Source organism: Coffea arabica, chromosome 3e, assembly GCF_036785885.1.
Source record: "Coffea arabica cultivar ET-39 chromosome 3e, Coffea Arabica ET-39 HiFi, whole genome shotgun sequence".
In the NCBI taxonomy this organism is placed as follows: domain Eukaryota; kingdom Viridiplantae; phylum Streptophyta; class Magnoliopsida; order Gentianales; family Rubiaceae; genus Coffea; species Coffea arabica.
In genome coordinates, this window is record NC_092315.1 from 47,478,318 (window position 1) to 47,622,496 (window position 144,179).

The 144,179-nt window shown below is 34.0% G+C and overlaps 8 protein-coding genes across 10 annotated transcripts; 3 read left to right on the forward strand and 5 right to left on the reverse strand.

Moving 5' to 3' along the window:
• The first annotated feature begins 19,071 nt into the window (after positions 1-19,071).
• On the forward strand, positions 19,072-36,643 carry LOC140038583 (mogroside I-E synthase-like). Its single transcript, XM_072083969.1, has 4 exons — positions 19,072-19,284; positions 19,336-19,431; positions 36,199-36,345; positions 36,515-36,643. The coding sequence occupies exons 1-4, from the start codon at positions 19,072-19,074 to the stop codon at positions 36,641-36,643; spliced, it is 585 nt and encodes a 194-aa protein (XP_071940070.1).
• A 2,385-nt stretch (positions 36,644-39,028) lies between these two features.
• Positions 39,029-41,043, forward strand: LOC113737815 (UDP glycosyltransferase 9-like). Its single transcript, XM_027264985.2, has 2 exons — positions 39,029-39,679; positions 40,143-41,043. Exons 1-2 carry the CDS (start codon positions 39,029-39,031, stop codon positions 40,869-40,871), a joined length of 1,380 nt encoding a protein of 459 aa, XP_027120786.1. The 3' UTR covers positions 40,872-41,043.
• A 14,501-nt stretch (positions 41,044-55,544) lies between these two features.
• LOC113737747 (UDP glycosyltransferase 9-like) lies at positions 55,545-61,314 on the forward strand. The gene is made up of 2 exons (XM_027264929.2): positions 55,545-56,255; positions 60,438-61,314. The coding sequence occupies exons 1-2, from the start codon at positions 55,605-55,607 to the stop codon at positions 61,164-61,166; spliced, it is 1,380 nt and encodes a 459-aa protein (XP_027120730.1). The 5' UTR covers positions 55,545-55,604; the 3' UTR covers positions 61,167-61,314.
• A 3,400-nt stretch (positions 61,315-64,714) lies between these two features.
• On the reverse strand, positions 64,715-74,315 carry LOC113736989 (uncharacterized). Of its 3 annotated transcripts, none has more exons than XM_027264226.2 (16): positions 74,176-74,315; positions 72,268-72,922; positions 71,839-72,151; positions 70,881-71,027; positions 70,708-70,796; positions 70,500-70,592; positions 70,013-70,139; positions 69,074-69,138; positions 68,835-68,994; positions 68,521-68,715; positions 68,382-68,429; positions 67,495-67,638; positions 67,217-67,299; positions 66,502-66,617; positions 65,669-65,799; positions 64,715-65,133 (listed from the first exon to the last, which is right to left on the reverse strand). In XM_027264226.2, the coding sequence occupies exons 2-15, from the start codon at positions 72,864-72,866 to the stop codon at positions 65,717-65,719; spliced, it is 2,262 nt and encodes a 753-aa protein (XP_027120027.2). In that variant the 5' UTR covers positions 72,867-72,922; positions 74,176-74,315; the 3' UTR covers positions 64,715-65,133; positions 65,669-65,716. The 3 variants fall into 3 exon arrangements, with proteins under 3 accessions (XP_027120027.2, XP_027120028.2, XP_027120026.2); XM_027264227.2 differs by having other exon boundaries at positions 65,015-65,133; positions 65,690-65,799; positions 74,171-74,310; XM_027264225.2 differs by having other exon boundaries at positions 65,015-65,133; positions 74,171-74,310.
• A 1,196-nt stretch (positions 74,316-75,511) lies between these two features.
• Positions 75,512-83,429, reverse strand: LOC113736991 (integrin-linked protein kinase 1). The gene is made up of 12 exons (XM_027264228.2): positions 82,830-83,429; positions 82,201-82,275; positions 82,020-82,124; positions 80,257-80,342; positions 79,319-79,436; positions 78,916-78,995; positions 78,700-78,762; positions 78,471-78,589; positions 78,175-78,260; positions 76,702-76,823; positions 76,250-76,381; positions 75,512-75,729 (listed from the first exon to the last, which is right to left on the reverse strand). Exons 1-12 carry the CDS (start codon positions 83,247-83,249, stop codon positions 75,723-75,725), a joined length of 1,413 nt encoding a protein of 470 aa, XP_027120029.2. The 5' UTR covers positions 83,250-83,429; the 3' UTR covers positions 75,512-75,722.
• A 7,728-nt stretch (positions 83,430-91,157) lies between these two features.
• LOC140038584 (uncharacterized) lies at positions 91,158-92,471 on the reverse strand. The gene has a single exon (XM_072083970.1). It carries the CDS (start codon positions 92,469-92,471, stop codon positions 91,158-91,160), a length of 1,314 nt encoding a protein of 437 aa, XP_071940071.1.
• Positions 92,472-127,787: 35,316 nt separating this feature from the next.
• On the reverse strand, positions 127,788-128,887 carry LOC113737749 (uncharacterized). Its single transcript, XM_027264930.2, has 3 exons — positions 128,564-128,887; positions 128,221-128,364; positions 127,788-128,076 (listed from the first exon to the last, which is right to left on the reverse strand). Exons 1-3 carry the CDS (start codon positions 128,852-128,854, stop codon positions 127,876-127,878), a joined length of 636 nt encoding a protein of 211 aa, XP_027120731.1. The 5' UTR covers positions 128,855-128,887; the 3' UTR covers positions 127,788-127,875.
• A 6,826-nt stretch (positions 128,888-135,713) lies between these two features.
• On the reverse strand, positions 135,714-142,721 carry LOC113736992 (leucine-rich repeat receptor protein kinase HPCA1). Its single transcript, XM_027264229.2, has 19 exons — positions 142,416-142,721; positions 140,833-140,956; positions 140,642-140,713; positions 140,471-140,545; positions 140,284-140,355; positions 140,021-140,188; positions 139,866-139,940; positions 139,708-139,779; positions 139,530-139,601; positions 139,360-139,428; positions 139,193-139,267; positions 139,030-139,101; positions 138,788-138,922; positions 138,218-138,690; positions 137,983-138,132; positions 137,766-137,905; positions 137,469-137,688; positions 136,457-136,692; positions 135,714-136,328 (listed from the first exon to the last, which is right to left on the reverse strand). The coding sequence occupies exons 1-19, from the start codon at positions 142,498-142,500 to the stop codon at positions 135,825-135,827; spliced, it is 2,889 nt and encodes a 962-aa protein (XP_027120030.1). The 5' UTR covers positions 142,501-142,721; the 3' UTR covers positions 135,714-135,824.
• Positions 142,722-144,179: the final 1,458 nt, after the last annotated feature.

Below are 144,179 nucleotides of genomic sequence, written 5' to 3' on the forward strand. Positions count from 1 at the left end.
TGTGATACTTGTTGGGATTTAGTTGGAAAACCTCCTCTGTTTGCTAATGCGGTTACCACTGATCAAGTTGAATTAGGTTATTCAACACAAGGGTTCCAGAAGACTTTAACTTTATCTGAGGAAGATTATGTTAAATTCCTATAGTACCAAACTACAAATCACACATCTCTTCCCTCTGCTTCTTTAGTATAAGAAGGTAATGTTATGGCTTGTCTCTCCACATCTTCTAATTCTGATTCATGGGTTATTGACTCAGGGGCTACCGATCAGATGTCAGGTACCTTTAGAAAATTTTCTAATATTCAAAAGTCTACTTACTTTTCTCATATTATTTTATCTAATGGATCGACAACTAAAGTTAAATGACTAGGCACTGTAGAAATTAACCCTTCTCTTCCGCTGTCTTCTTTTCTTCATGTATCCAATTTGCCTTTTAATCTAATATCTGTTAGTAAATTTACTAAATTTCTGAAGTGTTCAGTTATTTTTTTTCTAATTTTATTGTCATTCAAGATTTGAAGACAAAGAGAACGATTGGTGGAGGGCATGAGTATAGTGGTCTTTATTTTCTTAACTCCAATGATCCGATTGCATGTCCTGCTATTGTTTTTCTCTTGAAATTCACTGTTATTTGGGTTATCTATCTCTACAAAATTTGAAGAAATTGGTTCCTACTTTGAGTCAGTTGTCTTCACTAGAATATGAGTCTAGGAAAGTATCATCGTGTTTCTTTTGCCCCTAGAGTCAATAAACGAATTTCTGAACCCTTTTTGTTAGTTCATTCTGATGTTTATGGTCCTAATCGCATCACTTCAAAATTAGGTTTTAAATATTTTGTAATCATTATTGATTACTTTTTCAGAGTTATATGGTTTTATTTAATGAAAGATCGTTTAGAACTATATTTCATTTTTTGTGCATTTGTTACAGAAATAAAAAATCAATTTGGTGTACCTATATGTATACTTCACAGTGATAATGTGAAAGAATATTTTTTTACTCCTTTTGATACTTTTATGACTAAGTTTGATATTATTCATCAGTTCTCTTGTCCCTACACTCCACAACAGAATGGAGTTACTGAAAAAAAAATTGGACATTTAGTTGAAATTGCTCAACCACTTTTGTTGCACATGAATGTGCCTAAACAGTTTTGGAGTGATGCAGTTTAACTGCATGTTATTTAATTAATCGCATGCCATCTAATATTCTTGGAGGCCAGTTATCTTACTCCATTTTTTTTCTCGTGAACCTATGTTTAAATTACCTCATTGTATTTTTGAATGTGTGTGTTTTGTTCATCAGTTTGCTCTCGGGGTGGATAAATTAGATTTTCATGCTATTAGATGTATTTTCTTAGGATATGCACAAGTGCAAAAAAGATATAGATGTTACAGTCAAAATTTAAATAGATTTTTCACTTGTGTTGATATTACTTTTTTTGAGTCCACTCCTTATTTTATGAAACAATATATGCCTAATGAGTTAGAACAGTATTTCTCTTTTCTTTCTCCTGTTTTACCAACTCCTTCATCTTTATTACCTGAGTTATACAGTCCACCAGATTTTACAACTCGATTATCTTATTCTAATCTTCAAGTTTATTCTCGTCATTTCGTAGTTGAGAAAGCTCCTCATATACCATGCGCTTCACCAATTAACTCTCAATTTTTAAATTCAGGTATGACGCCCTCCTGTGTATTAGATCTTCCTATTGCTTTATGCAAAAGTAAGAGGCACTGTATTTCTCATCTTTCTCATCTTATTTCTAATTTTGTTTCTTATTCTCGTATCTTTTCATCATATTTTTCTTTTGTTGCTTCACTTGATTCTATATTCATTCCTAAATCTATTACCCATACTCTCAGTCATCCTAGTTGGAGATTAGTTATGCAAGAAGAGATGTTTGTTTTGGAGAAAAATGGTACTTGAAATCTTGTCCCTCTTCCTTCTAGTAAGCCTGTTGTTGGTTGTAAACAGGTGTACACTATAAAAGTACAGTCTAATGGACCTATTGATAGATTGAAGACTCGTCTAGTAGCTAAAGGATATACTCAGGTGTATGGAATAGATTACTTAGAGACATTTTCTTCTGTTGCAAAAATTACCTCTGTTCGTTTTTTTATCTCTTTGACAGCAACTTATAATTGGTTATTGCATCAGTTGGATGTGAAAAATACATTTTTACATGGAGATTTAGAAGAAAAAATATATATGGAACAACCTCTTGAGTTTGTTGTTCAGGGGGAGAATTCATGGTTGGTTTGTCATCTGAAAAAATTCTCATGTGGATTGAAACAGTCTCCCACGGCTTTGTTTGGCCGATTTAGTAGTGTTGTCATGGAGTTCGATCTAACAAAATGTGAAGTAGATCACTCTGTGTTTTATTGACATTCTAATGCTGGTAAGATTTTATTAATTATTTATGTGAATGATATTGTGATTACAAGTGATGATATTATGGGGATCTAGAAGTTTAAATCCAATCTGCAGGCAAACTTTCACACAAAGGTTTTAGATCACTTACAATATTTTATGAACATTGAGGTAGTTAGGTCTAAATATGAAATTTATTTATGTCAAAAAATATATATACTCGATATGTTGGGTGAAGTTGGAAGGTTAGGTTGCTAACCTGTGGATATTCGTATGGAGCCTAATGTGAAATTAGTAGAAGATCAAGTTGCATTACTAGATGATCCTCAATAATATCGAAAACTCATAGGTAAATTAAATTATCTCATTGTAACGAGACCTGACATTTCATTTGCAGTGAATGTCGTGAGTCAACTTCTTGAGACCTCTTATACCAGTCATTAGGATGCTACTATACGAATTCTCAGGTATCTTAAAAGTACTCCTGAAAAAGGGTTGTTATATTAAAATCATGGATACACTGATATTGAAGGATACAGTGATGCAGATTGGGCCGGTTCTGCCTCAAAGCGAAGATCGACCACAGGATATAGTGTGTTTGTTAGTGGTAATTTAGTGTCATGAAAAAGTAAGAAGCAAACAGTTGTCTCCAAGTCAAGTGTAGAATCTGAATACCGCGCTATGGCTCATATTATGTATGAGTTGATTTGGTTGAAAAACATGTTACTTAAAATTGAGCTTGAACATAAACAGTTTATAAATTTAGTGTGTAATAATCAAGAGGCTGTTCATATTGCGTCTAACCCAATGTTTCATGAAAGAGCAAAACATATTGAAGTTGATTGTTATTTCATTCGAAAGAAATTGTTTGATGGAGTTATCAAGACATCTCATGTACCATCTGTAGATCAATTGGCTGAGTTGTTTACTAAGAGTTTAGGGGGCTCTAGGGTGAAATACATTTGTAACAAGTTGGGTGTTTATGATATATATGCTTCAATTTGAGAGGGAGTGTTAAGAAAATATAAGTACTCTTGTAGGTAATAAATTAGTAAGGGTATTCTTGTAAATAGTTTGTTAAATTTGTACTACTATAGATACTAGTTGGTCACTCATGATACAAATGCTAGACGTTTTTCTCCCAAAATACATGTTATCACATTCGCAACCATTCAGGTTTCAACTGTTATTTGAAGAGATACAATTCCAAATATGTTTCTAACGGTTAATAACTGTTTAGGGGACATGAAATCTTATTTATGTTGATCATTTGTGGTCGTTTGACTATAGACAAAAAAGACTTACAAACTCTAGAAGAATTTCTACTCTTCTCTTCTTTATTCTTGGGAGGTTGCAACAACTTAGTGCAGAGTTTTGCAACCAAATTTCATCTTATTCTAGAGAATATTCATCCTTAATCTTTTGCATAATATAGTGGACGAATAAAGTCTTAAGGAAAGAGATTTACAGTCACAATTTGAAGCCTTTTTTCTTGTTAGTTTTATAGCCATTTCATAATATTATCTTTGTTATTGTTCCAACAATCTTAAGGCTTTATTCCTCCCTTGAAATGGCAAGCACTAAAAAAGATTTGACTGTCAATAGTGTTAAACTTGACCGTTTTGATTGAAGGAATTTCATTCGTTGGAAGAAGCGAGTGCATTTTCTTCTTGTGGCCCTCAAAGTGGTGTATGTTCTAACTATTCTAAGACCTGCAACAAATAATGAAGAAGAGACGTTGGATGACATCTGCAATAGGCAAAAATGGGACATGGATGATGAGATTTGTAAGGGCACACATTCTCAATGCAATGAGTGACAGGCTTTTTGATGTCTATCATTCGGTGACAATAGTCAAGAAACTTTGGGACAAGTTAGAAGCAAGGTACATGAGAGAGGATGCAACAAGTAAGAAATTTCTTGTCTCTGGTTTCTTTAACTATAAAATAGTAGATTAGAGGCTTGTTATGGATCAATTTGCTAAACTTGAAAAGATGTTTAATCATTTTTCTCAACACAATTTGTTCATGGATGAGACAATTGTTGTAGTTCTATAATTGATAAACTACCACCCTCTTGGAAGGATTTCAAAAGATATCTCAAACACAAAAAGGAAGAGATCACTCTTGAAAGTCTTGCTAACTCTTTTCGTGTTGAGGAAGAGTTTAGAATGCAGGAGAACAAAGATGTTCAACTGAAGGAAGAAGAAAAGGACGCAGATTCTACTTCCAAAGTGAACATGGTTGCAGAGGGACAAAAAAACAAGTCCAAGGATAACAAAAAATCCAATCAATCAAAGAATCAATCTAACAAGAATAAGAAAAGGAAGAAAAAGGGGAAATGCTACCATTGCAAGAAGGAAGGGCATTACAAATATGAATGCAAATTTCGCAAAAAGAAGAAAATGCAGAACCCCGATTCTTCAAACAATGCAGTCAAGAATCTTGTGGCTATGATTTCTGCACTCAACATAGTTGAGGAAGATTTTCTTGGTGGATTGATTCTAGTACTACCTGCCATGTATGCAAGAACAAGGACCATTTCAAGTCTTTGAAAGAAATGGATGATGAACAATCCATAGTATACATGGCTAATGCCGCAACTGTTCCTATTAAAGGGGTTGGGGAAGTATATTTAAAATTTACATCTGGACATGTTGTAATTCTTACAAATGCACTGTTTGTTCCGGAAGTAAGAAAGAATCTAGTTTCGGGTAGTTTGATGAATAAGTTTGGATTTATACTTGTGTTTGAGACTGATAAGTTTGTACTCACCAAAAGTGGTATGTTTGTGGGCAAAGGCTATATATGTGATGGCATGTTCAAACTAAATGTCATGCCTATTAATAAGATGAATAAGAATATTTCTTTTGCTTATGTACTTGAGTCTACTACTACTTTATGGCATAATAGGCTTAGACATGTTAATTATAGGAGGATACATCATATGATCAAACTTGATTTGTTACCTAAATATGTCCAAATGGAGGATGGTAAATGTAGAACATACTTGTTAACAAAAAAAACTAGAAATTCATTTTCAAAGATTGAAAGGAATACAAACAAGTTACATCTTATTCATAGTGATATTTGTGATTTGCATGGTACCATATCCTTAAGGAGAAACAAGTATTTTGCCACTTTTATTGATGATTGCACTAGATTTTATTTTGTATAGTTGTTACATTCAAAAGATGAAATCATGCATATGTTTAAGATATACAAAGTAGAAGTAGAACTTTTATGTGACAATTTGATTAAATGTTTAAGAACTAACCGTGGTAGTGAGTACTATCAAAAGGAATTTTTTGAATTCAGTGGTGTTAAGTATGAATTCAACGCTCCATGCACCCTCAACAAAACGGTGTGGTTGAAAGGAAAAATAGAGTACTTATGAAAATCGTGAATGTAATGCTGTCAAATTCTGGTTTAAGTCAAGTTTTTTGGGGAGAAGCTGTACTTATAGCTTGTTACATATTAAATAGAGTTCCAAACAAAAGGAGCTCTATAACTCCTTATGAACTTTGGTACAAACGAAAGCCAAATCTCAAACATTTGAGAGTTTGCGCTGTAGAACCATTGTCAAAGTTCCTAAATCTAAGAAAAGAAAATTAGGTAAAAGAGGTGTTGAGTGCATTTTCTTAGGATATGTACAAAATAGCAAGGTCTATAGATTTATGATAATAGAACTTAATAATTCAATATCAGTTAACATGATTATTGAATCAAGAGATACTATTTTTAATAAGAAAAGATTCACCTCTATATCTAGAGAAATTGACAATGCACAAAACTAGAATGAATCACATAAAGATAGCTTAAATAATGAAAATAAAATCATTGAACCAAGAAGGAGCAAAAGAGCTAAGAAGACGAATTCTTTTGGTTCATATTTTGTTACTTACCTTGTTGAAGGGACAAGGTATGCAATAAGTAATACTATTCCTTATTGCTTTAATACCGAAGCTGATCCTAAAACATTTGATGAAGCAATGAGATCATATGACGCTTCATTCTGGAAGGAGGCTATAAGTGATGAGATGGACTCAATTATGGCCAATAAAACTTGGGAGTTAGTAGATTTACCACCAAGTTCCAAACCAATTTATTGCAAATGGATCTTCAAGAAGAAATTGAAGGTGGATGGAACCATAGACAAGTTTAAGGCCAGATTAGTTGCCAAGAGGTTTACTCAAAAATATGGCATTGATTATTTTGATACTTACTCGCCGGTAGCTAGAATAGCTACCATAAGGGTGCTACTTGTGATAGTTTCAATCCAAAAATGGATAATTCACCAAATGGATGTCAAAACAGCATTTTTTTTTATTGTGAATTGGATGAAGAAGTGTACATGAAACAACCCAAAGGGTTTTAGTACCTGGGCAAGAGCACAAAGTGTGCAGACTTGTAAAGTCCTTGTACGGATTAAAACAAACTCCAAAACAATGGCACCAAAAATTTGACCAAGTAATGCTTGATATTGGGTTTAAGATTAATGAGTCGGACAAATGTATATACAGCAAGTATATGAGTGGTAAAGATGTCATTATTTGCTTGTATATGAATGATATGTTAATCTTTGGTACTGACTTAGAGCAATTCAATGAAACCAAAAAATTGCTATCATGCAAGTTTGAAATGAGGGATATGGGAGAGGCCGATGTTATTCTAGGAATAAGAATTAAGAGAGAGCAAGGACAAATTTTGCTTTTACAATCTCGTTACATTGGAAAGATTCTTAGTCGTTTCAATCATCAAGATTGTAATCTGCCTTAACTCCCGTTGATCCGAAAATTGACTTTATTAAACATGTTGGTGATCTTGTGTCTCAATTGGATTACACCAAAGTGATTGGATGTTTGATGTATGCAATAACATGTACAAGGCCAGATATAGCTTTTGCTGTAGGTGTATTAAGTAGATACACAAGCAATCCAAACAAACAACATTGGTTTGGTGTAACTAGAGTTTTGAGGTATCTAAAACATACCAAAGTCTATGGTATTTGCTATAGTGGCTATCCTTCAGTATTAGAAGATTATTCGGATACTAGTTGGATGACAAATAATGATGATCATTCTTCTATGAGTGGTTGGGTCTTCATATTAGGTGGAGGAGCAATTTCTTGGGCATCCAAGAATCAAACATGCATAACCAACTTCACCCTGGCAGCTAAAATTATAGCCTTGGTTTCAGCTAGCACAGAAGCCGATTAGTTACAAAATTTGCTACATGAATTACCAATGCGGCCAAAACCAATTTCGCCAATTTCCATACATTGTGATAGTGTTGTTACGCTTGCTAAAGCTTATAGTTAACTGTACAATAGCAAATCTAGACATGTTGGATTAAGACCTAATCTAGTAAGAGATTTGATCACAAATGGTGTGATAACCATAGATTTTGTAAAATCAAAAGAGAACCTGGCAGATTCTTTAACTAAGGGATTAACAAGGAAATGATGATTTAAACATCTAAAGGGATGGAGTTGAAATCCAATCCAAAAATCACTAACAATGGAACCTCAATTCAACATTAGTTATAACAACTAGCCTTGAATGCAATGAGTAAAGTACATTGATATAGTGGTTTGAACACTACAAAACATCCTAGAAGGTGTGTTGTGTTTGTTCCCGCTTGAAATTGGAAGGTCGAACTTAGAGTTCTTAACAAGTCTTGTAAAATGCTACAAATGGTGGGGGCATTAAGAGCTTGCCTATATGAATGTTGGATTGGTGGCATCCACAAAGTTTTGGACTTAACTTTGAATACGTTCATGAAAGAATAGGGATACAAGACCTAATGTATCACTTGTATAAACAAATTGAAGAGAAGTAAATTTGTGTGTGCTAATTTATGTGGCTTGTTGCATATACTCTTGGTTCAAAACTTGTCTACCAAGTAGTATTAACAAGTTATAATCAATTAACACTAAGATGGTAGTTTGCAAAAAAATTAACATTAAGATAGTGGTTCAATTGAAAGATACCATTATTTATACATAGATTATCAAAATTTTTCAGCGATCCATAAAGAAATTTTCAATATGTTGAAAATGGCGGGCGATTGTTGGAATATTTTCAAATATTGAAAATCTGGATAGATTTCTAGAGGTAGTTTTCTGTGTTTCATTTGCAACCGTTCAAGTTTCAACCGTCATTTGAAGAGATACAACTCTAAACATATTTCTAACGGTTAATAAATATTTAGGGGATATGAAATTTGATTTATGTGGATCATTTGTGTTGATCTTGATCCCTAACTTTTGATGTTTACAAAACAATTGGATGATACTAATATCTTTTCAAAAAATATTTTCAGTTATGAAGCAAATCTGATTCAAAGATCAAGAGCATTTGAAAGAGATAAAGGAAGTTGAAAGCTGTCGGACGCTCGCGAAGACAACATCGGACGTCCGATAAACAATGTAGCACTTCAGACGCATGAAAAACTCCATCACCGGACGTCCGAAAGAGTTAAGATATTTCTTCTAACTTACTATCTGCTTTTGGACGCAAGCACCAGACGTTCGATAGAATTGAAGAAGATTTTTCAAACTCACTGCCTGTTGTCGGATACATGCTTCGAAAGTACCGGACGTCCGATAGAATCCTTCAAACTCTCTATCTGCTATCGGACGGTAGTACCGGACGTCCGATACTCCCAACGGCTAGTTGACTTTTCAGGTACTTTCTATCCGTTGGAAGCATTAATGAAGCACTTTCTTGGTCTTATATAAATAGTGCATGATCAGAAAGTTCAAATAATTTTTGCACACTGAAGATATAAAAGATCTAGAGTAGTTTTAGTGAGAAAACACTCTTCACGAAAAATTTGTAGTCTTGGTGGTATGAAATTCATTGTAAACTTTTCATTTGTGAGTGAATACTTCAATAGTGTAGTTCTGAGAGAGTTGTCCTGAGGCATAGTAAAACTTTCTAGTTTGACCGAGTGAGGCTTGGGGCAAGGAGGAAGTGAGTCTTCCTTTGTACACAAGATTGGTTGTATTTCATCCACTTGAAGAAACTTGTTTTGTGAATTGAATTTCGAGCTCAAGAGAAACTTGGTAGTCAATTGGTTTGCAACTCTTCTCTTCTTATTTATTGTTATCTTATGATCTTTAAATTGCTTATATTTTCTACTTCTCTCAAGTGATATTGTTCTTTTATTGATTGATTCATTGGGTGATCACCAAAAAAAGAAGGTAAATTTCATATTGAGCAAAAAGTGCCCATAACTTGATTAGTTTTATAATCAACCTATAACTTGATTAGCTTTATAATCAACCTAATTCACCCCCTCTTAGGTTGTTTTCGATCCTTACAATTGGTATCAGGGTTTGGTCTCCTAGAGATTAAGCTCAAACGGCTTTGGAGTAAAATAACAACCAACAATGCCATGTTTTTTGAAGGACAATCTGTCACTAGACCACCTATGTTTAATGGATCAAATTATATGAGTTGGAAGGAAAGAATGATTATTTTCTTACAATCTATTGATATTGAATTGTGATTTATTGTTAATGAAGATCCATATGATGCCTCTATAATTGATGAAGTCACTCATAGACCAAAACCAAAAATAAAAAATGAGTTGACTGGTGAAGATAGAACCCACCTTACTTTGAATGCCAAAACTATGAATGTGTTGTATAGTGCTTTAGATTCAAATGAGTCCATTAGGGCCAAGGGTTGTAAGTCTGCTAAAGAAATTTGGGATAAGTTGAGAGAAATCCATGAAGAGAGTGAAAATGTACGAGAACAAAAGAAATCAATCTTATTTACCAAGTATGAATCATTTAAGATGGAATCTCATGAAAATATTGACAAGATGTATTGTAAATTCAATGACCTCATTAAGAATTTAGAGGTGCTGGAAAAGGAATACTCCCTAGGTGAGAAAAACAGAAAATAGTGAATGCCCTGTCCAAGGATTGGGAAAGTAAAGTGACTGCCATTGAAGAAACTAAAGATTTGAACTCTATGCTTATTGAATCTCTCATTAACTCTCTAATCTCTTATGAGCTGAAGTTTAAGATTAAGGTGCAAGAGGAAGAGAATGCAAAAGTGAGAAAGAGCATTGTTCTAAAAGTTTCTCAAGATGAAGATGACTCGGCTTCCTTAGATGGAGAAGATGTGGAAGTTGATGACAGTGATTTTGCTCTCATCACAAGAAGTTTCAAAAGAATTCTCAACAAAAGGAGATTCAGAAAAGGAGAACCTAGCAATACATTTCCAAATTAGTTCAACAATGTAAGAAACAAAGCAAAGCAAGAGATCAATAAAAAACAAACTGACAAATGTTATGAATGCGGTCAACTTGGACACTACATGAGTGAGTGTCCAATGATAAAGAAGAAAGAAGGAAGAAAATCAAGATTCAACAACTTTCAATTCACATGGAATGAGTGCAACTTCGATGGTGAAATTGAAGAGGAAGAAGAATCTGTTCAATTGGCTTTTATGGCCATTAGAGATGATGAGGTAACAACTTGTAACTCTCAATTTGAAAGTGATAATGAAACTGATGATGATTTTGAATCTTTCATTAAAAAATTGTATGATAACTTGAAAGAATCTGATGTTAGAAATAAGGAATTAAAATAGAAAATTAGTTTTTTGTTTCAAGATAATGCAAATATTTTTCAATAAAACAAAAAGTTGAAAGATGAAAATGACTACTTCAAAAAGGGTGAGACCGCTTTACACTTTGACCTTGATAGAAAAACAAAGTTTTGTGAATTGTTCAAAAAGGAACAAGGTGATTTGAAAAGAAGAACGAATGATTTAAATGAATTGCTCCAACATAAAAAACAAAACTATTTTCAAGGGAATGAATCAAAGGCTCATCTTGGCACTTATGATAAAAAAAATAAATTCTCGTGCAAATGATTTTACTGTTTATAAGAGAAGACTAGTAAGATTTATTAAACCTGTTCATGTAAATAACTCTTTGGTTATGTGTAATTTTTGTTGTCAAAAAGGTCACATGAAAAGTGATTGCTATGTGAGGATATGTATGTGGATAGTTAGACATGATGCTAACTCTCAAGAACCCAAAAATTAAAGGGTACCAAATATTAGTTCTTGAACTCTTGAGTAGGTGAACCTGGTGAACATCATTAAGGAATCAAAGTGGTTCGTAGATAATGGATACTCAAGACACATGATCGGTGATCCATCACAATTAATTAGACACAATGGATACTCAAGTTATGGACACTTTAGCACATCCTTTTTTGTGTGAAAAGTGAAGATTTAGATGCTTTAACCGCCTGAAAAATCTCAATTTAACACGGATGTTATACTTCTCCGCGCTACAATAAGGAGAAAGTTTATGTTCACCGACCGTATTACCAAATTTAGCGATGAGGTCATTAACCTGTACAATCTTTAATGTTTTCAATTTTTTTTCCAGTTTAGCAAACTATTTTCTTAGAAAATCAATCATTTATGAGAAACATAATTTTACTGTTATTAATAATCTTTTATCCAATCTATGTAGATAAACGGAGAGTGAAAGAGAGATTTCATGAAGACCGTCTCACCAAACTCATGTTAGGGCCAGATCTTGGCAATTAAATTATTTATAATTTTTGGTAAAAATACTCCACAATGCAATATTGTGACGGGTGCATCTGGTATGCTCAATAAATGTGCAACTTAGAAATAAATAATTTCTTTTTTTTTTGTGCGTGTGAATTAATTGCATCAAATTCTTTGATACTCAAAATCGTAATTTCGAAATGTTATTCTCATGTAATATGGTTCATCCTTATGGGGTAAACATGAAAGTTTAAAAGTGGCCAGAAACTATACCAAAAGCATGTGGATGCCTTGTATGTAGCAAAGATGACAGAGACTCGAAATCTTGGCCTAATGGTACTGTTCATTACTTGCACATCCACTTAAAATCAAAAAACAAAGAAAGAACACATCATAAATAGAAAATTTGTCCATTTGTACAATTTCTTGCCTTTGTTTCTTGTACTATATGTGTTTGGCAGTTTTAGGCTGTTGCATCCCATTTCTGGTTGCCGTTTTCATGTGATTCCAATTCAATTGCATTTGGACAAACAATAACGAATGAACCAAAACAACGATGTAGATAAGTTTAAGCCGATTTTCATTTCCTTCTAGAAAAATTTCAATAGCCTAAAAGGATAAGAAATGATAATATGTGTGGTTGGAGATCTCCAATGAATGGTCACCGATAAAGCCAGCCTTCAGAGATAAGCTGTGTTTAGAAAACTAGAGGACCCATAGCGATCTGCCCTTTTTTTTTTGTGTATAAAACATTTTATAATTTGGAGTGTAGTGATCTAGACACTACTTCAAAGTTTTAGATGCCGGTTTAGTGATCGAAATTGAGAATTCAAAAAATAGAGGTCCTAAATTCCACTGTAACTATAAAGATTGAGTTTCTTTTCTCACTATTGCGAAATTTTTCATGTTTCTCAAAAGTAGTTTAGTTGCAAAAAACAGCTGAAAAAGTACGAGGTAGTATGATCTTGGAATAACCAAAAATTAGGTGGTGAGCCATTTTGTATTTTATTTCTACGACATGGAATCATGTCATGCGTCTTATGAAATATCATTTTCTCTTCAAAAAAAATGAAATTTCTTAATCGCAAGACAGCAATCATTCAATTCATTATAACCTTTGTTGATAATTCGTGGCCCAGAGAAGGGGACAATGCTCTCACTGCCGCCACTGACTCTATCAATCAAAATCTTCACATCTACGTATGAAATTGTAATTGGTGGCCTAGAGACAGAGACAAATTAAGTGAGGGCAATTCAAAATTTCCACATCTATATATAAAATTGTAGTTTTATCCCCACACTTAAATGAAATTGTCCTCACTATTCTTCAACAAAATCAAAGTATTAGGAAATTGCCCCCAACAAGATCTTCATATATGCATATAAAATTGTAAATTTGCCCTCATACTTAATGAAATTATAATTCATGGCCCAGAGAGACAGAGACAAAGTGGGGGCAATTCAAAATTTCCACATCTACATATAAAATTGTAGTTTTATACCCACAGTTAAATGAAATTGTCCTCACTATTCTCCAACAAAATCAAAGTATTATGAAATTGCCCCCAACAAAATCTTCATATATGCATATTAAATTGTAAATTTGCCCCCACACATAAACAAAATTGTAATTCATGGCCCGGAGAGACAGAGACAAAGTGAGGCAATTCAAAATTTCCACATCTACATGTAAAATTATAGTTTTATCCCCACACTTAAATGAAATTGTCCTCACTATTCTTCGACAAAATCAAAGTACTAGGAAATTGCCCCCAACAAATCTTCATATATGCATATAAAATTGTAAATTTACCCTCACTTAAATGAAATTTTCCTTACTACCCTTCAACAAAATCTAAAGTAGTAGTGTGCACTTTGTTTATATGTTTCTGTATCCAAATTTAACAAGACCTAAAATAGATGACACCACCTTGTAAAAAAAAAAAAAAAGAAACTCAACTTGCATTTATTCTTCTTCTTTATCTATTCTAATGTGCAAACCCATTTGAAAAGCTTTTCTAACCATTTTCATTACACATTGGAACTCACAAATATTAATGCAGTAGTCATACGTCTCACAAAGATGTTAAGACGACATCAGAAGAGTTTCACATCCTTTAGGTCGTGGGATCCCCAATAGGCTTTTACTCCCTCCGTTCCACTTTGATAGTTCTATTTCTTTTTTCACACAGTTTAAGAAAAAATAGTTAACTTTGTTGCAAAAATAAATTTAGATTGATATTTTCCTAAAATACTCTCACATTAAATATGGTACAATTTTATGGGAACTTGAATTGATGGTAAAACAAGAATCAACTCTCATTAAATGAGGTAGGTTTATAGTAACAACAACTTACATTGAATAAGGGTATTTTAGAAAAATTAAAATACAACTACATTTTTCAATTGGAAAGTGGACTACAATTTGGGACAGACGAAAAAGGAAAATAGGAATATCAAAGTGGGACGGAGAGAGTAATTTTTTTTAGTTGAGGCAATAATTACTAATAATTGATGCTCAATGACATTCTAGAAGTACACGTATGAGCAGATACCTTGACAATATTTGTAGACAACCAAAAACAAGTAGTGAAGGTCATAAATGTTTGAGCAAAGAGCAAAGTATTCTAGAAAAACAACAACTATAAGTTGCCAACTTTACTACCAGTTAACGTCAACGTGTCCCTCAAGGTAATCTCAAAATAATGGCTTCCACGGCACATCAAGAAAAATCAATACCATTGCATCATTTTGGATTTCATTGAAAATACCTTTTGTGTAATCTTATTAATAAGGGCAAATTACATTTTACCCCAGTGGTTTAGCATTTTTTACACAACCCCTCTATGGTTTCAAAAGCTATACATAACCCCCTCGTGGTTTTGATTAAAGTGTCAAAGTGACGAAAATAATTATTCGTAACGGAACTTCTAAAAATGTCAAATTACCCTTATAAATACATGACACACTAATCCCGTATAATTTTTATATTTTACCATATAACTCTCTTATGGTTTAATACTTTACCATATAACCCCTTTATGGTTTTCAAAATATACACATAACCCCCCTTGATTAATAAATAATTTTCAACTTTACATAAGGGTATTTTTGATATTTTAGATGACTCCGTTACAAATGATCAATCTCGTCACTATGATAATTTAATTCAAACTATGAGAGGGTTATGTATAACTTTTGAAACCATAGGGGGGTTATGTAAAAAAATGCTAAACCACAGGGGGTAAAGTGGAATTTGCCCTATTAATAATAATTCTCTATGCACAGATATGCCACGATATATAGAATAATTAAGAAAAAACTTTTTTTTCTGTAGGAATGCAACTAAAGGACTTTTCAGTGTGTGTAACATAGCACTTCCAATCGACTAGAGATCTCGAGGATCAAAAGAGGTGAGCTTGAACCACTAAGGCTTGGTTTAGTGGCCAGCAGGGAACTTAAGTTTCTCCGTGGGAGTTGGTCAGGGTTTGAACCTTTGCCAACATCATTTTCACCAAAGGAGTAGCAGTAGCAGGCAGGTAGGTAGGCACACTACAGGAATGGCGGCAGGATGCGTCTCGCCTCCCCCATCATCCTCTTCTCCAAAGACCCCTCCTTGTAGTAGAATAGGATTTAAAAAAAAAAAAAAGGTGATCTTTCTTTCTATGTTAAGTATGCAGTTCATCTAAAAGTGTATCTTACTTTTTGGAAATTATATTTTTGGGTGGTGAATCAAATCTCTAAGGTTCAAGCACAAGACGGAGAGCTAATTGGTCATTATCCACTCCTTCTACTCTTTAGAAGTTTCCAAAACCACAATTATGATGTTAACACGCACTAAATAGATTATTACAATAAAATAGTCCATGATTATAGACAAATCGTGCCAGATAATTGCACAAAGTGTACAACTATGATCTAACCAAGCACTTCCTCTGACCATAGATATTAATTTGTCCGATCTAAACATGTCCTTTCCTCCCTCCCAAATGGATAGTTTAAGAACAGGTGACCAAAGTTTTTGAAAATTTTTTACTCGGAATTTGTTTTAAGCCAATTGAGTTAGTGATCATTAGGAATAATTTGCATTTTACCTGCATAGCTGTTTTCAAGGTCAGTGATTCTCTGAGCTATCTACCTTACACATAGTCCCTCAATCCCATCGAAAGTTGTCATGTTTTCATTTTAAAATATTTCAAACATTTGTCATGTTGCAAAAGTCAAAATACGTTTTAGTCACTCTTTCCAATATAGCCATTCTTTTTAGTTATATGCATGTTACTATTTAAATTTAAATTTTGAATTTATAGGGATAAAATTGAAAAGAAAAGTATAAATATCACAATTAAATCATTATTTCCAAAAAGTTGGATTCTCGAAGTATGATTAAATAATTGCAATGGAGGGAATAAGAAGGAAGGGAGGTTTAGTGTTTTATCTCCCCTTTCACCACGCAGCTTTCTAATAAATTGGCAAGTGGCATGCTTCCAGCTATAATATTCCTTGCAAATTGCTGTTGGTACCCATTCTATATATCAAACCACAAATTTGTGCCTTTAAAAAAGTTTGGGCTTTTTTCCCTTCTTTTAATAAGCCCAATGGTTTTCTTTAGACTAAATTATCTTATTCAGTTGAGCCCATCACCGTTTGATTATAGACTAATATTGCGTTAGATTGATTTCCATTAAGTCCTAATTGAGATTGATTTTCATTACGTACTAATTGTAATTATTTAGATAGGCAAACGGCAATTGAATTGCTATTTTGCCGGCTATTTTAATAACTGTATCGGTTCCCTTTGCAAGCTCTCCTCTAATTTTTCTGCCCAAGAACAGTTTTCTTTCTTTTCAATTGTACTTAGTCAAGTTTTAGCTATAGATTGACCTTATGATAAAGAAAAAGAAAAAATTGATGTCCCCTTTGTTGCCTATTTCCAATAAACATCGGTATTCTTTTGCTATAACAAAGAAAACAAAGGCCTATTGTTTCCTTCTTCCTCCAGCCGTTTCTTCATCTGGTATGTTTACTTCTCTTCTTTTTTTAATTTTCATTTTTTGCACCTTTAGTCTGAAGATTAGGACTTTAGGGTTTTCCTGTTATTATTTTCTTACCTTTATTAGTGAAAATTAAGAAATTAGGGCTTCCTAAATTATAATTCAGATTTTTCCTATTTTTTGGCTTTCTATCCATCTTTCTACTGATGCTTCTTTTTCCCATGTTTTGCTACTTGGATAATCTCCATTGCGTTCTAAGCACAGAGGTTTGGCCGTTTGTTTCCTTCAGCTTGCTACAACTCTCGCTAGGTATGTCTTGCACCTCATTCTAAATTTCATATTACATGTAGCAACTTTTTCTTTGTTTTTAAACTATTTATTTATGTATATTGTGTGTTTAGTTGAAACTCTTTTTTTTTGTTTAAAGTACTTGGCTACTCTTTGTGATTTAGTCTTTTTCCAGCTTTGATCAAATCATGTATCCATTTGGTTTTACCTTTGTTCTACAGTTGTTTTGTTTTGTGCTCAGCCATTTGTCTTATACTGTTTGGACGAACTATATAAAGAACCATTAAATGTAAGACAACTACATGGTTGGTTAAATAATGATTAAGATATGTTATGGTCAGCCATTGTTTGTCAAATTTTGCTGACACAAAATCCAAGGAAAAAAAAATAGAGAACAGAACATATTGCAATAAAAAGAAAAAAAAATGGAAGTAAACAAGTTTTTGCTTCATGTACGCAAAAGATGAATGCCCGAACCACTAATGCCATAACTGGACCTCTCGATCTTTAGCACTATCGGTGTTTTTCATCAGATTTGTATAAACCCTATCTTCTAGTACCATAACTGATTATCTTCTTGATAAAAATATCCTAAAGAAGACAAAATGTTTGATACATCGGTGCTACATAATTAAGATCAACTGTTACTTGACTAATAGGCAGTAGTTTGTTTGATAGAAAAGGTATCAATAAGGTATTAGGCAGAGCAAGAGCACAAAGCAACAGGGACTCCTCAACTCACTCACTATGCTATGTGGCAGTGCATGAAGAAGCAACTCATCCTTATATGCATCCTTTGATCATCTCAATAGAATCTTTGTCGCTTATGTTTATGTCAGATTCTGCCCAAAAAAAAATAAAAAAATAGAACAAAACAAAAGAGAAACTCAATTATCGGAGAGAATTCTAATAGTCCTCACCTAACTACTTGACCAAATAAAATAATTTATTTAATCATGATATTAAGTAAAACAAATTAAACAATACCATGATACCTTAAATAAATAAAGATATTTAAAGAAATTTTAAAAAAAAGTATCATAATATTAAGCACTCCCCTGACTACTAGACGAAATTGGGCAAAAGTTCAACTAAAGAGGCCCTAGACTCAAACTGTCTCATGATACCTTAAAGGGAAAAAGACACTGGCAAAATTGTAACTGGCTAGAAATTTACAAGTCTTAATGCAAATAAGAGTTCATAGAAATTAGATGAACAATCTTATGATAATGTAGGGTAAAATATTGCTAAGAAGATGTAATTTTCCACACTCATGATAAACTTGCTTTTCAAGTCACAGTAACTATCCATCTAAACTGAAGTTGTACTGCATTATTGCTCACTATTAGCTTAGTTAGTACTAAAATCAAATTAAGTATATCAAAAACAAGACAGAGAGAGACAAAAGTGGAGAAAATTGATCAAATGGCTGAAAGCCAGAAACCCCATCTTCTTGCCTTCCCATTTCCTGCAGAGGGCCACATAAATCCGCTGCCGAACTTTGCCAAACGCTTGATCCCAAAATGGTTCAGGATAACTTTCATAATTACAGTTGATTTCACTAAAATATCAGCATATTATACACAAGACTCATCATCCTCAGAGCTTTTCAGTATTGAATACATTAGATGGCTCAAATGAAGGTGAAGAACCAGACAGCTTGGCAGGCCATTTCAGACGGTTACATGCCATAATGTCCAGAGATTTGGTGAAGCTTATAGAGAAACTAAACAGCTCTGACATCCCACCCAGAGTTCTTGTTTATGATTCAACCTTGCCATGGGCTTTGGACGTAGGTCATCAGATGGGGTAGCTTGGAGCTTCTTTTTCACTCAATCTTGTGCTGTTCGTACCTTATATTACCATATGCAAGAAGGGAAATTGGGTGCTATTCCGGATGAGGAGCATTCCTCGGTGTTGATTCCTCCGCTTCCATTGCTGCAGATTGATGATCTTCCTTCGTTTACCCAAGTCAATGACAAGGATCACACCATTACTAAGTTGATGGTAGGGCAATTCTCTAATGTTCAGAAAGCAAATTGGATATTTCTCAACTCCTTTGACAAGCTGGAATATGAGGTAAGTTGCAAATTTTGGTTATGATACAAATTTTGCTGTGTTGTTGCTCAGTCTGGGTTCGCCATTGCGGGTCGTGGTCGTGTCGCAGTTGTAGTTATTCCACATCCGTCGCAGTATATCGGTCACATATCGAGCGATACACATATTGTAACATATTACTCTCTCTTACATGCACACCCACATTAACTCTCACAACAGAACTACTCTTCTCTCGTTTGTTCATCTCCCGGTTAGCTGCAGCTTTTGTCCCTCTACAGCCAAAAATTTTTTGGTTCCATTTCCGGTACAACTCAGTCCAACTCACCAATTTCTCAACGATACGCACCAAAACCGTTCCAACTCGTCTGATATTGGCTGAGTTATTAGTAGTCACCTCGGATATAGCTAAGTCTACGATTCGGGAATCAGTATTGTACCGGTTCCCATTGTTCCGGTTATGTCTCAATTGAGTCATCGTGGACTCGGTCGAGATGTCGAACCATGGTCTGTACACAGTGTCTATTGGATTTCATAGAAATTTCAAATTTTTACATTAATTGATCTAGATCATCGAATATCATTTCTTCTATCCACATCTAAAATCTACTGTTTGCATTTATCATGAATTTTGGCCCCTTGCATTAAAGTTCTCTGAAATACTAAAATTTGAGCTTAATTATATTATAGTGAAAGAAAGTTCAGATTATAGAGCTTCTTTAATCAGCAAAACATAGAAGGCAAAAGGTTTTCAAAGAAAAATGCCAAGTTGGTAACTTAAAAATTAGGTAGCTTAGACCGATCTTTCACTTCAATTTTAAACATTCAATTTCCCTATATTTTTAATGCGTTTGAATCGAATGTGCTTGTCTTGATCAGAACACTAGAGAATAGTTGGATCTTGTGTAATGAATCACACCTTATACATGCTCTTCTCATGGCAAAGATATATATGCACTTGAATAAAGGTTATATCAAAGGTATCATCTTGCTGTTGTGAAGGAAAATTAGCTCAAAGTTGTAACTAGAGCTGCAAACCAGTCGAGTTGAATCAAGTTTTGATCTCATCAAGCCGAGTTCAATTCAATTTTATCAAATTTGAACTTGATAAGCTTTTATATAAAACTCGAGTTCAAGTTCGATCTCAAATTTGATTCTAGTCGAGCTCAAGGTTGAGCCTACTCAAGTTTTAAAAATAAAGAATAATTATTTTATTTTTTTGAATGAATAAAATAGTCATTTTCCTTAGTAAATAACAAAAACATTAGGGATATATATTTAATTTTATTATAAAAATAAAAATATTATATATATATATATATATATATATATATATATATTTGAGTCGGATTGTGAGCTAGCAAACTAAGTTTTTCTATGTTTCACTTGAGTTCAACAGCTCAATTTAGTCGGATCAAACTCGAGACTGAACTCAAGTCAAGTTTTGATCGAATTTACTCGCAAACGACTTGATTCGTTTGCAGCTCCACTTGTAACAATGTCAATTATAAGATAAGGATCACCGTGATATTATTTAAAGTCAAACATCCAGTCCAAGTAGTGGCTCCAAACTCCAGGGAAGGTAGAATCCGAATTAAAAAATGCACGTGCTATTGCATTTTTGTCTTGTGTTGAATAGGAATTCTAGGTAATGGTCATTATATAAAATATAAAGGCAACTGTGATAGCCCCACTTTCTCCAAAGGCGAACCAGAAGGGTCGGCGGACCGCCTGCCCAACTCTCGTCAGAACTCATTATAATTCATAGCAAGAATTACTTGAAATTTCTAAACTAACCAAAATAATATTCATTACACCCCAAAATAACATTTACATACATCCAAAAGCTCTTACATAGGTTCGCCTACAAAAGATTCATCATTCGGCGTCTATCTTAATTACAACCTGAAAATATATATACACTACAGTCATTTCTACTAAAATAAAACTTAAAGTCTCTCAAAACATTCCAACGGTATTCTTGAGCACTCTCGGATCCGAATCCTGTTAAGGAAAACAAAACGTGGGATGAGCTTACGCCCAGTGAGCATTCCAGGTAAACAGGCAAAATAAGAGAATAACACAATTTAACATGTAAGCACATTTTCCCAAGTAATATAGGTTCAAGTAAATCGATACTCAACTTTAGAAACTGGTAGTGTAGCAATTAATTGTAATACAAATCTTTCAATGTAAAATACTTGATAAACAATAACATACATGCGTGCATTCAATCATTCGTTCAAGTAAATAAAAGGATGAACAATAATTTAAATATTAAAAGGATAGGGGGCTCACAAGGAGCAACATTCACCTTATAACTGCCAATAAGCAATTCCCTATATTTTACCACCTTATAACCTCTGAACTCCCACCTTATGTCCTCCGAAAGATCAACAATCCCCTCATTTAACATTCACCTTATGCCCTCCGAAAAATCAACAATCCCCTCATTTAACATTAAACATTGTACTCAAGGCCTTTCGACAAAGAGTTTTGAGCTTTGCACTTAACATTGGTAAGTTATAAACCCAAAACTGTCCAGCAGATCCAACCTCGCAAATGGCGGGTCTCGGATAGGGTGCCAGCATAGGGTTAAGCTCAGTTCAGCCGATGCGATAAAGTACACATTGGCCTACATTCTGGCACATTTATCATGCATTCATGCAATGTGAACATACGCTCATAGCAAATTAACAAGACAAGAAAATCACAACAGTCATTCACTTATTAGCATGCCATTCAAAGGAGAGCACTTAAGCAAATAATAGTATTTTCTAAAGTCATGCATAATCAAATAACATGCATTGGAACACTCATCAATCAATCGCAACCCTTCACCTTAACCCTGGTTCGTTCTCTTGAACTCTCTCGAGTCCCATGATCATATACTATATTAAAAGACTAGTAATACAAAGCCAAAATGCATGAAATGATTGAGATTTCAAAACTTCATTTAGAAATGCATCAATTTACAAGTTTTATGCCCATATAACCTATCAAAAATATAATATTTTCTTGTTGCAATCGAGGAGAAAACCTCATGTGCTTACTAAATCAACGTTGCAAAAGTCATTTGGAGCACAAGAGCATCAATTATAGTCAAACGTTTGAAGAAATTAGAACAAGACTTTCAAAATACAAAGTTGAAAATTGTCCGGCCTAAAATGATTTGAAGAAACTCATTTCCTTTCATTTAAACCTCAATTTTACTCATAAAACCAAACTCAAAATGGTTTAACAACTCCAACTTAAAGTTGGAAATGAAAGCAAGAGCAAGTTTAGAAAACAAAATTTTCTCCAGTTTTGCGCGACACTGTTTGAAAAATCGTATCGCAAGCTTCTTAAGTCCAAAATTTATAAACTTTATACCGTTGGAAAATAGACTCAAAGGACTACAATTTTCCAGATTTATAAGATTCCGTCCATAAATCAGTCAAATTCTAGTCTCAAGTTACTGCTTCATCAAGTAGAAAAACAGAGCAGGTGTGAAAATTCAGTCAATTTTGGAAAATCATAGATATTTATAGGAATTGAGAAAAATTCTGAAATTTTCACGGTAAAATGTACTCTGAATCTAGTTTCAAACACAATAAGCAGAACTCAATTTGGATTTTTTTACACCAAAATATAGCAGATTTCCCAAGACTGCTTAGAGTCTCCTGCGGGAAAATTTCCAGGAACACTTCCCCTTATTTTCTTAACTTTTCCATCCAAACTCAACACCAATATTTATGGCAATCCAACCTCAAACACAACCACAAGTTACAGGCTATAAAGTACAGTTGATTAAAGCCACAAAACCATCCAATATAGCCAATTTCTAGCTCAAAAATCAACCACGACAAAGCTGAAATGACATCCCAAGGCTGCAATTTCACATATCAAAGCTCGAAAATTCAAGCCCTAAGCTAAAACTACTAACAAAAGCTGGAAATTCCTTAAAGGAAGCCAAAAAGTGCTTGTACAAGCTGGAAATCCTTATGGACAGCCCAAAAATTTCCTAGCAAAGCTGGAATTCATCATTCAAAGCTGGAAATAACAATCTACTACACAAAACTACAAAGTCTTCCATAAAACCTATTACAAACAAGCACTAATCTCATTCAAGTGCAAGATTAAAGAGATAGAGTAACTTCTTGCCAAAAGTACCTTCAAACCTCAAGATGAGTAGCAAATTTCAGCTTTCTTTCCCCCCCCCCTCCCCAAAAAACACTCTACACCAGCCACCTTCCTTCCTTGTAGCAACTCTCTATAGATTTGTTTAGGGTTTTAGGTTCATTTCCCACAAGTTTTAGCTAGGAAACAAGATGAAACTTAAAGAAGTTTTCCTCTCTTTCTCTTTTCTCTCTCTTCGCCAAGAGGTAAGAAAATGGAGTGTTATTTGTGTCCAAGAGGAAAGACAAGTTTTAAAGAAAGCTTGGTCAATAGTACCCTTGATTGCCAACACTTGGCATTCCAACCTTTTTCCTTTCTTTTTTTTTTCTTCTCTCTTGCTTAGTCAAAAATTTCGGCCAACCCTAGGGAAAAATAGGGAAGGGAAAATAAAAAGGAAAATAAGAAGATTAAATAAAGAAAATCTTGGTCAAATAGTGTTTTTGACCGGTAACAAGTAACGCGAGTCGGTTCAAGCCTACATCCTTGTCTCTCTTGTACTTGTAACTTATGATTCACTAATTTACTCTTAGTACTTTTAATCACATACTCTCTCTTGCTTAACACTCACTCTCGTCCACCAAATATAATGCATACATCTCACTAGTCGATCAAACTATCTTAATACTCTATAAAACTTAACATGCACTGAAATATAAAAAGAAAAGAGAAAAATCCTAACTTAATCTTTAAAATCACTATCAAATTAAGGCTAGCAAGTAAGCAAGTAAAGTGAAATTAAAAGGAAATATAAATTAATTTTTTTTCCAAAAATAGGAAAAAAAATTTAAATAATTTCCGGGTCCTCACAGCAACAAACAAAATTTGACTCAAAAAGTTTAAAAGAGCTAGCATCTATTTTTCTTCTTTTGCATCAAGTTTTTTTGGCAATTAGGTGGTAATTCGTTTCAATGATTAGGTGGAACATTGGATAGCTAGAAAATGGTCAATTAAGACAACTGGACCAACTATTTTGAAGGACAACTGATAAGAGTTTATTTTACGTATTTTTAGTGTGTTTTATTAGTTAATTTTGGTTTGATTATTTAGTTTTATAACTAAAATAACTAAGGTTTTGGTAAAAATCTACATTTTATGTTAAAGTGGCTAAATATTGCATTTTATGGATTTTTATGGGAAAAACTTCATATTTTGTAGGTTTAATGATTCAATCATCAAATGAAGTGCATTGAGAAGATATTTGGATGATTGAAGATGGATTAAAGTGAGGAAAATAAAATATGAAGTGTAAAAGGAAGAAATGCAATTTGAGGACAAAAATCAAGAAAAGTCAGCTTTGACAACTCAGACATATTTTCGTATTTTGACTATATCAGGAGCTACAATGATCGGATCAAGGTGATCTTGGTACCATTTTGAATCTAAGAGATATATCTACATTTGGTATGAAGACATCAAAGTCCAATTCATCCGTTTTCATAGTCCAAAAGTTGAAATACCGAAATTCAACTCAGCTGTCCAAAGTGGAAAACAGAGTTCCGACCAGTGTTTAGTATTTTGATCATATCTCAGTCTACAAAGCTCCGATTTGGATGATTCTTGAAGCATTGGAAAGCTAACTCAAAGATCTACAACTTTGGTGTTTTGTACAAAAGCCAGTTCGGCCTGCATCATGGAGAAAATCGCAGTTTAAGTAAGGACAAAGTGAAAACGCGAGTGCACAAAACGAGAGTTGTAGACGCGTTTTGTAAAGGCGCGTTTTCTGGCCGAAATTCTGCAATTTGCTCAGTCAATTCTCTTGTGTTCATACCACTTTCCAGCTATAAGTTGCAAGAGAATTCGGTGCACATGCTTCAGAAGACAAAAGGGCAGACAAGGTGGCTTATTTTCAAGTCAAAAACATTTGTTATTGACTATCCTAACAAAGTTGAGATTTGGGAATCAAAATGTGGAATTTGACTTGGAAAAATGGAGCTCTTAAGCAGTTTATATGCAGAGACATTTTGGGTGGTCTAAAAAGGGGGAAATATACGGGAGAAGCTTGAAGAGTGCAGAAATGTAGTTCTTCCATTTCCTTAGTGTAGGATAGTGTAGTAAGTGTAGTTAATCCATTCTTGTATAATAGCTAGATTAGGATGAAGATGGAGATGAAGAAGGAGAAGTTGAAGCTCAAGTGACATGGGTTATCTCTACTCCAATTCTTTATCTTTTGTATTGGATTCTTAACTATGGTTATTATGCAAGTTCTGGAATTTATGTCTATTATGTGTTTCTAAAGTTTATGCCTTGGGTTTGGTTGAACTTTCTATGATTGTTAGTGTTTATCATTTGGCTATTTAACTGCCATAATTTGAGCAAGTTATTTAGCACTTTAGCTCTTTAAATCATGATTAATCTGGTACCATTAATTGTGATTATCTAAGGTGTTATTTCTGCAATGAAAATTGAGATTTAACATTAGTTCAAGAAGTGCTAAACATAGGGAGTACACTCACGAAAGTAGAGGTGCATCTATGTGGTTTTTAGTGATTCATTTCATGTAATTTCATTGAAGAAATGAACTTGTAGCTAATTTCATAACCATGAGAATAGGTATGGATTAGTTATAAGTATAATTGATTCACTACGAAAGTAGGATTCAAATGCATAAGGAAATTACACCATAACTAGCCTGGATGTAGTAATTAATGATCCAAATATAGCACTTGCATGAGTAGTTAGGGATACCACAACCTAAGGAGCTTTTATTTGTTAATTTCTTGTATAAGTGCAGTAGGTTAAATTTCTTATTATTCATTGATAGTCTAAATAATAGAGAAGCTTTAGTAATACCGGTAATTGTTCACTCTTCCCTGTGGGATCGACCCGATATATACCCTAAACTACTAGTTGATCTGTATACTTGCAGTGAACGGGTGTAATTCGGTATTTTTTAGCTTGCACGTATGTAAAATACCCGTCAAGTTTTTGGCGCCGTTGCCGGGGAAGATTTGGCAATATCGGTGTGAAGAGCAACTTTATTAATTTAGACAATTTTTCTTATTTTTGTTGTTTTTGTTGTATCTTGTGTGTTTTATGTCATTTTTTTGAGTCAATTTTTATTATTATTATTATTATTTTTTTCTGTTTTAGTTTGTGTCTTGGAATCTATCCTTCTTAACTGATCTTACTTTTGAGATTGTTTAAAAGTAATTTTAGATAATGAGGAGGGTAGGTGAATTGGGAGGACAAAGCTTGAGAAATGAAAGATTGGCAATGGATGGTTACCAAGTGCAAAACTCCTTCAACAGAGGTAACCAAGAAATTACTGAAGGTATGTCTTTTGAAGATGGTTTGAAGTGCTTAAAGGCAAAATTTGATGTTATGATGGACACAATTATGCATGAAATTGAGCAAGGGAGGAATGTTAATGATTTTAATTCTTATCATGTGATTTGTGACTTGTGTGGAGGTTATCATGCTACTAATACATGTATGCAAGCACAAAATGTGGACTATTATGATGAATTAGAGCATTACAATCCTTGTTTTGATCAATATAGTGCTAATTGGAACAATTCTCCTGTGTGTGGTTGGGATAATCAATGTACTTATAATAATTCCTCATATTTTTACGATTACCAACCTGAATGTATCCAATATGAATCAAAACCATCTTGGGAGTTGGCAATTGAAATGGTAGCTAATGATTCTAAGCCATCTTGGGAGTTAGCTTTAGAAAAATTAGCTAATGCAACTTCCAACCGTTTTGATAGGGTTGAAGAAAGAATAGATGAACTGACTTCTCACTTTAGTAGAATACAAGAGAAATTGAATGCATTGTGTGAAGTTATTTCCTCTAAAAATTTGCAAAATGATCCTAGCATGAATGGTAGGAATGTTGTATGTGAAAATGGATTTCATTTGGATGAAAATGATGAATTTCAATTGTGTTTTAATGAGCAAATATCCATTTCACATGATAATATCTTTGGAACTAACCTTGAACCTCAAGAGGTGAGTTTTAATGACTCATTTTTCACCCCTCTTGAGGAATGCATTGAAAGTGTAGGTTCTAAGGGTATTGCTGCCCAGGATACTCTCACGACATTTCCGTTGGTAAGTTCTCAAGTGGTGCATATTCAATGTAATATTTATGAAACACTTGGGATAGGTAAGTCAATTCCATTTCTCCTATCATTAGATCATGTGACTTTTGCTATAAAGTCACCATTTAATGATCCACCACAACCAAAAATGGTGGATTATTCGTTAACTAAGCCTCCTTGAAAAATGAGGTGAAATAGTCAAGCTATTGACTTTAAAGAAGCGCTTATTGGGAGGCAACCCAATGTTTGTTTAAGTTTATGTTATTTTGGGGTGATTTTATGTTTAAAGTATATGTTTGAGTTATTTTGTTATTTTTCATTTGTAGGTATTGGAAATGGAAGCAAAAGTGACCAAATGAGGTGAAAAAGGCGAAATTTGATCAAGGAACTCAAACCCTCAATTTGAGTAATTGTTGTTTTTGATTTGTTAGAAGGGGTTAAAATGCATATTTTGATCATTTTACATGTGCATGCATTGAGAATTTTAGCAAACAAATGATCTATGATGCATTTTGAGTGATTGGGGTACAAATGGTAATTTTTCAAAATTGGCTTTCTGCAAAAATTTCGCAGAAGAAAACGCACTTGGGCTGAAAACGCGCCTTAGAATCGCGTTTTCCATAATCGCGTTTTAAATTCTGCGCCTATACTGAAGAAAACGCGACTTAAAAACGCGACAGGAAGTCGCGTTTTCTACAAAGTCGCGTTTTCCAGCCTGTTCAGAAACCAAAAACGCGACTTTAAATATGCGACTCAAAGTCGCGTTTTTAAGCATAGTCGCGTTTTCGATCCTGCAAGATATGTGAAGAAACGCGACTTCATAAAACGCGGCTTGGTGGCGCGTTTTGATGAGTCGCGTTTTTGAAAAAAAAATGCAGATTCCTTGATTCTCTTTTTTCTTCTTTTCCTCATATATATTTTCTTGTACCTTGAGTTACTTATTGTGTATTTTTTTTAGGTACATCACGAAAACAAAGGATTGAAGTTACGGATCATCATTTTGTTTATTAAACCTTTGTTATCACTTTTGTTTCTCATTTTTCATTTTTTAGGATTACATCACTAATGGTTATCCAATGAAACTCATGAAGCGTTGGAGATACACGGACAATGGATTTTGAAGCTTCATATTCAATCGCAACAATAGGGGAGTATTACCTTTCTTTATCTTGATTTTCCTTTTTACACATTGAGGACAATGTGTATGTTAAGTGTGGGGGGAGAATTGAGATTATATATATTGTATGTGATTAACAAAAGAAAAAAGAAAAAAAATAAAAAATTCTTCTACTCCAATGATTCTTGTACTTAGTAACCGGGAGTCTTCATCTACAAATGTCGACTTTCGCGTAAAACGGTACTTGAATTAAGAGTATGCAAAGCAACTTGAGTATGTGAAGTGTTGAGTAACCGGTGATTTTCATCTAAAAATGTCGATCCTCGCGTCAAAAGGCATTCTCACGTCTTAAGTAATATTTAGATATGTAATATTAATAAATATCTTTTTAAACAGAATTAAAAGATGATCATGAGTTTAGGAAGCATTATTATTGACCATATGAGTTACTTACTTGTAAGATTGGGTAAGGATGAAAAATTGATTTGAATTTGTTATAATAACGGTATAATTGGCTCTCCTTTACTTGATATTATGAGTACTTGAACTTAATTGAATAATTGCATAATGGTTATTTACTTTGTTTTGAGGAAATGAAGTTGAAATGCTACATATGTTTATTTTCAAATTTTGGATCATTGTTGGTTTGTATTTCTTATTGCTTGAGGACAAGCAATGGTTCAAGTGTGGGGGTATTTGATAAGAGTTTATTTTACGTATTTTTAGTGTGTTTTATTAGTTAATTTTGGTTTGATTATTTAGTTTTATAACTAAAATAACTAAGGTTTTGGTAAAAATCTACATTTTATGTTAAAGTGGCTAAATATTGCATTTTATGGATTTTTATGGGAAAAACTTCATATTTTGTAGGTTTAATGATTCAATCATCAAATGAAGTGCATTGAGAAGATATTTGGATGATTGAAGATGGATTAAAGTGAGGAAAATAAAATATGAAGTGTAAAAGGAAGAAATGCAATTTGAGGACAAAAATCAAGAAAAGTCAGCTTTGACAACTCAGACATATTTTCGTATTTTGACTATATCAGGAGCTACAATGATCGGATCAAGGTGATCTTGGTACCATTTTGAAGCTAAGAGATATATCTACATTTGGTATGAAGACATCAAAGTCCAATTCATCCGTTTTCATAGTCCAAAAGTTGAAATACCGAAATTCAACTCAGCTGTCCAAAGTGGAAAACAGAGTTCCGACCAGTGTTTAGTATTTTGATCATATCTCAGTCTACAAAGCTCCGATTTGGATGATTCTTGAAGCATTGGAAAGCTAACTCAAAGATCTACAACTTTGGTGTTTTGTACAAAAGCCAGTTCGGCCTGCATCATGGAGAAAATCGCAGTTTAAGTAAGGACAAAGTGAAAACGCGAGTGCACAAAACGAGAGTTGTAGACGCGTTTTGTAAAGGCGCGTTTTCTGGCCGAAATTCTGCAATTTGCTCAGTCAATTCTCTTGTGTTCATACCACTTTCCAGCTATAAGTTGCAAGAGAATTCGGTGCACATGCTTCAGAAGACAAAAGGGCAGACAAGGTGGCTTATTTTCAAGTCAAAAACATTTGTTATTGACTATCCTAACAAAGTTGAGATTTGGGAATCAAAATGTGGAATTTGACTTGGAAAAATGGAGCTCTTAAGCAGTTTATATGCAGAGACATTTTGGGTGGTCTAAAAAGGGGGAAATATACGGGAGAAGCTTGAAGAGTGCAGAAATGTAGTTCTTCCATTTCCTTAGTGTAGGATAGTGTAGTAAGTGTAGTTAATCCATTCTTGTATAATAGCTAGATTAGGATGAAGATGGAGATGAAGAAGGAGAAGTTGAAGCTCAAGTGACATGGGTTATCTCTACTCCAATTCTTTATCTTTTGTATTGGATTCTTAACTATGGTTATTATGCAAGTTCTGGAATTTATGTCTATTATGTGTTTCTAAAGTTTATGCCTTGGGTTTGGTTGAACTTTCTATGATTGTTAGTGTTTATCATTTGGCTATTTAACTGCCATAATTTGAGCAAGTTATTTAGCACTTTAGCTCTTTAAATCATGATTAATCTGGTACCATTAATTGTGATTATCTAAGGTGTTATTTCTGCAATGAAAATTGAGATTTAACATTAGTTCAAGAAGTGCTAAACATAGGGAGTACACTCACGAAAGTAGAGGTGCATCTATGTGGTTTTTAGTGATTCATTTCATGTAATTTCATTGAAGAAATGAACTTGTAGCTAATTTCATAACCATGAGAATAGGTATGGATTAGTTATAAGTATAATTGATTCACTACGAAAGTAGGATTCAAATGCATAAGGAAATTACACCATAACTAGCCTGGATGTAGTAATTAATGATCCAAATATAGCACTTGCATGAGTAGTTAGGGATACCACAACCTAAGGAGCTTTTATTTGTTAATTTCTTGTATAAGTGCAGTAGGTTAAATTTCTTATTATTCATTGATAGTCTAAATAATAGAGAAGCTTTAGTAATACCGGTAATTGTTCACTCTTCCCTGTGGGATCGACCCGATATATACCCTAAACTACTAGTTGATCTGTATACTTGCAGTGAACGGGTGTAATTCGGTATTTTTTAGCTTGCACGTATGTAAAATACCCGTCAAGTTTTTGGCGCCGTTGCCGGGGAAGATTTGGCAATATCGGTGTGAAGAGCAACTTTATTAATTTAGACAATTTTTCTTATTTTTGTTGTTTTTGTTGTATCTTGTGTGTTTTATGTCATTTTTTTGAGTCAATTTTTATTATTATTATTATTATTTTTTTCTGTTTTAGTTTGTGTCTTGGAATCTATCCTTCTTAACTGATCTTACTTTTGAGATTGTTTAAAAGTAATTTTAGATAATGAGGAGGGTAGGTGAATTGGGAGGACAAAGCTTGAGAAATGAAAGATTGGCAATGGATGGTTACCAAGTGCAAAACTCCTTCAACAGAGGTAACCAAGAAATTACTGAAGGTATGTCTTTTGAAGATGGTTTGAAGTGCTTAAAGGCAAAATTTGATGTTATGATGGACACAATTATGCATGAAATTGAGCAAGGGAGGAATGTTAATGATTTTAATTCTTATCATGTGATTTGTGACTTGTGTGGAGGTTATCATGCTACTAATACATGTATGCAAGCACAAAATGTGGACTATTATGATGAATTAGAGCATTACAATCCTTGTTTTGATCAATATAGTGCTAATTGGAACAATTCTCCTGTGTGTGGTTGGGATAATCAATGTACTTATAATAATTCCTCATATTTTTACGATTACCAACCTGAATGTATCCAATATGAATCAAAACCATCTTGGGAGTTGGCAATTGAAATGGTAGCTAATGATTCTAAGCCATCTTGGGAGTTAGCTTTAGAAAAATTAGCTAATGCAACTTCCAACCGTTTTGATAGGGTTGAAGAAAGAATAGATGAACTGACTTCTCACTTTAGTAGAATACAAGAGAAATTGAATGCATTGTGTGAAGTTATTTCCTCTAAAAATTTGCAAAATGATCCTAGCATGAATGGTAGGAATGTTGTATGTGAAAATGGATTTCATTTGGATGAAAATGATGAATTTCAATTGTGTTTTAATGAGCAAATATCCATTTCACATGATAATATCTTTGGAACTAACCTTGAACCTCAAGAGGTGAGTTTTAATGACTCATTTTTCACCCCTCTTGAGGAATGCATTGAAAGTGTAGGTTCTAAGGGTATTGCTGCCCAGGATACTCTCACGACATTTCCGTTGGTAAGTTCTCAAGTGGTGCATATTCAATGTAATATTTATGAAACACTTGGGATAGGTAAGTCAATTCCATTTCTCCTATCATTAGATCATGTGACTTTTGCTATAAAGTCACCATTTAATGATCCACCACAACCAAAAATGGTGGATTATTCGTTAACTAAGCCTCCTTGAAAAATGAGGTGAAATAGTCAAGCTATTGACTTTAAAGAAGCGCTTATTGGGAGGCAACCCAATGTTTGTTTAAGTTTATGTTATTTTGGGGTGATTTTATGTTTAAAGTATATGTTTGAGTTATTTTGTTATTTTTCATTTGTAGGTATTGGAAATGGAAGCAAAAGTGACCAAATGAGGTGAAAAAGGCGAAATTTGATCAAGGAACTCAAACCCTCAATTTGAGTAATTGTTGTTTTTGATTTGTTAGAAGGGGTTAAAATGCATATTTTGATCATTTTACATGTGCATGCATTGAGAATTTTAGCAAACAAATGATCTATGATGCATTTTGAGTGATTGGGGTACAAATGGTAATTTTTCAAAATTGGCTTTCTGCAAAAATTTCGCAGAAGAAAACGCACTTGGGCTGAAAACGCGCCTTAGAATCGCGTTTTCCATAATCGCGTTTTAAATTCTGCGCCTATACTGAAGAAAACGCGACTTAAAAACGCGACAGGAAGTCGCGTTTTCTACAAAGTCGCGTTTTCCAGCCTGTTCAGAAACCAAAAACGCGACTTTAAATATGCGACTCAAAGTCGCGTTTTTAAGCATAGTCGCGTTTTCGATCCTGCAAGATATGTGAAGAAACGCGACTTCATAAAACGCGGCTTGGTGGCGCGTTTTGATGAGTCGCGTTTTTGAAAAAAAAATGCAGATTCCTTGATTCTCTTTTTTCTTCTTTTCCTCATATATATTTTCTTGTACCTTGAGTTACTTATTGTGTATTTTTTTTAGGTACATCACGAAAACAAAGGATTGAAGTTACGGATCATCATTTTGTTTATTAAACCTTTGTTATCACTTTTGTTTCTCATTTTTCATTTTTTAGGATTACATCACTAATGGTTATCCAATGAAACTCATGAAGCGTTGGAGATACACGGACAATGGATTTTGAAGCTTCATATTCAATCGCAACAATAGGGGAGTATTACCTTTCTTTATCTTGATTTTCCTTTTTACACATTGAGGACAATGTGTATGTTAAGTGTGGGGGGAGAATTGAGATTATATATATTGTATGTGATTAACAAAAGAAAAAAGAAAAAAAATAAAAAATTCTTCTACTCCAATGATTCTTGTACTTAGTAACCGGGAGTCTTCATCTACAAATGTCGACTTTCGCGTAAAACGGTACTTGAATTAAGAGTATGCAAAGCAACTTGAGTATGTGAAGTGTTGAGTAACCGGTGATTTTCATCTAAAAATGTCGATCCTCGCGTCAAAAGGCATTCTCACGTCTTAAGTAATATTTAGATATGTAATATTAATAAATATCTTTTTAAACAGAATTAAAAGATGATCATGAGTTTAGGAAGCATTATTATTGACCATATGAGTTACTTACTTGTAAGATTGGGTAAGGATGAAAAATTGATTTGAATTTGTTATAATAACGGTATAATTGGCTCTCCTTTACTTGATATTATGAGTACTTGAACTTAATTGAATAATTGCATAATGGTTATTTACTTTGTTTTGAGGAAATGAAGTTGAAATGCTACATATGTTTATTTTCAAATTTTGGATCATTGTTGGTTTGTATTTCTTATTGCTTGAGGACAAGCAATGGTTCAAGTGTGGGGGTATTTGATAAGAGTTTATTTTACGTATTTTTAGTGTGTTTTATTAGTTAATTTTGGTTTGATTATTTAGTTTTATAACTAAAATAACTAAGGTTTTGGTAAAAATCTACATTTTATGTTAAAGTGGCTAAATATTGCATTTTATGGATTTTTATGGGAAAAACTTCATATTTTGTAGGTTTAATGATTCAATCATCAAATGAAGTGCATTGAGAAGATATTTGGATGATTGAAGATGGATTAAAGTGAGGAAAATAAAATATGAAGTGTAAAAGGAAGAAATGCAATTTGAGGACAAAAATCAAGAAAAGTCAGCTTTGACAACTCAGACATATTTTCGTATTTTGACTATATCAGGAGCTACAATGATCGGATCAAGGTGATCTTGGTACCATTTTGAAGCTAAGAGATATATCTACATTTGGTATGAAGACATCAAAGTCCAATTCATCCGTTTTCATAGTCCAAAAGTTGAAATACCGAAATTCAACTCAGCTGTCCAAAGTGGAAAACAGAGTTCCGACCAGTGTTTAGTATTTTGATCATATCTCAGTCTACAAAGCTCCGATTTGGATGATTCTTGAAGCATTGGAAAGCTAACTCAAAGATCTACAACTTTGGTGTTTTGTACAAAAGCCAGTTCGGCCTGCATCATGGAGAAAATCGCAGTTTAAGTAAGGACAAAGTGAAAACGCGAGTGCACAAAACGAGAGTTGTAGACGCGTTTTGTAAAGGCGCGTTTTCTGGCCGAAATTCTGCAATTTGCTCAGTCAATTCTCTTGTGTTCATACCACTTTCCAGCTATAAGTTGCAAGAGAATTCGGTGCACATGCTTCAGAAGACAAAAGGGCAGACAAGGTGGCTTATTTTCAAGTCAAAAACATTTGTTATTGACTATCCTAACAAAGTTGAGATTTGGGAATCAAAATGTGGAATTTGACTTGGAAAAATGGAGCTCTTAAGCAGTTTATATGCAGAGACATTTTGGGTGGTCTAAAAAGGGGGAAATATACGGGAGAAGCTTGAAGAGTGCAGAAATGTAGTTCTTCCATTTCCTTAGTGTAGGATAGTGTAGTAAGTGTAGTTAATCCATTCTTGTATAATAGCTAGATTAGGATGAAGATGGAGATGAAGAAGGAGAAGTTGAAGCTCAAGTGACATGGGTTATCTCTACTCCAATTCTTTATCTTTTGTATTGGATTCTTAACTATGGTTATTATGCAAGTTCTGGAATTTATGTCTATTATGTGTTTCTAAAGTTTATGCCTTGGGTTTGGTTGAACTTTCTATGATTGTTAGTGTTTATCATTTGGCTATTTAACTGCCATAATTTGAGCAAGTTATTTAGCACTTTAGCTCTTTAAATCATGATTAATCTGGTACCATTAATTGTGATTATCTAAGGTGTTATTTCTGCAATGAAAATTGAGATTTAACATTAGTTCAAGAAGTGCTAAACATAGGGAGTACACTCACGAAAGTAGAGGTGCATCTATGTGGTTTTTAGTGATTCATTTCATGTAATTTCATTGAAGAAATGAACTTGTAGCTAATTTCATAACCATGAGAATAGGTATGGATTAGTTATAAGTATAATTGATTCACTACGAAAGTAGGATTCAAATGCATAAGGAAATTACACCATAACTAGCCTGGATGTAGTAATTAATGATCCAAATATAGCACTTGCATGAGTAGTTAGGGATACCACAACCTAAGGAGCTTTTATTTGTTAATTTCTTGTATAAGTGCAGTAGGTTAAATTTCTTATTATTCATTGATAGTCTAAATAATAGAGAAGCTTTAGTAATACCGGTAATTGTTCACTCTTCCCTGTGGGATCGACCCGATATATACCCTAAACTACTAGTTGATCTGTATACTTGCAGTGAACGGGTGTAATTCGGTATTTTTTAGCTTGCACGTATGTAAAATACCCGTCAACAACAAACATCACGGGGCTTGTCTAGTCGAGATAAAGTCAGATGCTAGCCTAAAATGGTTGGATGAAAAAGAGATTTTAGCTCAGTTATCCATGTATCATTAGGTAGCTAGTGTGGCTGCGCCTGGAGAAGAACAAATGGAGAGCTTGCAAGGGACACAGCCAAGAGTGACCATCACTTCTTATGGATGGTTAGAGATTCAGAAGAGTGCAAACTTCCACCAAATTTCAAGTCTGCAATATCAAAAAACGGTCTAATAGTCAACTGATGTCCTCAACTTGAGGTTTTGGCACATCAAGCCGTGTAATGTTTCATGACACACTGCTGCTGGAATGATGCTTGAAGCATTGAGTTCAGGTGTGCCAATGATAGCTACGCCACAGTTTGTTGATCAATTCACAAATGCAAAGTTTGTCGCAGATGTATGGCAAACTGGGGTTCGAGTCAAGGGCCAATGACAAGGGAATTGTTACTAGAGAAGAAATTTCAATGTCCATAAAGGCAGTTACTGAGGTCGAGAGCGCAAAGGAATTCAGAAGAAATGCTTAGACGTGGAAGGAGTTGGCACAACAGGATACATCCCAGGGTGGAAGTTCTCACAAGAACATCGAAGAGTTTCTTGCACAAGTTTTAAGCATCTAATCTAAGTTAATTTCATTTAGCTACAAAATTAGGTCACATGAAAGCCTCATAAGTATTTACGGCAAACTGTAGTATTGTATTGTTGATTCAACCGATTAACGTAAACCTGCTAATACTTGTGTACGAGAACGATAAAAAAATAAGAAACTTTACAGGATTAATCACGCGCATAACATAGTATACATTAGAGATGTCAATTACAGTTCAATTATGTTAATCTGCCCAAAGCCGTCCATCGATAACCCATCCATTAATTTTGAATGGGCCTAAATAGGTAGCAATTAAATTCATTTAATTAGTGGATAGTGGGTTGACTTAACTCACCCATTTATATTCATTTAAAAATAATCATCCATTTAATTAAACTCAATTTTTAGTGAGTGTTAAGCAAATAAATTTGAATGTCTTTTCTTGCACTTCTTCCTTTTTTTTTTTTTGTTGAGTTGTCATTTTGCACTTGTTTTCCTAAGCATCTATCATACTTTTGGTATTTATAAACAAAAAAAAAAAGGAGTTGCACTTTTTGTTTTATACTCGATACCCTACTTTGAAAAAGGTTTAAAAAGGAAACCTTCGCGAAAACCAATCACTTCTCCAAGTTTCTTTAACACCTAGTCTTTTATTACTGTCATAAGATAATAGGTCTTCTTTTAATCTAACACCATTCCTGTTACACACTAATTTTGTTCTTGGATTAACTAAGGCAAATCGCTATTAGCCAAAACAAAAAGAAAATCCCAGTTCCTTCATTTCTTCCTTCTCCTTTTTGTCTTCTCTCCCAATTCCGCAAATCGTTCTTGTAAAAAAAGCCCCATAGCATATCGTTTCCAGATAATTCGTTGCAGCATCTTAATCTGGGTTCGCCTTGTGACTTGAATTCACATTAGTGTATTGGACAGAAACAAAGTTTGAAAATTGGAAAAGAATTCTTCTACTTTTGGTTTTCTTTCTTTTTTATAATAATATTATGCACCATTGAATTTTTCCACCACGTGTATCACTTCGTTCATGGACTGATGATATGGAAATTAGTTCCTTTCCATCCTTGTCAACTAAAGATGGGAAAACTGTTATCTAGAAGAAAAATTGTTTTAATGAAAATTAAAATGCCCTTACTTATTTACAAGGGCAAATTCCACTTTACCCCCTGTAGTTTAGCCTTTTTTACATAACTCCTCTATAGTTTCAAAAACTATACATAACCCCTCATAATTTGAATTAAAGTGTCAAAATGACGGAAATGATCATTCGTAACGGAGTCATCTAAAATGTCAAAAAGACCCTTATGTAAAGTTGAAAATTATTTATTAATCAAGGGGGGTTATATGTATATTTTGAAAATCATAAGGGGGTTATATGGTAAGTATTAAACCATAAAAGGGTTATATGGTAAAATATAAAAATTATACGGGATTAGTGTATCATGTATTTATAAGGGTAATTTCGATATTTTTAGAAGTTCCAATACGAATGATTATTTCCGTCACTTTGACACTTTAATCCAAACCATGAGAGGTTATGTATAGTTTTTGAAACCATAGAAGGGTTATGTAAAAAATGCTAAACCACGGGGGGCTAAAATGTAATTTTCCCTATTTACAATCATACTTTATGAAACCTCAATTAAGGTAAGGCATTTGCAAGTTCCTAATGCTTTGTTAACTTGAAAAGGCAATTGACTTATAAAGTCTGTAGCAGAAATCGTTGTCTACGATCCAAAGCAGAATCATCAAATACATGCAATTAATACGGCAGAAGTTTCTCCGCAGTTTGAATATGTGCCCAAGATCATCAAAGGATTGCAAATAATTAATGCTTTGAGCAGATAGATAGTAAAAAAAATCAAAAGGCATAATTAATACAAACTTATATAAAGTAAAAAAACCAAAAGATTGATTGAAAGTTGCTATAGTCAGGGAAGTGAAAAAAGAAAAAGAGAATAAGTGGGTGAAAAAAATGAAGATAGAATTAATTGTTACCAAAAATAAAATATTTAAAATCATTGCAAGTTACTATAGTAAAGGAAATGAAAAAGGAAAAATGAATAAGAGGTAAAAAGAATAAAGAGAGAATGGATTGTTACCAAAAAATAAAATACTTAATAGCTATTCAAATAAAAAATTAAATTTAATCACATAGCGAAAAGATAGAATGTGCATTTAGCAAAAAGTTAAATAGCAAATTGGACAATCTATCGAAATAGAAATTGAACATTGTTGTTATAGTACATATATATACTCTGCAGCACAATATTCCATTCAGCAGATAGATAGTAGCTAAAGAATAGGAAACATGGCGACAATTGACATTTCCCCTAGCAAAATTCATATTCTTGCTTTCCCTTTTCCAGCAAAAGGTCATATAAATCCTATGTTACACCTCTGCAACCGCCTGTCTGCGAGAGATTTCAGGGTTACACTGATTACTACAACTTCTATATTCAAGTCTGCTAAAACCAAAGCCATCGGCTCCATCAAGATTGAGTGTATTCCAGATGACTCCGATGAACCCGTTGAAGAAGATCTCAAAGGCTTTTTGGCAAGGTTGAGAGCTGCTGCTTCCAGAGGCTTGGAAGAACTGGTTGAGAAATGTAGAAAGACTGATCCGTATCCTCCCAGAATTGTGATTTATGACTCAACTATGCCTTGGATTCTGAACTTAGCTCATCGGGTGGGACTTCACGGTGCTTCTTTCTTTACTCAATCTTGTGCTGTTTGTGCTCTTTACTACCATATGGACCAGGGAACAATACAGCTTCCTCTTGATAAGTCTGTTACTGTAAAATTGCCTTCAATGCCAGCACTAGAAAGCAATGATCTTCCTGATCTCCAGTACTTCCCTGATCCAGATAGTGTTATCACGAGGACTCTTCTTGATCAGTTCTCTAACATTGACAAAGTTGATTTCATTCTGTTCAACACTTTCGAAGAATTGGAGGATGAGGTAAGTTGGAAATGCTAATTATAATCCAGTGAACATGCATTATTGATGGATTTTTTTGGCTGATAATTCATGTTACTTTGTCAAACTATGTGATACTCTTGGAGGGGCATAAGCAAAATTTTAATCATGTGGAAAACTTTTTTTTTTTTTAAGAAAAATATTGATTTTGGATGACTCCCTAGTTTCTGCTAGTATTGTCAAATAGGGCAATTAATTAACGTTGTACAAAACCCGGATTCAGAGATTCTTGATCGTGTTTTGGTACCCGCAAGCACTATTCTCTGATAGGTTGCCAAATATTTCAAAACTGAAAATTTAGCTAATCTCCAAATGCCGTGCCAATTGGGAATCCTTTAATTCCTTATTTACTTCTCTTTTTCCAAAGAAATGTTGTGTAAAATCGTCCACCACTTTTCTGATTTTCAATACTTGTTAGTCATGCTACTGCTACTTTATCTATCAGGTGGCAACATGGATGGCAGAAAGGTGGCCAATTAAGACAGTTGGACCAACAGCTCCACTACTTTTTGTAGACAAAAGACTAGAGAATGGCAATGATCAACAAGGGAACTATCTGTTTGAGACAAACGCTGAAGCTTGTTTAAAATGGTTGGACGAAAGAGAAACCTGTTCTGTAGTTTATGTATCGTTTGGGAGCATTGCAGCGCCTGGAGAAGATCAGATCGAGGAAGTGGCAGAGGCCCTCCTGAGGAGAAACTGCAAATTCCTTTGGGTAGTCAGGGAAGAAGAAGAGAGTAAGCTGCCAAAGAATTTCAAGTCTGAGTCTTCAGAGCAAGGCCTAATCATAAACTGGTGTCCACAACTTGAGGTCTTAGCCCACCGGGCGATCACGTGTTTCATGACTCATTGTGGATGGAATTCAACCATTGAAGCTCTGAGTGCAGGTGTGCCAATGATAGCAGTGCCACAATGGGTTGATCAAACTACTAATGCTAAGTTTATTGCTGATGTATGGCAAACGGGGCTTAGAGTGAAGCTAAATGATAAAGGATTTGTCGGAAGAGAAGAGTTTGAGTATTGTATCAGAGAAATTACTGAGGGTGAAAGGGAGAAGGAGATCAGAAGAAATGCTAAGAAATGGAAGGAATTGGCCATACAGGCAGTAGGAGAAGGTGGAAGTTCTTGTAGGAACATCGAAGATTTTGCAACCTCACTTTTGTCCCTACCGTGACGCGTTTCTGCTCTCTTGGGAGTTTGTGGATGGAAACTACCTGAAATAAGAATTCTGTATAAGTATTTTAATAATAAAGCGAGGACAAGATTTGATTTTGAATGTAAATCTGTAATTGTTTAGAAGGATTTAGAATATCTTTCTTTTGTAGGGGAAATTTTATGTTCGCCAATTGTTAGTGTGTTTGGATAGTAAATTATTTAGAATAATTTTTTTAAAAAATATTATATTACTTTTTTAATATGACGTACATGAAATAAAAAAAATCGTTTCACCACACTCGTGTTAGGGACAGATTTTGGAAATTAAATTATTTATATTTTTTGGTGAAAATACTCCACAATGCAATATTTGTGATAGGTGCATATGGTACACCCAATGACGAATGGTTTTCGATAAAATACAATAACGAATGAACCAAAACATGATGCTAAGTTCAACTACAACTACAAATATTAAGTTTCTTTTCTCGCTGTTGTGTAGACATTAACGAGTTTTTTCTCTTTGTTTCATTTGATTGGATAAGAAAAAGTTTAGGAGAAGAACAAAGGTTAATTTACGATAAGGTTAGGGTCGATGACAATCCCTTATGGTTAGTTATAATTGTTTCTTTACAGATCATCAATCAGTTAAAAAAAAAAGACAAAGATTAATTAATGCACAAAAATGTGAAGACGACTTCAGAAAATTTAATGCAGAAAAGTTTCACATCCTTTAGACCGTGGGATCGCAAATAGTGTTTTAATATTGCTGGCTGATGCAATAACTGCTAATAATTGAGTAGATATCTTGACAATATTTGCAGACAGCAAAAACAAATAGCAAACTATTCTACAAAAACAACTGCTATAAGTTGCGACACCATGGGCACGTCGTGGTGGATGAGGGAGAAGACGCCACACAAGGCCGGTGTCCCAATCAAGGTTGCTGTTGTTTGAACATAAAATACTGGGTGTGGGAAGGACGGTGTAATGGAGAAATAGAATAATCAAGTGGTTCAACTGCTTTCACTTATAAACCCGAGATTGATTAAGTCTTCTTTTTTTTTTTTTTCGCTTAACGCTCCCGATTTTTGAACATTTACTACACTCAATCGTCATGTGAACACATAATCAAGGGTTAATTCCAATTTGTACCCTTTATCTTTATCCAATTTCTCTTGTTGGTCTATAAATTTCAAAATGGGATACCTTAGTCCCTAAATAACGACATTTGTAATCCTTTAGTACCAAATGTATAGAACGTGTCCAATTTTGTTTCTTAAATTTAAATTTACTCCATCTTACTAGCTATTGTATACATACTGACGTATAAAATTCATCTCACCTCCTGACTGATGTTATTTTCTAAAACAATTTTGCCCTACTAACACATTTTTTTGTTAGTTGCTTGCCTGTTTATCTTATCCATCATTGTCTTCATAATTTTCCTACAACATTTCAACCTCCTTCCTCCACCCTAGCCTGGTAACACTTTGATGCACGTTGTTCAGAAAGCCAACCACCATCAATATGAAAAACCCATACTCTTAGGGTCCGTTTGTTTCGGGTGAAAATGTTTTCCAGGAAAATATTTTCCTAATTTCCCGTGTTTGGTTGCACAAAAGTTACTGAAAACATTTTCCTATGTAAAATATTTTCACTCATCTTATGGAAAACAACTTCCCTTCCAAACTTACTGAAGTTGTTTTCCGAAATGCATGCATCCCGCCTGTAGTATGTTCCAAACTTACTGAAAACATCTTGTAGTATGTTCTTTTTTTTTTTTAGTGTAAACAGGAGGATTCGAACCCAATACCTCTTCCTTACACTCCCTCTCCCGTACCACCCAACCCCACCCAACCCTCCCCCTAGTATATTCAAAATAAAAAAAAAAACCTCATCCTGCTCATCCTATGCTAGTAATTAATTATGTATAATAGGAACATTCTTTTCTAGAGAAACTTTCAGCAGTGAGAATGCAAGATATATATCACAATAAGTATTGCGTATGATTGATTTTTGACACTAAATGGCCAGCAATTTGTTTATTGCTTAAGGAGATATTTTTTATTCATATATACATTTCTCCAAGATTTTTTAAAGTTAAACAATGAGATAAATTTTCTTATTTTGCATGGGAAGAAGTATGTAGTTATAATGTGTAAAAAGTAAAGATAGAAATAAAAGTGAAAATATTTCAAAAGTTAAACAAACACCAGAAAAATGAAGTAAGAAAATATTTTCAATAAGCTAACCAAACACCTGAAAATGATGAAAGGGAAATGATTTTCATGGAAAATTACTTCCACGGAAAATATTTTCCCAAGGAAAACATTTTACTTCCAACCAAACAGACCCTTACTCATGCGCTCTTCCTTCCAACTGTTATAGCCATTACATGGCTCCCGCGCATGTGTTATTACATTTTTCATTACGTCCGTCATTCTTTCAATGTTGCAATCTAACTTTTCATAATGGTGATTTTTCTCATTAGCACAGCTCCAAATTACTTACACATGATACTATGCTTTATTACACTCGTCCAGCTCCAATACGTCACTTATTCCACCACCTTCCCTACATGCTAGTGATAGATAAGGGGCCTTACAGTTGCACCCACTCTGCAATTCGTACATCGGTTGTGCTTTTTCTACATGGTGTTATACGTTCACAATCCTTATTGCATTAAATTATTTGGTTTGTCTACAAGATAAAAATGTAAATATACAGTTAATCATGATGTATAATGCCCACAGAACATCCCTACCGCACTAACCACTTCTCCAATTAATAACTACTCTCACATTTTACGAATGCTTGTCTCTTTATACTTGTCCGGTTATCTAACTTATCTCCAAGGTTTCAAACCCTCGACTGTTCATTGAACCGAAAAATTCACCGGGTCATGAATCACTAGTTCAACCATTGGATTGGCCATTTTTGTTCTGTGACATCATAAATAACTAAAAAATGAATTATATATTACTACTTTTATCACGTATGTAATATGCACATCCCACCATAGAGCTTTAGACACATGATCATAACTATAGTCCTTTTGCTAATAAGTATATAATAAAGCAAACTAAAAGAAATGCATAAAATAAAAGTAAAGAAAAAGAGCTATAATTATATTAATATGACAAGCTTGACACCAAGAAAACAAGAATCTTACTTTAGAAAATGAGTAAATTACAAAGGAAAACAAAAAAATCATAAATTAGGAAATCAAACCTACGAATATGGTTTAGGCACAAAATTGAACTTTGTTGGAGGAATTTGAAAGACTAGTGGTGAGATGATAAAGAGAGGGGTGATTAGGAAGAGAGAAAATTGAAGAAAATTTGGTAAAAATTAGATATAAAAGAAAGGAAGAAGATTGGAGTCTTGGGTCTTGACTTGAGTCAACTATAGATTGTAGCTATCTAATTAGTTACTACGTTTTTTTTTTTTGTCCTTTTTTTATATTTTGACCAATTGAATGAACTGGACTAGTTTAGAAAAAACCATCTCAATTTGATGGTTGATTTTCATTAAATAAAGTGACTTTTTAGCCCCACTGGGTTTGAAGCATAACCCAACTCAGACAACAACTTAACGACGGTTCAACTGGGCAGTTTGAGTTGGGTTTTATTTCATTACCTTACACACCCATTCTTCTATCTCACTATTTTGCCCACTTTTGGTCCTATTTTTAATTTCATTGGTATTACATCTTCATTACATGCAGATTTATTTCCTATGATTCGCTTTTTGATATAAGCAAGAAAGCTAAGAGGGTCACTTGGAACTTGGTGCATGCAATTCAAGGTCAAGTTGGAGTTTGTCGAAGCATTGAAGGAATCGAATGTCCGATAAGTTCCATCAAAATCCTAATTCAAGTATTAATTTGCTTACTTGAAAATTGGGTTAGACGCAGGCACGCCTAACATGCATGAAGGCTTCTAGTTCGCATGGTTCGAAGTCAAGAAATTGTCCCAAAATATATTGAAGGACTTGAGAATGGAGATTGGAAGCGTGTTCATCTCATTCAAATGGTGGAAGAGTCACATTTAATGCTCAAGTTATGTTGATGTTTAGGTCTTGAGTCATTATGTTATTTTCAATATTTTAGTGTTAATTTAGCCATTAGTTAGTAATGAAATAATCGGCCAAGTAAGGCCGACTTTAGGGTTTCCTTTTCTTCCTAAGTTTTGTATTTTGTTAGTTTTTTCAAATTCAAATTAGGAAGCTAGTATTATTTCCAAACTGGATTAGTCTTAGTAGTTAAGTTTTAGCTATAAATAGGTTTGTTTTATTCTATTGTATGACAAAAAGTGAGTTGTTCTCCTCTTATGAAATTCCTTGATGGAACGTGAATTCTTTCTTGAACTGTATCAAGTATTTAGTTTGGATACTTGTGGTATTCAAGGCAAGATAATCACATCATCTTTTTCTTTCAAGCCAATAATCAATCCACTAGGTTTTTAGAGGTAGTTATTATTTCATAACCTGGTCAACATAGCTTCCACTGCTTGATCGACTTGATTCTTTAAGAGAGGTTCTTGCTGGATCAACTTGGTTCTTCAAAATAGGTTTTCTAAGGGTTTGACTCCCATTAAATTTCTTCCAAGTGAAATCGCAACCCTGTGTTAAGTCATCATAAAAAAAAAAAAAAATTGGATACTATTCATGTTACCATAGTAATTACTATTCATTGTTCCTATTGCATTACTGTTCATTATACTATAGCATCACTGTTCATCTCGAAGTTAATATTCATCTGAATTAAAAAAAATTTTAGATTATTTTTTTCTGTTCGTTCCTTCGTTTTTGTCAATTTTTTTCTTCTTGAATCTATTTTAGGGTTTTTGTTTCTAGGGTTTAACTTCATGTTTCTCCTTGATTTGTTCCAGCCGTGTTTTGTCCTTTCTTGTGTCGTTTCTTTGTTTCTTAAATCTGTCATCTTGTGTTTAACCTTCCATAGTTGTGTGTTTGAGTCCAAAAAAAAAAAAAAAATCTGATCGTGTAACTTACCTTGTATCCATAGTAGTTCATTATTTTTACTTGCTGTCTATTTCTTCCTTGTTGCGTTTCACTTGTTTCTTGCACTGAATTTTGTTGATTCTTGTTATGCGAGCCATTGGTGGGGAAATCTTGAAGTTCCTGAAATTTTGGTTCAAATGTTAAAGATCTTGAAGGTTCTTGAAACAAAAGAAACAAAGAAAAATTGAATTTTGATCAGTTTGGGAGACTTGTTTGATCTCCAAAAGCTTCAAGAAAAAAAATCTGGATTCGATTTCGTAAAACAAATCCTAGTTGAAATTGGATTTCCTAAAAGAGTCACTTTCATCCAATCATTGTTCTATTCCCCTTTGGATTTGAACAAAGGGGGTTCTAAATCTTGTTTATCTTGGGAAAACACTAAAAATCCATGGAAAAATCCTGGAAAAATTCCAAATCCATTTTGGACAAGAAAACAGCTGCGAAAGTCACTCTAGTCAACTAGGGTCTTCTTATTCTTTCATCCATTAAATTTGTTTTGTGTCAATTTCTATTTTTGCTATTTTAATCATCAATTTTATGAGTTTATTTACAGTCTAATCACATGGTAAAGTCAGCTTTTGAGTCAAGTCATCCATTTATTTTTGTTCATCCTAGCCGTTGCATTCCAGTTGGTTCTATTGGTGAGTTGAATTGTTTACCTAGAGAAAATTCTGATTTCTTAGAGGAGAGCTATCAAGGGCCTTGAGAACTTAATTGGTGAGATCATTAGAATGTTAAACTCTTGAGTGATACATAAGGGTTGAGTGTAAACACGTGCCGGAACGAGTGAGGAAAACTTTTCTCTACTAACTCTTTTGCAAGTTACATCAGCATGTCAAAGGAAAGTGAAACTTCTACTTTTGATCCTACGCTTCTTATAGAGGCCATGACAAGTCAATTGCGTAAATGATGAATGAGGAGTACATATGCTACTCATCCTATCTTTCACCATTTTTCCCAAGACTTGAGGACAAATCTTTTTCAAGAGGAGGCAAATGATAGGAGCAGGAAAGCTAAGAGGGTCACTTGGAGCATGGTGCATGCAATTCAAGGTCAAGTTGGAGTTTATCAAAGCATTGAAGCAATCGAATGTCCGATAAGTTCCATCAAATTCCTAATTCAAGTATTAATTTGCTTCAAGTTGAAAATTAGGTTAGACGCAGGCACGCCTAACATGCATGAAGGCTTCTAGTTCGCATGGTTCGAAGACAAGAAATTGTCCCAAAATATATTGAAGGACTTGAGAATGGAGATTGGAAGCGTGTTCATCTCATTCAAATGGTGGAAGAGTCACATTTAATGCTCAAGTTATATTGATGTTTAGGTCATGAGTCATTATGTTATTTTCAATATTTTAGTGTTAATTTAGTCATTAGTTAGTAATGAAATAATCGACCAAGTTAAGCCTCAAGTAAGGCAGACTTTAGGGTTTCCTTAAGTTTTGTGTTTTGTTAGTCTTTCCAAAATCAAATTAGGAAACTTGTATTATTTCTAAATTGGATTAGTTTTAGTAGTTTAGGTTTTAACTTTAAATAGGCTTCTTCTATTCCATTGTATGACAACTTTTGGAAACATGAATTAATAAAAGTGAATTGTTCTCCTCTTGTGGAGTTACATGATTGAACGTGAGTTCCTTTTTGAATTGTATCAAGTATTTGATTTGGATACTTATGGTGTTCAAGGCAAGAAATCACGTCATCTTGTTTTTTCAAGCCAATAACCAATCCACTAGGTTTGTAGAGAGTTTCATAACCTGGTCAAGATAGATCTTTTCGTTGCCTAATTGATTTGGTTCTTTAAGATAGGTTCTTGCTAGGTTGAGTTTACATCACCTTTCATTCCATTAACTATTGACATTGTAAGATAAATATTGATACCTATCAAACTAACAATATGCCAAATTTGATAACTGAAGTTATTTCTAAGACTTGATGAAATTGAGGTCTTCGTAAATTTGATAACAAATTTGAGGACCTAACCTACTACCCCGATTCTATCATGGGTGCTGGCTTGATGGCTTAGTTTTTTCTTAGACAATAAGAGGAAGAAGAAAGCAAAAATAAAACCAAAAAAGAAAAGAAGATGGCTTTGAGATAGTTCAGGGAGAGAAAGTGTACATGAAGGGTCCCAAATTCGAACCCTTCCACTTACACTATGAAAAAAATGGCTTTTGATGATATATTGAGACTATAGCTGTTAATCGGGCCATCGGAGCCGAGCTTTTACAAATTTAGACTCTGCTCATATAGTTAGTATCACTTTTGGGTTTCGGGTTATGAGTTTCGAGTTGATAAATGTGAAGCTCATACTTGGCTCACAAAATATTCACACTGTGGGCCTAATTCGGGTTTGAAAACTCACTTAGTGCTCCTTAATTTCCTTAATATAATTACTATGACTATTAAGTTCTAAAGCTAATTTAACATTTGTAGGATCACAATATTAAAACTATACATGAACCAGTAACAGTTCATTAAAAAGTACAAAAACCGAGAATTTTCCAATAATAATATATCCAATTAGTTCAAAGTACATAGAAAATAGTAATAAAACATGATCAATAGTCAATACATCTTCAAACGTCCTCAATTTGCTGGTAGTGTCCTTCTGAATCTTTTGACATAATTTTGTATACTGAATATAAGTTGTACATATTAATATATTTTGACACATATAAAGCAATGTTATTAAACCTGGCCCGACCCAACAGTTTAACCGGTCAACCCTAATGAATTGACAATTGAGCTGGGTTGGGTCTTTAATTGGATAATTTAAGCAATTAAACTGTTAACTTGTCAACGGACCGGTGGTTCAACCGATGAATTCGGTGAACCGACTGGTTTTGTAAGGAACCCGAGTTTACGTGTTGTTGTGGGAAAAATTTTGAGAAGATACTAAAGTGATGGTTTGAATATGAGACCTCATGTGTATAAATAAGTGCAATCACCACTAGTCTAATAGCCCATTTGTTGATTGTTTAGTCCTTCTTATATTATATATTAGACTTTTATTCTTATTTTATTTTTTCAAAATAAAATTTCTTTGGAATCTTTTAATAAATTTATTATTCCCCAAACTCTATAAATTATGAAAAGGATTTAAAAAAATAACTTATTACACAATTCATTTTAAAGGCAAATATCATTCCTAATAGCCTTTTGCACTTAAAATTTGTAAATAAACTAGATAATTACACTTAGATAAAATTTTATACTTTGTTATTGGTGGATTACTAATTAAATTTAGATTTTGTTAATTCTTATAAGAATCAATGATTCTATAATAAATTAGACAAACTGAGCATTTAGTATGGCATAGTTTGTTATAATTTTAACCATATCAAAAATTATGAAACATAATATGTAAATATAGGGATAATTTCAGAAACCTCCCCTAAGGTTTGTCATAATATCACTCAGCTCCCTTGAAATTTTTAAAATCTCACTTAACACTCTTGCCAACTTGACAAGACTAAATATTCCTATCAAAGGTCACAAATTGACAACATTGCTCTTGCTCTTAATAACTATTTAACCACAAAGCCAAAACAAAATAAAATTTTAAAACCAAAAAATGTAAATTAAAAAAATAAATTGTTAGCTAATAATGATTCATATTTCTTTACATTAGGGTCATGGTGGAATAGCAAAGGACATAGATAAATTAAATTTAATCAAGGTCAACCACTTGGGAGGATATTTTTTGCAATTAAGTTGCAATTAAGGAAGTCAACATATTTTTTGGAAAAATATGTTTTAATTCATGCTGTAGTTTAAATTTTGTTTTTGTTCCAATACAACTAAAATAAAGAGTTTATGTCAAGAAATTTATACCTTATAAAAATTTGACCTTATTTTATTTTCTATTGTTGTTATAAATTTCATAAGTAGGATAACATAAGGGTAGTATTGGAACAAAAGTTTTATCTTTCTTGTATTTCCTACAAAAGGGTTAAAATGTTACAAGAAATGTCAATCCAAGATAGATAAGTGAGATTTAAAAACCTCAGGGGAGTTTAGTGATATTATGAGAAATCTTGAGGGAGGTTTTTGAAATTATCCCTTAAGCATATTTAGTGACCCACCGGTTGGACCACTAACCCACTAGTTGAACCAGTAACCCGTTGACCCACCTCTTTTCCTGGATTCCTCCCCGAGCTGGGTTTAATAACTATGGAATAAAGCATTAATATTTACATATATATGCAGATTAAAAAGTCGGGCCTATATCAGGTCTAAGTCTAATAAGGTCTAACCTCAACTTACATTTAATTGGAGTAATATTGAGACCCAAATTTAGTCCAATTCAATGAAAGGTTAGGCTCATCGGACTTTCTCTCGAACCGAGTGGACATAACTTAGACTAATTTGACTCCATTGACAGACCTAATTGGGACTTCCATTGCGTACTTTTTGCTGACATCACCAAATAAACAGTCAAACATTTATTGATTATTAGTAAATGGGTATTTGTTATAGATTTATAAGGTTTAAGGTTGGTTTCGTAATTCTGCCAAATCTCAAGGATAATTTGGTAGTTTGGCTGAATCTCAAGGGAAGTAAATATAAATTCAAAGCCCCGTAGTTAACTACTACAACTGACTGTTCCACTATAGAGCGCTTAGTTACACCTTGCGATGTTTCCTCCACGTCTAGATGTACCCAAATCCACACTACTATATATTGGCGTGGGAAATTATAAATTGGGCACTCGTTAATATGGATAAGAAATAATCTGTTTAATTAATGTATTAATTATTTCATATTTTGAAAAACTATTTTCAAGAAATTCGCATTTTAAATGACATACCTAACCTTTTTACTAAAAATAGATGCGACAAATATTTCACTAGTACTTAGGAAAGCAATTTAGAACTATGAAAATTTTAGCTCATATTTAAAATCGTCAATGATTTGAGAAAATATATTTAAGACAAAACCAATGCAAAATTCAAGAAAGAAATTATCATTTCAATTGAAAACGTTCTTGTATTGGAAGTTCGAACCATTTTAGTTCTCAATGTGATTTCACATTAAAATCATTAATTTAGTTTTGACTAGTGTTGTCAAAAGTCTTGAGAAGTTTGTTAAGTTTATTTATCAATTAAAAGAGAAAGAAAACCTAGTAAACCAAACACAAACAATTGGTTTAACTAAGAGAATTTGTTTAAAATTCACCCAAAGAGTACATTCTTGTTTGTTGATGTTTTTTGAAATTTTCTTTTTTTAACAAGTCTTAAAAAGTTTATTATTCTAGGTTTTCTTCCAAAATAAATTGTATTTTTCCTTCCAATTTATCATGTTGTGGAGGATAAAATGTTCCAAGTTCACAATTGTTTTCCTTTTTTTAAGCCATAAAAGTCTTGATTTAGTTTGGTTTAGAATTTGGGAACCTACTATCTCTTTGTAGTTGAAAAGAAATAAAAATATACAAATAAGTTGCTTTAGCGACCTTGACAGTGTTAAAAGCATGATAATTTTGTGATTTTCTCCATAAAGTATTTGGAACAAAATAACATTTTACTGGTAAAAAAAAAAAACTGGGAGAAGGCGGAGGAGCAAGAAATTAAATTGTAACATTTAATTTGAGAGGAATAATTTCTCAGACAGGGCAGATTCGAGAAGCAGTTAACCATAGCAGAAGATTTCAAGTTCAGAGTATGCATGTTTTCAAGCTTTGAACAAGAAAAGAGAATTAAATAATGCTTGCTAACAGATTCATGAATCTCTTAACATAACATTTTGAGCGAATTGCGCGAAATGTCACTAAACTATTTCAAAGTGCCGGTTCTGGTTATTAAACTTTTTTATTAGCGCGAAATGTCACTGAACTAGTAAATCTATACCGTTTTGGTCACTCCGTGTATTTGTGCCGTTAGGAGAGACGGAAATCAACTTTTTGAGGGGTAATTTCATCTACACAATAGTTAAAAAATTTATGCCCTCATTCTTCTTCACCCACAACCATAGTGCTATACCATATTTACATTCCCAGCCTTCCCGTACGCATCAATCATCACAGAATAGGTAACCTCATCCGGTTCACACCCAAAAGACGGCATTTTTTCGAACCACTGGACGGCTTTCTCAGGTAAAGAAGACAGCCTGGCGCAGCTAATTATGGTGGAAAAGGTGACATTATCGGGCTTAACTCCTCTCTCAATCATATCCGTAAACAATTTCTCGGCTCTGTCCAAGTCTCTACATTTTCTAAACACCTTGAAGGTAACATTATACAAAATCACTTCTTTCTTCAACTTAAGCCTTTCCAGAAAGTAACTCAGCACCAAAGGCGCAGTTTCAGAGTTGGACATGTTATTGAGCACAACGGCAGCATCTTGCTCTACAACTTTGCCACCCAAATTAGCCAAAATACTAATAACGTCAGCTTCTACAGGGTCACACGAGTCCAATTGTTGGGAAGCTTGGACTAAAGAAGCATACCTGAAATCGTAGGAATTGCGCCTGAGCTTTGATGCCCTGGAGCTGTTGGGGTTGACCCAGATATAGCTTTTTGAGGAAGAAGAGATGGTTTTAGCATCTGGGCGGTGAGGAATTTGGGAAATTGAGGGGGATTGTTGTTGGGAAGCCGGTATAGAGAGGGAAGGTTTTGGATGGGGCTTGAGAGGAGGAAAAGCGAGGGCGTTATGGGGGATGATTCTGAGTTGGTGGAGGTGAGTGGGATAAAGAGAGTTACAGAAGAGGTGTGGGTCGCGAGAGAGATGAGACGGCGAATAGGCGGCGGCCACCATTCTTCTCTCTACTCTCCTTCCTTCCTTCTCAGTCATCACTCACTCAGCAGAGCAGTCAGCAGCATTTGAGTTTTCTTCTTTTTTACAACTATGAAAAATTTCGCCTGCATTTTTTGGTTGAAGTTTGATGGTGCCGCCATTCAGATTAGCCATCTCCTTTATGTCTTTGCCGGATACGGAACCATTGATTATGTAAAAGCCAAGGTTTTAAAACCCGGACCGTCCATTGAACCGGTGAGATGAAAGGGTCGAGGTTCAATCGGTCGGACCGGTTCAACCTCGGTTCATTGATTTTTTTTTAAAAATAATTTATATAAATATATATGCACAAAATAAGACATGCAATGGACTAATTTAAAACTGTATATGATGAAAAGTTTACTATTTTTGAATAATTTGGATTTTCAAAAATAAATTTTTTAAATTATAAGTTAAAACAAATAAATTTCATCTCAATTTTAATTATATCTACCAAAAAAATCTCAAATCCAACCCAAAAATATCACAATATTTTGAAATTATACAAAATTCACGTCTATGAGAATTTGACGTTGAGAATTAAATATTGTAATTTAAAAAAGAAAGTTTGGAGTTCGAAAGAAGTCAAGAGAATTGAAAATAGAAATGCAAACTTGATAAGAAACAAAAAATGAGATAAAAGTGAGTGGTTGTGGCATTAAATAATTTGGGTTAAAGAAAAATAATTCTTTTTTAACTTTTTTCAATTTAATGGACAAAACCAAAATTAAAAGATAGAAGAAAACATCAATAAATTAAAACTAAAGAGGTTTGATTAAAAAAGGGAGTGACAAAAGAAAAGATGTGAGAGAAAGAGAGAGTTGAAAATTAAAAAGAAAGAGTCATGAGAAAATGAAATTTTGTAAGAAAAATGGAAAAATGAAATATAGATGTTTGTTTTATATAAATAAATTATCAAAAAAAGCAAATAAGATGTGATAGTGCAATGGTTATTACATTGGTCTTCTATTGTAAATGTCTTGAGTTCAAATCTTGATAGAAGCATTTTGCAACAAAAAAAAAAAAAAGAGGAAAAACTCGAAAATCGGTTCAATCCGGTTCAACGGGTTTCGCGGTTTTTACCGGGTTTGACCGGTTTTTTGCCAAAGTCAACCTAAGCATGGAACCGGACCGGTGCCATGGCCGGTTCGCGGTTCGACCGGTCGAACCGGCCGGTCCGGTCCGGTTTTCAAAACACTGGTAAAAGCTTCAAGGAAAAGGCTGTGCAGACAAATTTGCCCCTCAAAAAGTTGATTTCCGTCTCTCCTAACGGCACAAATACACGGAGTGACCAAAACGGTATAGATTTACTAGTTCAGTGACATTTCGCGCTAATAAAAAGTTTAGTGACCAGAACCGGCACTTTGAAATAGTTTAGTGACATGACATTTCGCGCAATTCGCTCTAACATTTTACAGCCTAGACAACATTTCACTACCCAAGGAAAGGCATCATTATTTATTTACTTTTTCCCGCATTCAAGGAAAGCACCATTAATTATTGATGAAACAGAAATCTGGTCGGTCCGTTTTAAAAAAATAAGGCGGGCATGACGAAGATCATCGCATACCGCACTACTAAAGCCTATGAATCAAAAAAGGGAGATTTGGTCAGAAGCACGGAAATAAATTACAGAAGTTGTTGTGGGCAGCATATATATTGTAGATTTGGTTAGGTAGACGAGATGCAATAATGGAATACAAAAACAGATGTTGTCAGCATCAAAGTTTACTTTGTGCATTTTTTTTTAATTTTATATGAGGATAGGGCACACATTAAAATAAAAAATTTCAACTTTATAGCATCGAAGTTTTACTTTGGTTTACCAAAAGGGTTATTATTACTTTATTCCCTTAAACTATATCACTGCTATTAATTTACCCCTTAACATTATCTTTTAGTCACTTCATCTTCATAGGTAATTTAACTCAGTATATTAACAAATTTTGAACAAAAATACCCTTTTATTGTATAATATTACTACGTTGTTATTATCATTTTGTCCCTTTAAATTATAGTGATACAATTGCTTTGTTCCCTAACATTATTTTCTAGGCGTTTTATCCCATTGTTAACCTAAACAATATGTTCAAAAAATTTTTAATGTATTTACCCTTCTTATGTATAATTACAAATAAAAAATTGGAATAGTTATTCTTCCTTTTTCACTCTAAGAGTTCCAAAAACATAAAAAATAAAAGGGTTTTTTCAAATTTCTTTTTTCACGTTTATTAATACTAGGAAAAGAAAAGGAGATAGAAAATTAAATTTTATAAAGAAAGAAAATAAGGAACAATCTAATATTATCGTATTACTTTAACATCGTCAGGATTATGACTGGAATTGGGTGATAAATAAAAAAAAATAAAGTATACCTAACTTTTTCTTATTTGTATTTTTTTAAAAAAGAATAGAGCTCTCTCTCTCTCTCTCTCTCTCTCTCTCTCTCTCTCTCTCCCTTCCTACCTTTCTATTTTTTTAATATTAATAAGATTGCCAAAAAGAAAGAAATTAATGCTCTAATTTTTTTTCTTGATACAAAAAAGGGAGAAGAGTAACTCCAAATTTTTTATTATTTTTATTCTACAAAGAGGTGGGTACTTTCTTCTAAAATTTTTTAACTTATTAAACTACTTTAATGGTGGAATAAATTTCGTAAAAAATAACTTTATGGGTATATTAATAATAAGGTTATAGTTTATGAAGGTAAAATAATAATAATTTTGACCGTTAATCTTAGAGATAAGGTGACTAAAAAGTAACATTAATTGTTTTACTCTCTCTCTCTCTCTCTCTCTCTCTCTCTCTCTCTCTCTCTCTCTCTCTCTCTCTCTCTCTCTATATATATATATATATATATATATATATATATAAACACACACACACATGTATGAACTGATTAACTCTGCAGCATAATATTCCATTGAGTACACAGATAGTAGCTAAAGAATAGGAAACATGGGAACAATTGATATTTGCCCTAGCAAAATTCATATTCTTGCTTTCCCTTTTCCTGCGAAAGGTCATATAAATCCTATGTTACACCTCTGCAACCGCCTGGCTGCGAAACATTTCATGGTTACACTGATTACCACAGCTTCTACATTCAAGTCTGCTAAAACCACAGCCATCAGCTCCATCAAGATCGAGTGTATTCCAGATGACTCCGAAGAACCCGTTGAAGAAGATGCCAAAGGCTATTTCACAAGGCTCAGAGCTGCTGCTTCCAAAGGCTTGGTGGAACTGGTTGATAAATATAGAAAGACAGATCCGTTTCCTCCCAGATTGGTGATTTATGACTCAACTATGCCTTGGGTTCTGAACTTAGCTCACTGGATGGGACTTCGCGGAGCTTCTTTCTTTACTCAATCTTGTGCTGTTTGTGCTCTTTACTACCATATGGACCAAGGAACAATACAGCTTCCTCTTGATGAGTCTGTTACTGTAAAATTGCCTTCAATGCCAGCACTTGAAAGCACTGATCTTCCTGATCTCCAGTACTTCCCTGATCCAGATAGTGTTGTCACGAGGCTCCTTCTTGATCAGTTCTCGAACATTGACAAAGTTGATTTCATTCTGTTCAACACTTTCGAAGAATTGGAGGACGAGGTAAGTTGGAAATGCTAATTATAATCCAGTGAATATACATCATTGATGGATTTTTTTGGCTGATAATTCATGTAACTTTGTCAAACTATATGATATTCCTGGACGGCCATAAGCAAAATTTTAATCATGTGAAAAATTTTCTTTTTTGTTTTAAAGAAAAAATTGATTTCGGATGACTAGTTTGTGCTAGCTTTGTCAAATAGGATATTATAATCGGCAATTAATTAACGTTGTACAAGAGCCGAATTGAGGAATTTTTTATAGTGTTTTGGTTAGGCATGTCAATTGAACCATCTGAATCAGGTTTTAACAAACTCAAACTCAGTTTATATAGTTAGTAACACTTTCAAATTTCGAGTTACGAGTTTTGGGTTGATAAATATAAATCTCATACTTGACTTACAAGATATTCGAGTTGTTAGTCAAATTCGGGTTTAACCCAAATTCATTTATTACTCTTTAATTTCTTTAATATAATTATTATGACTATTAAATTCTAAAGTTAATTTAACATCCGTAGGACCACAATATTAAAACTATATACGAAACAGTAACAATTCATTAAAAAGTATATAAAGCAAGAAATTTCCAACAATAATAAATTCAGTTACTTCAAAGTACATGAAAAATAGTAACAAAATATGATCAACAATCAATACATCTTCAAAGGTCCCCAATTTGCTCATACTAAGATTTGTCCTTATGAATCTTTTGATATAATTTTGAATATTTAATATTTCTTATATATATTAATATATTTTATCGAGTTTGACTCAGCTCATGTTTAATCCGAGTCTAATATTTAGGGCCAATCTCAGCCTAATTCAAAGATTAGGCTCATCGGATTTTGTCTCGGGTCGAGTTCAAACTAGCCTGACTCTATTGGTAGTTCTAGATTTGGTGTCCCTAAATTCTCTGATAGGCTTTGGCTAGTCTCCAAATGTTGTGCCAATTGGGGATCTGTTAATTATTTATTTGCTTTTCTTTTTCCAAAGAAATGATATTGCTGATTTTTTGTCAATCATCTCTATCTACTCTATTTCTACTTCTATTCCTATTCTAACCTATTTTAGGAGGTGATTCAACTGGATAAAAAAAAATCGACGGGAACTGAGTTACTCTCGGACCATACGGGTGCACTATACACCTATATGGATTTGGAGAAGCCACATTAATGATAAAGTAATGGGAGGCAAGGTTTTAACTCTTAACCTCCCACCCCACAAAAATTTAAGCCTTTTGTGGTGGCCAACTACTCTAAAGATGGTTAAAAAGGAGGAGTGCAACACGAGTACTTTTCAAAGGGTCACCTATCTTAGTATTATTCTCACCCAATCGCACTTAACTTCGAAGTTCTAAGGGATCCAGTACAAAAACTAGATTCAAAGATTCTTGATAGTGTACTCTTAAAGCTAGATTCAGAGATTCTTGATGTGAAGAATTTTCCAACAATAATATATCCAATGAGTTCAAAGTAAGGATGGCAACGGGGCGGGGTTGGGGCGGGAAACGCCCCCGCCTACAAATTACCCCCGCCCCCGCCCCGTCCCCATCCCACCCCGCCCCGCTTCTCCCGTAGGGGCACCCGTGGGACTAATAAAAATTTTTTATATAATTTTATTATAGTTAAATTTCAGCAAATAATCAAGTACTAAAATATCACATCACCAAATTCTTATTCATTGTAATTTCACAATTGAAACTTATAAAAACAATCAAACAAAAGTTATTTGAATACAATCCAACATGATGAAATAAATACAACTAAAGTAGTCAAGTTTTCACTTTTGGCGCAAATACAACCACTAATTCATTATTGTACCTGTGCTTTTTTTTTTTTGTGAAAAAAATGCTATTGTATTAAGTGTAATTAGGGATTTAGTATAAATGTATTAGTAAATTTAATATAACCAATTAATAATTTGTATTAGTACACATATATAATTATTAGTATAATTGATAATATCAATTATATTACATGTACTAATATACATTATATGATACATATAATTAATAATATCATTATCATAAGTTTGTAACTAATTAAATTATCTGTTATATAGAATTATATACATATATATTTTATATATTTATTTATTTAAAGCGGGTAGCGGGGCGGGGGATAGGGAGCGGGTACACTCCCCCGCCCGCCACCCCGTTTCTAAACCGGGGGGGGGGGGGGGGGGGAAATTCCCCCGGGGGGCAGGTGCCCGCATTGCCATCCTTGGTTCAAAGTATACAGAAAAATAGTAATAAAACATGATCAGCAATCAATACATCTTCAAAAGTCCTCAATTTGTTTGTACTAAGATTTGTCCTTCTGAATCTTTTGACATAATTTGTGTATTTAATATTTCTTATATGTATTAATATATTTTGATAAATAACTCATAAATATAAAGCATTAGTATCATATATTTAGATATGTATACACCAAAATATGAATATATATACCAAATTATATATTTCTTATACCATCCAAATTAATTATATATATATATATATGTATATGTATATATAAAAATGTAGATTAAAGGGTCGAGCCTATATCAAATTTAAGCCTAATAAGAACCAAACTCACCTCACATTTAATTTGGATATAATATTTAGGCCCAAATTCAGCCCAACTCAATGAAAGATTAGGCTTATCAGGTTTTTTCTTGAGCTAAGTTTGGCTTGGCGGGACCCTATTAATAGTTCTAGTTTTGGTACCCCCAAAGACTATTCTCTAATAGGCTGCCCAATATATCAAAAGTGAAATTTTGGCTAGCCTCTAAATGTTGTGCCAATCTATGATTTTAAACTAGGATCACACTAATTCGTCTAACCGATTGTATCGAAAACCGGTCAGTTATCCAATTCGAGTCTCTTTAAAAAACAGTCAGTCAAAGATTTGGTCAAACTCAATCAAAGACTGGGTTTGACAGAGAAGTGGTAAAATTGGTTAGAATTAGTTTTTTTTTCACAATTTCTCCATTCTTATGGGTTTTTTTTTATTGTGAAAAAGAAGCACTTTGAAATAGATTAGTCAAAAGCAAAGTAGAATTAAGTCAATGAGAAAGCATTATTGTGTTTCATTAGAATCTCATGCGACATCCTCTTTACTAAATTGAGGGAATTTAAAAAAAAAAAAAAAAAAAGAGTCCTGAGAAAGTGTATAACTTCAAAAAACCTAAATTATAAAAAAAAAAAAGAAGAAGAAGAAACTGGACTCATTGCCATTCTGATGGCTTTTATTTCTTCTTCTTCCCTTTTTTTTTCCATTCTTTTGATCTTTGAATAGCACAAAGAATTAGTGTCAAATGAAGTTAGAAACCTAGATTAGAAGAAAATTTTCATTCTCTAAATTCACAAGCTCGATTTCATGCAAAAGTTTTGAAAGATTTGAAATCAAATAAGAGGAAAAAAAAGGAACAAAGAAGGGAAGAGAACAAAGAGGAGGGAAAAAGGGAAGAGAACAAAGAAGGGAAGAGAACAGAGAGGAGGGAAAAAGGAAAATAATGAAAAAAAAAAGAGAGTTTTTGTATGCATTTGATTTGCGTGAGATAAAAGAAAGGAAGAGATTTGTGGACCTTATGATGGAGAGAAGAAGAAGGAACAAAGAAGAAGAAGCAAAGACAAGATGAAAAGGAAAGAAAGAGGCGGCTAACAAAAAGGATACGATCGGTTTAGCATTTATTAGCTTTAAATGCCCCAAAAAGTTTTATAAGCTCATTTTGACCCCCTATTGTTTTAATAAATTATAAAATAACCTATTACGTTTTCTAAATTACATTTTTTACCTTTAACTTTTTAAAATTTTTAAGTGGAACCCTTTAGGCTAAATTTAAACACATCAAATATGTATGTAAAGTTATAAACCACCAATTTCAAAGGAATTTTTATATATTAGATTGATTATATATTATTTGTAGATATTTATAATGTATTTATAATGTCATCTAATTTGACTTTCGAATTAATCAGTCGAATCCGCTGACCCCTAATCTTTACCGAGTCACTATCTAGTTTGAGTTTTAAAATATAGGTGCCAACAGGGGATCCTTTAATTCTTTATTTACTTCTCTTTATCCAAAGAAATTATATTGCTGATTGATTGACCAAATGTTGAGTCAAATCGTCCACCACTTTTCTGATTTTCAGGACTTGTTAATCGTGTTACTGTTATACTTTATTTATCAGGTGGCAAAATGGATGGCAGAAAGGTGGACAATTAAGACAGTTGGACCAACAGCTCCACTACTTTTTGTAGACAAGAGACTGCAGAATGGAAATGATCAACAAGGAAACTATCTGTTTGAGACAAACGCTGAAGCTTGCTTAAAATGGTTGGACGAAAGAGAAACATGTTCTGTAGTTTATGTATCGTTTGGGAGCATAGCAGCGCCCGATAAATCTCAGATCGAGGAAGTGGCAGAGGCCCTCCTGAGGAGCAACTGCAAATTCCTTTGGGTATTCAGAGAAGAAGAAGAGAGTAAGCTGCCAAAGAATTTCAAGTCTGAGTCTTCAGAGCAAGGCCTAATCATAAACTGGTGTCCACAACTTGAGGTTCTAGCCCACCGGACGATCGTGTGTTTCGTGACTCATTGTGGATGGAATTCAACCATTGAAGCTCTGAGTGCAGGCGTGCCAATGATAGCAGTGCCACAATGGATTGATCAAACTACAAATGCTAAGTTTATTGCTGATGTATGGCAAACGGGGCTGAGAGTGAAGCTAAATGATAAAGGATTTGTCGGAAGAGAAGAGTTTGAGTATTGTATCAGAGAAATTACTGGTGGTGAAAAGGGGAAGGAGATCAGAAGAAATGCTAAGAAATGGAAGGAATTGGCCATACAGGCAGTAGGAGAAGGTGGAAGTTCTGATAGGAACCTTGAAGATTTTGCGACCTCACTTTTGTGCCTACCATAATGCGTTCCTGCTCTCTTGGGAGGTTGTGGATGGAAACTATCTGAAATAAGAATTCTGTATAAGTATTTTAATAATAAAACGAGGATAAGATTTGAGCAAAGTAAGATATTGAGAAGCTTCTGATTCTCAATAAAAAGATCATTCTAAATACTATTTTCCTCACACTCCTTTCTTTCTTCTATATTCTGTTTTCTTTGAGCAAAGTAAGATATTGGGAAGTTTCTGCTTCTCTTGGTTGTGCAGATCAAAGGGAAGCAACAACTATAGAGTTGGGCTGTTATATTCTGGAGGCGGCGTGCTAAACTTTCTGCATCGATTAAAAAAAATACCGTAGGGGTGCGTATCATCTTAAAGAGAGCGTTCTACGCGCCTCAACCCTACCAAACTTTTTAGTAGCTGTCAAATTCAAGGTGGTTGGATTAAAGATCAGAAGTTGTTCGTGTACTGTCTTCCAATAATTTTAAGATCTAATCCGCACATCAACCCATGTCAAATTAACTTTTGATGGTACAAATTATTTGCATTTATTAATGCAATATTGAGGTATGAGATTTTTGTTTATTTCTTTGTTAAATTTTATCAGAGAAATTACTATTACTTATATGATTATTTTGGTCTAGAACCAACAGAATCTATAATTGTTTAGAAGGATTTAGAATATGCTTCTTTTGTAGGAGAAATTTTATGTTCGCCACTTGTTAGTGTGTTTGGATAGTAGATTATTTGAAAGAATTTTTAAAAATATATATCATAATACTTTTTTGATATGATGTACGTGAAATAAAAAAGCCATCTTACCAAACTCATGTTAAGAACAGATTTTGGGAATTAAATTATTTATATTTTTTGGTAAAAATACCCCACAATGAAATATTTGTGACAGGTGCAAATGGTACGTCCAATAACAAATGGTCATCGATAAAATACAATAACGAATGAACCAAAACACGTGCATGAGATATCAGTTTAGAAAGTAGTGATGCTAAATTCAACTACAACTATAAAAATTGAGTTTCTTTTCTCGCTATTGTGTAAACACTAACGAGTTTTTTCTCTTTGTTTCATTCGATTGGATAAAAAAAAAAAAAGTTTAGGAGGAGAACAAAGGTTAATTTTCCATAAGGTTAGGGTCGATGACAATCCCTTATGCTTAGTTATAATTATTTCTTTACAGATCGTCTATCAGTTAACAAAAAAAAACAGACAAAGATTAATTAATGCACTGCTCATACATCTCACGAAAATATGAAGACGACATCAGAAAATTTAATCCAGAAAAGTTTCACATCCTTTAGACAACCAGAACAAATAGCAAAGTATTCTACAAAAACAACTACTATGAGTTGCCACACCGTGCTGGATGAAGGAGAAGACGCCATACAAGGCCGGCGTCCCAATCAAAAGGAGTATGAACGTAAAATACAGGGTGTGGGAAGGACGGCGTAATGGAGAAATAAAATAATCAAGTGGTTCAACCGATCTCACTTATTAACCCGAGATTGATTGGGTCTTCTTCTTTTTTTTTTTGGCTTGGTGCTCACTTTTTTGCCCATTTTTGGTCCGATTATTAATTTTATTGGTATTACATTTTCATTACATGCAGATTTATTTCATATGATTATGATTCCCCTTACGGGTTCCATTAACTACTAACATTGTAAGATAAATATTGATACCTACCAAACTAACGTTATGCCAAATTTGATCACTGAAGTTATTTCTAAGACTTGATGGAAACTGGGTCTAAAAATGGATCTCCTGGTGATAGCTTTTCTAAGGCTAGAATTGCATCGTACCAAAGAAAACGAATTTAGAGGAGTACTATCGTTGATTTCAGTCACTAGCAATGGCGGTGGATGACGATCGCTGCCTAACCTACCGCCCGGATTCTATCATGGGCGCCGCCCTGATGGCTTAGTTTTTTTCTTAGATAATTAGAGGAAGAAGAAGACAAAAATAAAACAAGAAAAGAAAAGAAGATGGCTTTTGAGGATATATTGGAATTAGAGTTGTCAATCCTGCCATTTGAACCGAACTTTTTTCAAATTTAGAGTCAATTCATATAGTTAGTTTCACTTTTGGATTTCAAGTTATGAGTTTTGAGTTGATAAATTTGAAACTCATGCTTAGTTCACCAAATATTCGGACTGCGAGTCTAATTCGGGTTTAGTCTAAACTCACTTATTGCTCCTTAATTTCCTTAATATAATTACTATGACTATTAAGTTCTAAAACTAATTTAACATCATAAGATCACTATATTAAAACTGTATACAAACTAGTAACAGTTCATTAAAAATTATACAGACCAAGAATTTTTCAACAATAATGTATCCAAATTAGTTCAAAGCACGTGAAAAATAGTAATAAAGTATGATCAACAATCAACACATCTTCAAAAGTTGTCAATTTGCTGGTACTAAGATTTGTCCTTCTGAATCTTTTTGACATAATTTTGTCTATTGAATATTTGTTATATATATTAATATATATTTTGATACATAATCATGAGTATAAAGCATTAATATTATTTATATATATATATATATATATCTGTGTGTGTGTGTGTGTGCAAATTAAAGAGTCAGGCCTATATCCGTTTTGAGTCTAATAAGGTCCAATCTCAATTCACATTTAATTCGGATCTAATATTTAGAACCAAATTTAACCCAAATCAATGAAAGGTTATATTCATCGGACTTTTTTTAACTTGGGCTTGGGCTGACTCGATCCCATTGACTGTCCTAATTAGGACTTGCATTGCATACTTTTTGCTGACATCACCAAAAGAAACAGTCAAACATCTATTGATTAACAATAAATGGGTAGTTGTTATAGATTTATAAGCTTGAAGGTTGGTTTCATAATTTCGCCAAATCTCAAGGATAATTTGGTAGTTTGGCTAAATCTCGAGGGAGATAAATGTAATTAAACCAAAGAATGATCTTTGAGCAAGGAAGCCCAATAAATCGATCGCCTTTGACATATCTCCTAGCAAAAGTTTCCCCGTCATCGGCTTTCGACTAAAGAAATGGTTAGAAGATTTTCTTCTATTCTCTCATGGAAAAGAAATTGGATATTTGGAAAATTATTCCGGTTCTTATATTAGCCCTTACAAAATAATTGTAAGGATGGCTTTTGGTTCAATTAGCACCGTTGTTGTATTTCCTTCAGAAGTTAGATTTGCACTTACGTACATCATTGTATTTGTATAAGAATAAAATTCATGCGTACAATGTACCATAGATCCAGGGCTAGCTCCTGCAATGTACCAAAAAGAAAAACAAAATGAGCAATTAGAGGGTGGTAGAAACTACAAGTCAAGAACAAATCTCCATACATGTTCAGATATCATTGATCAGGCTTTAAGATTTCTTTCGTACATCTTTTCTTTGCTGTAACGAATTAACTGACATTAGCACGCAAATTATGCAAGAGAAGTTCAGGTTTCTTGAAAACCCATCATCTGTCCTGTCCAAACTTGCTTCTAAAGAAGTGAAATGGGACCAAAAAGTACTACTGCCATTGACTATGGCTGAAGACTGAAATTATGCGTACAACAAAGTAATTTTATTGTACAATAGACTACGTAAAATATGTCACACAACTGCATTGAAAAACTCAATTTCATGAAAGTACACAACTGTAGAAGCATAACGTATTGAATAGGAGAAATAAGCTCCAAATTTCTATTTCCATAGCCAGACAGCAGATTTCTTTAACTTCATTATGATCCCCTGAGCAATCTGAAAACTGAGAACAACTAGTTGCTAGAGAGCTAAAACTACGAGACTCCAAATTAGGAGCAGATTGGCTGTGACCCAAGTGTTGAAAACTTAGAATAGATCGAGCCCAAACATTCAAATAGTCAGAGAAAATCTTCTGCCGCCTCAATATTGCTCTAGAAGCCATTTTCAAGTCTCTGACGCCACAAAACGATTAATTGGATCACATCTCCCAGAAGCACCTGATCAAACCAATGATAATCAGTATCAGTACCATTCATATTCATGGCATAAGCAAGAAAATCAGCGCAAAAGAGTAACTAGCAAGCACACACTAATGAAAATGAATGCATTTCCTTCTTGATTGTACTTACATTGTTCATCAAAATCAAATATGACTTGCATATCATGCAGACAAACAGATACATGCAATGTATACACTCCCTGTGATGGCTTTTTTTTCAATTGAGTTTTTTGATGCAGTTTTGTGACTGGAAACAAGCATCATGAAAGTACCGAGTACTAAATCATTAGAACATGTCTAACTTAGTATATTTCTTGCTATAATCCGTCAGTACTAGCTTATGAGGCTAGCATGAAGCGTACATCAGTTAGATTAGTGCTTGGGAAGTGTTCCCGACTGTGGCTTGGGAAGTATTAACTCCCATGTAGAGATACGAGTCACCAGCGGGCGATAGTCATTGCAAAAGATTCAAGAAGAGAGGCTCAGCAGCAGAAGTTAAGCTTTCCATTACTGTGTTAACAGGGTCACAAAACCTGAAGTATTAGCATATTCACATTAGTAGAAACTGGCGGAGTTATCCCCTACAGTCCTTCAGATTCAGCTGTATTATCCTCCTCAGCTCGACCGCCCAACTTCACTATATCTTCGACAAGAATCTTTCCATCTGTTATCCACAAAAATCATGAAAACCACATATCAAAAAGGACCAAGCAGAATTCCTTCAGTAAGAACTGAGAAAGTTGTGTCTGAAAGCACATAGAATCTACCGAATTTGAAGATCCAAAAACTACCAAATTGAAATCAGTAAAGGTCACTTGTTCAACAATCTGTCTTGGCATAAAAAGATTCCAGTTTTGCATCACAAGATTGTTCACAGGACAATAGCAGGAACCTAATAAGATATATTTTGTCTAAAGGGAAATGGTGTTCAAAACAGAAAGACCTACTTTATGATAAGCCGTTTCGATAATATACATTCGAATGTTCAGCAGGGACCTTCAGCACATTACCCACTTCATTTTAACTAGCATAAACACTGCACTAGCTAAAAGCCGCATAAATGTCTAGAAGTTGTACTAGCTAGGCACAATTTGTTTTACCGTGCCCCTTGCTGTGGAAGCCGTTTTTGTTTTTTTTTTTGGGGCGGGGCGGGGGAGGGAGGGAGGAGGAAGAGGGGGGGAAGGTCCAGTATAGAAGGAATGATCTCTGCGCTCATGAGCTTCTCTAGCACTCAAATCTATCCCCAAAAGCCTTGGTTGGTTAATTGGGTTCACAAGCTCTCTCAACATACAACCCAAAACATAAACCAACAAAGCAAACTCATAATATGGAATATCACAGGCGAGTGGGAGATATCTGCACTTACCTCTATCTTTTGAAAGGTTGCTAATGAGTTCTTGAACCCCTTCTTTGCCTAAAGTATCTTTCAAGTACATCGCTGCAGCTGCCACCTCCTCCGGAGTAACTTTCCCATCATGATCTCTGCAAAAGTGCAGCAGTAATCATAGACTTGTATAAATGGAGTATTGTTAATTAAAACAGAGCCCCAATTGGATTGAGTAGATGTCGCTCATTGTAGTTAAATGGCTAAGTTTATCTTATAAACAACTAAAACAACCTCAAGTTACATGCTTGTTACTCAATAGGTGCCTAATCTCTCTAAAAGAATCTTCCATGAGAGAAGACGAGAATTCACAAGGAAAGACCAAAAATCCAGAGAAAAAACAAAGGACACATCCAACAACGGATCAAAAATATTTGAAAAAAACTACCTCACTATCTCCACATCTTTAATTGATTTACAAATTTTATTCATACCAGTTTTCTTAAAGCTCAACTTTTAACAATATAAATGTTTGCCAAAGGCATTATGTTCCTAATATTTGTCAAAGTATTGATCTTGTGAGTCAGCAAATTGAATCACCATTATTAAGTTTTCTAATGAACTCAGAAAACATAACCACCAGCCAGTTAACTGCATCTTTATATTAGTCTGTATGTAAGAATGGGAATTTTGAAACAAGGCACAACCAGCTACACAATAAGCAAAGTAAGTATAATCCACAAGGGACTTTAGTCACCTGTCAAGCACTCGCCAATGATCACCAATCTGTGCATCCACATCATCAATTTCTTTCTCAAGGTTCTGTAGCATGGCATCAACCTGTTTGTTGCAACAAAGTACATTTTCAGATGATTATCGATGGTAAGTTTCTATATGCTCTTGTTCTTGTTTTCTAACATTTTTTCTCTTTTCTGTTTTTCCTTTTCTTTCTTTTGACTTCTATTTTCGTTTTGCTTTTCTACTCCCCTCAGGGGAGGCCTGGTTTAGTTGTTTTAAGGAACATAAAAGTTTTACCTTGTCAATTAGTGCAGATGAAACCTCGTCTGTATCAGCTTCATTAGCATCTTCAGTTTCAACACGAGCAGCTCTATATGCCTTCATTGCTTCTGCTTCAGCCTCTGTGCCTTCTTTATCTACCATGCTGTTGTAAAGTTCGATCTGGCAAGATGAAGAAACTCTACTCTGAGAAAGTTAAATCTTTTTTTATGCTTTATGAGATCAGTTTATATTCTTGTCACCAGAAACTCAGCCCAGAATATTTCCCCAAACAAGCATTCAATTAACTACAGTGGTATCATGCCAACAAGTCTTAGACAACCTAGAACCATAACAAGGTATAAAATTGTAACAACAAAACGTACCTATCTTCTAAGCTCTTATCCATTATGTAAAGGTTAAACAAAATATACAAAATACTTCAACAGCAATGAACATAGCATGTTCAAAATTCAGGCAGTAAGGCTCAGTTATCCAAATACAGAGTCCAACAAAGGCTAGAACTATTGACTAATAAGGATTTGGATATGACACAAATAAAAGAACAAACACAAAAGACCCAAAACAAGATACAGAATTTACAAGTTCATTTGCTTTAATGAGCTAAACCTATTCACTTTTTCATTGCTATCTTAGCAAATTTAACATCCATAGAATCAGTAACAATCAGCAAAAGCGTAAAAACTAGTTTCCCACTGAGATATTTGAAGGTCAAAGAATCAGACTGTCCCAAAAGCATGAACAAAAATGTCAACTTTTCAGAAACCCATGTCTCCATAGGAAGTCATAACAAAGCAGTTAAAGGAATGGTAAAAGAAATTGATTGCTCATTCAGAAAACAAAAATTCTCTCTGTTCTTTTTTCCCCTTTACCAAAATTTAGGAGGTAAACTGCTTTAACCATACCTCTTTATTGACAAGCCTCAGAAATGCTTCACGCTCTCTGCTCACAGACTGAAGAATACAACACAAAGGAATTAACTAGAACCAATTTTTCATGAAAATATCGGATGTCAAACAGAACAAATTTATGAGCCATTCTTACAGAAGCAGCAGCTAAAACAGCCAATGCACGACTAATTTCGCAAAGCTGGTCTCGCTTGTCTAATGCTCTTGCTCTAGCTCGTTCTTGTGCTTCCCTAGCTGTTGGAATAGTCATCTCTTTCAAAGCCACATCCTCTCGACTACCAACACTTTCCTTCTTTCTGGCTAGCTCTTCTTCCTCTTTTTCTTCCTCCTCCTGCAGTTAATTGCAATACAGTCATCAAATCAAAGCTGAATTTATGAGGCTAAAAAGCTTTCCAGCCGATTTCAAGAAACATAGGACTGAGAAAAAGAAATAAGTTTTAGAAAATTTACCTTGATGAGCTCCTCTTCCATCTCCAGGAACTCTAATTTTCTTCTCCTGTCAGAAACGGAGTCTTCTGTGCCCACAGTATCCACAACTTCATCAGGGAGTGAAGACAATGTAGCCCGTACTGCTTCCTCAGGCTTCACCTTCCCAGAAACAGTAAAAGCTCTATTTACAACATATAGACAATTAGATCAGCAATAGCCAATACAGGAGTTGAAACTGAACAACAATGTTGTTTGTGTACCTTGAAAGGATCAAAAGTGAAGATGGCACAGAGTGATTGAGTGACAAATCTAACCAGTCACGAAGCTGCAAGGATATGCCAAAGTAATTTTTTTTAATTCCCAGTATGACAATTCAGTAGAAAATCTAGAACAAAGAAGTGACACAAACTAGCCTCAATCAAGGGGTCCTCTTCGGAAAGTCGAACATTTTTGTGCATATAAGAAGATATGGTGAATGCATGCTTGCATGTATGCATGTGTAAAGTTTGAGTTTTTCCCATTCTCTTTTCAATCCACTAGTGGGGAAAGGAAAAGGATGGGAGCATTTTCCGCTTTATATGACAAGTTAGAGCCACATGAATGCGAAGAAAGTTAAAACAACAAAATTTTGCAATTGTAAAATTTCAGGATGCAGTCTGATATTTAAAGGGCTTATGCTGAACAACCTTGGAAAAAAATAAGGACCAACTTCATTTGGTGGTATTCAACAAGAAGTGCCAGATTAAGAAGACTCATTATACAGAAATGACTTGTGCTTTAAAGTAAGAGTGCAGACCCCTCCTGTATGACTTTTCCGTTTACATACAAGAACAATGTGTCGTATGTTTCTTGGGTTAGGATAAAATTTATACTTTCTTGAACTCCACTATGCACAACATTCATGTAAATTCTGTAGCATGAAAGATTACCAAAGCTACTCATCTCCTTGGGCATTAAAATTAGTACATAACTCCTACGTGAATCACCAGTTTAAATAAGCCACGAATCAAAATACTGGGAGATCTACATCCAAATATGGTGCCGAAAGAATGTGGTCTAAATGATCAATCCAAATATGAAGTACTAACTTTGTTGACCTCATGAAAGGTCAATCCACCAATGTTGATTGAGATCAATTTTCAGAGGGAGGAAAAAAAAAGAAGTGGAAACAGCCTCAGACAGGTTAAAGTAGAGAATACCTGTTGGCGCATTTCCTCCACTGAAAGCAGTCCTAGCATGCCACGCTCTCTACAGTCCTCACGGAGTTCAGCCTCTGATAGAGACTCCACACCTTCCGCTTGAATCAATTTATCATCATTCTTTATGCTATTAATAATATGTATTAAATCTTCAGAAATGATAATACTGTGAACTCAATTAATCATACAGAGGAAAGTAAATTAACAGTTTCATGTGGATAAAGGTATGAAGTTATGCAGAGGATTTGTGTGGACAACAAAACTTTTATCAGGAAATATTTAAGATCAAAGCAACAACAAAATCTGAACAGTTCAACAAATTAAAAAGTCAACATAAGAAAACCAATTTTCCCAATTCAAACACCAAAAAAAAAAAAAAGCAACTCCGCCACATCATTCCAAAGCCATTCTCTTACTAAATTTCTAAAGATATGTAGAAACATTTGATAAGATAGAATAGTAAACAGAGTTAGATCATCCACTTCACCTTTTCAGTCTCTTCCGAAGCATAAAACGCAGATAAGCATCTGTCCCAAAAGGACTGATTCCCATATACTTGCACATATTCACTAGCCGAGGCCTGATGCAGCAAAAAGTTAGAAGATTTAGGCATACAAATCAATCTCATTGACTTAACAAAATAAACATGACAAAGATGGTAAAGAAAACCAAAAAGCAACCAAAGCCGCTTCAACCTGCTTATATTGTCTAACGTGAGTTCATCATTGAACAACTTAGCAAAACCCAAGATTTCCTCATTAGAGACACCAGTTCCTGTTCTGACCTGCATTTTCATTTCATGTGGATATAAAACAAAGCAGTTTTGAGGAATTATGTAACTATACAAACAGCATTAACCGTTTCTGACCCTGTTTAGAAATTCATCAAGATCTGCTGCTGTCTTTCTTGTTTCTCCACTACGTGAGTTCTGAACTTCCTTCGCCATTTCTTTGGCAGTATCCTGAAGAAATTTTGCATATTCTATTCTCGCATTGAGCCTTCTTACCAAATTTTCCTACAAAACAACATGTAATTAACACAGTAACAATGTTAACCTCATACAATTCTTTTAACCACATACAGATTCATCATACATATGTTCTTGTAGAAAGAGCAAAATGCATGGATATCAGGAAAATAAGTGCGCTTGCACTTGTAGTTCAAACAAAAACAGAGGCCAGAGTGTACATGCCTATCCTACTTCTATAGACACTTTTGGATCTCCTTTGAGAATAATAAAAAATGGAAGGACTAAATTGGTCCTAGTTACTCTACTCTTCGGGACGGAGTGGAAGAAGGGAGGGGATTCTCGAACGCGGAAAGGGATCCAATGAATTCGAAAGAATTGAACGAGGAGCCGTATGAGGTGAAAATCTCACGTACGGTTCTGTAGAGTGGCAGTAAGGGTGGCTTATCTGTCAACTTTTCCACTATCACCCCCAAAAAACCAAAAATGAAGTGGTATCTATCAGGAATGATTTTTATCCACCCCAGAAGGCTTCTTACACTTTCTTAGAATGTTTTTTAGGCCAGAAAGCTTCTTACAAGTGGCTAATTCCAATGAAAATAATACAAGCAAATTTTCTAAAACAGATATTCACCAGCAAGGGGTGATTTTACCAAGAAAACATGTCAAGAATTCTCATCAGTTCTAAAGCTTATATTGAATTCGCTAGACTCCTGTTTGGTGGAGTATCTTCACCATCTCCCCAAGATCATGACCATCATGGAACTTTCACGAGGAGAAGAAAATAGGGAAAAGGAAAAAGGGCCTCCTACAGGTAAAGGACATTAAACTTTTAGCATTCACCAGAAAAAACTCTTACCTCTTCTTTCATCTTGTCTTGAAATGTTGATGGTAACATATTTGGGAATAGCTTCAGGAATACAGGTAGCAAGAATTCCATGAATGGCACAATAATAAAAACAGCAAAAGGAACAAGTCTAAAAATATCAGCAGTGGTCCGTGTAAGTTGCTGCCTCTCCCTCCTAGAGAGATTCTTCCCACCTGCAAGTTTCAACAACAATCTTGAACTGATCCTCACATCGGCCCAAAGGAGCTTAGTGCCCAACCAGTAATGCTGCAGTGTTGATTTGAACTCATTTTTCCAGTGAACAAGTTTCTGAGCCCAGTCCTCCCTGAAGAAAAGATAAATCGGGGAATAAGATAAACATACAAATGAAAAGAGAAACATTGTTTGATCAGTATTATTTTCATCCAAATAAACAGACAAGCAGATAGGTAACTCCTCAACCTGCTCATTGAAGCCACAGCTCTCATAGCCGGGCCAATTCCCAAAAATGTGGCCCAAACTCTTTGTAGAACAGACTTAGCAACTTTCTGAGATTCATGCAACCGCTTTGATTTCGCTTTAGCCTTTGCCGTACTCAAACCAACTACAGCTTCATCGCATTCCTCTGGTGAAGCTTCTTTTCTCTTTTTTGAAACCCTTTCCTCATCCTCTTCATCATCACTACCCAAATTAGGTTGCTTTGCAGTAGCTGTAGAAGCATAACGTATTGAATGTGACATCAACCTCACTCCCGTAGGCGAAATAAGCTCCAAATTTCTATTTCCATAACCAGACAGCAAGATTCCATTACTTCTACGCCAAAGCTTCCCTGATGCTGTGAATTTTAATAATTCCTCATTACTGACTTTAACTTCATTATGATCCCTTGAACAATCTGAAAACTGAGAACAACTACTTGCTAGAGAGCTAAAACTACAAGACTCCAAAGTAGGAGTAGATTGGCTGTGACCCAAGTGTTGAAAACTTAGAATAGATCGAGCCGAAACATTCAAATAGTCAGAGAAAATCTTCTGCCGCCTCAATATTGCTCTAGAAGCCATTTTCAAGTCTCTGACTCTACAAAACGATTAATTTGGATCACATCTCCCAGAAGCACCTGATCGAACCAATGAAAATCAGTATCAGTACCATTCATATTCATGGCATAAGCAAGAAAATCAGCGCAAAAGAGTAACTAATAAGCACACACTAATGAAAATGAATGCATTTCCTTCTTGATTGTACTTACATTGTTCATCAAAATCAAATATGACTTACATATCATGCAGACAAACAGATACATGCAATGTATACACTCCCTGTGATGGGCCTTACCAAAAAAAAAAACGAAATATAGCATATACAGTGCATTTGTATGTTCAACAAAAACTAGCATTAGATTCCATATCTAAATTTCCAGCTTCATTCCAGACAGGATAAATAGATAGAAATATAGAATGGGACCTGTTCTTACCCAAAATTGACAAATTTTCCAAAACTTTATTCACCTAACATAAACAACAAAATTAAGCGAAAGATCATTTTAAAATTCATAAAATTACATGGCCGTGCACACAAACAACAAATAAATCACACAGTAATTCTCAAAAATCATACACGCCTTGAGCATTTTGAGAAACAAAACTCATGAAATTTTTCCTCAAAATCAAACCTACTAGTAAAACTTAACTAATTCACCCCAGCATAACAGCACCAAATTAGAAACTACAAATAATCACATATTTGTACTAAAACTTTTCACATATCAAACATGCTTCATTTTCCCCACAGAATTTAAAAAAAAAAAAAAAAAACTTTTATCAAGTAACCAAAAAAAAGAATAAGAGAAAGACAAAAAGTCACAGAGGAAAAGCGAAATTTCTGACAATTAAAACGAACTTGTCGCCCAAGAAATGCGAAATAATTATCGCAACTGAATCAAAATCACTCCGAGCAACAAAATTTTACCTTCAAAAAACAATCAATCAAAATTTAAGAAAAAAAAATAAAATATCGACGTAATACGAAAAGGCATTTTCTTCACTTACAGTACCTTGCGCTTCCCAAATAGAACCAACTTTTCAGCTTATCGCCTTAGAAAACGCGAAATAATCACAAAAAAAAAATCCAAAAATTACAAAAAAAAAAATGTCCGCAAAAATGTAAAGCAATTCTGGAAATTAAACTAAATCAGAAAACAACAAAATTCAGAAAAACAAAAAAAAACCGCAAATACTACAGAAACAACTCCGATCATGATATAATTTTTCACATAACAAACATTAATCGGATAAAACAAAAAAAAAACGGAAAGTTGACTCCAATACTGAAGAAAATGTCAACCACAGGGAGGAATTTAACTTACAGTACCTTGCGCTTAAGGAATTGTACCGAGCTTTCAGCAGAAAATTTTCTCGTTAGAATGCGAAGAATTTTTGGTAGAAATGCAGGTTTTGATCTGGTATTTATTTGGTGCCTGTACGAGGACGAAAAGGAGAAAAGGAGAAAAGGAAGGTGGGGAAGGAAAAAAAAACAAAGAAAGCCGAGTTTTTTGGAAAAAAGTGACCGAGTGGGGTCCGTAGATGGGAAATTATTAGGTGTGGTAATTGTATTGGTGTTTCGGTACACAGCTGTTCTATTGACAATTTGACACCGTTCGATTTAATCTAAATATTTGTCTGCTTTTTTCTTTTTTATTGATAATGAAACTGAAATATTTGTCTCCTTTAAGATTGGAGACTTTTTTATTTCTCTTGGATTTGGGCCTTTAAGTGGGAGTGGACAATTGAGCACAATTAGCAATGAAACTCCAGTCTGGGCTACACAAATTGGAATCTTCTTCTCATTTATTTTTTTTTATTAGAAAGTTAGGAAGTTTACTAATGAAGTTTACCAATCATATGTTGCATACATGCAAGGAGTTTTTTTTTTTTTTACTTCCTAATTCTTTGAGCTCTTGATATCTAGTTATGAAGGTTAAAAAAGAGAAGGCTTTAATTTCTCTAATGCGTACTCTTTCTTTACCAAATTAAAAGAAATAAAAAAAGTAATTTCTCGAAAAATGTTAAACAGTCAGACGTGTAAAATACGGTTGAAATTTTTTTCCAAAAAGAAATTTCAAAAAAAATTTCAAGTGTTTACGAGCAAAAATTGTCTAGTCAATTCATTTTTCTCCACCTTTGTTGACTGTTTCTTGAAAATTCTTGTACATAGAAAGGAAAGTAAATCACAAGTTTATTTGACAGCAAACAACAAAAGGGATTTTTGAGTAACAATTTCCTTTTATTAAACTCAAAATCTCTACTAATTCCAAGATTTATTTGACACAGATGGCAGATTTTGGCAGTGCAGAAAATGTTCCACTCAGCACATTTCTTCCTGCTCAGAACATCTTCCAATTGCATACAAAATTTTACCATGGTCAATTCACCTCGTTAGCTGCTCACTGATTGAAGATAAAACAAGAAAAGAATAATACATGAGAGTTAACAAAGTTCAACTCGTTCAACATTACATGATTTTACAGCTCCTCCTTCAGTTTGAAGATACAAAAAAGCAATTTAGTGGCAACCAGAAAGAACTACTGAACAATAATACTAGACTCGGATGTTGTTCCAGTTTCTTGTTAAATGAAGAAGAAGAAGAAGAAAAAGAAACCTTATTACATTTTCTTCTCTTCTTCTTTATTAGGTACAACCTTATTACATTTTCACCACAACCATGTTTACAACTCACTTCTCTGTATTTCATCTCTTGAGATGTACCAGTATATTATCACCTTATTTAACCCAACTGTTGCTGCCAAAATTTACCATCATTTACGGCCGAGCGCCAGCCAAGATATGCTCTGAAGATACTCGGATTTGCAAGCAATAAAGCTACTGCTTTCCTCAGGTTTGCTTGAACTGAAATGCTCCTTAAATCCTGCGAGCAGAACGTCGAAAAACAAAAGAGGTAAAAACTAAAAATAAAAAGCATGCATTATAGTCAAATATCTGGAATCACCACACATGTTCTAAGTATTCAGAGGGTAACTCCTTTGCCAGCAAGCACTTGATTTAATATGCTTGACACCAAGAAATCAAGAAATCTCCAGTTTAATGCACATGCAACTCTTTTGACCTCTTCACTCTTCAGCTCTTTTGCTTATCAGTGCTATTCAGCAAAGCATGAATAGGGGCAAGTCGACTAGTACATGTTTCTTACAGCTTTGAAGGCTCAAAACCATAAAAGGGGAAAGGTAACGACAAGGCGGATGAAATGTCCTCAAAATTCATTTTACGAATTCTACATAATTGCACAATACATGCTGTGTTACTAATTACGGTAAATTTCCAGAAGCAGATATACAAAGCTAAAAGCAGCCCACAATTTCTCCTTTCATTTTTTGCTTTTTGAGCAGGGCTGTTTGGGATGGAAAAAAGAATTAGCAGTAAAACCATACCAAGGAAGCTTAAACGTGTCCTTCCACCATCCATTTTTTGAGCAGTTGGCAACAATTCTATCCATGCACGCAATGACCTCTGAGAAAGTTGGTCTCATTACAGATTCTGGACTCCAACATTTTTCAATCAACCTTAAAAAAAGGAACATGTGAATCTTCGTAAGCAGTTTAACAGATTCCCTACATCCACTCCTCAATCATAAGTGAAAATGCAATTCAGGTTGCAAAAAGACACAGAAGAATATCAAAGTTGTAGCTAACACCTCATTCTTCTATTATACCACAAAGGCACAGACTGCTAAACTTTTTTTTTTTTTAAATCATCATATAGATCATGAAGAGATCATTACAGCGGTAAACAGTACCTATAATACCAGCTTATTGACAATTACCACATATTCTATAATGCCAATTCAAGATGTTCATTATACAAATACATAATTAAGACTCACTCTCTTAGCTCTGAAGGATAATTTCTTTTTGTCTTGAAAGTTGGTCTCTTTCCTTCTAAACACATCATTTTAGCCACCTCTTCAGCAGGCTTAGGATGAAAAGGTGGCACTCCCTCCAACATCTGTCATGAATTCAGAACCAGAAACAAACCAATTACAAATTATTAATCATTTCTAAAGGAAATGTCAATCTAAAAGTCAGACTTTCAATAAATGTCAAAGTTAAATGGCAGAAACTTATAGGAAGAAGAGAAGGGATGAAACAGAACGCAATGAAGACTTGACACTCCAAAATCATATTTGCACTTGGGACAATCCATCAGAAGATGCACAGAATCAGAGCACACATGATAAATATCTATAACACTCTAAACTCTTCAGGTGTCAGAATTAAAAAAAAAAAAAAAAACTCTTCTTTTGTCAAGATCTGTTATGCAATAGTATCTGCAATATTGTGAAAATGGTTGCTGCAGATATGAGATAAGCAATGGAGGTCGGTGCTAGCATGTAGTTAAATATCATATAATCTCAAATGGGTAAAGTGTGAAGGAATCTTTAAGCCACAGCACCCCACCCCCCCCCCCCCCCCCCCCCCAAAAAAAAAAAAGAAAGAAAAAAACTTTCTAAGAATAAAAGAAGGAATCAGAACTTGAGATAGAAGAGGTCATTCATGAAGACATGAAAAGCTCATGCACCATAACAATAAAGTAAAAAGGTTCTTGAGTGACTTCAGAGTGCATATGACTCGGGGACATATACATGGTACCAACACCAAGCCTGCCATCCCATGAAGAGTCATTTGGGGGAAGATGCTTCCAAAGAACCAACTGTTTCGTGTGACAAGTGGTTCACAGAATGCTATCAGATATTATGTTTCAGTGAAGCAGAAATAGTGGTTGATGTGGGATGGTGAATGTGATGAAGACGTTCATCTTTTAGCCTGTGGATGGTTGTCCATACTTTCCACAAGGAGAGACCATTAAAAAACATACTTAGAAGCTAATCATTTGGCAACGTCAGGGTAACACATGGAACCTATTTGAAACTGCAAGTATAATTAGTAATTTAAGGAACTATTTCTCAAATTAATTGTTCTTCTCCCTGAAATAGTTATGACTTTCTACGTTTAAAGATGTAGATTTACTCACAGACTATAAGGTCAGTGCAAGTTTCTAAATGGTGTCCCAATGTATTTATGTTAAGCTTCATCAAAAAGGAAAAGGAAGCGTGGAAAGCTGTATTTAAGATTCACAAAGCAAGGTCAAAACTGTCCAATTTTCAAATTAAAGCTTTAATGAAGCATGGGAATTTTAACGAGAAACAAGTAAACACCAAGTGAATGCATAAAGCATAACAAGAAATTTCAACAAGATATCTTACAAAGTTAAGAAGCATTCAGACCTCAAACTTTTAGATGAAGATTTTTTTAAAAAATTAAATAAACAAAAAAGAAGAGAGAGAGAGAGAGTATACCTCATAAAGCATCACACCATAGGCGTAAACATCCACCGTTCTATCAAATATTTCATCCCTGTAAATCTCCGGCGCAGTATACAAACCTGCAATTAGAAAGGATAATTGTGAAACTTATTTGAGAAAAAGGGCCTTTTTCCTCTAAGGCACATTTGGATATTAATTTCTCTCCGTGCAATCATGTTCCAGACTAAACAACTTCCCTATATAATATGCTTATCTTGAAATAAATTTCCATTTGGACACGTGCTTTACAGAGGGCATTGATATAACTAGTAGACTTTCTGAGAATTTACTTGCACGGTCAATGATCTCAGGCTGCAGCAATTTTGCCTTGTCAGGTGAAATATTTGACAATCTGATCAATCCAAAACCTGCAACCTTCAACAGACCTCCACAGTCCAGCAAAATATTTCTGGCACCTTACCAAAAGTTTCAAATATTAATACCAGTGTGCTTCTCAAAGAATTCAATCAGATAATAGGATCTCACCCTAAAATTAACTAAAGCATTTAGTTGCCTTACTTTGGCTTTAAATCGCAATGAATTATCGGGTCTGGTTTACATTCATGAAGATAATTCATGCCCCTGCTAAGAAAACCAGAGCAAGATGTTACAGTACAAACTGGATATGGATCCAAATGTAAAGGCAACCATAACAGGACAGTAAATGAAATGCGAGGGAACTATTATTCCTTTAAAGTTCAAAAGCAATTGTACATGATGCAAAGTTGCACTTGCCTGGCAATATCAAGAGCAAGTCTCAAAGCTTTGGATGGACTTAATCGCCCTTTTTTTTGAAGATAGCAACCTAAATCACCCTGTCAAAAGCATGGCTTATGATCAATGTCAATCTCATATCCATAGAAAGGAAATGTAACTGGCAACACAATTCACTCTAGTTTATAATTGTAATTTGGGAATGACAGCATTGACATTTCAAATCTACTCCATATTCCAGAGCAGAGGAAAACAATTTTGTACACTGGTACAACCAAAATAAGTTGATGGAGATATGGTCTAATGGCTCAACCAAATTTCTGAAAAGAAAAATGCAGGAGCCCCACAACCGAATTTCTGAAAAGAAAATGCATGGCTCAACCGAATTTCTGAAAAGAAAAATGCATTAGACACATGTACTTACTTTGTGATACTCTAGAAGTATCATCATGGGTATTTCTTGTGTGACAGCCCCAACAAACTGAACAACATTGGGATGCCGAACCTTTTCTAACAACGTCAACTCATGTCTGAAAGCATTTCTGCAACATGAACATTTAAAGTTCAAAACTAGAGCCATAGCCTCCAAGCAACTTAGAACATAAGCAAACAATTACAAACTGCAACTCCGAAATGGACTGAATAACCAAACAGCAGCACAGTAATATATCATGTCCAAGAGCAAAGGTGAAAAATACTAATAATCAAATAAAATTTGGAAAGGATAGATTAGTTCTTAGAACAGGAGCTGACTTCAAGGGAAAAAACACGTAAAGAAAAGTGATTACTTAGCAACACTTCCAACCAAAGCCAAGGAAGACTATGAACTCGCCAGTTATACAGAATTTGCCAAAGACTGAATTTCTAGCTCTTGAAAGAGCCAGTAATTAGCAAAGACCAACAACCAAAGATTTTTCCAATGGCATGTATAGGTTTGGGAAGAGTGATTGTATAGTTGGGATAGGTACATTAACAATTATAATTATGATGCAATTAGAGAGGCAACGAATTTAGCCTAGCAGGTTATTTGCCATTATAAGTAGTGCAAGCACAACAAATCACGTCTTCTACGTCCAAAATAGGATAGGATATTAATTTGAAATACAACAATATCGGCTTTGGAGCAGAGAGGGCCAACAAAGAACTACAATGGCATCTGATACCATCATCAAGGGAAAAACAGGTTGCACCTGACCTGATAACTCAGACCTAACAGTTTTATCATCTCTAAAAGAGAATGAGTACCATGTTTATTTATTAAAGTCAACTGTTATCAAAAAAATACATTCCTACCAATTGTTTTGTCAGGCATTGAACAGAAAAAACTAATATTTCAAAGATGGGTAAAATTTGAGGACATACATTATTTCAGGGTCTGAATGGCTATCCTTGTCAAGTATCTTAACTGAAACTTTTGTGCCATTCCATTTTGCTACTTGATATGATCCCTGTCCAAAGTTGTAAGTACAATCAATTCACTGCAGCAAAAAGGGGCCAAAAAATTGTTTTGGCAACAAACTATAACGTGACCTAGTTTCTAACACAAGCAAAATTTTGAAAAGAATAGCTTGCGAGTAGAATAATCCAACAACATCTGTTAAACAAAAAATTAACACCAAAACTACCCTACACAGAATGGAAGTACATGCAAGTATGGATATTGCTACGCCATACCAATCTATAGATGAGAATTTGAAGTTTAACTTTTCCAAAAGGAGGTTTTAGCATATAAGGGGCAAAAATTACCTTGACACATACATAGCTGAAATAAGGATTAAGAAATCAAGAATCAGATTAAGAAAGAAACTGCAGAAGGCACTGACAAACTCAGTAACATGTGTGTTTGGATAGTAAATTATTTGAGATAATTTTGTGAAAAAAAACTGTAGCACTCTTTTGATGCGATGTATGTGAGATAAAAAAATGAATGAAAAATGTGTTGATGATGCAAGCAAGTCAGTTTGTGTAAATAAGGTGAAAATAATGTGTAATCCAAACAATTGTTTTTCTTTAAGCTTTGGAGAGAAGTTTGTTTTACAACCAAAGAAACTGGAATTTTGTCTTCTCTAAAACATCAAAAGTAATCCAGGCTAGATTTAATTGATAATAGCTGCCCTTTGACTGAAGAACTAGAGTATTGAGATCCTTCATTAGTTCAATAAACCAGATTAAGTAAATGTTTTAGCCAAGACTTTTAAGTAATTTGTCTTATTTGTTCTGTCAAGTTCATACATCTCACTTCCAGGCTTCCCAAAAATAAATCAAATTCCAAAATAGCTTTTAGAAATCATCTTGTTCTGGAACAATGGTTGTAAAAGGTAGCCTCTGTAGCATATTAGTGCGGTACAGTCATCACCAAAAAAAAAAAAAAAAGGAGTTAGATGCGAATGGGACATTCGTATCAGGAGTGCAATACAGTGCTTACTCTCAAGAAGGCTTGAAAATATGGAGTTCTCACTCCTGAGCGATCCAAAACAATTCATACAGGATTACACTATCGTTCAGAGAATTATCAGCAGAGCCTATTCTACACCTAAGCATTTTGGTAATAAGATTCATCAAAACCATGACGACCATTTGAATTTCAACTAGTTACATTCAAGCTTCATAGCTTCAATTACCTCTTTCCGCAGATTCAACACTAAGAGATACTACGTAACTAGTGACCAACTCTTTTCCTTAAAGCTTTCACAAATGCATGCCTAATCCTCTCATTTGACTTTTCAACATATTTCTTAAAACCTCCATTAGTCATAAATTCAGAATTTTCAACCCAAAGAACCGTAAGAAACTGACTTTCTTTTGCTATCTCATATCAATTTTCAAGAACTTATGCAAGATGATATCAACCTCACCTACTTGAATAGCAAAAGCACTTCCAATAACCTTCTCCGAAGCTAATTCACTATGAGATTTAGTTTTTCTCCATGAAAGCCTCAGATAGATGCAGACACGACAGTGAGCTTTTCTGGCTGTCTGACAGACCTCGTGATGCAAAACAAAGTAGTTGCTAAAAACCCACTACAAGGTAAAACAATTAATGCATACTTGAAATTTCTCACATTGAGCATTATGCCTCACAGGCAAAGAATGATTAGCAAATAGAAAAATGAAATGAAACTTGCCTTAGAGATACCATCACTTCTCCGGATTTGAATATCCATGGGATTGAGCTCATACTCTGGAACTTCCCGAGGATTAGAAACAGTCATTGGTGTCTTTCTGGTTTTCTAGGAATATGGTTCACTTATATCAGTAATCAATCAGAAAGGAAATTCTACGTAAAGAGATCTAATTTGCACTTACCGGAGCTTTGGCTCCACGGGCCTTCAAAACATTGTAAACTTCAATGTTCCCATAGTATTTGGCATCTGCTGCGGCCTGTCACCATGCAGAACTCTTACAAAATGACAAGCTGAATAATAGCAACAAAATAATTATTCATTCATCTATTCATTTGCTCCACAGAAAGGCCACTGCTTTTGCTTGTTATGCATCATATGCTTCTTCCTACCAACATTCATTTTCCTGTTTTACCAAGTTAACTGCATCAACTAGGACAATCTTAGCAGGGAAAATGTTTGCACAATCTGCACCTGTTGAACAAGCACAACATGCACCATTTACTTTTAAAAGTTACACTCTCAACCATTTATTCAACATGCCAACTCAAACCAACGACAAAATAGCTTCCATTTCTCAAATATTAGAAAAATCTTGGAATTCTTTGCCTAATTCACACAAACACTCACATTTGCTTGTACCAAAATCGTCACTTTACATTATTAACAACAACAATCAGGAAAATCAACAAATCAAAACATCAAGATTTATTCAAGAACAAAAATTCCCGCACAATAAAAAAAAGAAAACAATGCACCATCCTAAAACAAAACAAAAGGAAGCATAGCACCAAACTATGGTAAATTATCTACCGTGCTGCCCCATCGATCACGGGCATCAATATTAGCCTTTCGACTCAACAAAAGCTTGACAACATCCACATGTCCTTCGCAAGCAGCAATATGCAGAGCAGTCCTGCCATCCAAATCAATACTGTTAACATCAACCCCTTGATCCAACAAATCCTGCAGGCCCTCGACATCTCCTTTACAAGCCAAGAACAAAAGCTGCATTGTGGAGTCCAAATTCTCCGGCACAGCCAAGCCGTCCTCGCTCGTCGGACTTCTCCTGATCGGATCAAGCGACGATTGGCGTCCGAAACTGAAGCGCAGATTATTCCGCCTGGGATCCATCGAATTCTGCCGCCCAAAACTGAATTTCCCGCTTCTTCTCAACGACCCAGTTGAGAATTGCCTCGATATTCCCCGCTTCAGCTGCGCTGCTAAATCCATTTCTGTAACTGATTGATCCTAAATTGAACTATTTACTCATTTAGTTTATTTGGTTTTTGAGAAAGGCATAATGTCGTGGTTGGCTCGATGGATCGAGAGCTCCCCGGCTCCCGATTGCGAGCTGGAGGAATAGGGAAAGAGGAAGAAAAGGGAGAAATGGAGAAGAAAATGAAAGCCAGAGAAGAAAATGGAGAGGCTGAGGCTGATCGAAGAGGAAAGGAGAAAAAGAGGAAAGGGGTGATAAAGGATAGATTTGGTGGGGTGAATTGGTATATCCCTGGATTGACTTAGCGAAAAAGACGTTACTTTTACTGCTTTTTGGCTTTGCGGGGGAAGATCACTTTTGTAAGATTGTGTACAATTTTTTTTTTTTTTTTTAAAATTATATGAAGTAGTGCGCCTTCTTGCTATTTAGAGAAAATTGCATCAGACATCCTCAAATTTTGTGGTTTGACATTTTTTGTCCATCACTTGTGAAATGCGCCAATTTGGTTCCAAACTCTCGCATCACACCTTGTTAGATGAAACGAGGGATGGGAAGCCGTCTCATTGCCTAAAAGCTTTCTAGTCCCTCGTCACCTTCACCTCCACCTTGTTCCTCACTTTGTCTCGTTATACCATGAGTGTTCCCGTCCTACCCTAATACTATTTTTATTTTTATATTTAACTATATATAAATTGATTAATCATTCTTTTTGAATATTTAACAAAAAATTGCCTTTGAGATAAAGTTTAGAAATTATTTTGATCTTATGAATCTATTTCCCTGTATTTGATGTTACATAAAATCTAGAGGGAGAATTGCAATTTTGATTTCCAATGTTTGGTCTGTGTATTAAATTGGTTCCCAATATTTCGACTAAAATAAATCTAGTCCCTAAAGTTTCTAATTTTAGGATGATTTACTATAACTAACAAAAATAGAACAATGACTAATAGTCTACACCAAGATAGCAATTAATCAACAATTTTGACTTTGCATTTTTCAGTCCCAATTAATCAGCAAATTTGACTTTGCATTTTTTAGTCCGAATGTTTTGATTTTGAATCACATTGTGGATTCTTATTTAAGTCTGCTGTAGTATGCCAATCCTTTTAGCTGCAATTAATCTGCATAAAAAACACCAATGCCAAATTTTAGTACTAGCATATTATTAATACAATAAAAAATAGATCTTTTTTTGTTAAGAAATTCAAGCTTATTTATACATTGAAAGTAAATCAAGAATTAAGGAATGAGAATTAAGCTTGCATTAAATAGCTTAAGTATATAAACAAATCAATTTAATTGCAAGTATGAAGCTTAGAGCAGGAAAAAAGATTTCAATCAGGGCATAGTTTGCTTGAAACTAAAATGTCTGAATAACAGTTTATATAGCAATATACATGTTATTGACACGAGCACAATTTCAGCTAGACAAGGATAAAAAGATGTACTTGATTAAAAATGAAGATAAGAAATACAAAGTAAAAATGGGAGATTTGGAGAAATTTGTGAAGATTTCTTTAGAACAGATATTGAGGAGAAGTTTTCTCCTTTTCGGGATGCCATAATTTTTTTCTATCACATTTTCGAACTTCTGATTCCCTAAAGTCCAAAATGAAGTTCTAATTTTAGATAATAGTTGTTGGATATTAATAATAAAGGGCCCCATTCTTTAATAAGTTAGAAAATTGCCTCAAATATTAGTCCCAATTCCGAAATTTAGTCCTAAGTTTCTAATATTTTAAAGAATCCGTAGAATCATGAAATCTTAAGATTCTACGACCCAAAACACAATCCTAGCGATTCCATTAGTTTTAAGCCACTTTAGAACCTACAAATGATGTCATAAGATTGTATGATCCTACAATACCAATTGAGATGTCAATAACCTTGATTAGGAGATGGACTATCTTTTGACTTGTTTCTATCATATTGAGTCATGTTTCATATAGATGTCATTTTCCTTGTCCAAAAGTAAGGAAATAAAATTATGAAATATTGGTGAGAGGGAAACTACCATTGCAAACTACGCTAGCAAGGGTTGGTTGTAAGACTCAAAAAAGGAATCTGTGTTTTGAGTTTTTATTTTTGAACAAACACGCTAAATATGGGAGTCATGGCAAATCTTGCATGAAATTTTGTTGCTAAGACATTTCTTTCTAGACATGGGTTTCATTCTATAGGTTCGGCTCCATCTCAAGCCACTTTCATCTACTCTTTTGCTTGTTACCATTGTTTGGTTAATTTAACAAGGATTAGTTTCTACTACCTTTCATTGTGAAGATGAGATCATTGTTTTTTTGTGTCAATATGACTGTTCAGTATATACATTTATTAGATTTCATGATCTAATTAACATTATAATTTTGAACTTTGAATTTATTAGTATTTTAGTTTTAACTATGTCAATGAATTTCAAATAATTGTATAACTAACTTTATAATTGTTGTGTTGTTGATACCATATGCTTTTTTAATTCTTTTGATTGACGTAGTAGCTAAATACTTTTGCAAGAGGCTCAAAAACTAGCTTTAGTTTTCTAGTTGTATTTTGTTTCTTTTCTTTTTGGTATTGCTTAATTGCAATTTGGGGATTTTTTTTAGGTGAGATTGAATTAGGCTATACATCCTTTTGGTTGCATTACCCCTTTTGTGATTAGTAATATGCAATTAAAACTAAAGACAAAGAATTTGCGTCTCTCACTTTTGGCTCGAAAAGAGTTAATCAAATGCATCCATGACTTCCACCTCTTGTCAAAAGAGAAAAAGGCTGAATGGGATGAGTTGTTTGATCCAACGTACGGGTACCCTAGCACAATTAATAAAAGCATTTAACTATATCAAGTCCTAAGACATATGTTTAGAAAAATATTACGAACTTGAAAAAAGAAAACTGCCATGTGTTACACCTATTGGAAGGGTAATTATATTGTATATTCAAATACTTTAAATTATTTGTTTGAATATGTCTAACCTATGATTTTTTTAGAAGCGGAACATTTATATCAATGGTTACACAAAAGATCATGGAGTGCTTGGAGGAACGATCCTTATCTGTGTCAATTCCATATGTGAAGAGCCTGCAATGTTTTGCTGGAAATGTAATTTGGGCTTTCACTTTCACAGTTTTCACCTGATACCAATTTAATTTGTTTTCACCTAGTACCAATTTAATTTATTTTTGATTTGGATGATGACACTATAATTTTTCTTTTTTTTAGAGTGTTTAATGGGTTTAACAGAGTATTAGAAAATAGAAGATAAAACTATAATAAAAAAAAAGGTAAGATGATACCTAAACATGCTTTGTAGGTGGTTAGTTCTACAGAAAATCCTTTGAAAACAACAAGTGCTAGATCAATAACAGTGGTACAAAACCGCTCCACAACCCCACAAAGGAAAAAAAGAAAAGAAGGGAAAAAATATATCATCTTATGCACGAAGCAAACAAACTACTATCTTCAGTCTTCCACTCGTTTCATGTGGTTGGTGGTTGGCTAGGGGTTATATGGTGATAATGATGACAGAGTGTTCTATCTATGTAAGAATTCATGGAAAAATGGTTGGAGTCACAAGGCATACATTAAGGGGATTCGGGGTACAAATGGTCATCAGTTGAATCATACCAAAATACAAATAATTAGACCACAATGTGTCATATAGTTAGGTTAAAAAAAATTTTAAATTATATTGACATTTGATAATTTCTGCCATATTTTTCTACAATTTCTACATGAAAGAGAGGTAAAGAGAAATGCAACTTCAACATCATCATGAATTACATCTTTTCCTTCTTTGATGGGCCATCATATGTATCATGAGGATATGAAACCCGGCCATTCTCCACTAAATCCCATGCCACCTTGATGAATCCCTTGTGACCCCAGCCGCTACCCCATAAGTCCTTGCATAGGTAAAACAACTTCGTATCATCACCATCCTCGTACTCCAGCCAATCACTTGCAATGCATGTTGGGGTATCATCTTATCGTCTCATGTTTTTGATTTTATTTTCTCCTTCTCATACTTTATTGGACCCAAGTAAACACTTGAAAAAATAAAAACTCATTATCCAAATCGAAAATAGTTAGTTGAAAACAATCACAATAAAAGACTTACTTACTTTTCCAGCATAACGCTATAGACTCTTCACATGCGGAACCGACACAGCTAAAGATTGTTTCTTCTTTCTCGTCAATTTTTGTATAATTCTTGATCTAGACCTTTCCCCTAAAAAATATTCACAAGTTAGACATACTAAAACAAGCAATTGATGTAGAATAGAAAATAAGGAATTTGTCAAAATATGGAAGGAAAGATGGATAGGAGAAAACAAGAATGGAAAGATCTCAATGAAGTAACCCCAGATTCTCTAGATAAAGTCTGTTAAGGATTTAATTAAGAACCAATAGTGAAATGAGGAGGCGCTAAATGATTTATTTTCAGTCGAAGAGGTCAAGAAGATCAATGCAGTAGACAGTGTAGTTATCACTTACCACTCTAGGAAATGGTCTAAAATATGGCTGTTTCCATTCTTCATACGAACAATATTTTTCTGTACATATACCCTGATGCTTGATATATTTAAAAACTTTGTTAATTGTACTAGGTTACTCGTATGGTGGATCATACGACTCCTGCTATTCAACTTTTTCTCTTTAGAGAGGGGGAAGAAGTTGTAGATGCAATTGATTAATTCTTGAGGTGCTAGAAGAAGGAGTTGATGCCCTTTTTCCTTCAGATAATCTTCATGCTCCAAACAAAATGCAGCATAAACACAATCTACTGCTGGAAATGCATAGCAAGCAGCTGCAAAAGAAACCAGCTCTCATAACAAAATTAGCACATAAAAACCAAAATCAACACACAAATATCCCTTGAAATTTGGCCAAACTACCAACTGAACCTCGCAATTTAGCCAAACAACATAAAAATCCCCTAATCCTTGAAATATCTATCCTTCTTATCCTATTGTTGAGTTGTTTGATCCAACATATGGGTATCCTAGTAAAATTAATAAAACATTTAAATATATCAAGTCCCAAGACATGTGTTCAAGCGTGTAAAAGTCCCAGGGCATATGTTTAGGTGAAAAAAGTTACAATCAGACATGTAGCAAAGGAGATTTTTTAAATAAAAATTAGAAGGGGCAAAGATTTATCAAATCAATACAATTTCTCTTTATTGCAAGGATAGAAGTGAGGATTTATAAAAATATACTTAGTTTAAAATGAATATTTATCAAAACAAACTAGTTTCTCTCTACCTCAAGAACTGGTTGATGTGATATTCGGCCAAGTAATTCTATAATTTTTCTACTGATTTCTTTTCAGTGAGATAAATTAACATCATGCCAATAATATATTTCAACCATATTTTACATAAAATTGACACTTTATAGGAACTAAAGAAAAAAACTTTTTTTGATTCAAGTGGAGAATTTATTATGATATGAATATGATTCTATAATAGTGTTGGAAAAGACTATGTATTGTGGTTAATAAATTACAAGTACTTATATTTATAGGGTAAAATACATAAAACCCCCCTGTGGTTAAGGAAATTGACATGAAACTTCCTCATTGTTTAGAAACACCCACTTAACCCCCCTGTGTTTTGGACTTCTTTGGATTTTACCTACTAACCGGCTGGGAAACTAGCGAGTGATATTGACGCGGGCTAATGGTAACTTGTGACTAGAAGAAACTCGTTTCATTCCAATTTTGCCCTCCATGTCTCTTACAAATGAAACCCACCATAGTTGTAGTTCTGCAAATGAAACCATTTGTTAGAGAAATGCAAAACGAAGACCCAAAAGCGTAAGAGCTTAGCAGCTTTGGATGGGAGAAAAAGAGCTTTGGAGGGGCTAAATCAGCTATCATTTCAAGGGAGAACCCAAAAATGTCAAGCTCCCAAAATTTTGGCGGTGGATCGAGGGACCTAAGGTACCAAATCCGGCGATGTTTCTGCAACAATAAAGCAAAGATTAAGGTCGTAGAATCTGAAAAACCATCAAAAGGTATGTTGTATTATGTATGTGAAACTGGTGCTTGTTCATTTTGGGCATGGTGCAACCCAATTAGTAGAGAGGGAGGCACTAATGAATCATCTTGCCAAAGTCCATACGTTGAAAGGGTTTCACCAATTGGACCTGCTACAGCGGAAAGATTTATCATGCGTGGGCAAGGAATGGAAAGTAATAACTATAACATCATTATGGAATTACAATCGAAGATTCACAATGTCGAAGCAACGATGGGGTTGATGAAGATGATGATGATGCTGACTGTACTTGCGTCTCTTTTGTCACTGGTTGTTATATGTTTTAGATGAATTTTGGGCAAAAATTGTAATGTAAAAGTAGTGTAATAGAATCTGGAGTTGGGACAAATTGTAGTGCAAAAATCACATCCTGGTTTCAATCTGGAGTTGATTTTCATGTTTCAATTATAATTGAGCGAATGAAGCTGCTTTTGTTGAGGACATTGAAAAAAGCTACTTTTATTCAGGACCTAAGGTAAAGGCCCTAAGATTTAAATGTAATGAAGTTGTTAGATCAAGTCATTAGAGTGTCTCAAGTAATATTGCTATCCATAAACACTTAGAAGTAATATTAGTCATCTTAAGATGTTGCCATCCTCAAAGATATCTCAAAGACGCAAGTACATTAATCTAACAAATACACTCTGATCTAACAAAGACACTCTGTTAAGTGCAAACATATAACTAGTAATATTGTCATCCATAAACACTTGTCAGATTTAGTCATCTCCAGCAAAGATATTGCAGTAACGTGACCCATTACGACAACCATACCACAATGGTATCCTACCATAACGTGCCCAAAAGATTCACCAGCAATACAGTCACAAGACATGATAAATCAGCAAAGATATGGATAGTAATCTGGATTGCTATAAATAAACAAAAAAAAACGTGGCATATTACGACAACCATACAACAATGGTATCCTAGCATAATGTGGCCAAAAGCTACACCAGCAACAACACAGTCACAAATGCCACAGTCAACCAAAACATAGCCAAAAATCTAAGTACAATACCACAATGGCCACAGTCAACCAATGTTATAGTCAAAAAATCTGAGTACAATACCCACGACTGTATCTGCCAACCAAAAGATAGCCAAAAATCTAAGTACAATACCACAATGGCCACAGTCAACCAATGTTATAGCCAAAAAATCTGAGTACAATACCCACGACTGTATCTGCCAACCAAAAGATAGCCAAAAATCTGAGTACAATGAAAGATATTCATACATGTATACCATGATGGTATCAGTACATTCAACCAGCAAATGTTTTAGCATAACTAGTACATTCAACCAATTACTTCCTCTTCAACTGCAGTTCATTTTGTTGGTTTTTTGGAGCCACAATGTTGCAGCTTTGACATCCTTGCAGGTGGTTGCTTTCTCTTTAAGGATCTACTTTGCTGGCTCTCTTGGTTGGTACCACTGGCATGTCGATTAGGCTCCTGTATATAAGTTCGCATGGTTAATATGTATGTAAGTATATTGCAGCAGCCAAAGATTGACAATTACTTTCTAGTACCTGTGAAAGTGTAGTACTGGTAGTCCTTGAGACCCTAGCCTGAGTTGCAGAAGCTACAGATGTTGCATTTGTACCAGTTGGACCAACTTTAGGTGCCTACACTTCAAATTGAAATGAATAAGTGTATAAGTAGCAACAAAACAACTTTAGGTGCCTACAGTTCAAATTGAAATGAATAAGTGTATAAGTAGCAACAAAACACACTTTCGCATACTTTTGACTATTAAATGTTACATTACCTTGTAAAGTTTAGACTCAGGGTGAATCGCTGATTTGCAAGTTCTTATGTTATGTCCAGAATTCAAACACCTCCGACAGTAAACTGCAAGACCTTTTCTACTTGCTTTCTACTGATTTGTAGGTTCTTCTGGACCCTTCTTCCTCTGCTTTTTTGGCCTACCAGGTTGTCTCTTCACCAATGGTGGGTTCAAATATTGCATTTTGCTATCTACCCAAAACTGTCTCGAAGGAACAGGACCAATTGTGAAGTTGTAGGCTCTTAAATATGCTTCCCTATGGTAACAAGCATCAACATATTCCTCGAATTTCAACTTTCTGCTCTGAATGCAGGCAACCGCATGCACGCAAGGAATGCCACTAAGCTGAAAATGACCACAGGTGCATGTTTTCATCTCTAAATTGACAACATTTGTCCTTCCATAGCCATCAACTTCCAAATTCCCATTTCCTCCATAAACCGCAACACAATTTCTTGCCTTTATCTTAAGTTTCTCTAACTTCTCATAAATGTTCGGACACAAAGTGCCACCATGTTTCAGCATGCCCTCTCGCTTGGTTACCATCCTTTGCATTAATCTCCTCCGAATCCACTCCAGCATTGTTATTATTGGCTCTCCTCTAGCTTTTAGAATGTAATTATTCCATGACTCACTCATGTTGTTAACGCAAGTGTCACTCCTACAAGCTGTGCTAAAGTGAGCTCTGGACCATAGTCTTGGAGGCAACCGTTTGAACCACCCCGCAGCTGTTAACTTGTCACCTTCTTGTGGGTCAGCCCTTTCCAGATTTGCTAGGGCAGTTTCATGCTCCGGCATGTTTGCTGCTGCAGCAACATCCCAAAAAAGGTCTCGAAGGTCTTGATTCTTGAATCTCTGTTTGAAGTTCTCGAACATATGTTTCAAACATAATCTATGCTCTGATTCAGGAAACAATTCTTCAATTGCATGGACAAGACCCTTTTGTCTATCCGAGATGAAAGTGTAAGCCACTCCTTTGTTTCCTCTTCCAATTTGACTGATTAATTCCCGTAAAAACCAACTCCAACTGTCGTAATTCTCTACCTCAACAACAGCAAAGGAAATAGGGAACATATTCTCATTGGCATCCCTACCCAAGGCTGTAAGGAGTTGACCTCCAAAGGGACTCTTGAGAAAGCAGCCATCTAGTCCTATGATAGGCCTACATCCTTCTAGGAAACCATTTTTCAAAGCACCTAAACCATAATATATCCTCTGAAATGTAGCCCTTTCCTCAATATTTCGCCTATCAATTAGCAATGAAATATGACTATCAGGATTTGAATTTTTAACAGTAGCTACATAATCCCAAAGTCTGTGGTATTGCTCCATGTCATTGCCCCTAAGTGCCTCTAATGCTTTTTGCTTTGTTCTGGCAGTTTTATTCTGACTAATGTCTACCATAAACAGTCTTCTTGTCTCATTCACTATGCCAGGAATACTGCACCCAAGATCATCCTTCACTTTGGCTTGAAATTTATTACTCAGTTATGTTGAAGTGGCATGTCGATTGCTGTAATCCCTGCCACAATGATGCTCTCCCTTAAGAGTCTTGATCATAAATGTCTTTGTTTTCTGGATTGTGCTTGCATGAATTCTCCAACTACACCCCTTTGCACATTTAGCTGTGATTCGAGAGCCTTCATTTCTGATGTAGTTGTGCTCATATCCCTCCCTAATTTCCCATTCCACCAAAGCCTCTCTAAATTTATAGAAGCTAGTAAATTTATGACCAACCTTTAGTTCAAAATGCTCTTTCCTAAATTCCTCATCCGCATTGAAGTAACTGTAGACAGGGATGCTTTCGTCATCAGATCCTATTCCTCTGTCAAACAGATTTTCATCATCCTCTACTTCCTCGTTCCAGTCCTCTTCCTGCTCAGTCGCATGGCATCTATCATCCCTCCTTGATGTTGGCTGACTTCCCACTTCATGTTGGTAATTGGATTGGGTTTGCTGTTGATGTTGTCCCAAATCAGGTTGTTTTGTAGCTTTTGGTTGCAGATTTTCTTGTTGCTGTTGATGTTCATCTAAATCAGCTTGCTTTGTAGCTTTTCCTTGTTTACATTCTTGTTGCTGCTCAGACCCAATACCAACCGAATTTGCAGATCCAACATTTATAGATGCCTGTGTTGATTCTTGACCATGTAAACCTGCAAATATGTCATCATCTTCAGGCAGTTCTACTGTTTCTCTTAGCCAGTCAGGAAGATCTGAATAATCTGGTATGACTTCACTTTCTTCTCCGCCTTCTCTCTCTGCCTGTGTGGTTGGTTCTCCGCTACAATCAGTCTGCTCTTCTATTGGATCTCTTTCTGCCTGTGTTGTTTCTTCTGCTGCCTTCCTTGTAGGAGACTGCCGGAGCTCTGTTTCTTCTGCTGCCTTCCTTGTAGGAGACTGCCGGAGCTCTGATGATGTATCACCTTCTTCTTTGTCTTCAAATAATCGTCTGACTGATTTCCTTGCACTTAACTTTACTCTTTGCAACTTAGCTTTTTTATCATTTGTTGTCTTCGTTCTCTTGGACTTGTTCACGTGTTGGGGTCCCACTGAAATTGGATCTGACTGTATTTGTGGTGACTCTTCTTCACAGATCCCCTTTGCTCTATCTCTAATGTGTGGATTGTCATTATTGTCCTCCCTCCCAATTACTAAAGGGTCAATGTCATCCCTGCCTTTAACAGTTGAGGACGAACCAATCTCAGCCTGCCAGCCATCATGATACGGAAGTGCAAGTAGGCCATCACCAGTCACTCTCTTGTACATTAATTTTCCTTCTGGGGACACAATTTCAATTGGATCATGCCCCCTCTCAGCATATATGTGCATTTCTGGAAGCCCCTCATAACATGTTGTCAATAATTCGATGTCGACATCATCGTTGATGGGAACTGCACCAACATCAAGGTCATGAAACGGAATAGAGTACCATAAATTCACATTTGCTACGCCGTGCTCAATTGTTTGGTACATTTTTTCAAACGCAAATACAGATAATTCATCAGGGTCCCGTCCACAAAATACCCTCACGTGTTCGCAAGTGTATCTAATTCTCGGTTTCCATTTGAAATATCCACCATAATGCATATGTATGTCTATGGTCTGCCACGGATTATCTCCCATTCTTATGCACCTAACCCAAAAAATCAACATTAACACACTTATCTAGAAGGATAAAAATCATAATCAATACCAGTATAGACCACAGTAGTTCTGATTACTCCAAAAAAATAAATAATCAACATTAACACACTTATCTATAAGAATAAAAATCATAATCAATACCAGTATGGACCACAGTAGTCCTGAATACTCCAAAAAAATAAATAATCAACATTAACACACCTATCTAGAAGGATAAAAATCATAATCAATACCAATATGGACCACAATAGACCTGATTACTCCAAAAAGACCCATATTTTTTGCAGTATATTGCAATTTTTAAAAAAATTTCCCCCAAAGATTGTCAGAAAAGCTTCTGACTAAGCCAAACCCAGACTTTTTGCGTATTTACCAATTTTAAACAAAATTTTTCTACAAACATTGTCCGAAGATTGTCGGGAAAGCTTCTGACCAAGCCAAAACTGAAAATTTGCATATTTACAGAATTAAAAAAAAATTTCGCACAAACATTGTCGGAGAAACTTCTGACTAAGCCAAAACTAACAATGGCGATTCTTTTACCAAGTTTCAAAATATCCCCAACACTTTAACAAATCAACTCGTCTATTGCTTAAGGTTCGGATATGTATTTTACCTGGTTAATAGATAAGTCCAATGCGTTGCGACTACGACCAATCTGCACAGCAACGCCGACCGATCTACACTATAACGCCGATCGATGTTCACTATATATCCCGCCGATCTGCAACACAAACACCTTCTTCTTGGCTGTAGGTTTAGGGTTTATCTCTCATTTTATGAAATGTAGCTCAAGCCCGACTGATCTTCACCGTAACTCACACCGCTATGCATAATGGTGCTTCTTCTTGGTTGTAGGTTTAGGGTTTCTTTCTACGCGATTTTCAGAAGTCCTCTACTGCATCTGTAACTTTTCACATATTATATATGAGGGTATTTTTGGTATTTCATGTTATTACCGGCTTCCCAGCCGGTTAGCAGGTAAAATCCAAAGAAGTCCAAAACACATGGGGGTTAAGTGAGTGTTTCTAAACAATGAGGAAGTTTCATGTCAATTTCCTTAACCACAGGGGGGTTTTATGTATTTTACCCATATTTATATTACAATTAAATTTAATTATTATCATAAATCCAATACTCCCTTTTAAGGTGATTGCTGCCATTTTTAAAATAAGTTACAAGTACTTGTGATTGATAGTAAAGATTATTTGGAGAATCAAAATTTTTGTTGTATTGTCATTATACTAGATGTTGAGATTGATTCATTCTATTATTTTAAAAAGATACAATTTATCAATTACATTTTACAACATATCCTAGAAAATTGATCGTTTTAAATTTTTACAAATTTATAGAAACTAACTTATTTTTTGTAGTTAACCAATTAGTGAAGTACATACTAGTTGAGCAAAAAAGTTAACTTAAACAATGTAATTTTTTTCTGTATTTGACACTGATTGACTGGACAATCCAATCCTTTTGCTATGCCAGTATTATTTCATCTATTGAAATTTATTTGCTTTATTTTTTTGATTTATTACTTCTTATTTAGTTCATTTTGCAATATTTTCGTGGCAAGTCAATGACAACTTTCATTATATAAATTGGTGAAAAGTAGCACATGCTGGTTGAATGAAAAAACTAATTTGAATAATCACATGATTTCATTGTGGCAAAATTATATAAGTTGTGGGAATATGCTTACACATTATTATTAATGTATTATAGCATGTTCAATATACTTTACAACATACAAAGAGTCATGATAGCCTTCATTATACAAATTAGTATAAATAAAGTGCCTTTCACTATTAATTAGTTTCTTAAATACTTGTTCAAAAAAGATTAACTAGTTAGTTTCGGGTTTTCTTTCATCAATATTGTGCCTCCTATTGGTATTTATTTACTTTGTACTGTGAAATCTCAAAATTTTTGACATTTTTTTAAGGCTGGAAACTGTTTGATAAACTAACAATACAAAATTAGCATAACAATAATTTAATAAGTTTACTTACCTCTTTAGAGAATTATCCCAACAACCTACTGTTACTCAACCACTAATAGATATTGGGTTGGTTAACTATATCACGTTCCCTGAAGGTTAATTAACTGACTCAACATTAATCTACTTTCACTCAACCACTAATAGATATAGGGTATGAAACCCGGCCACTCTCCACCAAATCGTTCGCCACCTTGATGTATCCGTTGTGACCCCACCCATGCCTCCACGAGTTTTTACATAAATAAAACAACTTCTCTTCATCACCATCTTCAAACCCCTAACCAACCACTTGCAGAGCATGCTGAGGTATCATCTTGCCTTCTCATTTTCTGTTTTCATCTACTCCTCCTCATATCGTGTTGGACCCCTATAAACACCCTGAACAAAAAAGTTATACCGTCATACAAATAGAAAATAATCAATCACGTAATAACATTGATACCAAATGAAAACAATAACAGTGAAAGACCCACTTACATTTCCAGAATAATGCCGTAGGCTCCTCACAAATGGAACTGACACAGCTAAAGGTTGTTCCTGCAAACGCTCCATAATCTTTTCTTTGCTGCCAATTTTTGTATAATCCTTGATATAGATCTTTCGCTTCTAAAAAAAACATACACAAGTTAGACAAGATTTTTAAAAAATATACACAAGTTAGACAAACTAAAACAAGCAATTGATGTACTTGAATAGATAATATAATTACCACTCCGGGAGGTGTAACACATGGTTGTTTCATTCCTTTAAATGGACAATGATTTTCTGAACATACACCACGCAACTAGATATATTTAAACGCCTTGTTAATTGAGCTAGGATACCCATATCTTGGATCAATGGACTTCCCCCATTCGGCCTTTTGCTTTTCAGACAGGGGGAAGAGGTCATGGATATAGTAGATCAATTCTTGAGGCGCTAAAAGATGCAGCTGAAATTACTCTGTCTTGAGAAATTTTTCATGCTCCAAACATAATGCCGCATACACGCAATTTACGGCTGGAAATGCATCGCAAGCACCTACGCAAAAAAGCAGTTTCCATGATAAAGTAAAATAGAAAAAAGAAAAACAACATACAAACGAAAATCAACACACAGATAGCCCTTGAGATTTTACCAAACTCCCCACCAAACCCCAAGATTTAGCCAAACAACATAAAATCCCCCTCTTAAAAAACGTCTATTGCATATCTTGGACGAATTAGTGAAATGACTAGATGCTTACAACACTTATGAATTAGTGAAATGACCAAACCCCAAGATTTAGCCAAACAATATAAAACGGAAAACTCTTACTTGATCAACACCCACTAATCATAATAGCAATATAATGATAAAAAAAAATTTCAGTCTTTTATGAATTTTCAGATCCAATTTCAAAAAATTTCCAAATCTTCAAAACACTAAAAAATTTGCCCTAATCATTGAACATGGACATTCACATGCATATCATAATCTTGATTTTGATTGTCAAAACTTGATTCACAAGTGCTTGCTTACTTGCAAACATCTATCGCGAATAGGGGTAATGCTTTTAGAGGGATGAACAGCCCAATTCCACTTCACCTAAAAAAATCTCAAAATTACAATAAGCAATAGAGAGAGAGAGAGAGAGAGAGAGAGGGAGAGAGCAAATACAACTATAAAACTAAAATTTGGCCCATGAACAGGAAAACAATCGAAAATTAGGCATAAAAGCATTATAAAATAAAACATTGTAATGTACAATGGAAAAAATTCAGAATTGGGCTCAAATGCATGATAAATGAAAGATGAAAACATTGTAACATACATATTTGAAAAATGGATGGGAAAAATCAACAGGTTCCAGGTCAGGCGGGGGCTCTAGATCTTCCAGTAGATCGCGCAAAAGTTCAAATCTCGACATCCTGCCAAAAAACAACAATGATGTAAAAAGTATCAGTAGGATGAAGGAAATAACACCAGTGATTTGCATTACATAAATCAAAAGTTTTCCGCAAAAAAAACATAAATCTTCTCAAGCAATCATCTTACTTACACACTTAATGTTAACAACAGTCCTGAAGTTCAAGCATCAAAGCAATAGTAACTTTGGTATAAGAGATGAGTATATTAAAGGGCGCATCAAGTGTGCTAAACACCTTCAGATTTAGGTAACAAATTATTGACATAATCACACAAAATATGGAACATGAATCCAGCTTTTCACTTAGTCCGAATTTTGGAATACATTCTAAAAGTTGAAGCCCAAAGCAGAAATCTTAAGTTGAAATGGGATAAAATCAAATGGAGGACCATAAATGTAATTGTGTATTAGATGCCAAATTTGCTGCTTTGGTTCCTTCCTTTTGTTTCAATAACTGTGATCTCTTTAGCTTGTAGTATACTACATTAAATAATTAAGTTAAATTGGCGATTCTTCCATGCTTCATAGTGGTTCGAAAGGTTCTAAGTATGCTGTTAGATAATGATTTGCATTGACCAGTTTGGTGAGCTCTTTCGGCAAATCATTTACCCATAATCGGATGTCAAGTTAGATGGATTTATATAAGGTTTTAAAGCTGCCTCTTGATTGAGGGTGTATTTTCTAATTGATCTTTTGCCGAGACTTTAAGATTCCATTCCTCCACACTTGATTGATTAGATATCTTATTCGAGTTTATATTTGCTGCTTGAGTTCTTCTGTAAAACTTGTATATGGGAACAAAAGATGGGATAAGATTCGAGCAATAATAACTTATTAGGATACGAATATGATTATATAATAGTATTGGAAACGACTACGTATTGTGGTTAATAAGTTACAAGTACTTCTATTTATATTACAATTAAATTTAATCATTATCATAAATCCAATTCTCCCTTTTAATGTGATTGCTGCCATTTTTAAAATAAGTTACAAGTACTTGTGATTGACAGTAAAGATTATTTGGAGAATCAAAATTTTTATTGTTTTGTCATTATACTAAATGTTGAGATTGATTCACTCTATTATTTTAAAAAGATACAATTTATCTATTACATTTTGCAACATATCCTGGAAAATTGATAGTTTTAATTTTTTACAAATTTATAGAAACTAACTTATTTTTTGTAGTTAACCAATTAGTGAAGTACATACTAGTTGAGCAAAAAAGTTAACTTAAACAATGTAAATTTTTTTTTTTTGTATTTGACACTGATTGACTGAACAATCCAATCTTTTTGCTATGCCAGTATTGTTTCATCTATTGAAATTTATTTGCTTTATTTTTTTGATTTATTACTTCTTATTTAGTTCATTTTGCAATATTTTCATGGTAAGTCAATGACAACTTTCATTATATAAATTGGTGAAAAGTAGCACATGCTGGTTGAATGAAAAAACTAATTTGAATAATCACATGATTTCATTGTGGCAAAATTATATAAGTTGTGGGAATATGCTTACACATTATTATTAATGTATTATAGCATGTTCAATATACTTTACAACATACAAAGAGTCATGATAGCCTTCATTATACAAATTAGTATAAATAAAAGTGCCTTTCACTATTAATTAGTTTCTTAAATACTTGTTCAAAAAAGATTAACTAGTTAGTTTCGGGTTTTCTTTCATCAATATTGTGCCTCCTATTGGTATTTATTTACTTTGTACTGTGAAATCTCAAAATTTTTGACATTTTTTTAAGGCTGGAAACTGTTTGATAAACTAACAATACAAAATTAGCATAACAATAATTTAATAAGTTTACTTACCTCTTTAGAGAATTATCCCAACAACCTACTGTTACTCAACCACTAATAGATATTGGGTTGGTTAACTATATCACGTTCCCTGAAGGTTAATTAACTGACTCAACATTAATCTACTTTCACTCAACCACTAATAGATATAGGGTATGAAACCCGGCCACTCTCCACCAAATCGTTCGCCACCTTGATGTATCCGTTGTGACCCCACCCATGCCTCCACGAGTTTTTACATAAATAAAACAACTTCTCTTCATCACCATCTTCAAACCCCTAACCAACCACTTGCAGAGCATGCTGAGGTATCATCTTGCCTTCTCATTTTCTGTTTTCATCTACTCCTCCTCATATCGTGTTGGACCCCTATAAACACCCTGAACAAAAAAGTTATACCGTCATACAAATAGAAAATAATCAATCACGTAATAACATTGATACCAAATGAAAACAATAACAGTGAAAGACCCACTTACATTTCCAGAATAATGCCGTAGGCTCCTCACAAATGGAACTGACACAGCTAAAGGTTGTTCCTGCAAGCGCTCCATAATCTTTTCTTTGCTGCCAATTTTTGTATAATCCTTGATATAGATCTTTCGCTTCTAAAAAAAACATACACAAGTTAGACAAGATTTTTAAAAAATATACACAAGTTAGACAAACTAAAACAAGCAATTGATGTACTTGAATAGATAATATAATTACCACTCCGGGAGGTGTAACACATGGTTGTTTCATTCCTTTCAATGGACAATGATTTTCTGAACATACACCACGCAACTAGATATATTTAAACGCCTTGTTAATTGAGCTAGGATACCCATATCTTGGATCAATGGACTTTCCCCATTCGGCCTTTTGCTTTTCTGAGAGGGGGAAGAGGTCATGGATACAGTAGATCAATTCTTGAGGCGCTAAAAGATGCAGCTGAAATTACTCTGTCTTGAGAAATTTTTCATGCTCCAAACATAATGCCGCATACACGCAATCTACGGCTGGAAATGCATAGCAAGCACCTACGCAAAAATGCAGTTTCCATGATAAAGTAAAATAGAAAAAAGAAAAACAACATACAAACGAAAATCAACACACAGATAGCCCTTGAGATTTGGCCAAACTCCACACCGAACCTCAAGATTTAGCCAAACAACATAAAATCCCTCTCTTAAAAAACGTCTATTGCATATCTTGGATGAATTAGTGAAATGACTAGATGCTTACAACACTTATGAATTAGTGAAATGACCAAACCCCAAGATTTAGCCAAACAACATAAAACGGAAAACTCTTACTTGATCAACACCCACTAATCATAATAGCAATATAATGATAAAAAAAAATTTCAGTCTTTTATGAATTTTCAGATCCAATTTCAAAAAATTACCAAATCTTCAAAACACTAAAAAATTTGCCCTAATCATTGAACATGGACATTCACATGCATATCAGAATCTTGATTTTGATTGTCAAAACTTGATTCACAAGTGCTTGCTTACTTGCAAACATCTATCGCGAACAGGGGTAATGCTTTTAGAGGGATGAACAGCCCAATTCCACTTCACCTAAAAAAATCTCAAAATTACAATAAGCAATAGAGAGAGAGAGAGAGAGAGAGAGAGAGGGAGAGAGCAAATACAACTATAAAACTAAAATTTGGCCCATGAACAGGAAAACAATCGAAAATTAGGCATAAAAGCATTATAAAATAAAACATTGTAATGTACAATGGAAAAAATTCAGAATTGGGCTCAAATGCATGATAAATGAAAGATGAAAACATTGTAACATACATATTTGAAAAATGGATGGGAAAAATCAACAGGTTCCAGGTCAGGCGGGGGCTCTAGATCTTCCAGTAGATCGCGCAAAAGTTCAAATCTCGACATCCTGCCAAAAAACAACAATGATGTAAAAAGTATCAGTAGGATGAAGGAAATAACACCAGTGATTTGCATTACATAAATCAAAAGTTTTCGCAAAAAAAACATAAATCTTCTCAAGCAATCATCTTACTTACACACTTAATGTTAACAACAGTCCTGAAGTTCAAGCATCAAAGCAATAGTAACTTTGGTATAAGAGATGAGTATATTAAAGGGCGCATCAAGTGTGCTAAACACCTTCAGATTTAGGTAACAAATTATTGACATAATCACACAAAATATGGAACATGAATCCAGCTTTTCACTTAGTCCGAATTTTGGAATACATTCTAAAAGTTGAAGCCCAAAGCAGAAATCTTAAGTTGAAATGGGATAAAATCAAATGGAGGACCATAAATGTAATTGTGTATTAGATGCCAAATTTGCTGCTTTGGTTCCTTCCTTTTGTTTCGATAACTGTGATCTCTTTAGCTTGTAGTATACTACATTAAATAATTAAGTTAAATTGGCGATTCTTCCATGCTTCATAGTGGTTCGAAAGGTTCTAAGTATGCTGTTAGATAATGATTTGCATTGACCAGTTTGGTGAGCTCTTTCGGCAAATCATTTACCCATAATCGGATGTCAAGTTAGATGGATTTATATAAGGTTTTAAAGCTGCCTCTCGATTGAGGGTGTATTTTCTAATTGATCTTTTGCCGAGACTTTAAGATTCCATTCCTCCACACTTGATTGATTAGATATCTTATTCGAGTTTATATTTGCTGCTTGAGTTCTTCTGTAAAACTTGTATATGGGAACAAAAGATGGGATAAGATTCGAGCAATAATAACTTATTAGGATACGAATATGATTATATAATAGTATTGGAAACGACTACGTATTGTGGTTAATAAGTTACAAGTACTTCTATTTATATTACAATTAAATTTAATCATTATCATAAATCCAATTCTCCCTTTTAATGTGATTGCTGCCATTTTTAAAATAAGTTACAAGTACTTGTGATTGACAGTAAAGATTATTTGGAGAATCGAAATTTTTATTGTTTTGTCATTATACTAAATGTTGAGATTGATTCACTCTATTATTTTAAAAAGATACAATTTATCTATTACATTTTGCAACATATCCTGGAAAATTGATAGTTTTAATTTTTTACAAATTTATAGAAACTAACTTATTTTTTGTAGTTAACCAATTAGTGAAGTACATACTAGTTGAGCAAAAAAGTTAACTTAAACAATGTAAATTTTTTTTTTTTTGTATTTGACACTGATTGACTGAACAATCCAATCTTTTTGCTATGCCAGTATTGTTTCATCTATTGAAATTTATTTGCTTTATTTTTTTGATTTATTACTTCTTATTTAGTTCATTTTGCAATATTTTCATGGTAAGTCAATGACAACTTTCATTATATAAATTGGTGAAAAGTAGCACATGCTGGTTGAATGAAAAAACTAATTTGAATAATCACATGATTTCATTGTGGCAAAATTATATAAGTTGTGGGAATATGCTTACACATTATTATTAATGTATTATAGCATGTTCAATATACTTTACAACATACAAAGAGTCATGATAGCCTTCATTATACAAATTAGTATAAATAAAGTGCCTTTCACTATTAATTAGTTTCTTAAATACTTGTTCAAAAAAGATTAACTAGTTAGTTTCGGGTTTTCTTTCATCAATATTGTGCCTCCTATTGGTATTTATTTACTTTGTACTGTGAAATCTCAAAATTTTTGACATTTTTTTAAGGCTGGAAACTGTTTGATAAACTAACAATACAAAATTAGCATAACAATAATTTAATAAGTTTACTTACCTCTTTAGAGAATTATCCCAACAATCTACTGTTACTCAACCACTAATAGATATTGGGTTGGTTAACTATATCACGTTCCCTGAAGGTTAATTAACTGACTCAACATTAATCTACTTTCACTCAACCACTAATAGATATAGGGTATGAAACCCGGCCACTCTCCACCAAATCGTTCGCCACCTTGATGTATCCGTTGTGACCCCACCCATGCCTCCACGAGTTTTTACATAAATAAAACAACTTCTCTTCATCACCATCTTCAAACCCCTAACCAACCACTTGCAGAGCATGCTAAGGTATCATCTTGCCTTCTCATTTTCTGTTTTCATCTACTCCTCCTCATATCGTGTTGGACCCCTATAAACACCCTGAACAAAAAAGTTATACCGTCATACAAATAGAAAATAATCAATCACGTAATAACATTGATACCAAATGAAAACAATAACAGTGAAAGACCCACTTACATTTCCAGAATAATGCCGTAGGCTCCTCACAAATGGAACTGACACAGCTAAAGGTTGTTCCTGCAAGCGCTCCATAATCTTTTCTTTGCTGCCAATTTTTGTATAATCCTTGATATAGATCTTTCGCTTCTAAAAAAAATATACACAAGTTAGACAAGATTTTTAAAAAATATACACAAGTTAGACAAACTAAAACAAGCAATTGATGTACTTGAATAGATAATATAATTACCACTCCGGGAGGTGTAACACATGGTTGTTTCATTCCTTTAAATGGACAATGATTTTCTGAACATACACCACGCAACTAGATATATTTAAACGCCTTGTTAATTGAGCTAGGATACCCATATCTTGGATCAATGGACTTCCCCCATTCGGCCTTTTGCTTTTCAGACAGGGGGAAGAGGTCATGGATACAGTAGATCAATTCTTGAGGCGCTAAAAGATGCAGCTGAAATTACTCTGTCTTGAGAAATTTTTCATGCTCCAAACATAATGCCGCATACACGCAATTTACGGCTGGAAATGCATCGCAAGCACCTACGCAAAAAAGCAGTTTCCATGATAAAGTAAAATAGAAAAAAGAAAAACAACATACAAACGAAAATCAACACACAGATAGCCCTTGAGATTTTACCAAACTCCCCACCAAACCCCAAGATTTAGCCAAACAACATAAAATCCCCCTCTTAAAAAACGTCTATTGCATATCTTGGACGAATTAGTGAAATGACTAGATGCTTACAACACTTATGAATTAGTGAAATGACCAAACCCTAAGATTTAGCCAAACAATATAAAACGGAAAACTCTTACTTGATCAACACCCACTAATCATAATAGCAATATAATGATAAAAAAAAATTTCAGTCTTTTATGAATTTTCAGATCCAATTTCAAAAAATTTCCAAATCTTCAAAACACTAAAAAATTTGCCCTAATCATTGAACATGGACATTCACATGCATATCATAATCTTGATTTTGATTGTCAAAACTTGATTCACAAGTGCTTGCTTACTTGCAAACATCTATCGCGAATAGGGGTAATGCTTTTAGAGGGATGAACAGCCCAATTCCACTTCACCTAAAAAAATCTCAAAATTACAATAAGCAATAGAGAGAGAGAGAGAGAGAGAGAGAGGGAGAGAGCAAATACAACTATAAAACTAAAATTTGGCCCATGAACAGGAAAACAATCGAAAATTAGGCATAAAAGCATTATAAAATAAAACATTGTAATGTACAATGGAAAAAATTCAGAATTGGGCTCAAATGCATGATAAATGAAAGATGAAAACATTGTAACATACATATTTGAAAAATGGATGGGAAAAATCAACAGGTTCCAGGTCAGGCGGGGGCTCTAGATCTTCCAGTAGATCGCGCAAAAGTTCAAATCTCGACATCCTGCCAAAAAACAACAATGATGTAAAAAGTATCAGTAGGATGAAGGAAATAACACCAGTGATTTGCATTACATAAATCAAAAGTTTTCCGCAAAAAAAACATAAATCTTCTCAAGCAATCATCTTACTTACACACTTAATGTTAACAACAGTCCTGAAGTTCAAGCATCAAAGCAATAGTAACTTTGGTATAAGAGATGAGTATATTAAAGGGCGCATCAAGTGTGCTAAACACCTTCAGATTTAGGTAACAAATTATTGACATAATCACACAAAATATGGAACATGAATCCAGCTTTTCACTTAGTCCGAATTTTGGAATACATTCTAAAAGTTGAAGCCCAAAGCAGAAATCTTAAGTTGAAATGGGATAAAATCAAATGGAGGACCATAAATGTAATTGTGTATTAGATGCCAAATTTGCTGCTTTGGTTCCTTCCTTTTGTTTCGATAACTGTGATCTCTTTAGCTTGTAGTATACTACATTAAATAATTAAGTTAAATTGGCGATTCTTCCATGCTTCATAGTGGTTCGAAAGGTTCTAAGTATGCTGTTAGATAATGATTTGCATTGACCAGTTTGGTGAGCTCTTTCGGCAAATCATTTACCCATAATCGGATGTCAAGTTAGATGGATTTATATAAGGTTTTAAAGCTGCCTCTTGATTGAGGGTGTATTTTCTAATTGATCTTTTGCCGAGACTTTAAGATTCCATTCCTCCACACTTGATTGATTAGATATCTTATTCGAGTTTATATTTGCTGCTTGAGTTCTTCTGTAAAACTTGTATATGGGAACAAAAGATGGGATAAGATTCGAGCAATAATAACTTATTAGGATACGAATATGATTATATAATAGTATTGGAAACGACTACGTATTGTGGTTAATAAGTTACAAGTACTTCTATTTATATTACAATTAAATTTAATCATTATCATAAATCCAATTCTCCCTTTTAATGTGATTGCTGCCATTTTTAAAATAAGTTACAAGTACTTGTGATTGACAGTAAAGATTATTTGGAGAATCAAAATTTTTATTGTTTTGTCATTATACTAAATGTTGAGATTGATTCACTCTATTATTTTAAAAAGATACAATTTATCTATTACATTTTGCAACATATCCTGGAAAATTGATAGTTTTAATTTTTTACAAATTTATAGAAACTAACTTATTTTTTGTAGTTAACCAATTAGTGAAGTACATACTAGTTGAGCAAAAAAGTTAACTTAAACAATGTAAATTTTTTTTTTTTGTATTTGACACTGATTGACTGAACAATCCAATCTTTTTGCTATGCCAGTATTGTTTCATCTATTGAAATTTATTTGCTTTATTTTTTTGATTTATTACTTCTTATTTAGTTCATTTTGCAATATTTTCATGGTAAGTCAATAACAACTTTCATTATATAAATTGGTGAAAAGTAGCACATGCTGGTTGAATGAAAAAACTAATTTGAATAATCACATGATTTCATTGTGGCAAAATTATATAAGTTGTGGGAATATGCTTACACATTATTATTAATGTATTATAGCATGTTCAATATACTTTACAACATACAAAGAGTCATGATAGCCTTCATTATACAAATTAGTATAAATAAAGTGCCTTCCACTATTAATTAGTTTCTTAAATACTTGTTCAAAAAAGATTAACTAGTTAGTTTCGGGTTTTCTTTCATCAATATTGTGCCTCCTATTGGTATTTATTTACTTTGTACTGTGAAATCTCAAAATTTTTGACATTTTTTTAAGGCTGGAAACTGTTTGATAAACTAACAATACAAAATTAGCATAACAATAATTTAATAAGTTTACTTACCTCTTTAGAGAATTATCCCAACAACCTACTGTTACTCAACCACTAATAGATATTGGGTTGGTTAACTATATCACGTTCCCTGAAGGTTAATTAACTGACTCAACATTAATCTACTTTCACTCAACCACTAATAGATATAGGGTATGAAACCCGGCCACTCTCCACCAAATCGTTCGCCACCTTGATGTATCCGTTGTGACCCCACCCATGCCTCCACGAGTTTTTACATAAATAAAACAACTTCTCTTCATCACCATCTTCAAACCCCTAACCAACCACTTGCAGAGCATGCTGAGGTATCATCTTGCCTTCTCATTTTCTGTTTTCATCTACTCCTCCTCATATCGTGTTGGACCCCTATAAACACCCTGAACAAAAAAGTTATACCGTCATACAAATAGAAAATAATCAATCACGTAATAACATTGATACCAAATGAAAACAATAACAGTGAAAGACCCACTTACATTTCCAGAATAATGCCGTAGGCTCCTCACAAATGGAACTGACACAGCTAAAGGTTGTTCCTGCAAGCGCTCCATAATCTTTTCTTTGCTGCCAATTTTTGTATAATCCTTGATATAGATCTTTCGCTTCTAAAAAAAACATACACAAGTTAGACAAGATTTTTAAAAAATATACACAAGTTAGACAAACTAAAACAAGCAATTGATGTACTTGAATAGATAATATAATTACCACTCCGGGAGGTGTAACACATGGTTGTTTCATTCCTTTAAATGGACAATGATTTTCTGAACATACACCACGCAACTAGATATATTTAAACGCCTTGTTAATTGAGCTAGGATACCCATATCTTGGATCAATGGACTTCCCCCATTCGGCCTTTTGCTTTTCAGACAGGGGGAAGAGGTCATGGATACAGTAGATCAATTCTTGAGGCGCTAAAAGATGCAGCTGAAATTACTCTGTCTTGAGAAATTTTTCATGGTCCAAACATAATGCCGCATACACGCAATTTACGGCTGGAAATGCATCGCAAGCACCTACGCAAAAAAGCAGTTTCCATGATAAAGTAAAATAGAAAAAAGAAAAACAATATACAAACGAAAATCAACACACAGATAGCCCTTGAGATTTTACCAAACTCCCCACCAAACCCCAAGATTTAGCCAAACAACATAAAATCCCCCTCTTAAAAAACGTCTATTGCATATCTTGGACGAATTAGTGAAATGACTAGATGCTTACAACACTTATGAATTAGTGAAATGACCAAACCCCAAGATTTAGCCAAACAATATAAAACGGAAAACTCTTACTTGATCAACACCCACTAATCATAATAGCAATATAATGATAAAAAAAAATTTCAGTCTTTTATGAATTTTCAGATCCAATTTCAAAAATTTCCAAATCTTCAAAACACTAAAAAATTTGCCCTAATCATTGAACATGGACATTCACATGCATATCATAATCTTGATTTTGATTGTCAAAACTTGATTCACAAGTGCTTGCTTACTTGCAAACATCTATCGCGAATAGGGGTAATGCTTTTAGAGGGATGAACAGCCCAATTCCACTTCACCTAAAAAAATCTCAAAATTACAATAAGCAATAGAGAGAGAGAGAGAGAGAGAGAGAGGGAGAGAGCAAATACAACTATAAAACTAAAATTTGGCCCATGAACAGGAAAACAATCGAAAATTAGGCATAAAAGCATTATAAAATAAAACATTGTAATGTACAATGGAAAAAATTCAGAATTGGGCTCAAATGCATGATAAATGAAAGATGAAAACATTGTAACATACATATTTGAAAAATGGATGGGAAAAATCAACAGGTTCCAGGTCAGGCGGGGGCTCTAGATCTTCCAGTAGATCGCGCAAAAGTTCAAATCTCGACATCCTGCCAAAAAACAACAATGATGTAAAAAGTATCAGTAGGATGAAGGAAATAACACCAGTGATTTGCATTACATAAATCAAAAGTTTTCCGCAAAAAAAACATAAATCTTCTCAAGCAATCATCTTACTTACACACTTAATGTTAACAACAGTCCTGAAGTTCAAGCATCAAAGCAATAGTAACTTTGGTATAAGAGATGAGTATATTAAAGGGCGCATCAAGTGTGCTAAACACCTTCAGATTTAGGTAACAAATTATTGACATAATCACACAAAATATGGAACATGAATCCAGCTTTTCACTTAGTCCGAATTTTGGAATACATTCTAAAAGTTGAAGCCCAAAGCAGAAATCTTAAGTTGAAATGGGATAAAATCAAATGGAGGACCATAAATGTAATTGTGTATTAGATGCCAAATTTGCTGCTTTGGTTCCTTCCTTTTGTTTCGATAACTGTGATCTCTTTAGCTTGTAGTATACTACATTAAATAATTAAGTTAAATTGGCGATTCTTCCATGCTTCATAGTGGTTCGAAAGGTTCTAAGTATGCTGTTAGATAATGATTTGCATTGACCAGTTTGGTGAGCTCTTTCGGCAAATCATTTACCCATAATCGGATGTCAAGTTAGATGGATTTATATAAGGTTTTAAAGCTGCCTCTTGATTGAGGGTGTATTTTCTAATTGATCTTTTGCCGAGACTTTAAGATTCCATTCCTCCACACTTGATTGATTAGATATCTTATTCGAGTTTATATTTGCTGCTTGAGTTCTTCTGTAAAACTTGTATATGGGAACAAAAGATGGGATAAGATTCGAGCAATAATAACTTATTAGGATACGAATATGATTATATAATAGTATTGGAAACGACTACGTATTGTGGTTAATAAGTTACAAGTACTTCTATTTATATTACAATTAAATTTAATCATTATCATAAATCCAATTCTCCCTTTTAATGTGATTGCTGCCATTTTTAAAATAAGTTACAAGTACTTGTGATTGACAGTAAAGATTATTTGGAGAATCAAAATTTTTATTGTTTTGTCATTATACTAAATGTTGAGATTGATTCACTCTATTATTTTAAAAAGATACAATTTATCTATTACATTTTGCAACATATCCTGGAAAATTGATAGTTTTAATTTTTTACAAATTTATAGAAACTAACTTATTTTTTGTAGTTAACCAATTAGTGAAGTACATACTAGTTGAGCAAAAAAGTTAACTTAAACAATGTAAATTTTTTTTTTTTGTATTTGACACTGATTGACTGAACAATCCAATCTTTTTGCTATGCCAGTATTGTTTCATCTATTGAAATTTATTTGCTTTATTTTTTTGATTTATTACTTCTTATTTAGTTCATTTTGCAATATTTTCATGGTAAGTCAATGACAACTTTCATTATATAAATTGGTGAAAAGTAGCACATGCTGGTTGAATGAAAAAACTAATTTGAATAATCACATGATTTCATTGTGGCAAAATTATATAAGTTGTGGGAATATGCTTACACATTATTATTAATGTATTATAGCATGTTCAATATACTTTACAACATACAAAGAGTCATGATAGCCTTCATTATACAAATTAGTATAAATAAAGTGCCTTCCACTATTAATTAGTTTCTTAAATACTTGTTCAAAAAAGATTAACTAGTTAGTTTCGGGTTTTCTTTCATCAATATTGTGCCTCCTATTGATATTTATTTACTTTGTACTGTGAAATCTCAAAATTTTTGACATTTTTTTAAGGCTGGAAACTGTTTGATAAACTAACAATACAAAATTAGCATAACAATAATTTAATAAGTTTACTTACCTCTTTAGAGAATTATCCCAACAACCTACTGTTACTCAACCACTAATAGATATTGGGTTGGTTAACTATATCACGTTCCCTGAAGGTTAATTAACTGACTCAACATTAATCTACTTTCACTCAACCACTAATAGATATAGGGTATGAAACCCGGCCACTCTCCACCAAATCGTTCGCCACCTTGATGTATCCGTTGTGACCCCACCCATGCCTCCACGAGTTTTTACATAAATAAAACAACTTCTCTTCACCACCATCTTCAAACCCCTAACCAACCACTTGCAGAGCATGCTGAGGTATCATCTTGCCTTCTCATTTTCTGTTTTCATCTACTCCTCCTCATATCGTGTTGGACCCCTATAAACACCCTGAACAAAAAAGTTATACCGTCATACAAATAGAAAATAATCAATCACGTAATAACATTGATACCAAATGAAAACAATAACAGTGAAAGACCCACTTACATTTCCAGAATAATGCCGTAGGCTCCTCACAAATGGAACTGACACAGCTAAAGGTTGTTCCTGCAAGCGCTCCATAATCTTTTCTTTGCTGCCAATTTTTGTATAATCCTTGATATAGATCTTTCGCTTCTAAAAAAAACATACACAAGTTAGACAAGATTTTTAAAAAATATACACAAGTTAGACAAACTAAAACAAGCAATTGATGTACTTGAATAGATAATATAATTACCACTCCGGGAGGTGTAACACATGGTTGTTTCATTCCTTCAAATGGACAATGGTTTTCTGAACATACACCACGCAACTAGATATATTTAAACGCCTTGTTAATTGAGCTAGGATACCCATATCTTGGATCAATGGACTTCCCCCATTCGGCCTTTTGCTTTTCAGACAGGGGGAAGAGGTCATGGATACAGTAGATCAATTCTTGAGGCGCTAAAAGATGCAGCTGAAATTACTCTGTCTTGAAAAATTTTTCATGCTCCAAACATAATGCCGCATACACGCAATCTACGGCTGGAAATGCATCGCAAGCACCTACGCAAAAATGCAGTTTCCATGATAAAGTAAAATAGAAAAAAGAAAAACAACATACAAACGAAAATCAACACACAGATAGCCCTTGAGATTTTACCAAACTCCCCACCAAACCCCAAGATTTAGCCAAACAACATAAAATCCCCCTCTTAAAAAACGTCTATTGCATATCTTGGACGAATTAGTGAAATGACTAGATGCTTACAACACTTATGAATTAGTGAAATGACCAAACCCCAAGATTTAGCCAAACAACATAAAACGGAAAACTCTTACTTGATCAACACCCACTAATCATAATAGCAACATAATCGCCGATGACCCATGTAACACTATTTTGAACTATGCCTTAAATGTTGTGAAACAGTTTGCTTATGACAGACTGGACATGCTAAATAACCTTTAGTGCTCCATCCAGATAAATTAGCATAACTAGGAAAGTCATTAATGGTCCGCAGTAAAGCAATTTGCATTTGAAAATTCTGCTTTGATGATGCATTATAAATAATCACACATATGTCCCATAATTCCTTCAACTTAACCACAAGAGGTTAAAGGTAAACATCAATATTATTTTCAAGTGCATTTGGACCAGGAATAAGTAGTGACAACATAAAGTATGGCTGTTTCATACACATCCATGGTGGAAGATTATAAGACATCAATACTACCGGTCATGTACTATGATTCACATTCATGTTTTTGAATGGATTAAATCCATCCAAAATCGACCCAATCTAACATTACGAGGTTCTTTTGCAAATTTGGGATTTTAGTAATCAAATGATTGCCAAACTGGAGTATCTACAGGATGTCTCATGTGACCATCCTTAGCACGGCCCTCGATATGCCATTTTCATGAAATATGCAATTTTAGATGACATGAATAGACGCTGCAATCGGGGTTTAAGTGGAAAGTACTACAAAATCTTATGGGGAACTCTCTGTTTTTCACCAGTGGATCATCCTCTGATGGCACCCACCTAAGATGTTTACAAATGTCATATTTGATCTTTGATTCATATTTTTCCCAATACAATGTGCAATCATTAGGACAAGCGTCATTGTTTTTATATCCAAGTTCTAGTTCTTTCATTATCTTTTTTTGCTTCAAAATAGGAATTGGGTAAATTTACACCTTCTGGGAGTGCTTGCATCAACAAATCAAGAAGTGTGTTGAATATGGAATCAGGCATTTTGAAAAGAAAGTTTAGAGAATTGTGGGCAGTCTGGATAAAGGGATTGCTTTGAATCATTTATTAGATTGTAGAATTTCTTTGCATCATTATTAGGCTGCTCTATTTCTAATCTTTCTACCATATCTAGGTCCTAGTTTAGAACTCCTAATGCATCTTACAACAGTCCCTGCATATCATCTACGAGATTGAGTGGAGGAATTTCATTTGAAGGGCCATCAGGAGATGTATGTAGAACATTCGAAGATAGCTCTCCATGAGCTATCCATTATGTATATCCTTTAATAAACCCTTTCCACATCAAGTGTGATTCGGCCTGGTCTCTCATGACAAATACCCCATTTCCACACCGAATGCATGGACATAAAATCATCTCCCCCACACTCCCATTTGCAAATGCAAAATAAAGGAAATCTTGTAAACCAACTTTATACTCATCACTTGATTGTGACAAATTTATCCATCTTTTATCCATGTTCAAATAGATTCTAATTTAATAAAAAAAGAAATGTTTATTAACATTTAAAAGACAATTCTATCTAACAGATTCTAATTTAATAAAAAAGGAAATGTTTTACTCCATCTAAAATAGAATTCTTCTTACCATATTACAGATTTTTGAACGAAACATTTACTTAAATAAGTAAAGTAATTTCAATGATATCCAGAAAATGCAGCAAAGAGTTTGTTTAATAGAGACAGACAACAAATTAGAATTTCATTCCAATAATTGAAAAAGTAAAATCTAAACAATAAATTGTTGCCAAAGATGTCTAGCATTGAAGTAATAAGATTGGAATATATTTACAGCATTTCAAGTTAAATTTGAACAACAACAAAAACATATTAAGTACTAGCTCCAATTAATAAACCTAAACTATAGTTATGGATTCAATTTATTATAACTGATCATAGGTCTTAGTACTTAACTAACATAAAATGCAGCTATAGAAGTTGGTCAAACCTTGTTCTTCTCCTCCTTGTATCCTCTTTAAGTAGTAGGATTCTCTATTGAACTTGATTATGTGCTGTCCAAATCTAGTCACCTAAGATAAAAGGTTAAAGAGGACAAAAAAAGATAGTCTCAAAACAGAGCAGTGCTTGACAATCATAAAAGAACGGTGCATCTTTGTCCCAAAGATATAAGAATGATTGAAGTTTACTTAAATCAGAAATTGAGATATACCATGAATGAGGGTAAACTAAGATTTGGTTTGACAGTTGTATTACTAAACTATATTGAATCTAAACCATTTTAGTAGAGTCACATATTCTAAATTTGAGTTTATTTGCTACACCATGCCACATTAGTTCTGCCACAAATGGAGTTGGTTGAAAATAAAGACATATTGGTGATGTAACATTTAAAACCCGGAAGTATAGTAAGAACTAAAACAGGTGCTAGTTCCTAGTTTCTGAAGAGTTCAATTCAAAAATTTTCGGTTTCTACTTCAATATGTCTATCTTCAACAACTATACATATCAATTCAGTTCCAAATCTTCTCACAATAGTACATATAATCATACAATATCACCCTCCTGTAAGTATGTTATTGCACTTTATTAGTCTCTTGATGACTATCTATCTTTCTAACAAAACCCCAAAATCCAATTACAAGGAAGAACAAATAAACCAAATTCCAAGAGCCATCAAATGAAGAATGAACAAAGCTGAAAATAAGATGCTTAAACTAGACTAATAAAGTTTCTTAAACTCTATTTGGTTTCTTATCACAATCCGAATCTGAATCCAAGAACTTGGTAATTACCAACCACTCAAGTATCGCCCAATATTGCCCTGTTTAGGAGCACATAATTTAAACATCTTCAAGTTCAACCAGCAGCATTAAAACTAGTTAAACAACTATTGAGATGGGGCAGATATATTTTGAAAGTTTCTTTCTGGCAAAACAGCAAACACATAGCAAATATTATTAGACTTCACGTTTTTGGGTGGAAAAGTATAACACTAAATGCTTGAAATCAGTCCAAACTCATGACAAACAGAATAACCCACTTAATATCAGATGCCTTTTGCCTCCTTCTTGGCCAAAAGGCGCCTTAGTGGAGCGCCATTTTGTTTCAACATTTTCTGTTTTTTTTTTCAATCCGTTTCCAACATTACGATGTCGTTTTGGTGTCTCCTTTTCCTTTTTAATGACTATTCCTATTGCATGTCATATTAAGATTGTATTATGACATTTTGCTAAAAGTGTCATAATAAGTATGTCATTAAAGACTATTTTTGTAGTAGTGTCTGATTCCTGTTGCTAAGCTAGTTTGTAAAGCTTGTGTCTATTAGTGATGCACCTTGTGCATTACGCTTGCAACTTGTTAACGGTCTATAATCCTTTTTGTTTTCCAAATAGATATATTTTTCAGCAGTACATTACCTGTGCTTTTGTATGGGAAGATTAGTTTTATAGTAATTTACCTTATTTGGACTTTCGTGAGAAGTTGAACACTAGATACCTTTTGTCTCCTTCTTGGCCATTTGCCTCTACTTTTCAGGCTCCCTTTTTTTCCTGCTGCCTTTTTGTGTTTCTATTGCTGCTCCACATTATTTTAATAAAAATAGCTCGGGCATATAGTGAGAATATCATGCCTTATGAAAGTGGCAATGCCTTTAAACTTCCACTTAGTGTTTCAGTTTTCTTGTATTAGAATCATAGTGGACTTAGCCTTTAAACTATAATTACTTGAGGATATGTAGAAAACTTAACACAAATGATATTCAAGATGTTCTTAAGCAAGCTTTTCAAGCCGGTACATTATGGCCATGTACTTTACCCTAGTTTTCATGAGTGTTCTAGAGAACTAACCCAATTTCTCATAAGAGTAGTCAAACCCTTACACTCATATAGGTGAGTCTATCAAGAATGTTTCTGTGACTAAAACATCCCACCCATAAGGGCTATAGAATTCATTAAGAGATTAGTTTTCAACCTCTCATATTCGTCATAGAATTACATGCATAGCATCCTATGATTAGACTAAAAATTTGCATGTATCACAATAAGCGACTCTATGATTCATTTGTTCCTTTGGGTTGATCCATATAAATCTCTTCATTTAAATCACCATTATCCATTTGAGATATTTTTAATTCATGAATTGCTACTATAGCTATTAAAAGTTGTATAGAAGTCACTCTTGTAACTGGTAAAAAAGTATCGAAGAAATGTATCTCTTCCTTTTGCTTAAAACCTTTTGCAACAAACCTGACTTTATATTTATCTATAGTGCCATCAGGTTAAAGTGTTTTCCTTAATATCCATTTACAACCTATAGTTTTACAAACTGGAGGTAAATCAACTAATTTTCAAGTTTTATTAGACATTAAAGATTCCATTTCATCATTAATTATTTCTCTCCAAAAATCAGAAACAAATGATGACAAAGCTTTAGAAATAGTTATAGAATCCCCCTCTACATTATAAGTTTGAAAATCAGGACCAAAATTTTTTTGTATTCTTTTCCTTTTACTGGATCTCAATTGCTCTTTTCCTCTAGTTGAACCTTTAGCGTTAGAAGAACTAGTTTCTTCGGATATTCCACTATATTAGTTCAATTTTATACCCCCACTATCTTTAAATTTGAATGAAAATTTATTTTCATGAAAAATTGCATCTAAAGATTCAATTACTACGTTATTTTCTAAATCTAGAAATCTATATGCCTTACTATTTAAAGAATATCCAAGAAATATTCATCTAATTGCTTTTATTCCTAATTTTGGAATTTTTGGTTCAGAAATGCCTACATACGCTAAACAACCCTATACTCTAAAATATTCAATATTGGGTTTTTATTTCTCCATAATTTGTGAGGAGTTATTAAATCTTTTTTATGTGGTAAATAAAGTATAATTTGCTGATAAAATAGCTTCACCCCATAAATTTTTAGGTGCACTCGAATTTGCTAACATAGCATTTGTTAAATCTATCAAAGATTTATTTTTTCTTTCAGCCACACCGTTTGATGGAGGTGAATATGATGGAGTAACCTTATGTATTATTCCTAATGATTTGATAAAATTTATAAGGCCAATAGTATCATATTCTTTTCCTTCATCTATTCTGAATCTTTTGATTTTCCTTTCAAAATGATTTTCAACCTTTTTAAAAAAAATAATAAATTTCTCAAAAGCCTCACTTTTATGTTTCATAAGGTAGATATAACAATATTTTAAAAAATCATCTATAAACATGATAAAATATCTTTTACCTCCACATGTTAATATGCTTTCAACTTCACAAATGTCAGAATGTATTAATTCTAATAATTATGTTTTTTTTCAACTTTTAAATGAGATTGTCTAGTTATTTTAGTCATGCTACAATATTCACAGTTTTCAAACTCATTATGCAATTTTGGAATTAATCCTATGTGGCTCATATTTTTTAAGTATTTGCTAGTTATATGACAAAGACATGCATGCCACATATTTATACAAGAAACGATGTAACCAGATGTAGAAATTTCATTCATTTCAACATTAAGTTTAAACATACCATCACAAGCATAACCTTTTCCAACAAAGGTACCATTTTTTGTAAGCACATATTGATCAGACTCTATAGACTGCTTAAAACCAGATTAAGAAGATAGCAAGAAACCAAGTTCTTCTTAATTTCAGGAACGTGAAGAATATCTCTTCGGGTCAAGACACGCCCAGAAGTAAATTTTAGTTCAACTTCGCCCATGTCTAGAACATTGGTTGTATGTGAATCTCCTAGCAAAAATTTTGTTTCTTTTTCAATATCAGAATAACTTTTGAACCAAGTTCTATCATACCAAACATGTCTAGAGGCACTAGAATCAGCCCACCACTCTTCAGTATTTCCAACAAAATTGATTTTAGAAATCATAGCCACAAATGGCTCTTCTATTGGTTGAGTCACATTAGCTTGTGGCTTAAAATTGGGTCCAAATGTTCTAAAACGGCAATTTTTTGCACGATGACCCAATTTTTCACAAACAAAACAAGCTCTATTATTCATATTATTTCCAAAATTTTGGAACATTTGAAACTTATTTTGAAGGGGGTCCTTGATTTGACTTTTTCTGATTAAAATTATTTTTTGAAAACTTGTTTTTCATATTCTTCCCTCTAGACTTCAAGTAGGCGTTATTTTTGTCTTGTTGACCCTTAGAGACATTGTCACTAGAAGTTAGGAAGTTTACCTTAGTATTCCCATTGAAATCTTCACCTTTATCTTGTTTTCTTCTTCAATGTGCAACCTTGCCATCAAATTTCCTATAGTCAATTCTTGTTGCTTGTGACGTAGCCCTTTCTGAAAATCTTTTCATGATGTTGGAAGTTTGTCAATGATGGCTGCAACTTGCATTTGTGGATTGACTTTGACTCCTTCACACTCAATCTCATGGATGATCATTTGCAAGTCATGAACTTGCTCTAGCATTGGCTTGTTCTCCACCATTTGGAACTCAAAATAACGGCTACAAGCATATTTTTTCGAACCTACTTCTTCGATATCGTATTTTTGTTGCAATGCTCTCCAAATTCTTTTGCTAAAGTATAAGATAAAAAATAAAAATCATAAAGTTCATCAAACAAACAATTAAGGATATAATTTTTGCAATCTTCCTCATCATTTTTCCATTTTTGAATACCCTTTCTTTATCAGTCATTAGACTGGTGTCTATCTTTTTTGGATTCTTTGTGGCTAGGACCCAGGCAACCTTCATTAGTTTCAAATAGAACGTCACTTTTTTGGCCCATCTTTTGAAGTTGGCCACTAAAGCGAAATGGTTTGTTAAGACCACTAGATCCAATAGTGCTAGCGTTTGCAACACTGCTTGCAACTTTCATGATACTCGAATCATCTTAAATTGTTGTTCCTTTAGAACTTGATATGCATGATCAACCTACAAAACAAAGGTTAAAGAAAGAGAAATAAAGCAATTTTGTCTAAGTGAGGCACGGACTAGATCGCTCTCTTAAGACGATTCGCACCCCTCTTGGGATTATGCCAAGTGTAGAAGGTTGATGGTACAACAACTCAACCTATGCCTCTGAGATACAACAGCTCAGCCTATGCTGTTACTTCTACTAAATCTACACAATTTAGAGAATCTAAAGCTCTTCCCAACACCTAACTAATGCCCAATAAAAGCGAGAGAAAGATAGTTTTTGAGATAGTAAGAAAGTGTATCAAACTTGGTTGATAGTGGCCTCTATTTATAGGCTAAACTTTAGGAGTATTAGAATACCACCATTAAATGGAATAAATATGTCATATTTTCAGGTACAAATTTTGAAAAGGTCTAGGTCATTGTATAATAGTTAAAATTCACTAAATAAATTCGTAAAACCTAATCATTACATAGGTTACAAATACAAGACAAATCTCAGAAGTTACCCTTTTGAATGGTTGATTTTATGACTGAAAATTCATTAAAAAATTTGTAACTTGTTGTTTTTGAATTTAAAATAAGCATGTGAATGAATTCAAAATATAATGATATTTTTATTAAAATATCCAACAATAGGAATGACGATTTAAGCTTATTGAAATCTATTCATCTTGCAAAATTTGCATCGATTGTCTCTTTCTCTATTACAGTTTTAAACAGATACATTGACCAATTTGTTGAATTGAACCAAAAGTAGTACTAAAACAAGTGTACAAGACTCTAAAAAAACATTTAGAAAAACTTGATCAAGAACCTATAACACTCTAAATAAAGCATCACTTTTTGCTCATTCTATTAGCTTTTGAATGGACTATCTAACTTTTCTATCCAGTTTTTAACTAGTACCCTACCCAATAAGTTTTGGAATAATTTCAAAAACCTCTCTTGAGATTTCTCATAATATTATTCAACTCCTCTAAAGATTTTAAAATGTCACTTACCTCCCTTGTTAGTTTGACTTGACTAAATATTTTTATCAAATGTCACAAATTAATTATATTACCCTTACTCTTAATAACTATTTAACCAAAAAGTCAAAACAAAATAAAATTTTTAAACCAAAAAATGTAGATTAAAACAAAAATAAATTATTATATGATAATAGTCTATATTTCTCTTTATTGAGATCATGATGGCATAGCAAAGGACATAAATAAATTAAATCCAATTAAAATCAACCACTTAGGAGGAATTTGGTGAATAATTAATACCTTGAAAACTTTCATAGACAGTTATATGAAAGCCAAGAATTTTTTCAAAAAACAAAATCAAGAAACTTTTTTAGGAAATACATTTTAATACATGATGTAGTTTAAGTTGTATTGAAAATTAAAATAATCTCTTCATATATGTGAATTCTACAAGGTGTAAAATTTGGAGAAAATGACCTGTTTCATCCCTTAGATTTCGCAAAAATATTCTTTTCATCCCTCATTTTTAAAACGAAATAAATTCGTCCCTGAAATTTAAAAATTAAAACTATTATATCCTTGAACTCAACTTTCAATCTAAATCAAACCATCTTATATCCTAGTAATAATCTTCAGTGATAGAATTGATAGATCACTCGATCAACTCCATCACATTCACATGACATTTATTGAACCAAAAAAAGTAAAACAATTAAAAAATTATAACATAAAAGGCCTATCTTTGTTTTGAAATAGTAGGGTTTCTTTTTTGGGTAAATTTTTTTATGCACTGTTAGCATATAAACTTGTGAGTCTAGATGTATACTATACATACAAAGTTTGGTATTTAAATTAAAATTAAAATGATGTGGCAGGTATCTAGACCCGTCAGTGTATACAATGATAATGTACGAAAGATTAATTCTTTTTTATGTTTTAATTTTATATTTTCCTTTTTAAGTTTATTAAATTTCACGTGAATATTAAGTTGAGTTAACCAAGTAATTTGCCAATTATACCCCCAAAATTTGTTATTGGATTGTTGGGTGGTTGGATTCAAAACGAAAGTTGGTTTCAGGGATGTAATAGCTTTAGTTTTTAAATGTCAAAAATGAATTTGCTTTGTTTTAAAAGTGAGGGACTAAAAGAAGTCATTTTTTTGGTAAATTTTGCTTTGTTCCAAAATAATTAAAATAAATAGTTTAAGTTAAGAAATTTACACCTTATAAAAAGTTAATCTTATTTTATTTTTTATTATTGATGTAAACTTTATAAGTGGGATAACATGGGGGTAGTACTGGAATAAAACACTTTATCTTTCTTGTATTTCCTTCAAAGAGGCTAAAACGTTACAATAAATGTCAATCCAAGGGAGATAAATGAAAATTTAAAAATCTCAGGGGAGCTGAGTGCTATTATGAGAAATCTAAGGGGAGGTTTCTGAAATTATCCCATAAGTTTAAGTAAGCGTAAAATAGTAATGTCAAATCACACATTGGGAGGAACATGTATAATAATTTGAATCAATCAAGAAAACTTTTGGCCAATCAATGAATTGAATCAATCAAAAGAACTTCTGGCCAATCACCTACTGAATCAATCAAGAGAACTTTTGACAATTAAGAGACTAAAAAGTTTACTTTTGACAAAAAAAAAAAAAAAGACTAAAAAGTTTACATTACTTTTAAAAATTGTTACTCTGTTCAAATATTAGATGGAAGTTTTTTTTTTTTCAACTATCTTACCAAAGGTCAATCTATTAGGATTTGTATTGATGGGGCTTCCAACAACCATTACTCTATTATCATTTGATAGTCCAAACAAATTGTAAAGTTAGATAAACGACTAGAAAATCTTGTTAGATATAAATTTGATGCATTCAAAATCTATAGAGCAGTTTACTAAAAGACTTGTTACGTTTCTTGCTTCCATTTTCCATGACTTTAAATATCTTCACTCTGTCTGCAATAATGATTTATTGATTTGCAATCATAGCACTGTCTCCTTATTAGGCTTGTCAACGGTCCGGGTCTAGACCCGAATCCGACCCCGATCCGTGAAATTATTGTGGGTATGGGTCGTAGGGATTTAATTCCGTTATTCGAACCCGGATCCGGATCCGTTTTGTCAAACAAAAAAATGGATCGGATACGGAATATAGTATTCCGACCCGTATTAGACCCGGATCCGAATATAAATAGATTAATAATTTAAAATATGTATATTTATCAATATAATTTGATTAGGGTGATGTATTTGAGTAAAGTCAATTTGATTTCTTTCCTTATTTGATTTTTTTTTTGTATTAGTTAGAAATTAGTGCATAAATATATTTTTCTCTCATTTTTATTAGAAATTGTAAATTTTGATAAATTTTTCGGGTAGATCCGATCCAGATCCGAGATCCGTCGGATCCGGATCCAAAACATAGAGTAGAAGACCCGTCGGGTAAACGGGTCGGACCGGATCCCATTTGGTATGCCGGGTCTAGGTCTGAAATAATGAATTTTGACCCGGACCCGGCCCGTTGACAGGCCTACTCCTTATCTTGGGAACTCTCACAATTTGTGCAAATTTTAGATTTCTTTGTTTTTCTCTTCTTATTTTTGAAAAAGATCAACAAACAAGTCTATCAATCAACAAAGACTTGGTATTTTCTCTTCTCACCAAGATTTGTAACCTCAGCTATTGATATCTTCTTCCAAAGTAATTATCTATTTCTTCTATGAGAAATTTTGCAGACTAAATTTTTCATTATTGAGCAATTTTGTGACATAGGACAAAAAAATTAGAAAATATGCAAGAAAAATGGCTTCTAAAGAGAAAAAGAGAGAGCTTTTATGATTTTATCGAACTTGGTCTTGAATAAGAATCTCTTCCAAATTTTTACAAATCAAATACTGCCAATGAAATCTAAAATTTCAATTTTGAGTGCCATCTATTTTAACCATAAGGTAAAATTGCATATGGAATTTTTTTTTTATCCAATTATTAATCAAAACGATGTCATTTTGAAAGGATTTGTTTCACCTGACTAGGTGGCACGTGGTGATCCAAGTATTTTGGTTTGTACGACAGCTATTCTCAAGCAATTTATTTGACAGCTGTTTGTGCCCCGAATCCATGAAGGAAAAGCAAGAGAGATGATGTAGATAATGATTTGTTTGTAATTGCTAGAAGTTGATAGTTAAATTACAATTAGCCAATTTTTTGTTGGATATGCCTTTGAATTTTTTTTGGGTAAATTAAAATTTGCATTTGCATTTGAATTTTTTGATAAATTAAAATTTATTTCCAAGCAGTAAAATGTACGTTACAATCACTACAACCCATGAAAGCAAAACGATTTTTCTTTGGATTTGCTTGTCATGTTTGGATATCTTTCCACTTGGTGCCATTACAGTTTTTATCATTCTTATCTGGAGCTTTCTAATTGTGGAGTGATTGTAGTTTACATTCTTATTGCGTGATTTGGAAATTGTGCAATTGGAAAAGCTATTGATGTGTCAATTTGGTCGACTTGAGTATGTAGTGTTCTCTCGTATGCTGTTTTAAGTAATTTTTAGCTAATACAAATGGTTAAATGCTGATTGACCTTCACAGTTGATACTTAGTATTTGGTTATGTTATCAAGCAATTCAGGGCTTCTTAACAAGGTCCAGCCAAGTTTCACCTTACGCCAATGATGGCAGAAACGTTCCCCAGAATATGAAATTTTGAATTGTTAGGATAGGAATTGGCTTTTGAGTCTTTAACCACTACAAATCCGCTTATCCACAATTTGCAATTGATAGGAGTTGGTTAACCATTCATTATCAATTATTAAAATGCAACTTCTAAAGAAATAAGAGTTGGTGAAATATTCAATGGATGTGTTGCATGTAATTTACAATTACATGTTCACTGTTGAGTACTTGTGCATTTTCCCATCAATCCTACCTCTCTTGTTAAAGGAAAACTCACTTCAAGAACCCATCACTTTTTAATCAATTAACTTGGTTCTTTAATCAATTAACGAATCTATAATCTAAATATAAAAGCAAACAAGAATATAAAAATCTGTAATAAACTAAAATAATTAACTGAAAACAAGCCCTAACTAATATAATAATTGCAATGAGATAAATTTTCGAATAATACCAAACTAGATATTGAAACAACCAATAGTAGTACCAAAGTACTTATCAAGACATGTTGTTCTCGTTGATTTTAGGTATTTCTGCTGGAGTTTTCTCGAAGAAGACGGCGTTTGATCAAGGTTTTTATGCTTAATTCTTGCTCAATGCGAATGGTAGGCACAGGATCCGAATCAGATTCAAGCTTAGGGTTTTGCGCCTTTAAAACACCTCGAATATCCCACTTTCTCTCTTTTTCATAAAAAAAATAAAATAAAAAAGCACTGGAAATTAAAATAGCCAATATAATGCCCTATTTAGATTGATCTCCATGCAGACACAACTTTCCTGGTCTCTCCCTCTCAAACATATACACAAGAAAGAAATACCCACACATACATTGCACAATTGGATATACATCCTTCCTTTTGGATGGTTGGATGGCTTAAAGAGGTACTAATGGAGGAAAAGGTATCAAAGGCTGGACAATGCCATCAAGATGAAAAGAAAGAAAGCTGAAGATTGCTCATCTAGGGAGCAAAAGAAGTCATAAAGAGCGTGAATTCTGATTAAAAGTGAATTCAAGGCTAGTTGTAAAGTTTCATGAAGCATATTGGTGCAATAACACGTTTAGCAGGCAGCAAAAGATTTCACCATACTAGGAATAGAGCAAAAAGGTTTTTTTTTTTAAAAAAAAATTTTTCCCAATAGGAGAAGGGTGGAATTTAAGAAGCGGTTACGAGAAAAAGAGCAGGAAAATGTCAACCAATTACTTGAACACAAATTTTGCCAATTCTTTATCACAATTAATTTTAGCATGAAAGGTCATATTTAATTAACGTAGATTATATTTGATGAGATCATTTTATTTATTTATAACTGTTGTCCATCAAGAAGTCTAGCAGGTAAGTATTTTCTACATTGCAGTACTTTTAAATTGTATATATAATTAATTTTTTTGCCCCGTCATTCAAATTAAAACTAGCAAATGGTTATCGAAGGGAAAGAGAAAAAACGCCATGCAAAAATAGTGACTGGGACTAATATTCCCTCCTGATAGATGAAACTATTAAGACAATTTAATTCAAAAATTTCATCAATTGGATATAAGGGTGTCAAGCAATTCACAAGACTTGAATCCAAATGCAAGGAGAAAAGAAAAATTCTTTACATCCATGGTTAAGGGCTTTTGCTCACCCAATCTAATCCCATACATGAAGTAGGAGACAAGAACATAAAGCAAAACATCTACTAATGATAACAGTCATCTATAAAACAACTGATCACTGTATTGATACTAAGAAATTAACGTCTCATTCTTGTTTGCTTTTGATTTTGCATAAGTGATGATAAAGAATAATCAGAATCAACAAAAATTACTCTTTGGTAGAGTATGAATTTTAAATTTATTATTATTATTATTAAAAATTTATAAATCTAAATATAAAAACAAACTAGGATAAAAAAATGATTATTTAAAATCAAAATTTATAATCAACTGAGATAATCAATAGAGAAACAGCCCCAACTTAATATAAGAATCACAATAGGATAATTCTCACATAATAGTACCAAACTAGATACCAAAACAAGTAATAGTAATACCAAAGCACTTGGAGTTTTCTCGAGGAAAACGGCGCTCGATCGAAGTTTTCATGCTTAATTCTTGCTCCACGCGAATGGTAGGCACAGAATCTGAAGAATCATGCTCAGGATCGGGTTGTCCTTCTCTGAAACAGCCCAAACAACCCACTGTTTTTCTGGTCGTTTCCTGGCCATCTTGTGTCTTTTGTTGGCCACCAGTTGTACTCTCATTAGAGTCCTTTGGAAAATCCTTCTTTCCAGACATGTTACCCATTGTTTTGCACCAAATCAACGGGAAAACAAAAGGTGCGGCTCAGTGTTCATTGGGGCTTATTTAAAGAGTGAAAGTTAGGGTATTCCTTCATCAATAGTACCACATGTTATGGAAATAGTATTGTTATGGAAAAGTTATTAAGGAAAAGGAAAGAAAAAAGAAGGAATTTTGGGTAATAATGATGGCAATTGGCACTGATTAGTACATTTAGATTTATTGGTTTCCATTGGAGTACACTACACATTTATTGTTTCTGCCATTTTGGGTGCTTTCTTGATTTAACTTCATATTTCCAAAAACAACCTGTGTTGTGTTTGTCGATCTCTTCACTAGCTCATCTTTCTTATCTTTTTTCTGCTTTTGATTTAGGTGCATGATGATGAGAAAGATTTTGGGGTAACAAAAACACTTTATATACTTTCTAAACTACCCTTGATGATGAGGGGGCTTTTGATATACATAAAAATCTATCTGTTTTTGTAACTACCCACTATCAATATGATTTTTTACCAAGTAATATGTATTTTTTTCATATTCTATTTTTCAACTTATTTAGCAAATCTTAATTTTAACTAACAATTACCAAATATGTTTATGAATAACTACCAAATAACTAATTTTTATAAATTTTATTTTGATAAATTTTTTACATATGTATTGTCAAGATATAAAACCAATTTTCTTGAAAATTATTTTAATAAATATACTCAAAATATTTTACAAATATTTTTTTTCTATTAGTTGCACACACATTACTGTGTGCCTTGAATACTAGTATATTTTACAACATAAAATGTTAATAATTTATATGTAAGTTTGTATTAATTCTTAATTATAATATATATAATTATGTATTTAATTATGAGTTGGGACCAAGCCCGATATGAACCCGAAACTCATATAATAGTATGAGTTGAGTTTGAGGTTTTTTAATATAAGCTTGAACCTCAAAAACCTAAAAACCAAAAATTCAAATAATTTGTGAGCAGAGTTTGGTCTTACTAAAGTCTGGCTCTAAAAGCTCGATTGACACCACAAGTTGTGGATTGCCTTTGCCATTTGGATGAACTGCAAGAAGATCTTGTACTTGATGTTCTAAGTTACCTGTCTGTGCTTAATATATTCACCAGAGCATGCTGGTAGAAAATATACCCTATTTTCTGTGATTAGGAGCAGTCTAGCCAGTTGCATTCACCAATGGGTTATTTTGGATTTTGAGAGAACAAATTTGAGACAATGAATTACTACCTTCTCTGCACAGTTGGAAAAATAGACTTCTGCAAACTGACTACATCAATTATAAGCCTCTTCTTTTAGGTATGGAGCCATTAGCAAAACAAAGATTATGAACATTCTTTTAGGCATGGAACCATTAGCAAACCATTTGAAAAACAAAGAGTATGAAGTTTAACAAATTTTCAAAGTTAGATTTTCTTGAGAGGCCTATAGTGCCATCATAACACATGTTCAGAGGATTGCTTTATCTTCATCTTAATGAATCATTGAGGTGCAATTGATAACAATCTCGGTCTCCTATTCTGATCATACCATACAGATTACAGATATTTGACAGTTATATATGTCCACTTCCAAAATCAAAAGAAACTTGATAATCTATTTGCATTTCCCACAAGGAAGTTCTACAAGAAAAAAAAGTGTACAAGTTTAATCGAAAGAATTGAAGCCAGTAGACTACTTAGACATGGTGTCCAACTAAAGATAAGACAAGCATAACTGATGAGGAGCCAATAAGACCAAATTTGAACTGCCTAGTTAGTTGGTTTAATCCTGCAACTTTGGACGGGGAAATGGGTGATGCAATCGGCAACGACCGCTTGCATTGTCTTCACATCATCATCAGCTTTGGCATCAGAGGGGGCATCAAGTTGCTTGGCTTTAAAGGTGATAAAAAACAGACGATTGAGGGTCCAAACGACTTTCTCAACATCCACAAGTTCATACTGTTTGCCCTAATACAACAACAAGGCAAGGCAGTCAATCAAAGATGCTTTAATTAATTCACCCAAAGTGTATAAGAAGATCCCAAAAAATCAACAAAATAGCTCGGCAGTTTGAACCAAATCAAATGGGGAAAAAATTGTTAAATCACACACCCGATCATCCTTGAAGATCTTCACCGCCTCACGTGCCATTTTCTTCACTAAGTCGTAGCATCCCTCATCCTCCCTGAATTCTGGGCAAGGCACGTACATAGCAAAGGAGCCTCCAGGATACGCATCCTCATCAACATCAAAACCCTGAAATTTTTTTTACTACTTGTTCTGTTTAATTAATCAACAACATTTTGAAAAAAAAAATACAAATATCCACTGTTGCATATGAAATTTATTATGAATAGCAGCGATCGAACAAATACTACACTAAAGCAAAATCAAATCCACCGAATAATATACATATAAAAGGACTTTCCAACAAATAATGATGTAGCTACGTTACCCCGCTCTCCTTGATCTGACTGCTGTATTTATGCCACATCTTAGCGGCCTCTTCTTCAGTTCTTCCGAGGAGCCAGGATTCCTCCTCTTCCGAGTCCGGACTCATGATGTCGTCTGTTGATGGGGGCTCACGAAAGAGACCATCTTCTTCCTCGGATTCGGATTGTTTTTGTCTTTTGGCGGATGGTTCTCCGCCGGCGCCATACTTGATGCGCCAATACAGATCATCAAAGTCGTCGGTTGGAGGCGGGGCAGGTTGAGTATCGCTTTTTACGGACGAACTAGCGTTCATAATTATTTTTTTTGGGTTTTTTTGAAGCAGCTTTGGATTGTGTTTTCTCCATGCCCGCTGGACGTTTATTATACTCCTAGTCCCTTAGACGTCCAGCGGGCGTAGCAAACCGTGGACTTACCAGGAGCTCCATCGATCAAAGTTCGATTACTCGATTATAGTTGGTTGTCGAATTGAACTCGAGCCTTTAGGGATAAGTTTATCAAACATTTCGAGTTGTGTGTATGTATGTATATATATTATTTATTATTATTAAATTATAGAAAAAACTTATATTTTTAAAAGAAATTATATGTTTTACCACTTTAACTTGAGCGTGAATTTGATCTTAAACTCGAACTCAAATTCTCTATATTGACATAATTCGAGCTCAAGTTTTGGAATGAAAGATTTGTTGAGCTCGAACTCAGATAATACAATTCGAGCTTGACTTGCCATCCCTTCTCTAGCCTCCAGCTCCCATATTCTATTTTCTAGATTTTTGAATTTGTAATTCAAGTGGTAGTATATGTTTTTGGTTTAATTACTATATCAATGTTTTTACTCGGCATGGATAAAAGATCAACGGAAGAAAGGAACAACTCTGGGATTTGATATAGTACTTTATGGGCATTGATTGTAGAAATTCGACTAGAGTTAAACTAATCTTTGATAGGTTAATCAATAATTAGTTAAAAATTTCTACTTGTCTTGATACCTTCTATCATATAACAATTATTCATGTTGCCCGAAAAGAAAAATATTCTAAACCTACTGTATCATGATTAAAAGGTCAGTCTATTACGTAAAAAAGCAAGAAAAAAAAGGTCAGTCTGTTAAAATTAGAAGTTCAAATAGGGAATCATAAAATAAAACTGCAAAGACTACCATTTATCAAGACTTATCATACTTCTAAGTAGTGCTCAAATACAGATTAAGTCATAAATGACCAAATATATACACATAAGTATAGACATAATCCGAGTATATAAACATGTATTCACATAATTATATATATATGTGTGTGTGCACGCGTGCCTATGTATGCATTACTGAACCGGAACTACAAAATAATAATAATGGTGTTACCCTTCTTAAAAGGAAAAGGAAATTGGTGTTACATTTTAGCATCGGAAACTTAGAACTAAGACAAATAAATAAATTAATAAGCTTAGAGCTATGTTCTTGACACGAGCTGCAAGTTACAGCTATACAAGGGACTAGGATGATACAGGCTGCAAAGGTATAGGAAGTCCATTTTCTGGGGTAGGCATTATTATAGCACCAAGATCCTTTTATTGGGGAACAAAATCTCACATTTGTGCTTTTTGACCACATTATGGAAGAATGCTAATACAGCACCAAATGGAACGTATGTAAATGGAGCTAAGCCATTTGCCTTCTCCTCTAGAATCATACCCTGAAGGATCAAATTTCTTAAACATGGTGCTTTAGTCAATTTCTTATCACAAAGTATCAAAATACTCAATGGTGTATCCACCATTTCACTATAAGATTCTAGCTAGTTATAGTCTACTGTTATGTCCCTTGAATGCGGAGGTTCTAAATCTTGATGAGTCTTCTTTTCCTACTCCATTCTTGCCAAAATTTTAGGATGTTTAGTTCTCCAGTTTAAAAGATTAAAGAAACCATACATTCTTTTCTGTTATATTAGTCAATTGCAGAATAGTTAGTTACCTTCTAATCAATTCCATCCATTCTCCAACTTAAGAAGTTAGAGAAAGTATGTAAACTTTTCCTTTTTAAGTTTGTCAATTACTGATCAATTACCTTCCAATTAGTTCTAATATTCTTGCAATCAATATCAAATTCAATGCATAAAATATTTTTCTTCTCCCTCCCTACCCTTGATGTAAGCAAAATTCTGACCAGTTCCAAAAGGTTGAGGAGCCAATTATGTTACACTTCCCTCCTTGGCTTTTTCAGTCTTCCTCTCTCATTACTTGTGCCCAATACTTTTGAAATTTTTTTTAAATTACACTTAAATAATGATTACAACACTTGAAAAACTTAAAAACCTTTTATGCTTTTGCCCTTTTTTTCCCCCTTGGATTCACTAGTTGGCACCTAGAACTTCACCGTCCAGTCATTCCTTTGTGTTTTGGCTAAATTACTAATAACCTCCCTATGGTCAAGTGTATTATCAGATGACCTCCTTAATTTTATAAATTATTTAGCTAATCCCCCAATTGTTTCATATGACACGAAAATGTGATAGAAAGTAGCCTCCATACCTTCATGAGTTGAAATTCCAATATTATCTATACTTAAGTACAACATAGGATAATGTCTAACCACTTTGCCTAAAATCAGGGAACATTATTTCAATATATTCAAAAGTATAAAAGGTTGAGTGGATATTTATTCAAATTATAGGAGAGTAAATAGGTATTATAGTTTTATTAAATGCATTGTTGAAACGCGTCTAGGTCAATTGTAGTAATTACTTTGCGTCCATTTTCCCTTTTACACAAAACCACAGGGAGCTTGTGGACATTTTAAATTGTTGGGGGTTCATGTGGCAATATGCAAAACATAGGGGGATTAGTACTAATTTAGGAAAAATAATTCAAAATAGTCCTTACATTTCACCTAATGAATTTTTTCGTCATTCACTTTTAAAATATTAGCTTTATATGCCTTACAAATTCAATTTAGCAAAATTTGGTTACAATCTAAGTTTTCGACCATCTTTTATCCCGTGATCACTATGTGACCCACATGTAGTCATATGTTATTTATGATTCCGAATCATAAATAAAACTGCTAAGACTACCATTTACCGAGACTTATCATACTTCTAAGTAGTGCTCAAATACAGATAAGTCATAAATGACCATATACACACATAAGTATAGACATATTCCGAGTATATGAACATGTATTTACATTATATATATGTATGTATATATATCTGCACGTGCGCGTATATATGTATTAATGAACCAGAACTACAAAATAATAATAATGTTGTTACCTTTCTTAAAAGGAACAGGAAATTGGTGTTGCATTTTAGCATCGGAAACTTAGAACTAAGATGCTTAAAATGAACCAATAAATAAATTAATAAGCTTAGTGCTAAGTTTTTAACACGAGCTGAAAATTACAGCTATACAAGGAACTTGGAACTAAGATGATGCAGGCTGCAAAGGTATAGGAATTCCATTTTCTGGGGTAGGTATCATATCACCAACATCCTTTTGTTGGGAAGCAAAACCTCACATTTGTGCTTTTTGACCACAATGAGCACAAATGTGGAAGAATGCTAATAAAGCACCAGACGGAATGTATGTAAATGAAGCTAAGCCATTTACGTTCTCCTCTAGAATCATACCCCGAGGGTCCGTTTGGTTCACGGACTGGATCAGATAGGATGACTCATCCCGTATTATTAATCTTGGGTTGAATCATCTTCAGATAAATAATCCAAGTTATCTAGTGTTTGGTTGGTTCTCGGTTGGATAGAATATGTTGGAAAATAATCCTATCCTGTGTTTGGTTGGAGATTGGATGAGGAAGGATTATTATTTTAATGACCAAAGCATTCCTTAATTTGTAGATTCTTTTTAATAAAATAATTTAGTATTCTATAAAATATTAATAAAATAATTTAATATTTATAAATTTTATTAAAATAGAGTAGATTAAAACTTTATAATTTTATCAAGGGTTTTGATATATAAAAATTCGCATTCATTCAAACTTAGCCCATTTGGGCCCTTAAAAATAGATTTTGACCAAGTTTTTGAACCTAAATTTGAAATTCAATTAAATAATGGGCCAAGTTTTGGCTAAATTAAGGTTAAATCGATTAAACCTAACTCATTTAAGAGCTTTCAGTGAGCCAAACTCAGGCTAATATAGAAGATTTTTCTTTGGATCGAGTTTGAGTTTATTGATATCCTCATTCACAAAGTCCAATTGATAAGATTATATATTTATATAAATTTCGTTTAGAAAATAAATTTAGTAAGGGTAATTTAGTCCAAGGGCAATATAATCCTTCTATTATGATGTTAGTATGGCAAACTAGTCAAAAATTTTAAATCAATTAATAGGGGTAATTCAAAATTTTTAAAATAATGAATAGGGGCAAATTAGTCAAAAATTTTAATAGAATTAGTAAGGGCTAATTGGTCTGTTTATTATGATATTATTATGTGACAGTATGGTTATATAGTAGCTAATTTGAATTTCAATCATTCATAAGGATAAATTAATCCAAATATTGTTATATTGGTAGTAGGGGCAAATTAGTCAAAAACATTAAAATTAAATAGTAGGGGCAAATTAGTCCATTCATATTATATTATCATGTGGGAGTAGGATTATATAATTATAAGAGTATAAATTTGTATTTTTTATAAGGATAAATTAGTTTAAAATTTTATCATCCTATTTGTTGTTATTCTGGGATCCCATGAATCGGGGATTAATTTAGTTAGGTAGGATGTGTCATCCCATATATAAAATGCAACCAAAACATGAGATGACACAGGATGATTAATCTAATCCTGTGCCATCCCATGAACCAAACGGATCCTGAAGGATCAAATTTCTTAAACATGGTACTTTATTTAATGTCTTGCGACAAAGTATCAAAATACTCCATGGTGTATCCACCATTTCACTATAAGATTCTGGCTAGTTATAGTCTACTGTTATGTCCTTTGAACGCAGAGATTCTAAATCTTGATGAGTCTTCTTTTCCTACTCCATTCTTGCCAAAATTTTAGGATGTTTAGTTCTCCAATTTAAAAGATTAAAGAAACTATATATTTTTTTCTGTTATGTTAGAACTAATTGGAAGGTATTTGATCAGTAATTGACAACTTAAAAAGGAAAAGGTTACATACTTTCTTTAACTTCTTAAGTTGGAGAATGGATGGAACATTGTTGATCAATTACCTTCCAATTAGTTCTAATATTCTTGTAGTCAATATCGAATTCAATGCACAAAATATTTTTCTTCTCCCTGCTTCCTACCCTTGATGTAAGCAAAATTCTGAACAGTTCCAAAAGGTCGAGGAGCCAATTATGTTACACTGCCCTCCATGGTTTTTTCAGTCTTCCTCTCTCATTACTTGTGCTCAATACTTATGAATTTTTTTTGTAAATTACACTTAAATAATGATTACAACACTTGAAAAACTTAAAAAACCTTTTATGCTTTTGCCCTTTTTTTCCCCCCTTAGATTCACTAGTTGGCACCTGGAACTTCACGGTCCAGTCATTCCTTTGTGTTTTGGCTATATTACTAATAACCTCCCTATGGTTTAGTGTATTACCAGATGACCTCCTTAATTTTATAAATTATTTAGCTAATCCTCCAATTGTTTCATATGACACGAAAATGTGATAGAAAGTAGTCTCGATACCTTCATTAGTTGAAATTCCAATATTATCTATACTTAAGTACAACATAGAATGTTCAAAAGCATAGAGGGTTAAGTGGATATTTATTCAAATTATAGAGGAGTAAATAGGTATTATAGTTTTATTAAATGTATTGTTGAAACACATCTAGGTCAATTGTAGTAATTACTTTGTGTCCATTTTCCCTTGTACACAAGACCACAGGAAGCTTGTGGACATTTTAAATTGTTGGGGGTTCATGTGGCAATATGAAAAACATAGGGGGATTAGTATTAATTTAAGAAAAATCGTTCAAAATTTTCCTTACATTTCACCTAATGAATTTTTTAGCCCTTCACTCTTAAAATATTAACTTTATATTCCTTACAAATTCAATTTAGCAGAATTTGGTCACAATCTAAGTTTTCAATAATTTTTTTATCTCGTGCTCACTATGTGACCCACGTGTAGTCATCTGGTATGTACTAAAAAAGCCAGATCCTACTTTTTAATGGAAAAAATAAATATAGATTAGATTCCACTTTTTTTTTGAAAAAAAATGAAAATAGTTTGGGTTAGATTCTACTTTTTGAAGGACAAAATTGAATATGGATTGGGTTATTTATTTAATTACAAATGGGATCTAACCTTTTCATTTTGTTCCTAAAAAATGGATCATGTATGAGTCATGTGATAGATATAGAATAAAAAGTGGTCGAAAACCTAAATTGGGACCGAATTTTACCGATACACTTCGCTTCGCTTTGCCCATTACTCACTTTCTTGCATGACTTTACCGTCAAACAAATAGAGCCTGTATGTTCCAGTTGGTCCAACTGATCATTGGATAAGTTTCTAGCCAAATGTGTCGTTTCATTTGAAGTCCTCTCAAGGCATGCTTGCTGTCTTCAGTGCTGGCAAAATGTCATTCCAGAGGAAGATGTTCATCAATCTGAATTTTATTGCCATTTTGTCCTTTTCTTCTTGATTGTCTATTTGTCATTTGGATGAACTGTTAGAAGATATTGTACTTATTGCTCTAAGTTTCCTGTCTGTGCTTAACCTCTGCACCAAAGATGCTGGCTGGTAGAGAATGCGCCCTATTCTCTGTGATTCAGAGCCATCTAGTTGCATTTACCACTCATTTGGGGGAGAATGCATTGATGCATTGTTTTAGCCTCTAATCAGGACATCCTCATACCTCCCAGCACGTCTGGATAGATTTATCATTACTTTCGAGTAGGCAAAATAAATTTATGCAACCAAGTTATATCAATCTGTTAATATTTTAGGTCAAGGACCATTCTGCTAGAAAAGCAGAGAATATGAAGTCTAACAAGTTGCTTAAATCAGATTTTCTCTTGATATCAAGTGGCATCACAAGACATGATGCCCAAATAATTGTTTTACCTTTGTCCCTTTGAACTTAATTATTGAGTTAACCATATTGTTATCCTACTCTTACCATACTATACAGTCATTTGTCAGTTATGTTGGCTTTCAATAGCAAAAGAAACTTGATAATCTATTTGCATTTCCCAAAAGGAGGTTCTACAAGAAAGTGTAAAAAATTTAATCAAAAGAATTCAAGCCAGTAGGATACTCATGGTATCTATTACTTGGGTTCCACTTTAGCTGAGATGTTGTATCCACCACTGTAGTCAAATGCATCACTGCTGTTAACATCCTTCCTAGGCATCACATCATAGAGATGTTTAGCACCTTTCGCCATTCCAAAATCTGTGGCAGATGAGGATGCTGATATTGAGTTCGTATTCAATCCATCATTCTGTAGAATTGTTTCGAGTTCCTTCACCACTTCACTCATTGTTGGGCGGTCTGCAGCTGATTCTTCCACACATCGCATTGCCAAATCTACAAATCTCCCGAAGCCTATTAGAGTGGTTGTGTTTCGAATGGATGGATCCATTATATTCCCTAAGCCATAGCATTCTTCATCATTCTTGTCCATTGCCATTCTCACTTCACGGACGATGTACTTTCCCTTTTCGATAGGTTGTTTAACTGTTACCAGCTCAAGCATAACCACACCAAAGCTATACACATCGCTTTTCTCCGTCAATTGTTGGGTCATGTAGTATTCAGGATCCAGATAACCCTGGAATCAGAGGAAAGGTTACTGTTAATTGCTCGCGATGGCAGTAGAAAGGACTTTTGATGATGTATCTAAACATGGACTTGGGAGTTCTTTCAGGATAAGGTAGCTGTAAAAACATCAAATATTACCAGTGTGCCTTTAACTTGAGTGGATACATGCCCTTTGGAACCATCACAAACAAGCTTAGACAAGCCAAAATCTGCAACCTTAGCTGTCAGATTTTCGTCCAAGAGAATATTTGTGGACTTGATATCTCTGTGGATTATAGGAGGGTTGGCAAGCTCATGCAAATAAGTCAATCCTCTTGCTGAACCAAGTGCAACTCGAAGTCTCCTTTTCCAGTCTAGATAAATTCCACTCTTCCCTGAAAACATTTATAATGTGAATAAATTGCATCAAATTCTGCAAGCTGCCTTAGTTGGGCATGTCTGAGATAAAAGGTTTTCCTAGTGGTTATTTCCTGATATTGAGATCAAATTCTCAAAGATCCCTGATTTGCGTATTAACGATTGTTGCCAATAGTAACTAAGTCAAATTCTTTCTGTTTAAAATTAGTACCCAATTTTTCAATTGGGCCAAGCACATTGACATAATAAAAGTTCTCAGCATGCAATACTGATTCCGAAGATGAAAGAATCTCCAAAATCTCTAAGTCCCTGATCTTTTTCTCATGATAAAATGCCACCAAGCATAAGGAACATGTTGAATTAGTAAAGATACTACAACTGTCATGAAGTGTCAGCTATGAAATGCTGCTTTGCTGACACTCTGGCTTCTAATAAGCTAAAAAGATGATCTTTCGGAATATATGTTTTAAGCATGGATTTAGTTTGGGAGGAAGGTGCAGAGATGTTGAGGCATGCAATTGAGTGATTAGATTTTATAAAAACCTGATCAAATATCCAAGAATGAAAAGAAAAATAGTGAATTTTAAATGAATGATTGAATGCTAGTGATAATGCCCCGTTCAACATAGTCTGGTTCAAAGGCAGGCAGGCAGGCAGGCAGGCAGGCATTGAACAACAAAAACCTTTGGTTGTTATCTTCTAAATCTTGTATTTGTGTCCTCAAGGAAAAATTCAGAATCAGTACTCTTCCTGTGTAAGCATTACCTAGTGTATGGCATGGAAGCAAACATACCTGATAAACTCTCCCTTAGAGTTCCATGCGGCATGAACTCATATATCAAGATCTGTTGTCCTTGTTCAAAACAGAATCCAACCAAGCCAACAAGGTTTTTGTGATGAACTCGTGAGAGCAGCTCAATCTCAGTTTTGAATTCAAGTCCACCTTGCATGGAACCTTGTTGTGATCGTTTGATTGCAACAACTTGTCCGCTTGGAAGCATCCCTCTGTAGACCTAAGAACCCAGAAATACAATTGAGTTGAAATTGAGGAAAATTTGTAGATTCAAAATCAAAATATTTGACAGCATACCTTGCCATAGCCTCCAGAACCGATCTCATTTTTCTCAGAGAAGTTATTGGTTGATTTCTTCAGTTCATCATAAGAAAACCATCGGGCTCCTTTTAGTTGAGGTGCTCCTCCGCTGTCTTTTCCACTTGGACCCCAAGATGCTGGTCAAAAAATGTTTCAGTTATAGCACATTCACGAAAGTAACAAGGAGTACTGAGCTGTAGTGCATAGGTCATACCAAATGGTTTACTTAATCCAATGGCTCTTTCAGCCCGTCTCTTTTGCCAGACAGCATATATGCCTAGGCCAACAAGCAACACCACCAGAATGGCACAGCCAGCAGCTATCGCTGTAATAATTGTTTTGCTTATGGCATTTCCACGTTCAGCTGCAACAGGTCTGTTGTCAGTAGTTTGTTCATTTATAAGTCAGAAAACTAAGGAAAGTGAACAGAAATTATTAGACTTTTATACCGCCGAAAGTGTAAGGAGAAGCTATAAAGTAGTAGGGCCCAAATTGTTTTGGAGGCTTGTAAGTCTGGTTACTTAAAGCAAATCCGATCCTCTGGACCTCTGACCTGTTAAAATACTCTCCTACGGATGGAAAAAATCCCAAATGCACCTGAAGATAATCATCAACATTGAAGAAAGGGTTCTGCAGAGAAACAGAACCAGGAGTAAGGCCTAACTTCACCCACAGGCTCATTTCCAGCTGCTGAAATAGAGTGTCATTAGACAACTCCCTGAAGGATGGTGCTCTGAAGTACATTGTTCCCTCATATGGATAAGCACAGTTACAGCTCTGTGGGCTGATTTTTTTATCAGCAGGACAGGATTTGCTTGCACAATTAGCCAGGCTTGTAGAATAGGGCTTTTCTGCTTGTTGCTTAACCTGACAGTAACTGGTCTTTGCAAGACCCGCATCACAGACTGGGTTTCCTAGCAATCTTTGTTTACATAGATGAAAGATATTAACATTAGTTGGAGAAAAGGATTGAAAATTGTTTCTTGGCATAAAAAGTAGTAGATATAATATTGTCTCACACAAGTGTATTCTGATAACCAGAACCAAGAGTGACATAGGGTATTTCATTGTTCTCCAAATCAACAAGTTGAAGTTGCTGACCGATTGTTTTTCCCATATCCAGTGTATCGTTAAATGCATTGTTTCTCAGTTTCCTGTAAAAAGTTGACATGAAATGAATCAGCATAACCGGATTACCTTTACCTTTTAAAAGATACAAAAGAATGATTTTAGTGTCCCGTGCATGCTGATTCAAACTTACACTTGTTGAATTTGGGGTAAACTGAATAGTTTCTGAGGCACCATTCCCTCAAGTGATCCATATTCAACAACCCTGGCACAATTGCAACTTCGAAGCATAAGATAGATCCATGACTAGAATAATTTATCGTTAAGCTTCTCATTAGTATCTTAACACTACTCACAAAGTTGTTAGTGACGCTAATGTACTGAACCAGGCTGGAGATTGTGATGGTTGAAAAGAGTTGTTACTCAAGTCCCTGTGAAGGTAAACAAAAGCATAGAGTTCACCTTCCAAACAGAAAACAGGTACATAAAACTTGATTGTGGAAATTCTTGAACCATCACTTACACATAGTTGAGGGAAATCATTTCCGTAATGTTTGGAAATGGACCTGATAACTGATTATGTGCTAAGTTCCTAGACGAAAACAGAAGTAAGAAAGAAAGCATTTTAGTTTAGTATCCAATGGCAAGATTGAAGAAAGCACAATATTTCTTCAAATTTCAAGAAGAACCTACAATTCCACCAAATTTGTGAGATTGTTGAGGTCTGATGGGACTTTGCCAGTCAGGGCATTTCGATCTAGCCTCCTGTACTCCGTTATAGCATTCACACCAGAAATGGTAAGAATGACAGGCCAACAAAACTAAGTCAATCTAAGAGGGAGATCGAATGAAATGGTTTGAGCATACTCACAGAACCTCAAGTGTCTGAACATATCCTATTGTTGAGGGGATTCCTCCAGTCAAATTGTTGGCATCAAACAGTCTGTCATAAGAATGGAAAATAAGAAGAAGAAGAAGAAGGAAAAGAGACATAAAGGAGACCTTCATATTGATTGTCTGGTAACTTACACATGAATAAGCACCATGTCGGAGCTGAAAAGTGCATTTGGAATTGGGCCAGAAAGCTGGTTTTTGTTGAAATGGCTGTAGAGCTATAAAAATCAGACTCTTACCCCTGGAGGAAATTGGTTAGGATAACTGTTCACAAAAAGAATCATACTCACAAGTGTTTTGCCTTTTTTAACAGGTCCAACCCTGGAGTTTCAGTCATAGATGATGAAACAGGTATTGGTCCTGTCAACTGATTATCTGCCAGATCAAGCCAGTATAAGTGGGAAAGCTTTCCTAGCGAAGGTGGTATTCCACCAGTGAAGTTATTTGAGTTAAGCGCCCTGTCATGGAAGATGAAGCAGAAAATTAATCGAGGTTAACAAATCCTCGTACAATGCCATGTAGAATGAATATAACGATGTCTACTGTTGCTTACAGGAAGGACAACTGTGCAAGATTCCCGAGTTCATTTGGTATATTTCCATTGAAGCTACATCCAGCTAGGATTCTGGGAAACAAAAGGCAAGAATCTTGGTTAAACAAAGAAAATTGCTTCGTGAATATGTTCCTGGAAAGAGTTTCCTGGGATCAAAATTTGATGTAGGATTTTGTCAGATAATTACAGTATACTCAAATTTTGCAAGTCTCCTATTCGTGGAGAGAGTGAACCAGTGAGGCCTCGGTTGAATGATAGATCCCTGAAACAATACTTTGAACGTGAATTCAATGAAAGCAAAGTTATAAACTTTTATTACTTATGTGCTTGACCAGCTGAAATAGCAATAGAAACTCACAGGGATATCAATTCGGTGAGTCCTCCAATGTCACCGTTGAGTTTACCTGATAATCCCATACTTGACAATCCCCTGAAGTATCAATTCATAGTGTGAGGCTACAGGCATGGATTTTTTAGGGTATCAAGCTACATGAAAGGAAATACCAGAATGAATTTGCAACAGCCTGAAAGAGTAGATGAACTACTTACAATGCAGTGACCCTTGAGTTGTTACAGGAGACTCCTTCCCAAGGATCTCCACAAGGATCATCAGACTTGCCCCAATTTGGTGGTGTATTTTGCCATTGATCTTTCAAAGACCTAAGAACAGCAACTGCAAGAATTTGTATCCAATTAAGATCAAAAGGACTTTACAAGCATTGAAACCACATAACCAAAGAATATATGGTACATTCAAGAAACTCCATTACTAGCAAGAGTTAACAGGCTGCCAAAAATGGATCTGTTTAGGCCGATTGATTTTCTCAGTGGCTAAAGCCTGGGGAACCACTATGGCTACTTGGTATAAATTGAGAACAAGATATTATGAAGCAATAATTAACTTAGTTTCTTTACACTCATGCTACACGGGAAAAATATTGGCAAAAAATCAAGTCATAGAAAACTTGAAACTCTATTACACATATTACTAGAGCGGAAAAAAAAAGGTTTCTGGAGCAGGAAAAGTGAAAAGATAAGGCTCCTATGTTTTCCTCTCTTTTCTCTTTTTTGGCAGAACTTCATGATGTTGTGGCCTTGTAGTTCCTTCATCCATTGGTTTGGTCACCATCAGCTTAATCTCCTTGTGAAATTAATCCAGAGACAGCTGTATACATAATCGTAGAATCCAGAGTTGATCCATTAGTCCCAACAGACATTAATTAGAACTTAAGGTCAAACTTTTCCTCAACTTTATATCTCATAGTACACTATACTACACATGCCAGAAGGACAATAGAAGCAAAAATAAAGGGCATTTGAGGAGAGTTTTGAGAACACATCTATTCCACAATATAAACAAAGAACTTTTTTATCCTTATGCCCTAAATGACAATTAGTTTTTAGGTTTTCACCTCAAATTCTCGCTAAATTAACCTCATTTCCTTTGACACCTATACTGCAGCTAATGATGTCCCACCCCAATGTTTTAAGAAGGCCTAGCACCTTCATAATGAATTGTATAAAGAATGAAAGGCAGGCCTAATATAATGATTAAGGAACATGATTTCTCTTTCCCTACACCCCAACTCACCATTTTTCTTGATCCAATCTAAGAAATGGAAAGCATAGAATATATATGCAGCTAATAACTCCTCCCTGACTTTCCCTTTCTCACTTTCCAAAGCTGAATAAAACTCTCTTTCCATACATATAGACCATAATTCAACATATCATGCTGTCATGTGCTTGAAAGACCATGGCAGATTTGAAGCTCGAAAACTTCTTATACAACTCAGCTAAATGAATTTTCCTGCCCAAACATAGATTTCAAAAAAAAAAAAAAGTGTCTTATAAATTTTACTAAAAGAGTATCCTTGACATTATTATAGCTCAATTCAATGTTAAATTGTAAAATCTACAAATGACATATTGTTCACGAAGAATGAATGGGGCAAGTCCACTCTTTACACCTAGAAAAATATAGCATTTGGATGCAGAGTGCATTAAAAAAAAAAAAAATCAATCCAACCAAAGGGACAATCTGATACTATCAAATTGGATAAGAAATGCCTCCATTCCTACGCTGATAAATTTGGAAAAGCATGCAACATGAGACAAGTATAGTACATTACCATCACGAGGATCCGTGTAAGAGAAGATGCCACGAAATCTTGCAGACATCACAAGATAAAAGAGAAGCAGCCAAAGGGCTGCCATTGCTGCACTCCCTCCTTCAATTCCCTCCAAAGTATCTATTCTTCAGCTAATTCACCCCCGACTTCAATCCTCATTAACTCGATTTCATGCAGAACATGCCTTTAGGAAAATGCTGGAAATGAGCAAAAGTTCTTTGTTTTCTTTGATCTGCTCTCTCTTTGGGGAAGCAGTACTAGTATTCTTGTATTCTTGTGGATGTTTGGTTGTTTCTTGACAACTATGCTAAAGATTTTTACTAGCTGCCGGCCTAGAGTGTTTAAACAAACTTTTTCTTCAGGTAGGGTGAAAGGTGAAGGTGACAACAATGATGATGACTAAGTCCAAGAAATATCAGCTCAAAAAGGGTAAAAGAAAATGTTAGCTAGCTAGTTTGGCCTGCTTTTCCATTTTCCACTCTTTCAATCATTAAACCTTTTCTTAGAAGCCAATCTTAGTGTCTATCATCCCCGCACTCTCCACTACTACGACAGACACTATCAACAACAAAGTCACAACTGCTCCAAATTTATCTTTTTCATCAAAATCCATCATTTTGTTCCCATCCTCTTGAGGGTCCACAACCATTATTGTTCATAATTCGTGGAAGCAATTAACTAATAAGAGTGGCTTGGTTAATTAATGGGATTTTGATGGATTTGAGATGGAAAATCTCACGCAGTATTAATGTATTCTCCGCCTGCATGCGCACCCTTGTCAAGAAGAACAAAGATAATGGTCTAAAATTAGACGGATTATGTGACCAAATTAAACAGCTTCCTAGAGGAACATTCTGCAGCCGTCTTGCACTATTTTAATTAGTAAATGGGATTTGCATGTTTTCTCTAGAAAATATATACTGGCAGTCTGGCGTGCAATTGTTCTTGGAACCTACCAAAATGCAATGGAATTGGCCCGGTTTGCCTTGATTGCTTGTACTTTTTGAAATTCTCAAACATGATTTGATTGCAATAGTGAGTTGTAATTTGTTGAAATTTTCAATTTTTACGTGTCATTTTTGACAGAAAGATCATGATTAATTGTTAGAATATTTTCTTCTTGATCATTTTCACAATACCTGCAGGTATCAGTGTGAGAAAGTGATGATCTACGAGCAACGAGGTTATAATAATGCCTAATACATATGATACGTATGTTTGGATATTAGAACAAGTACTATTAAAATACCGTAGCTCTTATTGTACCTCAAAATTTAGTGAACATTTGCATAAATTGTTGTTTCTATACATTGAGTTTTTTTTTTTTTTTTTGACGAACCCTGTACACAGAGGAAGGATGTCACCCCTAATTTATTGAAGACAGCAAAATAAATAAACTATGGAGGAGGACTATATCTGATCTCCAGTATATGCAGAAAAGCCAGTAAATGAGAAGTACTACTTCCTTACAAGACGACAATATGGTAGTCCTTTCGAATCTAACATAATAATATCTCTACACTGCTTAGGTAAATCTGCCATAGACAAATACAGTTGATAACCAGTCAAATGAAGAGAAGCTAATGAATCGGCTGCAGCATTAGCCTCTAGATAAATATAGGACAATGAAGCTCCAAATCTGGCCAACAAGTCCATACATTGAGTTGATGTGGACGCATAAAATATACTTCTAATTATATCTAAATTATGTAAAAAAAAAAAAATTACAACAACATGCAACAGGACAAAAATCCCAACTATATC

What these genes read in the sequence shown, in the direction of transcription:
- LOC140038583 (XM_072083969.1), top strand. Translation starts at nt 19,072, where the DNA reads ATGCAAGAAGGGAAATTGGGTGCTATTCCGGATGAGGAGCATTCCTCG. An exon ending in TTGACAAGCTGGAATATGAG is followed by an intron (nt 19,285 to 19,335) that starts GTAAGTTGCAAA and finishes GTTGTTGCTCAG; the next exon opens with TCTGGGTTCGCCATTGCGGG. An exon ending in GTCTGCAATATCAAAAAACG is followed by an intron (nt 36,346 to 36,514) that starts GTCTAATAGTCA and finishes AGTTTGTCGCAG; the next exon opens with ATGTATGGCAAACTGGGGTT.
- LOC113737815 (XM_027264985.2), top strand. Translation starts at nt 39,029, where the DNA reads ATGGCGACAATTGACATTTCCCCTAGCAAAATTCATATTCTTGCTTTC. An exon ending in TCGAAGAATTGGAGGATGAG is followed by an intron (nt 39,680 to 40,142) that starts GTAAGTTGGAAA and finishes TTTATCTATCAG; the next exon opens with GTGGCAACATGGATGGCAGA.
- LOC113737747 (XM_027264929.2), top strand. Translation starts at nt 55,605, where the DNA reads ATGGGAACAATTGATATTTGCCCTAGCAAAATTCATATTCTTGCTTTC. An exon ending in TCGAAGAATTGGAGGACGAG is followed by an intron (nt 56,256 to 60,437) that starts GTAAGTTGGAAA and finishes TTTATTTATCAG; the next exon opens with GTGGCAAAATGGATGGCAGA.
- LOC113736989 (XM_027264226.2), bottom strand. Translation starts at nt 72,866, where the DNA reads ATGGCTTCTAGAGCAATATTGAGGCGGCAGAAGATTTTCTCTGACTAT. An exon ending in TGGAGGAAATGCGCCAACAG is followed by an intron (nt 69,139 to 70,012) that starts GTATTCTCTACT and finishes ATATCCTTGCAG; the next exon opens with CTTCGTGACTGGTTAGATTT. An exon ending in CAACCTTTCAAAAGATAGAG is followed by an intron (nt 65,800 to 66,501) that starts GTAAGTGCAGAT and finishes TGTGGATAACAG; the next exon opens with ATGGAAAGATTCTTGTCGAA.
- LOC113736991 (XM_027264228.2), bottom strand. Translation starts at nt 83,249, where the DNA reads ATGGATTTAGCAGCGCAGCTGAAGCGGGGAATATCGAGGCAATTCTCA. An exon ending in TACTTCTAGAGTATCACAAA is followed by an intron (nt 78,996 to 79,318) that starts GTAAGTACATGT and finishes TGCTTTTGACAG; the next exon opens with GGTGATTTAGGTTGCTATCT. An exon ending in ATGGTGTGATGCTTTATGAG is followed by an intron (nt 76,824 to 78,174) that starts GTATACTCTCTC and finishes AATTCATGACAG; the next exon opens with ATGTTGGAGGGAGTGCCACC.
- LOC140038584 (XM_072083970.1), bottom strand. Translation starts at nt 92,471, where the DNA reads ATGGTAGACATTAGTCAGAATAAAACTGCCAGAACAAAGCAAAAAGCA.
- LOC113737749 (XM_027264930.2), bottom strand. Translation starts at nt 128,854, where the DNA reads ATGAACGCTAGTTCGTCCGTAAAAAGCGATACTCAACCTGCCCCGCCT. An exon ending in GTCAGATCAAGGAGAGCGGG is followed by an intron (nt 128,365 to 128,563) that starts GTAACGTAGCTA and finishes AAAAAATTTCAG; the next exon opens with GGTTTTGATGTTGATGAGGA. An exon ending in AGATCTTCAAGGATGATCGG is followed by an intron (nt 128,077 to 128,220) that starts GTGTGTGATTTA and finishes TTGTTGTATTAG; the next exon opens with GGCAAACAGTATGAACTTGT.
- LOC113736992 (XM_027264229.2), bottom strand. Translation starts at nt 142,500, where the DNA reads ATGGCAGCCCTTTGGCTGCTTCTCTTTTATCTTGTGATGTCTGCAAGA. An exon ending in CTCACAAATTTGGTGGAATT is followed by an intron (nt 139,429 to 139,529) that starts GTAGGTTCTTCT and finishes GTTTTCGTCTAG; the next exon opens with GAACTTAGCACATAATCAGT. An exon ending in GGTTATCAGAATACACTTGT is followed by an intron (nt 138,691 to 138,787) that starts GTGAGACAATAT and finishes ATGTAAACAAAG; the next exon opens with ATTGCTAGGAAACCCAGTCT.